The sequence below is a fragment of the Lutjanus erythropterus genome, chromosome 9 (genome assembly GCF_056507025.1).
Source record: "Lutjanus erythropterus isolate fLutEry1 chromosome 9, fLutEry1.hap2, whole genome shotgun sequence".
NCBI classification, from domain to species: domain Eukaryota; kingdom Metazoa; phylum Chordata; class Actinopteri; order Lutjaniformes; family Lutjanidae; genus Lutjanus; species Lutjanus erythropterus.
The window spans coordinates 24,296,745-24,418,640 of NC_139325.1; the positions used below are offsets into that span (position 1 = coordinate 24,296,745).

The window sequence follows — 121,896 nt, forward strand, 5'->3', positions numbered from 1 at the left end:
CTTAAACAGTGATATTGGTCTTCATTTTCACTCTTGACAAGAGAGAGAGTAAATTTAGTTCACAAAATCTCCAACTGCTCCTTTGGCTTCTATCATATTAAGGGATATCTAAAAGCTACAACATGCCATGATATATTTAGACAACAGTACATTTCCAACATTGTGGCAAGATTTTGGGGGAGGCCCTCAATATGAAAATGCCTCTGTGCAAATAGCAAAGGCCATATGGCTAATAGTGTGAATCAGTGTGTAATGAATTGACTGGGCTGCACAGAGTCCTGACCTCAACCTCATCTTCAACTCCTCTAGGATGAACTGGAACGCCAGCTGTGACCCAAACATCGGTGTTAATGTTTGTGTGGCTGAATGGAAGAAAATCTCTGCCTCCAGGTTCTAAAATAAACTTTGAAGTTTCAAAAAGTCCACATATATTTAAATTTATCTTAAGGTGAAATGTTACAGTTACACATATCAATATGTCAGTGATAAGTATTATTTTTTTATGGTGACCCTTAAACTCATGACATGCATGCTATGCTGAATATGTCTATGGATAGACCCAAAGGATCAACAAGTTAAGAGAAGGCAAGAAGTTAAAACCCTGCTGCTAACCAAGTTTAGGCCCTGTGGTGCACACTCTCACACACACATAAACACACACCGTCTGCTAAGGTTACAATGTTACAGGTGCAAGGGCAAAGTGCATGTATGCGTGTCATGGATACGTTAGCATTCCCTAAATGCATACACACATTGCTTGACCCCCTCCAAATATAGTGTACTACATGCCCACTTGTAGCATAAATCCACACACACCATAAAACCAAGTTTCCATCCAGACAAAATACCAAACAACTGAACTTTATCTTTAAATCCTTCTCTGCAGCGTATCTTTTTCTCTCAGTGGTGGTTCTTTTGTTTTCTCAGTAATTCATCCAACTCTGCCACACTGTTCTCTCTGCCTCCTGTTCTGTCTTTCTGTTCTTTCTTTGTCTATCACTGGCATGGTCACGCTCATTGCATAACTGCACAGTCGCTTAATTATCAAGAACGCTCAGTCTAGCACTTGCCATGTCAGGGGGGCCGTTCCTGTTCCCTCCGCATAAACACGCTCGACCCAGGAGCTCACGCACACACACATGCACACAAAATCAATAACAGTCTGCATCTAAACCATCATCCCTGCATCTATTGTTTGCTCCTGGTGAGTAGGAGTGTGGCGTAAAGCTAATGTGCCACTAGAAAAGCACCTGTAGATGCAATTACAGAAAGCAACTTCCAATATAACACCGCCAGAACCACCCACACTCAGCCACTCAGACACACACCTAGAGTTATTATGCTCTTCTATGTGCTAGATTTTATCTGCAGTCTTTTGTTGCAGGTTTCTCTTGTTTCAGATCCCCAAGATTGCATTGTGCAAACACTGATGATGATAAGAGCACAAAGCGGAGTCACTCAGAGTGGGAGCAAAGATGTGATCCTTCAAGAGACTGTCTAAAGAGAGACTGGAAATGAATTTAGTGACCACAGTCCATTAATAATTGATGTAACCTCTAGTCAAACAGTCGACGTGTATTTGTTTGCGTCTTTGTGTGTGTACCTCTTGGCAGAGAGTGGTCACCATGGTGATCCCCTCAATCAGGGTCTCCTGAATGACAGAAGTGGGTGGCAGCAATGTCTAGTCCAACTATTGTGCTACCACACACAAGCGAATACACACCTTCACACATATCAGGTTTTCTATAGTAGTGAGAGACGTCTATCAACATGTTATAGCAACATTCAGGCAATTCCTGCCCTGAGTTCTGTTGCTAAAGATATTATACTCAACCAAAACATACATACTTTTATTTTTGCTCCCTTTTTTCATAGGTTTAAGTAAAAAGTCGTTTTCTATGCACACAAAAATTTACTCCTCTCAAATTTCATTTACAAATTTGTTAAAATCCTTTGCCAAGGTAATCCAACCGCCTGGCAGGTGTGGCATACAGAGATGCTGATTAAACAGCATGATTATTGCACAGGTGTGCCTTGGACCGGTCACTCTAAAATTAAAAAAAAAAAGATAAATCTATTAGGCACTGAACTGTGGCTATTCCATATAAGACTACAGATACCAGATTTCTTTCACAGGAGGGCAAAGTCATGACCTGCCCTACTCTGCCTCAGATTGGTTACCCTGATATTCTTACTCTAACCAACGACTTCTCATACTTAAATCTAACCAACCCAGCCAAGGAAGGGAACAAGTACTACCCAATGAGAGGATGGGTAGGATGACTGTGTCCTCCTGGGAAAGAAAACTTAGTATCTGTAGCCCTATGTGAAATAGCCATAGTTAAGTGACTAATAAACACAGATATGGACAAATCTGCGAGCAAAATTTGAGAGAAATGAACTTTTTACATGCACAGAAGAAATCTGATATCTTTTTCTTCAGCACATGAAAAATGGGAGCAGAAACAAGAATGTTTTTTTTAACATTAATACAGACTATCATCTCAAGTTACAAATATGTACGAAAAGATAAAGGGTACTGAAAAGTAGCAAGAAAAAAAAACATCCATAACAGACAGATCACACACACACACACACACACACACACACAAAATAAATAAAAAGCAGACACACACACAAAAAAACATCATAGTCATCGTGCATTCAAGCATAGATAGGACAGACTGCCTGTAGAAGTATGAGTTCATAGTTCCAAGCCAGGTAAACTAGTCACATAGTTTATTAATGGGTCCCAGATTTTGTAAAATCTCTTAATGTAGCTGCTGAGGGTGAATCTGATTTTTTTCCAGCTTGATGTTTTGCACCATATCCATGGTTTTGATTCCACATTTTAACCACAAGGTAGGGGGATGAAATTCAATCAAATGAATAAATACAATGTACTTCTGTATGCTTTTTTTAAAAAAAAAAAATTTTCGTTGGTAGCTGGTCAAAAATTTCTTAAGTGGGTGTAGTTCTGCTGGGAAAAATGTGGACTCAAGACCTCAGTATTTCTAAAATCCTGGCTGCGGCCGTGGGACAGATGGTCAAGTTTAGCCATGTTATTTAAACCACATATTTTTGAGGTGAAAGGTAACACACTCAGAATCCTAGTTACAATCCTTAAATGCACAAAACAATCTAAGTGCACAACTTGAAAAGAAGGTTGAACTTAATACAGGAGATCAGCAAAATCTGTTTCAATTTTTTGAATTTGAGGTTTCATTTATAACTTGATCCTCCTATTCCTGGTTAGACTCTTCAAGCAATATTGCGGATCAGACCTCAGAAATTAATATGGTAAGTCAAGGGTGGATTTTTCATTTCCCTGTTGGAGGGCACAATAAACATCTCCCGGCTTGAGTTACAACCAGTGGGCTGAGTTGGCTCACAGTGGCAGGTGAACGAAATGAACTGTATCACCAGGTTACTTTAAAGAGACAGTCTTCTCATCACATCTAAGTTTTCTACCACCCTGCCTTGTTCTCTGTCCTGTTCTCACTGTGTTGTCACAGAGCTTCAGAGCGACAGAGACACAGAGTAAGACACAGAGGAGACAGAGAGACACTGTGCTACTGCCAGTGCTGACTGAGATTACAACATGCATGAAAATAAATTACAACATAATAGATATGTGTATATTTCTCACTTTCCCCCTGATAGCCTGAATAACTCACTAGATTTGCCACACGTTGCTCAATTCATATATCAAATATTTTAAGTAAAATACAAAACAAAACAAAAAAAGACGTGGCTATAGGTACGCAGTGGAGGTATATAGGTGCCATTGTGAGGTATGTAAAGGTGGGGACACAATCTTTCAAAACTTTTAAAACACATTGCCTTGCATTCTTTATTTGGCACAGACAACAGTGGTTATATTTTCATTCATTTTTTAATCAAATTCATTTTTAGGGGCAATTCAGTCATGGCTGGATATTAGTAAATGTTAGCATAAAACAAAGGAATGTGCCTTTAACCATTGAGGCTACTTACTAACTATCTGATACTGGCCACAACCACGATACATGTCTAATCCCCTACCTCAGATACTAACCTCAAACATCAGTACTCGCCAAAATATCCCTAGGAACTAAACTAAACTAAAATGTTCTCATTAGATCAGTGAGCTGTCAAGTCGGTTATCACAAGTGTACACGAGCTAAGCCAGACCACACACAAACAAACACACACACACATGCTAGGAGGTTTGGATGGTTTATCCTTGGAACGTGTTTACATGCACGGCATCTTTCACAGCGCTGCCAAACATGATCAGCCGAGGGTCATCCACACACACAGATAGACATGCTTCACTTGAGTGATTTATGGAGTTGCAGGGACTGAAATTATCCAAGTTAAGTGTGAACAGGTTGTGCGTTCATTTTTCTGATGGCAGCAGGTGATAGGTTCAGGGAAGGTCGGGTCATATTTTGGAGGTTATTGGGAGAGTTAAAACAGGCAGTGAGCGACAGTTCAGTTGGGGCTGTGGTCTCCTCCCAAGCTCTTAACAACTAACAGATGGTGCCCTCTCGCTAGCAGAATGGACTAATGGAATAAAATACCCTGATTCAGTTAGACACACGCACAAACACACATTGATCCTGCAAGGGAAGAGGCTCAGAGGGATCTGACGGATGCTTTTGAGATCATTCAGTTGCAAGTTAAGGGAGGTTCTGTTGGAGGAGACTTTTCATCAGGGACTCTTAGTCACTGTGGCATGATGCACAATCAGTGCAGCCTCAAAAATTAATGTGATGCATTGTAATAAATTTTGCAGAATACATGTCCCTTGATCACACTTGATTTTGACAAAGACAGTAGGACTGGAAGTGAACTCCAAACAAATCAAAACTTGACGGGTGCGTGCAGGCAAAATGAAGTCTTTGTGATCGTATTTGGCTTTGATCACTACCATCTGCAATAGGCTTGCTGGCCAAACCTGTCGAAACTTTTGCATAGTTTTCACACACAGAATCGCAGAATCTAACAGGTCCCAGATTTGGGTGTAACACTGACCTAATGCTGGACTCACACGACAGAAGTTTTAAAATCCATCATAATGATTATGAAATCTGGTTGCATCACACACGTAAGGAGAAACTTCACAGATGTTCTCCTCTCTTACATTATTGATATTATCAAGATTATTGTGTCAGAGGGAGCGCAATGTTAGGGGGAGGTAGAAGTAAACAAAGCGGACACATGGTACAACAATGCTGGAGTAACATTTTGCAGATAGAAAAAACAAAAGCAGATGGATAAAAGAATCTGGATGATAAAATATCGGGGAGACATGGCCAACACAGCTTGTCTATTCTTCAGCGGGAACTGATGGTTCTATTTCCTGTCAAGTCTTCAGTTGTCTTATCCGATGAAGGCAGAGATATTCCAAAAATACTGGATCACACAACAGTTGCATGATAGCTAATGTTAGCTTCAAGGGCTAGAGTTGACGGTGTCTTTGCAACACTGTCAACTGCTCAGCTGCTTCTGTCTCATTGGCTATTGTGATGGTGCTTGTAATGTAGTGATGTAACCATTTTCATTTATAAACAACAAATATGTTTGAAAATTATCATGGTGGCCCTGATGAGTCTGAAATGAGTTCGGGAGGTTTAAAATTTGGATCTGTAAATCCCTCACATTGCCAGATAATCTGGGCCGAACATTGAAGGATACAGGTCTGATTTCTCAGCCCCGTTTTAATCCCAGAGCGGAGTGGAGCGGTGAGAATTTATGCCCCTCACTCACGGAGCTGTTTGATCCGCTCCACGCTCAAATCGCTCACTCTAAAAAAGAAAAATCTGCATTGTAATTCAGCTTTAGTTCAAACTGTAGCCTGTAGGCTAAAATGCATTGAAAGCTTCAATATATGTGCGTCAGTTGAAGCTTGTATGGCGCACTGCAGGCTTCAGATTTAAAATTTCAACACCATAGAACCAATTTAGGTAAAGGTCGCTATATGTATATGGTATCTATTATTTCTTCACTATTATTATTGTAATACTATTTATTTCTTCAATAAAATATTGGGAAAAATCCTCACCTTTTTTCAGCTCAGTCTATATGATGACTAAATGGTGCGTGGTGTTCACATTTTTGTATGGCAGCAGGATCATTTACATCAGTTTACGTCAGTAAGGATGTTTTAGACTATAGCAGACAGCAAACTGAACACCAATACACCAAGTAGATGAAGAGGGAGAATCAGCGTCTGGACAGTTAATCGACAGTTCAAAATAATGTGGGCACCTGGGCATGCATCAGAGCAGTAGTGTGAATGCTACCTGAGTGAAACTGGAGCGGGACAAAGGGCAATGCTCCATCCAATCCTCCCCAACTCACACTCCCTGCTCGCCCCCGCTCCGCTCACATGCTGTGTTCACTCCCAACTTGTCAGATACTGACGAATTCACACTGCCCCTCGGCGACTCATACGGAAATAGACAATACCTGATGCATAATTGAAACTGACTAACCAGGCTTTTTAAGTGAGTTCAACGCAAATCGTTATGTCTGTATAAGATGCCCAGCACTGTTGGTATAGTATAAAGAGGAGAATGTCCACACATGGAGGAGGTAAGGTGGGTGGATGGCTCAAACAAGCACAGGAGCTTCAACCAGGACACCTAAACCTAACCTTACTCAAGGAGTTTTAGTGCCTAAACCTAACCAGCCTGCAAACCTTTCACAGTGTTAATCACGTGATAAATGGATCTGATTCTCAGGAGTGGTAAATCTGATATAAATTGGTCTGAAATTCCTGTAGTCTGCTACTGATAGAATTCATATATTTTGTAGTATTTTACTGTAACATTAGCGCACACTACCTATATTTAGAGTTATTTTAAAGGGATACAAAACTCTTTGCGAAACCTCCACTTGAAGCCTGTCTACTTCTCGTCCCTCCGGTCAACAACGTCTGTACAGTGTAAGCATGTAATCTAATACAGCCCTCCAGCCAGAGGTCAGGTTAGCTGAGGGCAGGTCAGAAGGTTATACAAAGAACAGTCAAAGAACAGTACCGGACAGGATTACTTAGCTCCTCAAAGTCTCTATTGTTACTCTTATACGATTAAAACCAATCCCATTACTGTGTCCACGTCTATGAGGGGGGATAAGGTATGAAGCCAAGGCGTAGTGAGTCTGGTTATAACAGGCTTACGGTTAAAGGCTGCGAGCTTCCAAACACAATGCATCATGTCTCTGAACTCTTGATATTTGTCATCTAGTCTGTACAGCACCTCACTTGTAAAGTCTCACATCTGTTATTGGTTTAACTGCAACTGTAGAGGAAGAAACTGAGTATTCGAGTGCTGTAGCTTTCGCTGAAGACCGATTTTATGGTCGTCTCAGTTCATGTGGGACCCCTCCTCTCCTTACCCTCCTCTGCGTCAATGGAATAAAGGATCTAATCCCATTATTGGATATTATACTTAAGTGGGTTAACGTCAGCGGCTATGCCTATCATAGGGATTTATGTGTGTGTTTGTGAATTTGTGTGTACATTCGGCTGACTCTACAATGTGTCAGGGTATGAAAACATGTCAGTTTAGTGGCCTAAATCAGTCAAAGGTAGATGTCAGATTTGAAAATGATTCCTGCAAACAGAAAAAAACTGACTTATCAACAACGTCTAGGAAGACAGATTGTCTTGAGGCTTGTGTGTTCCGATGTGTACAAGTATGGTTGCATTGCATCTTGTGTATTTGCATTTCATGAACACACTTTAAGTTTCCATGAAGTCAAAAACTATGTTTAAGTGTTTTTATCACAGATCTTGTGCTATACATCACCTATAGCCATGATGGCCAACAAAAACAATGACAAAAAAGTTGCGTGTAGGTATTCTATTCTATTCTGTTGTAGGTATTTTAAATGGTATTTCAGAGTTTGTATTTAGCTGGAAAATGATTAAAAACTGAATGTGAGGCATACACTAAATTTGCTTCAAATGAAAAGTTTTCTCACTCATGATGCTGCTGGAGTATGGGAGAAGAATACATCTGTTCACTGGGGCAGACTGCAGTGTTTCTGGGGGGCTACCTCACAGCACAAAAGCACAACTTTAAATCATACATTCATATTTTATGCAGGAAAAATATTTTCTGCCATTAGAGGGAAACAGAACCAGGCTCAGCAACCTCCCAGTGAACACGGCTGGTCATCGGGACAAACACAGTCTCCAAGACTGACAATGATTAGAGTTTATGGAGATCCCTGATGGACAGATTTAGCTTAACTTATTGCTAAGGTAAAGGTTAAGTGGTAACTGCTAACTACCATTAGCCTGGTTAGCTGTGACTCATGGTATATTCCATTTGAACTGTAAAAGCTGGAGTTTCTAAGCTCCCAGTCCGACATTTCAATAAGTATCCCACCTGAAGTTGGATTTTCCACTCAGTAAATCAGAGGAACCTCACCAACCCCATCCTCCAAATCCAAGATGGCTGCTTGTGTAGCCTATATGTTGTTACACTATTTGTATGCAAAAATACTGCAGGGCGTGTTATTATTAAGCTAAGAAATGTTTTTCTCTGTCTTGTTGTACTGGAATGCAGGTTTGACGTCATTCCCAGCTCTGACTTTCCACCGTCATTCCTATGGTGACAGGAGCCAAACTTGGCTAGAAATTCACCAACGTACTGTAGCCTATTTCCTATTGTCAAACTGGCCTCTGCTGTTGTCGGAGGCTGTTTTGGTCTTGGTCTGGTTGTGTTCAATGGGAGCTCTCAGTCTGTGAGGAGTCAGCTAGTAGGACCTCTCTCCTTCCTACATCCATGGACCACTTTAGCTGCATGGCAGGAAGACATGACATGCAGCACTATTGGCTACTGTACATGCCAATCAATGTCTGCCATAAATCCTCCTCCCTAGCTGTCTGCAGGAAACATATAAGCAATATATTTTTAGATATTGAGGTCTTTTAGGTTTTGTTCACAGTGCAATGCAGTGTATGTCAAATGCATGTTTTGCTTATTGGAGGGTCTGTGGTTGTGGGAAACTGTCTCCTTACTATTTTACCTTTGCACTATGCTGTTCTGCTTCTCTTTGTATAGAAGAAAATGATCATTCATCTCTGCAAAATATTAATGTTTAATGTTTGCCTGCTCTACATAAGAAGATTTTTCGAAACCATTTGGAGCCACAGGTGTATTAAGCATTCATGTGATCCACCGGGGAACAGTGATATGGATTTCAATAAAATGTCAACTCCTGAAATTGATTTGTCCTGCTAGCGTCCACTCTGCACTGTGTATTTTGGGAGCGGAAAAATCAGTAGAATAAAATGTAGCAAACTTGAAATTTCATTAAAGTAAGCTTGGTGGATGATACGAATGCCAAATTAATCAGTGAACCCTGACAGCTCAGAAAAGCTCTCAAGCCAAGCTCTCTCAAGGTTGTCACATTCTGCGAGGTGTGTGTTTGCTGATAAGCAAGTCAACAGTAAACTGCCTTTGCAATTGCACATTTTTGCAGAAGCATTTGAAGTAGTATTTTTTATATTTAAACAGAGAGAAAGAGCGTGCATCTCCAACGCTGTGATGTCTGTTTGTATAAGCTGTATGGTCAGTATAAAAGTTGACTGTTTTCTCTGCTTGTTTTCTCACTATTCTCAGAAAAATCTTAATTGCAGTCCTTCACTGTGGTTAGCTCACTGTGGTTCAGGGCTGTACTCTCTCTTTCTGTTACACTCACACACACACACATATACACACTCGGACACACACATGGTCATGGGACCAATCCCTGTAGTTTTTCATCACCTCTTTGCTGGCCTCCACTCCATCATGACCGCACTGGAGATTATTCCCTGACTACAAATAGCTGCCAACAGGGTTGCCGGTTCAATTCCCTCTCCAGCTGTTTGTGTTGTATGTCTCTGTTGAAGCAGGGCAGAGAAATGTCCAAAGATACCCTTTAGGTCAGCTCTGACATTTCTAATTAAAGAATAGGACGTAGCAGAAAGAGGCCTGTTAATGCACTGTGGTCTGTTCAGTCTGACTGCCATAATTACAATCAGGCTGGCATAGCTGCAGGCCCCGTCTACAGGGCCGAGGTGTTAAACCACCCGTGGCTCTCATTAGAGGACACGGGCTAATGAGTCCATTCCACACACATACACTGAGAACGCACAAAAACACACACACACATCGTGTACAGAGTTCACTGTGCTTTTACTGCATTCTGGCGGGCTTAATTTCACACTTTTGCCTCCAGTGACACAAGGAGACGCACCTACCCTGAGAGGGGTGTAATTTTAAATAGAGTTGTTATGAATGGAGCTGGGAAAGAGCCAATTAAGAGTGTGTGATTCTAATTATGCCATTCATTTTACTGCGCACCAGTCCACAAGGGAACCAGAGAGTGCAGGAAATGAGCATGATGGGGAGTTTTAAGGAAAAAAATAAAATGGTAAAAAGAGAAGAAATGTTTCCAAAGATACAAGGAAATTTGGAGATTTGAAAAAGAGAGGGCACAGACATAGAAAGAAAGAGGGAGGAGAAAAGCAGGAGGAGGGAAGAGGGATAGGGTGAGAGTGAAGGGGGGTAACCCGATCTCTGTCCTGATAAAGCTGAATTTATTTTGGAGGGTTACAGAAACAGCTCCGTGTCACTACGCAGATCTACAGCACTGGAGAGAAGAGAAATGACCAAGTCTGATACTGTCTGAGAGAGTAAATGAGGCAGAAATATGTAAATTGGGTTCAGCAGATACACTTGGCAAGAAAATGTTACATTAGAAATGGGAAATAAGTTACAAGAATTTACACTAGTACTGAAAAGTAGAAAGATGAAATTAAGCCTTGAAAGAGGAGAGGGAACATAAGGAATGAGCGACTAAGATAGCCTGCTAGGTCGTCTTGAGGAGGTTAGATTAATGCAAATACAGCATCAATTATTGCACTTCCACATGAACTGCTTGACTGACAGCAAGACAACAGAAGATCAGTGTTGTATACAGTATGAGCACCATTTATTTGTTTGTTTTTTCAAATTACTTCATTTATGATAAATTATGTAATTTGCTTCAGTAATGCTGATTGTAATTATCTATGGAACTCTCCTCACTGCCCAGTGGGCAACTTAATGATGTGAGGAAGGTAGCTGCTAGGTGCTCGTATGAGGTTTTTCCATTGACACTTTTGACTGTGTCAAATCAAATCAGCCACCAATGATAGTTCAGAGGTAACGTGCAATCATGTTCATCACTGAATCGGGATTCATGGGTACAGTAACAAACTTGTTGCCCAGCAACAATGACAACCACATATCCTATGTAGGTGGATGATTGATCACAGACACCGAAACTCTCCCCTGCGCCTACGGGATAGATAACTGTCCAAAAGAACACAAACTCAGGTAGAGCATGCAGTTTCCTCACCACATGACATCATCTAACATTACGTAGGCCTAGATTTTTTTGCCCCCCCAGAGCCCTACATGGGCAGCTGTTGTTAGAAAAGCTCAAGTTAACATAAAATAACATGGTAGATTCTCAGCAATCCTGTTTATGTGGAAAAATGGGTGAAAATTCAAAATGTCAAGTTAATGGAATCACAGATATACACCCAGTGCACACACAGTTCTGTAAGTTCTGGTCTCTGGTCTAAGTGTTTGGGTGGGGCGCCTGTGCTTCAGGGTTTAGTCATGAGTTGTTTGACTCTTGTTGATTTACATCTGTATGCTTCTTGGAACTGTTCATGTTTTATTAGGATTGGTGTTGACTTTTCTGCAGACAGTGACTTAATGTGTGAACATACAGCCGTCTAAACGTGCATCACTTAGATTGTCTGTCTGACCCAATAAAGAAAACACTGGATGGAAAAAAGAACATAGGCGTACAATATGTCCAACTTGGCAGTGTCCACCCAAAGGGACTGTCCTGACCTACATCTTACTGTCCATAGTTTCAGACAGCTAACAGTAGGCTAAACCCTACTTATGCACAACATTACAGACACCTACTACAGCTTAAAGGATACTGGTCTGCTGCCATTAGTACAGTGTTAATACAGCTGTCGGAGGAGAAAATGAAGGCTGCGCATTTGCTTGTGTGAATTAAGCAGAAAGATGGTCTGGGGACAAACTGTATTTAGGGCAGTTTTTGCAGACATCCAGCCCTGATTCCTGTGTCCTTAATGCACAATTCAGTCCACTAGAGTCTCCGCAAATTAAGGACTGGTTATTACAGTGAACCCTGGATCGGACTGCTTGGTCTCTGTGGGTCAGAAGGATCAGACGGATTCAGACAGACTGAATTTAATTGACAGATGCCTGAGAGACAGAAAGAGCAGACAGTAAGCAGCACTCTGTCATATATCTATTGAAAAGACACATTTTCTTGTTTCTGTCAAGCCTGAGATGTGTAGAGATGAAAGGACAGGAGAGGTTTATACAGAGACAGAAGGATGGATGTAGGGATAGAATAAGAGGAGATGGTGAAGGGTGGTGGATTGTAATTAGGTTCTCCTTCAGACTGGCCAATGAGTCTGGGTTACCTTGACAACAACAGACACAGCTGGGTGGATTATGGGAAGTATGAGATGCAGAACTGGTGGGTCCAGGCATCCAATGCACACATCTCAAACAAACACTTGCAAGGACAAAGATTCAAGGGCCTAGTGAATATGAAAAAGGACTGATTGATTTAGAAGGGAGTACGTACGTGCATCGCTCCATGCTCTCATTCACATGATGTATGAACTATTGCTGTGCTGAGTCACATGTGCCAGTGTACGTGCATTAGATCATGGTGAGCTCTGCAATTGTGAGAGTTATTACCCAGGTGTGTGTGCACCTTGTTCCAGAGCAGATAAGAAACTCGTAGAGAAAGAGATATAAAACAAGAGAGGGCCAGCCTATATGGTTGTTCTCGTTATCATAACTCAATAAAACTTTTATCTTACAAGTGTACGGGCAAAGTTCACCTCTGTTTCTCAAGAACGGACTTTGTAAGCTGGGTTGTTTTGCCCCGAACAGACGATGTAAACTCTCGTCTAAAACCTTTCTTTCTGTGCGTCTGGCTGAAGTGGAATCCATTAAACTCCCACAGAGACAGGCACAGCAAAGCTCACAAGGCTTACACAGGCACTATTGTCCCTTCAAAAGACCACCATTGTCTCTGTGTGCATGCATGTGCATAGTTATTGCCTTGTGCAGCAGAGTATGGAATCTGTTAGTGTATATAAGCATGTGAGTTTATGTATGCATGCATGTAATGCATGTAAGTCTTAGGAGAGGGAGATCATGGACACAAAAGAAACACATGCATTGATGTGAAAATGTGAGACAGACAGAGGCGGCAAAGTACACACTTCTTTTACTTAAATAGAAGTAAAGATATTTATGTAAATAAGACTGGTAAAAATAGAAGTATTGATTCAACTTTTTACTCAAGTAAAAGCAGTAAAGTACAGGGCCTGTAATCTACCCAAAAGTACAAAAGTAAAACATATCCCTCTGAAAGACAAATCTATTGGTTGTTTACATGCAAAGCTAACCTAAATTCTGTAAGCAGTCTACCTCTCTTGTCTGTTTTGTCTTGATACATCTTTAAGAAATTGTCTTTTCTATGTGTTATAGTCCCATCCATTTAGGTTGAAATCAGCCTTGATGTTGGTAAAGTGGTACACACAATAAAAATTATTATTAATTCCCTAAAATGCATAAAAATTTAAGTAACAAGCCTGTTTTGAAATGTTAGGAGTAGAAAGTAAAAAGGTGAAAACAGAAGCAAAAAAGCAGCCATTTTCAAAGTGAATAGATGTGAAATGACTTGCAAAAAATGTTAAAAATCCATGTAAAAACAGTGCAGTAGGGATTTAATCAGTACAGTCTGTGTAAATATTTTCCCATAATACCAAAGAAAAAAAGAAAGAACAAACTCTAGCTAAGTATCCCTGAGGCCTTTTGTCTTATCACTCATTAAATAAGGTGACATCATGCCTGCTGGTAAGGCGGTTCACTGATACTATACTATTTACATCATCCAGAAACACTACTCCTGTTTACCTCACCACCTGCTCTGTGTTCCTTCACATGAGTCAACCCTCAGCGTACAGGACTGTCCACTCCTCCAGTGTGATGCCACGGTGCGGTCAGCGTCATTCCAGGCACTGAAACTCGAAACCTTCTCCTTAGCCCTGCAGCCTCTGATACCTGTTTAGTATTACTGCTCCAGTATACCTGCAAATTGTGGCTTGTCTGTTCTTGTTGGTTTAGACTTTGTTATTGGACGTTTGATTTGGTTTCAGGAGCCAAGCAGACTGAGCTGAGTAAACAGAGAAATGCTGTAAATCTGTGAAGCAGTAGTTAGTTAGATGAGAGGATTGATACAGCTCTCATGTCTGTATGCTAAATATGAAACTACTGCCAGCAGCCATTGTTTAGCTTAGCATACAGACTAAAAACAAGAGGAAACAGCAAGTCTGACTTTGTCTTAAAGGAACAAAATCTTACTACAACAATCTGTAAAGTTTACTTATTAACAGCCAGACTATTTCCTCCTGTTTGCAGTCTTCAGGTAAGCTAGCCAGCAGCTTCATGTTTAGCCTAGACATGACAGTGGTATCAACAGTGGTGGACTGTAACTAAGTAGATTTACTCGAGTACTATACTTAACAAGAAAAGGTACTTGTACTTTACATTTACATTTTATGCAATTTTATACTTATACTCCACTACATATCAGAGGTAAATATTGCACTTTTTACTCCACTACATTTGTTTGACAGCTTTAGTTACTGGTTACGTTTCAGATTACATATTTTTATACTCTTCCTGTCCAGTGAAAACAATGTATATCCAAATTTGCTGAATTTGAATTTGATTAAGTCTGATTAATCAGGGTTGCATTTCCCATTTAAGATGTACCTTAGCACTCTATGAAGGTTTCTAAGGTATACCTTAGCAAAGGAACTTCTTTTTCTACAAGTGTGTTACTTAAGGAAGAGCTGCTAAGGTACATCATGAGCTGTAAACTGTCTTTCGCCACAGTGCATGCATTGACTGATTGCTTGCAAAGGCTCATAAATTATGTTTTAACATAACAAGTGTTGCCATTATCATTTGACCTCACTCACAGCAAAGGAAGCTATGACTACTAAAGATCATCTGCTTAATCTATTTAAGAGTCCAGATGAGACCTTGAGATAGTTCCAATAAATACGTAACCCACAGTCTACAAAATATAACAGAGTATGAATCAGGACATATGACTCAATCTGAGACCTCTTAAAAGTCCAGGATAAATGATATAACTAAATGGGTGAATTATTTTGTTCTCATACAAACAAAAGGTTCAGTACAAATTTGTTGTTGTCACACAATAGGCACGGAAAGGTGGTTCAAATCCTCCTTCTAAAGGTAAGGAGACTCTGGGAAACAGGCTGTAAGCTTAAGGGAGACCTTGAGGTACAACTCATGATGCACGTAATGCTAAGGAGGCTCTGGGAAATGGGGCCCAGATCAGTCTCAGCCTGTACATGTTGATGATGAATTCTCTATGCACACCAAAGTTAGTCACAGTTCCACAAGGGTCTGTGATTCTACCCATACCTATTTATTCCTCTTTTAGGCTATATTATTAGGAGAGATTCAATGAACTGTCATTGTCATGTAGATGATACCCAAATATATGAGGCCAGACAAAACCAATCAGTTAGCCAAACTGGCCCAAAACATCTTATAAAACTCACTATCTAAAGATGTGGTTGCTTCAGAATGCACTGACCTGGCCTCCAGTTATCATTTCTCAGCTATGTCCTTTAACCCCCACAGAAAACAAACTTAAAGGACTGCCTTTTTTCACCTACGCATCATTGCTAAAATCAGGCACATCCTGTCTCAAACAGATGCAGAAAATCTAGGTCATGATGTGCTGATTTTAGAGGCCGCTGTGGACAAAAGTTGTAGTGTTTCCAATGTCATAACCTTAAAATATAACATAAAAACTAAAATTATCCAAAGAAAAAACTCCTGTTTCTTTTTAACTAACGTAAATTTGCCTGAAATGCATGCTGTAAAATGTTTTGGATTTCAAGCAAAATACAGACAGCGTTTTTCCAAATTTTTTCCATTAAATATAGGATAAATAAGGGAGGAAAACAGAGATCAAATTAAACAAGTTATTTCAGATCTATGTACTGTAAGCCTGACACTACAGGAACCAGTGTGGCCCAGCTCTTGATTCTAGGTCAGAGGAGATCAAAGGCTCTACTCGTCTCTCCCCATCATTTCACGCTTCCATCAATCACCCAATCTCTGTTTGGCGTCGCTGCCGTTTCCTCGTACCACAGTGCTCTCTGTGTCTGTCAAAACTCTGTTTGTTTCTGCTCTGTGATGGATCTGAACAGAATTCTGTTTGTGTCCAAAGGGAAACAATTAGTTCAGTGTGTGTGTGTGTGTGTGTGTGTGTGTGTGTCTGTGTGTGTGTGTGTGTGTGTGTGTGTACCAGTGTGAGAAGAGCAGGCGTTCAAGGCCATCGCTGAACAAACTCATTAACCGACCATTTGTCAGAGGCCAGACAGGACCAAACAAGATATAAAGAAAAAAAGGGAGAATAGGGAGATTTGAGATTAATGTGGCAGAAAGAAAAACAAGTGAAGAATTCAAAACAGAAAGAGAGAGAAAGTTTATTTGGGCTTAATGATTACAGAGACTTTGCTTCACTTTGGTCAGTTTGAAAATCCTCATCTCTTGTGTCAGCAGTCACAGTGGATGCAGACACACACACACACACTTGAAGACACATGACAGACTATCTCCCGTTATTACAAATGATATGCATATGATGTTACACAACATGGAAATGATTGCACTAATCAGTTCCTCAGATCCTTTCACACCATGTTATTGTCAAATGAACTGTGACAACTGACTGCCATCAGTGCCTCATGATGTTCACCATGTCAGCTGCTTTGAAGTGCAATTTAACTTCACTTTCAGTGATCATTGATGGTAAAACAAGATCAGCAGAAGAAATCTCAATAAATATTTAAGGTCCCAGCAAGTTGGGGGTATATATATTTTTCATATCCATTTCCCAATAGATCATTTAAAAACTGCTGTCCTGTAGCATCGGCATAGACTTAAAATAAAACTAATAAAACTAATAAAACTTTCCTTGAGGCAAGCGATTTAAAAATCTGTAATGTCATCACAATGTAAAGTCTATGGGACGAGCAGGAACTCGGGGGCAAGGGGAGACAACACTACAGTGCATGTTCAGTGGGCTGTATAAACAGGAAGTAGAAAACCTTTTTGGCTTATGAGCCAGATGAGCAATTCTTATTGCACTGAATAGGCGCCATCTTTGCAGTCACTATCTAGTGACTGCAAAGATGGTGCTCATGAAAAATGATAATGATAAGTGCTAAAGAGGCAATTCATTCATCCATTTCTAACTCCATGACTCGTAATTTTCAAGTAAAACATGGTTAAATGATGGCGACTGGTCAAGCAAAAAAAATAACCTGTTGTCATTAAGTTAATATCTGATTCAACATTCTTCTAAATGAATTGGAAAATTGCAACTTTAAAAGCACAGAAAAAGAAAAGAACTATAAAAACAGGCAAATAAAATATCTTCACCTTTTGACTGCACTCATATAAATAACTCTGCTCTTTATAGGCAGACAGTGTTTTATTTATTCAAGTGGTGATGGTCTTTTCTACAGCAGACATTTGGTGTGACTAATAACAATACTGATGGCCTTGTTCTATTCAAATGTATTATACTGTATGTGGAAGACAGCGGGAAAAGCACAAGCACAAATTATAAAATTGAATAAAAGATGGTTAAAATTCATTGAGCTGCTTCAGGTTCCTGGTATTGTGCATCACTATCACACTGTAAGGACTCACTGCAGTGATTCCCAAACTTTTTCTGGCAAATTTTTTTCCCTTCAGAAACCAATCATTAACAATAACTGGGGAAGAATAATAAACATGTTGTGAAATAAAGGTTACCGCGATAGCATCAGGAATCTCTTGTTTGTTTATTTTCCTATATAAATTCTGTTCACTTAACTTTGTTTCACTCTATATTTCTGCCCTGGTCATCTTGTGTTACAGCCACACACAGACCTACACACTATGGACATTTATGCACATAATGTGGAACTAAAGTTCACAAGTGTAGGCAAACTTTTAGCCATATGCCATGAGCAACAGGCTCCTAACTGCTTAGGTTAGTTACTAACCTAAGCAGTTAGGAGCCTGTTGCAATTGCATACACCAATCAGTTTGTCGTACTAACTGTTAGTACGACAAACTGATTGGTGTATGAGTCAATCACACAATGGCAAATGCAAATGAAACAGCAGAGCTGGAAGTCCTGCAACCATCCTTTAAATCACCTGGGAGTGTGAGAGAGTAGAAGAGTGGGAACAAATTTTGTTCCACCACCAATGGAGTGAGAGGACGGCATGTATTTCTACACTGTGGAACTGAATGTTTACTAAAGTAAAAGATCTGACTATGTCTCCCACCACTGAAAAACCCTCTCAGAACTAAAGATCAAGGCCACTTACCACTTTACATGGGCTTCAATGCTGACAAACAGGAAAAAATCCTGTGTGGAGAAGCAAAAATATAGCCTCCAAAGACCATGATGCAGTACAACCGAAACATATGTTGTGTTGTGAATAGTGGGCACAACAACACTTAGTTTTTCCCACCAGGGACCTCTTGATGTAACTATCATTATCACCTCTGCTATCACTACTGTGGTTTGCACCTACATATAGACAATGGCTGGATGAGTCCAGGCATGTTTGGTCACGGGAGGAGAAAGTGGTTCTGGGAAATGCAGGAAATCACTTACTGAGGTTGAACTAGACAAAAAAAGTGAAGACTATCCAGTAGAGTACTGTGAGGATGAAAAGCTGACTAAAGCCAGATATATTTTATTCTCTGTTGAAAGACAGAAAAACAGACAGTGTTTTGATTTGTGTTTACTGTATAAATACCTTTGTCAGTGTAAGACACCACCTCTGTGCTGGCATGTCCAGATGTTCGCAGATTATTACTTTTTTCTCTCTATCCCTTCATTTCTCTATCATCCATCATCCTTCGCCCTTCTGTCCTGCTCCACTGACTTACTGCTGTTGGTACGTGTAATCCCCACCTTTCTCTGTCCCTCGGTCATGTCTTCATTATGTATTTGTCTGTCCATCACGCTCATCATTTAATCTTTTCTGCGAAACAAGTGGTATTTTTGGACTTGTTATGTATAACTCTTCTGTGGAGGACGAGAGTGTATTTATAGCCTGTAAACTAGAATGGTATAACCCCCCCGGTAGACATGTGTGTTAATATGCTGTTGGTGCCAAAATGAATCAAGGACAGCCTGCAGGATGTGTGTTAATGAGGTGTTTGGATTGATTCTAATGTACTGTACTGTGTGTGCCAGTGTGTGTGTGTGTGTGTGTGTTGGCTCTGTGTTGATTTATCTGGGTCTGTCTATGGGAGCATGTTATACACAAACCGAAATGTTCGTCCTCAGTGAAGACTTGAGGGAGAACATGGGAACAAATCTCCCCGAGAGCACGAAATCACATGAGAAGTTCTGTATAATTAACCTGTTCTTTATCCACAACCCAGAATAGATGTTTTCAAATGATTATCATGTGTGCCAGATAAAACGAAGAAGTTTAGGGACCTAATTTCATGAACCAATGGCACGCAACGCAAGAGGAAGACACAATGTCCCTGAGTGAATTTACTTTTTTTTTTTTTTGTAATTTAAAAACCAAATTTGCAGCTCTGGTTTACTTGTAAAATGGGTTGATGGGGAGGAAATCATTATCGATATAAGCATTGGGAGCCCGCATCAATCATGGCAAATCAAATGAGCTCCTTTTAAAAGCAGCACATTCTCTGTCATGAGGGACCAGATGAGAGTTACTCAGTTAGCAGTTTATTAGGTACATGTCTGAGCTCTAAAGCAATCCAGTACAACAGCCCAACAATAAATTCTACATTTGAGTAGCTCATAAAGTTTATGTTTACACCGTCAGAGAGGTGTTGATTCAACTCTGGTAGATTCTGTGATGGAGCTTTGTAGCAGTGTTACAATGGGTTGCATTATACTGCAGCCTTTTCCCATTCAAATAAACAAGGGCCTGGATACGAAAAATAACACAATTTAGAATAATGCAGTCCAATATGACAACACAAATCTCTACATGATGTCACCAGCCACAGTAGTGGCTCTGTGAGGTACTGGCAGGCACAGGGGTGGTTTGAGGTAAAAGTTAACCTAAACATGCTAACATGTTCACCAGTGACATTGTTAACATGCTGATGTTTAATCGTCTTAGTTTAGCTTGTTAGCATGCTCATGTTTGATAATTAGCACTAACACAAAGTACAGCTGAGGCTGACAGGAATGTCTTTAGTTTTTCAGGTATTTATTCAGAAACTAAAGTTTTGGACAAATTAATATGTTGCCATTGTGTTAATAAATCTGTTAGTATTTGTTTTTGTGAAGATGGAAGTTTCTATAATTTAAACAAGACCTCTGTGTTGAAATGCAGTAATATAACAATGTCTTCTTGCTGGTTGTTCCAACACATTAATAATGATTACTGCATTTACCGCTAGCAGGTGGCTCACTTCATGCACCCAAAATAAATATTTAAATAATTCAATTTAGATCATAAACATGCAATGACTAGTTGACTAATGGCTTGAACTGACGACTGCTAGTCAGTAAGGAAAACCTTTGGGGCACCCTGGAGACAAGTGACCAAATCTGAAGAAACACACCACAAAAAAGTTATTGGCTCTCAAAAAACAAACAAACAAACAAACAAACAAACAAACAAACAAAAAAAGATGTGTGAGAAAGAGGCCTCTTGATCAATTTATACAAGTATGAATTTATTTTGTTTGAATTTTCTTTTATTTTTCATAAGAAATCAATAAGTTTTGATTTTTTCTTTGTAACTTTAAGGAAGTTGAACAGCGTAAACTGGCCAACAAAATATTAAGACTAAAAAAAGGAACAAATAAAAATGAAAGTAAAGAAGTTGCATTTAGGGAACTGGTTGAATAATTCTATCAGTGAAGGTTAAACAAACATATCTTGTTGGCCATAAGCCTTATTGACGAGAACATCAATGTGTTTCTTTTATGTTTATCAGTGCTGGCATGTTAAAGAAGATCTGCATGATATGCATATATGTCACACTTAGAGAATCTACACACTGCCTTTGAATTAAGATGGAATGAGAGTCTTTTAATCCACTCCACGTCTTTCTAAAACCCTTTGTTGTATTTTTTGTCCATATTTCGCAGACTTAGTCCCTGGTACTGGTAGGGAAATGGCTAAAGAAACTCTCAACAGTTGCGCAATTTTGATTTGAAACGTCTCATTCACTGACTGTCAGCAGGATTGGGGACGGATCCTGTAACAGGGCAAACTATCATATGTTGAACTTATTAGACAGGTATAGAGGAAAGAGACAGGAGGGGAGTAAGCCCAAATAAGAAACTAACTTCAGAAACAAGCCCCCCCAGAAACACATAACCAGTGACTACTAATATTTGTAAATTACACAACAGAAAAACAAGCCCAAGGTCGGTTATAATAAGCAGACTCTGCAACTGTGGTTAGAATATCATCATGAGGCAGAAATCATGTTTATGCACGAGGTAAGCTTTATTCATGTTATACTTACCTTGCACTCACAGTAACCTGCACTTGCTTACTTCAGAACTCAGTAACTTAAGTTATAGAAACTAGCAGCTAGCTAAAAACGACTGTCAGAAAATGCACCATTATCTTGAACATGTTAGGGATCTCCCTGCATTCAGAAACATGTGGGTTAATAAGTGTGCAAATGATTGAAATGATGAAGTCGTACAGTTGTAGAGACCCTTCACTAAAATCCAAAGATCTCAACCTCACTGTGGCAGAAATCAGTCAAAGGTCATTATGATTTATACTCTGGGAACCATGACTGTCTGTTCTAAATTTCATGGAACCCATCTCATGGTTGTTTCAGTATGGACCAAAGTGGTGCATATTAAACAAGAGCCCAACAACTCCATCCCCAGAGCCACACAGCTTAAGTGTCTAAAAATAATGATAGAGTAAATCAATGCCACTGACACAGCATCAACGAAACTGCTGTATGCCTCACAAACATGTGAGCTATTGCCTGGCTGTTATACTGGGTTGTATTTGACTATGTTTTTGTACTTAATACATTTTTCAGCTCAAATGCGCAGCACTCTAATTTAAAACTGTGAATAAACAGTACAGAATCCCAAACATAAATATACATCCTCTCAGATACATCCCTGAGGGCAGATCATATCCCTCTGTATGCTGTAATCACATTTCTGGAAACACTGAAATATTTATCACTATGTTTTCTGAGTGTAATGATGCACATCATCAGGCTTTTAGTCAAAGATGATGACTGACACAGTAACCAGATGTGGCAGCACCATGAAATGAGATTCCATTATTTTTGCACGCTGTCTGTAATTTATGTAACAGGCCTGATTAAAAAGGCTGCATTTGGTTAATGGCTTTGTTTACATTAATGTGCACAATAATATGACTACTGACAAAACAGAGGTAATAAGCTGATTAAACACTTTAAATGATTGCATAAACTGACAGTTCAACATAATAAATCCTGTTTGCATAACTGACATAGGCCTACTTTTTTATTTTCTTGAGAGACCAGAGGATATTCTGGACACCTTCTTCTTTATATGCAGGTGTTTTAGAGTAGCTGTTTACCGGAGGAGCTGGTTTTCTGAACCACAGTACGTCAAATATCTGAGCTCTTTTCACCTGAAACCTCCTTGGAAAACTGAAGCTTTGTAGAGAAGCTTGGTATCTAGAAGAAAAGATATTTTATGTGTTAGTACGTACCTTTATGTACGCCAAATGCTGCTTTTACAAGACTAACACTTGGCAAGGCAAACATCGTAACTGTGTTATACAAATCAGAGGCTGCAGATAAAAAGTGAATAACTGTCCTTCACCTGCTGTCTTTTGAATGGCTATGAAAGGATGTGTCTTTGCATAAGAAATGTAAGAATCACTTCGTATTCAGCATAGCACCACTAGCTGCTGATGGAAGTATTTCTGTGGAGCTGTGTTTATGTAATTTTGAAGGGTCAGTATCTGTCATGATGTAAAGGTCTAGTCTGTAAGAGTTATAGGGATTTATGGAATATAATGTTCATAAGTATGTTTTCATTAGTGTATAATCTCCTGAAAATTAGAACAGTTGTATTTTGATTACCTCAGAATGAGACATTTATATCTACAGAGGGCACTCGTCCTCTTCCACAGGGTCTGACATGTTGCACAACCATGTTTCTACAGTAGCCCAGAACAGACAAACCAAACACTGGCTCCAGAGAGGCCCTTCTGGGTTCTGTGCAGGTTTCACAGGCACTGTGCATGGTGTTTGCAATCTGTAGGTTGCCCGCTAGATGCCAATAAATGCTACACACTGGTCCTTTAAATATACAATCTGTAAATTCAGCTGCAGAGGTCTCTCTCACATTAAACAATCTTAAAACAATAACAAAAGATGCAGTCTGATGATGTCGTGAAGTTCTGTGGGATTATCGGAGTTGTTGTCTCCACTTTTTAACAAATACCATAGCTAATCTGTCTGACGTGACTCAAGCAGAAAAGATCATGGATGAGATAATGTTTAAAAGTTTTATTCACGTTACTTCCCTCCTCACCCTGACGTATCCAATATATCCTGTGTTTTCCCAGAAGTCATAGAGACTAGCTAGCAATGGTTAGCAGAAAAATGCACTGTTGCCTTGAATAACATAAGCCTAGCATTTTCAGACATTTAAATGCGGAAATGTTACCTATTAAAGATTTGAAAAGGAGACACGAGCGATATCTATGACATCTGTGAGATTGCAGTGGTTGTATAACTATAACAACCCTTATAACATGGCATTTGTGCAGGCGGAAAAATGCTTCTGCCTCACACAGTTGAAACTTCACTTGTGTATAAAGACTGTTGTATAATTTGTGACGGCATGAAAAAAGCACCCCAAAGCCCAGAACAGAAACAAAGCATCAGCAGAAGTGCATCTTTTGATCCAAAGCAAATGACACAATAGTAGAGAAAATATGACAATCACAATTACACACAGACAATTGATGGGGTGATTTAATGAGTGGTGTGAGCTTCTTTTAGAAAGCAGCTTGTTGGGAAACCAAAAACCAAGCAGTTTGCTTGGAAAAAAGAGAATTTCATCTGATGTCGCTGTCAAAACTCACATTTACAGTGATGAATCTGGAACATTTCACTTCAATTTAATGAACAGGAACCATCAGGCTGGCATGTACAGCAGGTTAAGCAGTGACGGACCTGAGGTCTTGACCGGAAACAAAAGATCAAAACCGAGGTTACATTTGACAGATTGTGGAGTGGAAGAACATTAGGTAACACATCCCTACATTAGATAATGAGTACAAGTATGATATGCAGTTCATTACTAACGCATTTTTGCAGAAAATAATGTCTCTAATACATTTGACCTCTGGGTTAGTGGCACTATATTGCAGTTACTTGTTTTAATGAGACAGTACTGACAAACTAGGGGTTGGCTTGGTCTATATTATGAAATGCTGTGACCTGAAAGCATACTGTGGCTATAGAGGTTACTGACAGAGATTTATCATGATAATAACTGTAAATTTGTTATACAATGGTCGTAATACTCAACCTCTCATTGTCATCATCAAATAGTTGGTGTATTTCTGGCATCTGGTGTATATGAAGGTCAGAGGTTGGGTCAGATCAGGGTAAAATCAGGGCAGATCAGGGCAGAGCGCTGAGTTATGAAACCACTGGAATATAATGAGACATAAGCTTCAATGAAATCCCATTATGAAGGAGCAACTTGCATAAACATGTCAGCAGATTTATGCAGATCATTAAAGAAAATGTATTCAAATGAAGAAATAACACAATCCTCGAAAATCATTAAATCTCCATTTTGTAAATTTTGGGTTTCTAACATCTGGCATTTATCCTCACATGCCAAAATCTTGACCCTGATAACACAACTTTATCTCAGATTGTACAAGGACAACAGATTATGTGTGATACAGCTCAAGATAAAGCCCAAACGCTTAAGAGATTTTAAATTTAAAACTTGGGGGTTGATTTGAGGTAACATACCCCCATAGAATGAAAGGGCGGTCTGGGACACAAGAAGAACAGCTTTGAGAAACTCAGCATGAAGCTCCTGCAACATTAAGCCAATGTTGATTTGTAATTACATGAGATAAGAAGATGAGTGGAGGTTTAGTGCATGTCTTGTCTAAATGAGAGAGGTTATTTGTGTTCCAGGGGGCACGGGATGATACACTCATTTTACAAGCTTAGACCACTGCGCTGTCTGTTCAGTGTATCAGGGCCAAGGGAGGATGTTTCCCTCTGTCGCTCTGTGCCTCCATGTGCTAACAAATACACGTGTAATTAAGCACACAAACACACGCGCACATGTACACGTGTAATGACACGTTGACAGTATGCTATTTTTGCTCACAAATTCCTGCTTGTTACTGAAAATGCACAATAACCTACATTGTCATGATGCAGGTTGCACGAAATGTTTAGTAATCAGTGTCTGAGTGTGTGTTAGCATGTGAAAACACAGAGAGGCACTGGCAGTTGAGGCTTATATTGAGTCAACCAGAAGCCGTCATTTTCCAATATTACTGCAGCTGAGACATTATAACAAGACAGGGCACAGTCAAATATAGATTTCAAGTGACACTAAGTGACAAATGAAGACTAGAAGACAGACAAAGAGGAGAGCCGCATGAGCAGAAAATGACAAATGATTGGCAAAACAACAGTGAAGTCTGAACTGACAAACAACCTCTTCCATGAATTTTAAACTGCCTGGATTGAATTAAGAGTGAATGGAAGAGTGTGATGGAAAGAAACAGAGCTTGTGCACTGAAATCACTCCTTGCTGCAGAAACTGATAAGGTTTTTTAATTAACTCCTAAGACCTGGGGTTCATTTAAAATCATATTACAATGGCAATTTGACAGCATGCAATTATCTCAGGGAAAACATGAATGTTAAATGATTGATTTTCAATTCAGACTCATATTGAGCATGCGTTTAAGACATGTAAGTCCAATTAGATTTACAGTATGAAGTCACTCCTGGTGAGATAAGCATGATTCCAACCAGACTATCAATTCAAAGGTCAAACTTCCATGAGACTTCATCACGTAAGGATAAGGCTAATGTAAGACACGAGAGCAGAAGCATGGAGTTGCTGCACGTTGAAAACAATATTTAACAGTAATTAACCAACATCGGACTAAGGTTCCGTAACACTTGATTTGATGGGGTGTGCATAAGACTGTCATTAAACTGTCATAGTCATGTCATGACACCTGTGATGAACATGAGGGCTTCTTTATGCATGTTTGAATGACTGCTGTCATTAAGTGTCATTCGCCAGTAATGTTATTTCAGCTAATTAGGCAGCTAGTCCATGGCTAACAGAGCTAACTAGCTAACAGCAGCTACAGATAGACAGCGGTTAGCCTGATTTAGCAACAAGTAAACTGTGAGCTAAATCATCTTTAAACTGTACTCTGTTGTCACACTGGCCTTACAACATTTAATCTTTATGACAAGTCCAAATACTGACAACATTATGAAAGTATTTCACAGTGTAATAAAACTTAATGGCATCATATGACATGTTCAAAATGTACCACTTGAGATCAAGGAAAATATTCATGACTCACATCTCATGACGGCCAGCGTCGGTTCAACGTCATGTTAAAACACAAAGCTAAACAGTTTCTTTAAGTTTGATAATGTCAAGTTGTCATAATGAAAACATTTTCATCTCGATTAATGTCAAGTTGTCATAACAAACACATCTCAAACAGTGTTAAGTTTGCATTCATGACATATGTCATGGCATCATTTTGACTGTGTAATGACAGTCTTATGCACACCCCTTTTAATAAAGTATTACCAAAAGTTCAATGCAGTATAAATGACGAGATATATTATTTTATAATGTCTGACATACAGCAGTTTAAGATCCGATCTGTAACACACTAGAACAGCCTGTTATTTTTTTCCTCATTAATTCCTCTATTTGGCCAAAGCAGTACTCAGCAAGTTGCAACGTGCTCACAGCTTCAGTTGTGCTCATCAGCTCATGTGTGTGTGTGTGTGTGTGTGGGTGTGGATGTGTGGGCTCAGCTGCTTGTTTCAAAGTCGTTGGGCATTTGAGGGACTTGTGTGGGTAAAAGTGGAAATGGGACTCTTTGAGTAAAAAACGGATGGCTGCTTTTTACGCATCCAGGACAGAAAAGTAGACAGAGTCAAAATGAGACACATGAGAGATTAAGAGGAAATCTAGGGACAAAACAGCAGCTAGACGATACACCATATGCCCCATGGCCCATTATCCACTACTTCACTCTGTCTTGCACTCATGTGGACCCCGTGGATTTTCAAGGCTCAACTTAGCAAAACAACAAGTAAAGTAGAGCATTAAGCCTTTTATTCTGGTCCTCATTTCAGATAAATTAATGTGACATGAACAATTTAATTCTGTCAGAAGTACACGTCCACCCAAAATGTGACTTTTAGTATTAAACAGTGACCTCAATGCTTGAAAGGTGGATGTTTTAAAGGAGTAGTTTAACATTTTGGGAAATTCACCAAAGCTGGAAGTGGATTAGCTTAGTTTAGCAAAAAATAGTGGAAACAGGGGCAAATAGCTAGCCTGGCTCTTTCCAAAGTTAAGAGAAAATATGCCTAGCAACAGCACTGACAGAAATAAAGATGGACGCTGCAGCTCCACTTCCTCGCTGCACGAAAATGGAGCCAAAATATCATGGATAAGAGCCCTACAGTCTTGTGCTGCTGACGTCATTTCAAGTTCCAGCCCGTACAGGCGGCTGACTCAGTCACGAGCAGAGCTCAGCTGTCACTTATGACGTGAAAACCTGTTTTCATATCATCAAATAAGTAATTACACAATTTGATTAATTTAAAGCCATTTTAATTAAAACATGGTGATTAAAACTTAGCCATGGTTCATAATTTTCCCTGTCTTACATTCATTATTCACAACACAAAATTGCCATTTATCATTTAGTAACAAAATCTAATTGAAAAAAATGGAAGTGGTATAAAGGCTTATCAATTAATAATGGAAGCAATTAAGTTCATATGAATTAAAAAATAGTGATAAATTGTCAATTGATTTGATAAATTGGATAGACATTTCATTTGAAACATAATCAGCTGAGCTGTGTTACTGTCTTCTGTTTACCTTTCATCATTCACACTGATCAACTGACATTTATCGTTTAGAAGCAAGCACTTTGTGCCACTTTGTGCCAAAATGTCAACAAAAAGCCACACCCACTGACTCATCTGACAGGGAAAGTGATGAAACATGACTGAATTCATCACATCACAGCCGTTTTAATCAAACTGTCTTTAAAGCAATTAAATCTCTTGATAATTTATCACGCCTTTTTTCAGTTCCCATCCATTTTTACCCCTCTATTTTTTCTTTTTTTATTAATCAGTGTTTTTTCATCTATCTATTGGCAGGAACATATGTAAACACATTTCCCAAAATGTCCAACTACATCCTTTATGTTTGTAGTTTCCTCACTGGGGGTGAAGAGCGGCTGCACTCAGCTTGGATTCCAATGGTGACATGTTTTCATGGTGGTATAAAAGGATCAAAGAAGATCAAACTTCTCAAATCCTTTTTCTGGTTAAATAAACAGCAGTGCCCCGGCGATGGTGGAATTTCTATAGAGGCAACTAGTAAATTATGCTGTATGAATGGTTAAAGTAGTTTCTATGAATAATTTGGATACTTTTTGTTCACCATGATTCACTTCTCACATTGGAACACAGATACTCTCTGCAAATATGGAAATTAAAAACTTATTAAAGCCACTTTTCAAGTCTACAGGAGTGGAGTATTTGACACTTAAAAGATGATTTTGGGTTTAGAATCACTGTAACCATTCATCTGTGACACTGCAGCTAAATCTGAGCAACATTTTAATTTAATACTCTAAAAAATTCTGCATGGAAATTACCACATTTAGCCAAACAAGCACAGATTTGTGTTCATTCCCATGCCGATGAACATCTGCACCTGGTTATGTATCAGAGAATCATTTCTGTCATCCTGACCTGACCTTTAAGTTGTGAAGTAAACATATTTTTTTCCCCACGTGTGGCATGAATAAATGAATATATGCATGAATTATGGAACAGCGGTCACACTGGGTGCTGCAGGTGTTGTACTGTATGCGTGCACGTTACACTTCACATGAAAACAAATAACACAATATGTCCAACCTGATGGCAGCCCAGCCTCATGCGTGTGTGTGTTCATGACTGGATCACTGTTGTGTGTGTGCGTAAGTGAACTGTAGATGAACACGCAAGTGTGTCACGTTTTTGATGACAGAGGTGAGTCAGACAAGCTCGTCACATATGTCTCATTCACCACACATGTCAGTTAACGCTGCCAGTGTCATGTATGGGTTTTTAGTGTGTTTTTTGTGTCTTACTGAAATCAGAAGAACGTTGAAAAGTTCACCCCAGGAATTCAGAGATTTTGGTATTTACTTTGATGGCGGCATATTTCGTCTATTTTTGTTAATTAGAGCTCTAATTTTTAGCTGTTTATTTATTTCACTTAATTTTGAATAACTGAAGAGCAAGAGATGTAAGAAAACCTTTAAAGGACCAGTGTGAAGGATTTAGTGGCATCTAGTAGTGAGCTCGCAGATTGCAAACACTTCATCTCATATTCTTCTTCCAAGCATATAGGAGAACCTGAAACTCACACAAAATGCAAAAGGCCATATCTGGAGCCAGGGTTTGGTATATTTGTTCTGGGCCACTATAGAAGCATGGCGGTGCAGTATGGCATACTCCATGGAAGAGGACCCACACCCTCAGCAGATATAAAAGGCTCAGTCTAAGGTAAAAAACAAAACAAAAAACAACCCACAACAATTCTTATTTTCATGTGATTATCTGCTTTGTTTTAATCAAAATAATATGGTCATCAATTGCGATGGAGAGAGATGGAGTTTACTTGGTTGTCATGGAGATGTATCTGTCAACATGCAAATCTAGTAGCTTTGCTTTAACTTCATTCATAAAACTTGTTGTAAAGCTGAGCCTGAACTCAATCCATTGATACTGGGTAGTGTGGTTGAAAGCTATAGAAAAACACAGTGAGTTTGGAATTTTTAAAAAATTCGCTATTTTTGCTCCTATTTTGTATGGTATTGTATTTTGTGAAGCACCTTAATGTCCTAAAAGATATTTGGTCTTTTGTTTTCACATTTGGATCACAGACGATAGCGATATGGTGCTTTCTATTGTAACAGTGTCATCAGTTTCATGAAAAACATACAGTAAAGTATATAGTAAAGATACAGATGTCATATGTCACAGACAAGACTATATTCTGAGGACTGCAGTGCACATGTCACAACAGGCATAACAAGTTGTTGTTGTTGTTGTTGTTGTCGTCATAAATATAAAAAACTCCTAGGGGCCGTCACTCCGGAAATCCGGCAGTTAATCTGGTGATTAGAGGATAAGAAAAGAGGACATGGCTGGTTAGAGGTACAGTTAAACCCCACAGCTCCATGGCCCTGATTAATCAATTAGATCTAAATCCATTAAATCAATCCCATACCTTATCTGAACTCAAGACTATAGTTCCAAGATGTGATCTACACACAAATGAATGCATGCGTTTAAACAAAAACACAAAATATGCATAGTCACACAACACACGCATCTCTAATCATGGTGTAAAGATTAAAGTACCCCCAGGCCAACACACACTTCAATTATACATGAGAATAGGTAAACACTGTTACGTGTGTGTGATGGTGCATCATATGTTAACTGCATGTTTGTCTAATTCTTGACCTGACAAACCACACAGGGATGAGTTGAAGCATCAATTATGCTTTCAATTTGTAAATATTTACTCTGTAGTCTCAAGAGCTTTATGAATGAGTGTTGCTTGTCAATTGTGTATTTAAATATTTGTGCAGTGCTAAAGTACATGTGTATTATATGGATGTATGTGTGAGACAGAGCCACAGAGTAAATATAACCCTCCCATCTGTCAGGGCTGTACAGATGCTGTCTCAGAAATAGAGGATTAGTGCTAAACTTAGAGAGGAGGGGGACATGTGATGACAGGACAAGGGAGGGGAAAGCCAGGCAATGACTAACACCAAAAGCATAAATCTGGGGGCGAATGACAGCGTCAGAGCAGCCGTTCGGAGGGAGGATGAGAAAATGGAGAGACGGTGAAGCAGGCAGTGCAAAGCTGTGATGGGGCCATGCAACGTGCATGGCCCCATCACAACCAGGGTGGTGAGAAACCGGGGAATTGTACAAATACTGAAGGCGGGACAAGAAATGCAGAAGATGTAAAGAGAGAAATTTGTAACGTTCAGCACCGTCATAAGAGCTCATCAAAACTTCAGATATGGTCGGTATGAGTATATGCAAATACAATTACCTTTACCATATGTCTGTCAGTTTTCCTCTCCAGACACATGATCACTTTTCACAACAAATCTGCTGGGTTTTGAAGAGAGTGAAAATAGTCTCATGAGAAAATAACAGAAACATTTTTCTCACAGTCTCTGTTTAAAACTTATATGAGACTTCCTCCATTCATAATTTATAAAAAAAAAAAAATTTCTTTTTTGTATGATATCTTGTGTTATTTTGTGTTTAATTTGTTGTTATCTAAGTCATGTGATTACCTCCCATTGATTGTTGCTACCATACAGGTGTGGTTACACCCAGAAATATATAATACATAGATGCAGCATGACTGCTGTCAATGTCGCCATCATTTTGGTCCGATCAAGACTGGGCTGTAAACACATGGTCGCATAGGAGCTGCTGTTTTTCTGGATAAAAAGAACTGTAACATTGCTAAACCAAGATTTTTTAAATTATTTACTCCACATAGATGGTGATTCATTAACAGGACTGGCTGTTACAATCCCTGAAGATTCAGCACTACACTTACCTGAGTGGGGTTGTTCTTGGAGGTGACCACTATATGAAGCCACAAGTGCAACAGATCAGTTGTACTTTGATGTCACAGGGTGTTTCAGCCTTTTATCACAAGACAGCCTCAGTCGAGGCAGGCTCACCGCAAGGCCCTGAGTGCTGTCGGATCCCTCTCTTGCTCCTCTCCCACATCACGTCTCTCCTCAACCTGCCATATCTTCATCGTCTGAAGAGTCAGCGCCACTGTAAATCACCTCAGTTCTGTCTTCCCTGTCCTCAAACTGGTCTCTGTTGGTCTCGAAGGCTGTGTCCAGGCTTGGTCTGACTGTGTTGTTCCCCCCTGCCTCGGGTCTGAAAACCTCCTCCTCTCAGTGGTCCAAAGCTCCTACGTTCGTGGTGTGATCAGTCACACTTCCCTGGTGCTCCAAGTTCCCAGTCCAGTCAGAGTCAGTAAGCAATAGGACCACTAGCTGCACAGCTAACTGTGCTAACTTTCTAACAGCAGCTACACTTAGCATCAGTTAGCATTAACTCTGGTGATTTATGATAATGTCTGGAGTGTGACTTTGGCAGGTGGCCAGCTCTTACATATTGCACTTTTAAGCACTGCTGAATTTCCTTGGTCTTTCAAATAAAAGATGTACAGAACTCTCGTCTGTTTTGTGCTTGTCAGGTGAAAACACAACATTGCATTTGTAGGGATGAAAGGAGGTACAAAAGTCTGATTGCCTTTTCATGGCTGATTGCCAATTGCCAAGTTCCTTACTGTTGTGCTGCTCACAGTATAAATTTGAAAAAGTGAAGCTGTCTGCAAATTAAAATACTTTTAAAGTATGTAAAGCATATTTTGTAAAATCAAGTAAAACACCAAAAAGACAAGTAGTGTTTGCAGTAAGGTAAACAAAACATTTTATGCAGAACACATAAATCTGCATCTCTTTTCCTTTGGATTGTACAAACAGGTTGTGAGTTTTAATATGGAATAGAAAAGCAGAAATGTTTTATATGAAAATGACACTTCAACCTTAAGGCTTCTACCATGAGGTTTGAGAAATGGAATGATCAGCATCAGTGATCAGTGATGAAATTGCATCGCTGAAACCCGGTGGGATCCCTCCGTGAGAGGTGTTTTGGCGTCGACCAGACAGGGCTGTAACCAGAGTTATGGGCCCTGTGTACAAATGAGGATTCTTCTAAGACCTTAAACATGTGTGAGGTTTTTGCAGAGAGAAGAAAGAACAAGTTTTACATCTTTGCTTTTGATTTGAATCCAAAGAAAAACATGGACAAGCTCCAAACTTTTCTTTAGAAGACTCTTACAGCTGCTGGATGGGGGAAGGTTTACCTCCATCAGAAGCTTGATTAACCACACCTGAGTTTAATCACGACACAGACTGAACAATTAAGCAGGTGGGTTCTGAATTTGGCCCTAGGTGCCACACTGTGACATCAGTGACTCAGCAACCTCTGTAGCTCTGGACACGCACACGCCATTACACACAGGTCACAATAACATACATGAAAGCCAAACATGTGCACACATGCTGACGCAGTCACCCCTTATGTTCAGAGCAATGCCTTCGACAGAATATTATTCAAAGCTTATTGACAGAATGAACATGCAGACAGACAGGAGGAGTCACGAGGTGAGGAGCGTGTTTGGTAAGCAGGAGCCATAAGGCAGAGTAGGAGGGCTTCCCTTGCTCCACCATGGTGTCAGTCACAGGGCTCATCACCACACAGACGTGACTCAGGGAGCATGGGGAGCAGGGTGTGTGTCAACACACAGGGGGATCATCTGTTTCATGTGTTGTGCTCTTTCTGCTTACGTGTCTTTGGGTGTTGCAGATCGATGGGTGTGGGATGGTTTTCTAAAATATCTAGACCATATGTTAATGGAAAATTACAGTTTATATGATTTTATACATAATTCTTGTTTTGTTTTGTTTGCTCAGGCCATTGATTCAAATGGTTCTGAGAATAACTCACCAACGTAATTGTTGAGATGTCAGAATGTGGCGACCCATTAAGATATGTCCAAGGAACTACAGGCATGAGTGGTCAGATGCTTAGGTTGTAAACAAAGTGCAAATGCAGGTGGGACAGTTGCACTGGGGCCTGTGAGTTTTACATTTGATATGTATGCCCTCAAAATGGTAACCCTATCTCCTTCATAGTGTTTATTTAAAAAAAGGTGAACAGAGTAAGATTACAGCCTGGACTGTTTCAATCATCTGCTGCAACTTTCAGCCCAACTACCTGGTCCAACTTTCACCTAACATACTCAGTATGCATACTTACATTTTTTGTATGCATTGAGATATTAGCATCAGTATGGGTTGGCTTGCTTTAGTTCTAAATATTTAGTATGTAGTAGTATGTTCATAAACTGTCAAAACAGTAAATATTTTGCAAAGTACTTGCAAAGTATTACTTAGCAAATAGTTTGGTGGGTCTAATGTGTTATCAGAACCAAAAGGACAGGTGGCCTGAGCTTCAAAAATAAAGCCCAATTGTAATAAATTATAGTTTTCCTTTAATTCCTAAAGTTTGGGGACATTTGAGGGGCCCATAACAGCTTCATGCATACACTTGGCTCTGCAGCTACATCATAAGCCTTTACAGGGCAGCTTTGAAAGAAGCTCAAACTGTTCCTCACTCTTTTGAGGGGACAGTTTTTGTGCTTATGTTTTAGATTAGAATAAGGAGATTTTTGGGAAGACATTAAAGGTAAAGGTAATCTGGGGTAAGAGTTTGACGTTTGTGTTAAATTCACATTACTTTTCATTCAAGACAGGACCAGAGCTTAGCTGTGCAGTGGAGACGGTTAATTGTAATGTCAGACGTTCTCACAAAAGAGTAAAAAATTGCTCGATATTGAAGAAGCCTATTGTAAGCTGCTTTATATTTACGAGCCTGCCCATGCATAACATTGGTTTCTCAGTAAAACAAACACAATCAGAGGAGGCAGAATTCGTTTCTCTTCAGCCTGACTCATTGTGATAAATGAATGCAGGCAGAAAAGCTACCTTGAAGCTTGTGACTGGAAGACCCTGAATGTGAGCAGTCATTTGCTGGAGACTTGGATGCATACTTATTGCATAATTTGTCAATGGTTGGTATGTGAGGGTGCACGTCCTTGGCCTCCACAGCACATTCCCACCTTTGGAGAGCCACAGCAAAGCTCTCTGAACTCACCTGCTTCGACATGCTGCAAATAAACGGTTATATCATAACCCAGTAAAATAAATCTGCATGTTTAATCCCAATGACTCCAGTTATACAATGCCATTGTGGCTTTAATGGATTTGTGTATTCAGATAAAGGATTACAAGGCAGGGGCATTAGAGAGCAGCACCTCTTTTCAACAAAGCTGTGACTGAACAGCGGCACCAAGTGGTCAGATTTGGCTACTGCAGCGTGGACATGCAAAAAGATTGTGACTTCACTTTTAAGCTGAAAACTTTGGCCATTTTACCCCGTTTGTTTGTCAAATCTGGCTCATTCGCCTTTTTGTGTTAAATTGTATTGTAGCTGCCTGAGGTTCAAGATGAGGACACATGCACAGAAAGGCTTTTACCTGAGCTAAATTAAGCAATATCAATTATTCAGACTTAATAATCTTCTTAATGTGTTAGTTCCTGATAGGTTGGATTCTAACCCAATTACAGTAGCAAGCTTAGTGAAGAATAATAGCCTGCAGATTAATAAGGGAAAGGGTGTTTTGACTATTTTAAAAATTGAGCAAAAATATGTGGAAACTTGTCAGCTTGAAGTGAATCACTGATTCTCAGAAAAGCTGACTTAATGTTGCCAGAATATGGTTTGTTAAGTAGTGCCAGTCATAGCATTTATCCCCCAAGTTCACTTTTCAAATGCTGTAATGTCTGATTCATTGCCTGGATCCTCTTTCTCTAGGATGATGATGTGTCTGTTTCCAAATGGAAACGATGATGCTGTATTTTAAACATTATACAGCTGGATCAGTAACCATATCAGCAGGATGATAAGGACATTTATTGTATATTAATTCATTACAGTGTTAATAAAAGCAAACAAATTGACACAAAACTGTGTGCCTGATGATGAGCCAGTGGGGGTTCAAAATGGTGCATTTTTTTCTAAAAAGCAAAAACTGTTTCAGAGAGATTATTTTACACTGTAGTGAGGCTTTGGGAAACTGAAAATCCAGTTTTGGCACATGGACAAGAAAGGTGTGTATGTGTTTTGGACATTGATAGAGTGTCAATGAATCAAATAACTGGACCAGGTCTTTCAATAGTTGGAGCCAAAACTAAAACTTTATGATTGTATATCATTAAATGTCAAGATAAGTGGCAAAATCTCTTAGTTGAGTATCAAACACTCCCTATAGACTTTGTATTTCTATTCTTTACAAAGTCTACAAAACTAGGACAGGGCTGCAAGTAATGATTATTATAATTATTGATTGATCTATTATCCATCTTCAATTTTTCTATCTGTTGGACTATTTAATTAATATATTGAATAATCATCTGTTTTTATGTTTGTTAAATATGTTGGCTAAATATGCTAAATATGTTTGTGATGCACATGTGGTAAAGAATAATAAAAGAACAATCATCTGGTTTCTAAAATGTAAGAAAATCATGGAAAATCCAGTTTTTTTGCAGTCTCAATTTGGCGACATCTGTGGAAGAGGACGCCTCACCCTGTGTAGAAATGAAGGGCCCATTCCAGGTGACTATACACTAATGAGAACTATATACTTATGAATGTTATGTTCCATTTTGGTCCTATTCCGTCAACAAATTTTACACACCGGACCTTAAACTTCAGCTTGTTTTGGTCGACCCACAGGCCAAAGAAAAAAGATATTTAGGTCACTATCACATAAGATAAAGAAAAGCAACAGATGCTTAAAAACCTGAAACAATTCATAGATTGACAAGATAGTTACTGTTTAATGTTCTGTTGATCAACGGACTGATTTAGATCTAGACTGAGACTTAATAACCACACAGATGGTCAACAGACAAGTGGATTAAGCTGCAGGGCTGGTTTGACAAGTTTCTTTGGATACTTTGATCATTTTGTAAAAGCTGAGTGCTACTGGAGTCTGTTGAAACTGGTATGGTCTATGAAGAGGGGTAAACTTTTTATAGCTCCTAATCTACAGGGATTGACTTAAATAGCAAAAACATGGATGTCGTATCACTTGGTTTCACATTAGGTTTTAGTTAAATGCTTTCCTTCCAAAACTCAAACCTCAGCTTGCATGCAGACTCCGCTGCCAAAACTTATCTTTCATCAAACAATCTATACATCTTCTTGCTACAGTACCTACCCGGGTGCTGACCTCTCTATCTGTCCATCTTCTTCCTCGTGCTGTCCTGTCAGTCAGTCGAGAACACCTCCTGTATGACAAAGACCTGTTGCATAAGATCACAGACAAGTGAGCCTGGCTGCATTCAGCAGCAGCAGCAGCAGCAGCAGCTGGGCTTTATCCCTCCATCAGCCAGTCCAGACATACAGGTACACACTGCTGGCCTGTCCCATTGTCATTCAAATGTTGGGCTGGTGATTGAAGCGCTTATCTCTCCTAATCGGAGCGTGGAAAGGTATTACTGCTGGGGGAGAGCGTCGCCACACCAACTTTGATATGGAAAATCACATCTGTGAGCTCCCAAACAACATTATCTACAGAGAACTGAATATACCAGGTAAAACCTTTCCTGCAACCCCTCCATCTGTTGTCTTGGATTAGCTCCACGCATGTTCCCTTTTTTCAGATCCTCAAAGACACAGAGAGCGGGGAGGGGGTGGGGGGATTAGAAAAGGAAGGCAAATAAAGAGCCGAACACACATCTTGTTAAAAGTAAGATTTGTAAGCTTATTATTTTGTTATCATGATCATTGTTATAACCTCTGTTATGGTTTGTTCAGTTTACAGTTTATTTTCAAGTTCATTTAAATTCATTCCAGTCGAAGGTAAACATGATTGTAATTGTTGTTTCCAACACTATTAAATGCTTTTTTTGTTTTGCCAGACAACAATCAGTCGCACACTCACTCATACGCACATGGAAAGAGAAGACACAAAGAGACTGTTGCTCACTCACACACCCATCCATTCACTCACTCAGACACACACACACAGACACCAGTACACACACAAACACAGACAGCATCTCATGCTAAAGCTCCTGCACGCACACACGAAGTGATGAACAGAAATGAGCTTTGATTCTTACTCTCCCTGAAACACACACACACACATACACACTCTCTCTTGCGCTCGTGTCTAAGTTCTTAAGTGCAACTTCTTGAAGAGTGATTTACCCTCTCGCACAGCTCTTCAACCCTCCCACTCCACACCAGGACCCAGAACCTGTCCTACCTCACCCTCCCACCAAGAGCCACACATACACCTGGGCTGCTTGACACACTGAGCACTCGATGATGCTCCAAAACTGCATGATAACTTGTTTCCATAGATATAATCTCTTGTCTGGGTGATAACTGACACACACCTGAAAAAAGTCACATTACCTCCAAACTACAAGCACACAATGATGTAAAAATAAGTTCTTTAGAATAAAAATCCTATATATATGTCAGTGGTTCCCAACCTGGTGGACTGGACCCGTCCAGGGTTTCGACTCAAATCTGACAGGTCATGAGATGGTTAAACATCTGCTTTAATATTTCATACCATCTTCTAACCTCAGAATTGCTTTTTGCAGATGATGTGCCTCTGTTGGCTTCATCAGACCATGACCTTCAGCACACACCGGAGCAGTTTGTAGCTGAGTGTGAAGCAGCTGGGATGAGGGTCAACACCTCCAAGTCTGAGGCCGTGCTTCTCTGACAGGTAAAGGTGGATTGCTCCCTCTGGGCAGGGACTAAGCGGCTGGCGAAGGAGTTCAAGAATCTCAGGGTCTTGCTCATGAGTAATGCGGGTGCTGCACCGGGCCGCTGTGGTGAAGAGAGAGCTCAAACTTTCAAGTTACCAGCTGATCTATGTTCCAGCCCTCGCCTATGGTCATGAGCTTTGGCAGGCTGACCAAAAGAATGAAGTTAAAGATACATCGGCCAAAATGAGCTTCCACCGAACTCCCTGGAGGGATTAAATATCTCATCTGGTCTGAGAACACCTCAGGTCTTCGATATTGAAGAATTAATGGATAATTTTACCTGATCAGATCAGATCAAACTTTCAGTGCTTAGCTCCAAAAAACACTGAAGCCAACACACCCACAATCCGACTTGGGAACATCCCTGTGAGCTAATGTGTGCCGACTATGCTTTCGACTGATCAAAAATGTGAAACAACATTTTTTGCTGACATGACATACGAAAGCCAAAGACTATATTGTATTAAGCTGCTGTGACCACTAACGTCATCCCGGAGCCTGACAGGGTGGAGCATCTCCTCTTCCAGGCAGCTCCTCCGTTAAAGAAGCAAACATCCCTAAATGCCCAAGTTTTTCATACTTTATAGCCCTCGTTCTTAACGCAGTTTTCTGTTAAAGATTTCACGGCCAATCCAAATTGACCCTAGTGACATCATGGTTATTTTCTCAGATTTTTAAAAAGCTCCCTCCAGAGACACAGAACATGTTTTACAACTTTTTTCTGCAGCTGAATAACACTCCTCGCGGTGATCCTAATCCAAATGTGTGTAATTGTCGGGGTGTCCCTTAAAGGGGTCGCAAATCAAAAAGGTTGAGAACCACATGATACATGATTTGTCAGTATTGGTCTTTCTAGAAATCATACTTTACAAGATAACTTGGCCTTAAAGTTGACTCACAGAGTGCAGCCCAAGTTTACATGTGGCTCATCCCACCCAGTTTTCCAACTTTTAAGTCCCCATCTTCCCCCTCAAGAAAACCAAAAATACACCACAGCAAACTCAACAAAATAATAATAAAAACATAAAAAAAGAACAACCACAAGGAAACTGAGCTTCAAGTTTGTAAAACTGCTTACATCACATTCCACCTTGGCAAATTTCAAGACATTGTGAATTCCATTCATTGTCCGTTTTGACATTAACACGAGTACTTGAACGTCTCACATGCCGGTGGGTGAGCCGCTGCGTGGCTAGCGGTCAGCTCGCAGTCCATCATCGTCATCTTCATTATTATCATTATAATCATCGTCACCTTCATCATTGTTATCAGCTACTATGGTAAGCCATGCCCTACGAGAGTCCATCGTTGGCAGGGTGGGGTAACCATGGTGAATAAGGTGCTAGTTGCTATGGAAACGCTATTCTGCAGCAACCGACTGGTACAGTAGTTGTCTGAGTTTTGAATTGCCGTACCTCCCCACCAAAGCACTTGGTTTGTATGTATTACTTGTTGCTTTAGTTGTGTTTTGATTTTTTTTTTTTTTGTTTATTTTGCATTTTCAGACTTATAAGATGTACAGTATGTGGATGTATTTTCAGGCTGTTAGTACCATTTAAAACTCTCTCACTCTCACACACACACACGCACACACACTTGTGGCACACTCGGACATATGTTTTGTCACTCAAACACACGCAGAAACACTCATAAAGTAACAGAAAACTGTTTACATGTGGCATCTGACAAATGGGTTTACAGAGATGATATTGGTAGAGCAGGCTGCTACACCAACACTGATCAGTGGAGAGCTTCTTATTGTTGATCTGTTCACGGATGCTTGTGTGAGTGACCGTCCTTCCTCCTTCGTCCCTCCTCTTGCTCTCCTCCAAACAGTCGGTTGAGAGGAGGGCAGTATTGCTGAGTGTATCCATGGCTGCTCCGTAGCCATCGTGTGCTTCGTTAACCTCAGAGATGACAGAGGACTAACTGAGTACTTCAAAGACAGGACAGAAAAATAACACAGCAACTTATAACATCGACTTGCGGTTTCTTTGTAAATGGCACATCTACAGTAAATTCCTCCCACTTCTTTTTTCCCCCCAATTAACGTTTAAGAAGTGAATGATTCATCATTTAAATGCTCTGTATTTCCCCTCCTGACCCCGTCCTGTCCTGTCGGCTTCATTCGAGACGTGATGGTGAACACAGGATGACACAGCAGAGTGGAGATGACAACTAAAAACACTGGCGTCTGGAGTCCCAGGGTGTGTTTATGAACTATCAGCTACTTTGACTAGTCTCCTACACAGGACCTGCGAAGTTTGTTTGTCAGCTGGTTCCTTTTTTTTTTCCTCCTCCTCCTCCTCCGTGGACTGGGACAAGTTCCCAGCATCATCAAAGATCAACAACAACAACAAAAAAAAAGGCAATTTCAGTTCAGTTTTGCTGAAATCTATTTGATTCAGTTCATTTGAGTTCAGTTTTTAAGTCTTGTTGCAAGAAACTATGGCAACTAGCCCTAAGGAAGTGTTTCAGCCAATCAGATCCAGGGGAAAGTCCTCAAAGGATTTTCAATTGGTTGGGTGGATTTGAAGCTTTTTCTTCTTTTTATTAGGATTTCAGCCCCGCCTGTCCTCTCCTCTTGTATAAATGCTTTGTGTGGTGTGCATGATTCAACAAGCTCAACCTGTGGCCTGTTCAGACACACACACACACACACACACACACACACACACACAGTCTAACACACCTGCATCTGTATGCACAGGCTGACTTTAATGCAATATACGGTTCAGTCTGTGTCACCGAGTGCCTGAAGGTCTTTCAACTCCGCCAAAACCACACACACACACAGCTGTACAAATACACACACACACACACTGTGATGCTTGAAAACTCTCATTTCTTGCTCCTCTTGCCTTTTGCTCTATTTGTGGTATCTTAACTCCTCTCTCCTCTCCTCCTGACTCCCCTCCCTGACCCCCACCCTCCCCTCCCGTGCCCACTCTGCCACCCGCTGATACTGTACACCCTCCCAAGGCTAGTTGGCATGGTGACGCTAATGGGATGGCCGTTGCTAGGAGATGAAAAGAGCGGCCAGAAGGAGCATCGTCACGGTGAGGAGAAGACGATCCCTGGACGGGCTGCTTCCGCTGACGCTCTTCTCCAGCTTGGGAACAAATGGGTTAAATTCATCTGAAAAAAAAACCAGAACAGAAACAGAGAGAAAGAAAAGGGGAAGAATGAGAGATGTCTTTATATCAGTTTATTACAGTGATAGCAGTTTTCTTTTTCTACGGTTCAAAAACTTGAAAGGAAAAAACATACATTAATCTGTGCTTCTAATTATGCAATAATCTGCTCACACAGCACACACACAGCTTTTACTAAAACATGACCGAGTTTTTTAATGAGACAGACTGAGTGAGAGACGGGCAGATTAGAGCACAGAGTCACATTCCCTCTTTAACAGTGGTTCTTGACTTGGGAGTTGAGACCCAGAATCCTGCAGGGGTCCAGTTTTGCAAACCCGCACCTGCCTGCACCCAGAAATCTGACCACCAAAAGTGACCCATTACCCGCAGTTATCTCCACATCAAATCCGCACCTCTCCAGCACCGTTAAAATAAGTCCCGTGACCTGACCCATGATTGAACACACATACATGACTTCTGAACACACGTGTATTCTAAAGTGGTGCACCACCTGTGCTCCAGGCTAATCAGCTAATAGCTAATACTTTTTAGCACTTTTTACAAGCAGAAGATCTACTAAAAATGTTATTCTCACAGTGTCTAATCACACTAAATTTCTCCCCAACATCCAATTTGGTTTTCAACATACTTCGTTTCAATGTACTGTACACAATTTGGTATTCTCTACTAGCTATTTTTACCTTTATGTCATCCATTTCAGCTCTCAGATAGGCTGCTTCACTGTCAGATCAGATAGTGACATTCCAGTGTTTGGCAGATCACAGTAAGATCTTGGCAGCTCAGTAGCCTTGATATTGTTGTATTAGCAGATTTAAATGTCAAATATTCTGCACAATCATTTTAATTTCTGATTTATTCAGTGGGAAAAATAACATATTACTGTATCATACATATCGTTTATTGTTCTCACCTGCTGCCTGCCTGCAATTTGTCAATTTTTACCTACCCTCACAATCATCAACCGTGATTATTCTGGGGGGGCTTTCACTTTGAAAAGAGTGAGAACCTCTGCATTAAACACGACAGCAGAGCCATGGCTGACTGCTGCAGCTGTTATCAGAGAGCTCTTATTGTTCTAATAAAGTGACACACTCCCAGTCAGACACTTGCATACTTTTACACACAGACACATTGTACTGTATATACTGTAACAACCCCCAATTCCCCTGCACGTACACCTGGCCATGTCCTAAAAATAGTTTGTGGTCTTTTGTTGTGGGCTACACACCAAACGCCGATGTCTAGTCCATGTACAAAAACACAAGCCACCAGACAGTTCGCTGCATGCCTACACTCATGAGACACACGTGCGGCCAGACACACCCTCTGTAGTCACTTGATTAATGAGACTGGAGGCCAGACAGGAGCACAATTTTCTGTCTATACACAGGACGGCTGATGCTTATTAGGAACTATTGTCTTCACGGACCAATGGCATCCAAGTGAAGTGCAGATATTCTCAGTTTTTCCACTCGGCACCGTATCTAGCCCCAGAATATTTCCAGCTGCTCCTGTGGGTCAGACAGCAGAGTAATGACTGGCTGACACCTGGTTTTAGAGATGGCCTCCTCTGGTATGCTCTGCTGGCCAATCTAATGAGGTCTATGCAGCAGCGCCGCTCAGGTTAAATGCTTTGACCGCTCTGTAACCGAGCATGCAGCTGAGGGGGTCAGGACACTGTTACTGTGGCGCTGACTGACAGAGGAATGCCGTTTTTAAGACACAAACAGCAGACTGCGGAAAATTTCGCAAAACTGGTTCTGAAGTGTGGCTGTGCTAATCGCCTCATTACACTCACACACACACAAGCACACACTGTCTCTCACTGACTGTCACAAACACATAATTATTGGCGCGCATCTTTGGCGCGATGTTTGTGCATGGGGCCATGTGACGTACATCATGACCTTCTGACATGTTCCCGAGCCAAACATCAGCTCGCACGAGGAAGCTGTGTGTATTGCTGTGTGTGTGTGTGTGTATGTGTGTGTGCCACATATTGGAACAGGAAAGCAGGCAGCATCCGCCTGATAATTAGGGAGCTCAGACACCTCGAGGCGTCTCTGAAATTGAATGTCATGTTGACAAGAACAAGGAGATATCTTAGGCGCTGATTGTGTTTAGAGTATCTGTCTGTGTGTGAGGTGTGTGTGTGGTTGGGAGAACATGTGTGTGCTTATCCATCAACTGTAATGGTTTCTATCTGACCTATAATACAAGAATATATATGGTGTATAATGTATATGTCATTCTTTTCAAATGTTTAATTTTCATTTGGTGTACTTTTACACAACATTACATTGAATATGGCAATTTAATACCCAGGAAACTGTATTTTACATTATAATAATAAGTGACCTTGTACACTGTTAGGCAATTCAAGAGGCCTGTAACAAATACTTAAAGAAAACAATTATTTTTAATTACTGTTGCAAGAGAGGTGTTAAATCAACTGTGTAGAAATCTGTTTAGGAGTTATAATTTGTGGTGTTCCCAGGTCAGAACGTCCTCATTAAAGGGTCATTCAAGTGATTTTGTATTGCGCCTCCATGGGGAATTTTTGAGGTTTAGTGTAGGATAAAATAAGAAAGGAAACTGATATGATAGCATTTTTCATTAGACTCTCTCTGACTGATTAATTACCATGTCTTTCAACTCAAGACCTAATAACACTCCCACAGAGCCACGGAAGACAATACATGACTGTTTTTAGGTGTAGACATGTAAAATTAGGTCAGTAGGGTGCCAGTGTATCTGCACAAACAACTAAGTGTGCATGATATGAATTTTTACAGTCCATATGATAACCAATAATCACCTGGTTCTAATGGACCAATAACAGATAATTAATGAGATAAATAGTAAGATGGTAAGATAGTAACATCATATTTTAAAAAGGAGTTTAAGTAACATGCAGCTTGTGCACACTCAAGGGTAACAAGGGCTCAGCTGTAGAGAGCAAAGATTTATGATTTAATATTCCACAACTCTGACTGAACCAAATCTGACATCACTACTATAACAAAAACAAAGAACAGTTCTGACTCTTAAAATTATTGTTTGTTTTTTCTAGTACAGGACATCAAAATATACTTTAGTTTTTAAAAGCATTTTGCCAAAAAAAATCCTGTTTTCATAATCTGCCAAATCAAATATTTTTGGATCTGATATTTATCAGCTATAATTTCATTACTGGAAAAATAAATCACAAGATAAAGTTTCCATTATTGGCAGATTATTTGTCTTTCCCGATATTTAGCGTGCATCCTCTACAAACATAATCTACATCTACATAATACAGTCCATTTTTAACCTCATGATGTATATTGTAACATTTCTGTGTCGTGAAATATTATTTTTATATCTCTAATTAGCATCAGTGAGACAGCTTGAAAGAAGTGGGACCATTTGCCACTAGCAGGTTTCAAAGCTTCCCAGGAACTGAAGTTGATTACATGTTGAAGAAGCAGTTTTTTTTTTCATCACCAGCTGAACTGATGCACCTGAGAAATCAGCTGGCACATCTGGTATTAAGTAGCTGTTTCGTGGTAGCACTTCCTGACGAAACTGCAACAGTTTTGTAGTAACTACTTATATGTTTTAAAGCTGCATTCAAGGTATTTCAGAACTTGAATTTCTTCTGCTTCCAACAAGAAAAAAATACAATGGAACTCAAAGCTGGAGTTCCTACCTCTGGACTCGGGGGAAAGTCCAGACTTCATTAAGAAACAGCTGTCAGACGTCACAACGTGCAGCACAGATGGAAGCACACGTTGTGAGTGTTAACAATCAATGAAAAGGCAAAGTATATGTAAAGTATATTTGCCTGAATTCAATTAAAATAGTACACACTATCATGTAGTAAAACACCTTCTGCATGTAGACTGATGTCTAAATATGTTGACAAAAATGTAAAAAATAAAAGAAGTTAGTTTTACGCATAATGATTACCTCGTGTCATTTTCCCACCTGTGTTTTGTGTGTATATGTGAGGAGGCTGCACTGATGAGAGTTTTATTGTGCGGACACTTACCAAAGAAACATCAGTTTGTCACGGTCAGTGTTTACGTTGTGCAACTTTGACTGAAATGCAGCTTTACTTAAATAGGAAGATTGAATCTGCAACAATGTCCTGTCCTTAATTAACTCTTGCATGTTTTAAACACCGGTGGATCACCTGTTATCTTAATGAGCATGTGGTATTAGCAGGTGTAAAGTGTGTATTTATATGATGTATAAAACCCAATATATTAAGTTACTGTTTTTTCATTTCCTTAAGGTGAACCTTACTTGAGACGTGTTGTTGTTGTCTTTGTTTGCCTCTCTTTATGTTGGGACTGCTGGGAATGAAACCCTTAACAAAAAGCCAACAGCTGATAATGTGAGAGCTGTATTGTACTGCCTCTGGTGACCTGTCTGTTAAGTTCTTTTGCACTTTTGTGTTCCACTAAAACAAAATTACAAAAATAAAATATTAAAAAAATCATATAACACAACGGTTTCTGTAAGTGTTATAAATACAGAAATGGCATTCAGTTTGTGTTGTGTTTTGCCCACTGAGACTCATCCTGGTGCCGCTGGCAGAGTAACCCTAACACACTGTCGCTTAAAGGAGTGGTAATTGCTACAATAAACCCCATTAAAGAAAGAGCTTCTGATGTTCCCCACTAATGGCCGGACCTGATCGTCAGATGCAGTAACCTGAGCCAACAGGGTGGGTAAATGAGTATCCTCCCACTGAAAGCCGTCAGTAATCACATGGCTGCATGGGGAGCTGCTAGCACCGTTCCATCTGTGTTGTAAATGAGATCTAAATGAAATCTAATACTAGAGGTCGTATTCAGGAGGGAACCACTGTTGAGCTGCAGACACTGATTGAAAGGGGCAGCGCCCAGGAAATAAACTGTGAGCAGTGAAGGGGAGAGACACGTACGGCCGGTTTACGATATGAGCCTGCAACATTCAGCTTAGTTAAACATTTTCAGACACGGTAATCAGGCAGATTTGAACTGAGCAGTTTGTGTGTCGCCTCGCGTTTGTGCAAAAGTGCTGATGTCAACTTTGAATAACGGTAATTAAAACTATGATGTGATGAGTCTAATCGGCAGTCAGGGGGAGTGAGAACGAGGGAGGGGAATAGGAAACTCTACGGCTTCTTTGTTTTCAGTTTCTTTTCACGGCTCCCCGCTGATTTCCTCACTTCCTCTCGCACCACTTGGGTTATCCTATTAATTTAATTGGCAACACAGCACTACAGGTGAAAATGACCCATAGGAGCTGGACTAATTTGTGCTGTGCTATTGTGTCAGCCGTTTGCTAAATATTAAAAGTATTTTCATGCAGTCACAACTCCTTATCTGTTCGAGTACATCCAATGAAGCTATTCTTCTATGGAAGTAACTGCTGCTTTTCTGTATATATTTGTGCGTAACCTGCAATTATGTGCGTACCGTGTGGTTTTGAATAAAAGTGTACATTTTCTGTAATTGGAATGAGCATCTTTTGTGTTTACTATGTGTTTACAAGTATTTGAAAGAAAGCAAGGAAGGTGCACAAGTGGTGAGGATGTGATGAGAATATAAGAGCTCAGTGAAGTAGTGGCAAACAGTCACACTTCATTTTACAGTACACTAAAAATAAGTAACAACCCAAAGCTACAAATCACATGTTTTTTTTTTTTATTAGACCCTTTATTAAACCCTTATTAAACTTAAATAGAGGGTATTTAGGGACACATTACAATAGAGCTGCACTGTAAACTAAAGTATAGCATTTCCCATTGTTAGATCCTTATTAGACTTTATTAGAGGGTAATTAACGGTCTAACATTTGGAAATACTAAATTTTAGTTTACACTGCAGTTCTGTTATAATGTGTCCCTAATTACCTGCTCTAATAAGGGTCTATCTGCACTTTATTAAGCCCTTATTAGACATTGAGGGTAATTAGCAACACACTTCAATAGAACTAAACTCTCAAGTAAAATTTTAGTGTACCACTAAGTGTATGGTGTCTAATTAGGGTACAACTACTGTCTAATACAGAAGTTTTTGTCCAATGTGATACAAAATATAACTTGTTATATCTTATTAGTGTACTATAAAGCACAGCCTGGCTGACAAAAGTATGGGTGAACTAACTCCAACTCAATGTGTGCTTACCGTAAGGTATAAAGAACATATAGAAAGGAATTAAGCCTGTTTTTCCATTTTAATATGGCTTACATCACTGTGATGGCATTAATGCGTACCATAACCTCAAGATTAATATCGCTTTTTGGGGAAAAAATGTTAAAAGAGGGAAAAACTCAATTTCACACATCAAAAGGTGAATAAACTGGGTTTTGGCGACTTTCCCCTCCACTGCATTCCTACTTGTGCTCTGGGAGGAAAAATGGAGGATGGGAATTAAAGGGCGGGAGGATGAGGAGGGCATGGAGAAAGGAGATGGAGTGAGAGAGAAATGAGATGAAAGAATGATGGAGGGAGGAAAAAGAAGTGAGGGAGAGGTATCTCAACAAACTCAAATGACCTGCAGCCATTCGCCGCAGCCAGTGATGAGTTTTCTTATGACAGTTACGAGAACAGACTGATTTATTAGGCAAGCACACACATGCGAGCGCGCGCGCACACACACTGATTAACAACAACATGACACCATATTTTACAGGCTACCTTGGAGAACGGCGTGAACGTTAGACAGTTCGATGATTGATTCCCACAGGTCTGGTTGTGTAATGGAGGCAGCTAGGTAGGACGAGCTAGCTGTACATGTTGTTGTTGTGCTGCTGCACTGTTGTTGCCATAACATGGAGAGGAACCACATGATCATCTCAGAGATTATCCTTAAGTCTGCCACTTATTGATTTACCGCTCAGCTTCTCCCTAAAATTGCTCCAGTTCCAGCGCTAACAAATTTAGCATGACTCACGTGATTCACATGACTTCACCAGTTGTGTAATGTTGACGAGACGAGAACAACATAAGGGCAAACATTTGCCAACATGTAGCAGTTAACTACAGGGAATCTGAGCAAGCGTTTCCTTTTCTGAATGAGTATTTTTTGGTAACTAACCATGAAACTCTGTGTTCTTTGCTTATCGGGGTGAAAACAGCAAGTGTGAAATGAATATGCATGTAGTTGTTTAGCAGGATCAGCAGCTTGCCAGGCCAGCTGGTGCTGAAAAGTTACAGTGCTGAAGGTTTCTGTTGCAAAAATGCCACATTTCACTTTAGCTGGCCGGTTCTGATGCTACAGGGCCAATTAACTGATCACACTACTATCAAATATCAATGATCAATCTGCTGTCAGTATCTGAATCATAAGGCTAATGATATTCTATTTTATTTTTTGCTATTGTCAACAAATCCCATGAAAAGACAAGTGTAATTTCCACTGTTGATGTGGGGACATGACCATCTACCTTTTCCATTTTTCTTTTTTGTCAACCCTCTTTTTAAAACTTCACAGTAAGAGAGACTCACTGCAGTCTCTCCAGTCTTTGTCCTCTTATTGTCCCACTGTCATGATCCAAACAAGAGAAGCTTTGATTCAATAAAAATGCTGATTTGTTTATTTAGTTCACCATATCAATATGTGCTCACAGAGCAGCACAAACTGGTTTGAAAACTTCTGGCTATCCTCAATTCCACCTGTCAGGCTTGGTACAGTTTATCCAAACTATCTGATTGGTTGAGACACTTGGGGTTAAATGCAGCCTGACGAGAGGCATTTGGAGAAAAAACATATTAAGTTCTTATTTATAGGCGACAATGTGAAAACACAAAATTCATCTAAAAGTTGCTTTAATGAATCATTAATCAACTAGAAGGGCACTTGGAGAGCAAAGACCTGCTAAGACCAAGTGCATAACATTTTGAATTCATTTATTAAACTACTGTTACTGAAAAACAACACCTAAAAAGTTGTTTAAGTAGCTTGCTAAGTTGATAGAAATGCCTGTAAAGCAAGAGGATATCAGGCATAGTATTCGTTTTCTTCTCTTTTTTCAACCATGAATCTGTTTCACTATATCTGTATCACTGACTATTACAACTGTTAAAAAACACAAATGTACCACATGTACACACACACAAAACCTTCATTACAATAAACTGTAACTGCTCACTAGAGCACCAATTGTGTGTTAATCCACCACTGAAAATAATCCACCACAAATGCACTATTTGCTCCTGTTTGAGTAACGTTTGTCAGGAACTATGGTGCCCAACTGTTTGAGGAAATTAGTGAGCTTTTTAAAAATAAAGCATATATATTATACATTTGTGACATATTTTTTAAAGATTTGCATCTTCAGCAAAATCAAATGAGTTTGTGGCTGAGTGTCTCAGAAAATCAATGGAAATCAGAAAGTATTGAGAGATGGACTAAAATCTTGTTGGTTTTAGTCAGTTAATGGATTTGTTGGAAAAAAAAAAAACAGAATAATTATCCTTTGACTTCAACAGGGCAGCTTGAAAAGTGTGAATAATATGATTTTAATGATTTGACACAGATGTGATCTGAACGTCAAACATGAGTCATCGTCTGTTGTTATGAATCCAGGCGAGTCGGACAGATGTGTTATCATACTTACTCACCGTCATGTGTGTATAAGTTAAAGTGAGGTGTGTATGCGTGTGTGACTCACCAATATCGTCAAGTTTTAGGCCTGGTCTAAGCGTGTAGTCTGGTTCTGTAGGCTCTGGCTCATCATCCACGTCAGAGGCTGAAACAGAGAAGAATAAATTGAGTGGGACAGGAAATGAGTGAGGGTGGAGAGGGTTAAACCATCGCTAACGCTGAGGATTTTAATTACATCCAACCTGACACCCGGAGAGAAACGTGAGCGACAGCAGCAAAGCAAGGGTGCACACTCTTACAAATAAAGGTGCCATCTAAAACCATAACGGGTTCTTCTGCTAGTCCCCATAGGAGAACCCTTTTTGGTTCTTGGTAGAACTTTTCATAAAGCTTGAAACTCTTAGTAACTAGAACCCAACATGGGATATATCTAGAGCCATCTGAATAAAGGAGAACGCTTTTTATGATTTCTATGGCTTTCTATGCTTTTTATATTCCAAGGGATTTATCAGTGGGTTCTACAGAGATTTTCTATTATGATACAAAGAAACCTTGACTAAAGAGTTCTTCAAGGATTTCAACAATCCTCGAAAAACTCTTTCTTGAAAAAGGAGGTTTTTGGATAAAACAGATTCCCTCAGTCTTACAATGAAAGCTTGATGAACCCTCTCCTCCAAAGCAAATAGTTCTTGGCAGATCCTCAGGCCTTCAGGAAGAACCCTTTTGGAACACTTATTTCTAAGGGTGCAGGGGTTAAAAAAATTCCCCGGAGCGGGCAGACTGACAAGCCAAAACATCACCAGCAGCACTGAGAGAAAGAAGGAGGCTAAGAGAGAAGGAGGGGGGAGAGAAAAAGCAGGAGGGTGAGAAGAGGGGAGGTGAAGGGAGGCAGATCAAACTGAAGAGAGGCAGTGTGTGAAAAGAGAAGGAGAGCGATGGAGTCGAGAGGGGGGTGAAAAGAGAGGAGGAGAGGTTAATACTACAGGGCGGTGGAAGTTAAAAGGACCGGACAGGCCAGGGATCAAAGTCTGTGTGTATATGTGTGAGTGTGAGCGGGTGTGTGTGTGAGTTTGTGCGTATGTGTGTGTGTGTGTGAGTTTGTGCGTATGTGTGTGTGTGTGTGTGTGTGTGAGCGAAAAGAGGGTCGAGAGATTGAAGGAAGGAGAGCCAGTGAGAGAGGTTAACACTACATATACATAGCCACCCACTGACCGCACACAGCAATAAATGGATTCTGACAGGGAGCGAAGGAGGAGGGGTGAAAGAGGAGGAGAGAAAGGAGAGATGAGGAGAGGAAAGGAAGGAGGGAGGGAGGTGGAGGTGAGGAGGGCCTTCAAAGCTGGAGCTGCTCCTTTCTGCTGCCGTGGAGGAAGGGAAAGAAGAGAGAGACAGAAGAAGAGAGAAGGAGAGAAAAAGAGGAGCAAGGGGAGTTCTGTGCTGTGAGTGAAAATGCTGCAGGGGAAACTCAGCAGGAGTATTAATAGCTCTGCCTGTTTCAGACTGTATTTAGATTGTGTATGCATCTGTATGCAGCCAGTGTGTGTGTGTGTATGTGTGTGTGTGGGCGGGTTTGTGGGTTTGCGGGGAGCCCGGCGCCTGCCAGATGGGTAGAGTGGCCAGATGGGTGCAGGTACAGTCTGCAAACAGGTCCAAGCATTGCATTACAGGTCACAAACCACACACACACACACACAAAGTGGTAGACTCACCCGTGGAGCAGCAGACATACACTCGTAGTCTCAGACAGCTGCGGCCGTGATGATGGGTGGGTGTGGCTGTAAAAACATAAAATGCACAGTAGATGAACATGGTGCTATTATGTGTTCACATGTGTTTATTGCTTTCAATGATGTGGTCTTCCTGAAATAAAAACCTGACCAACGTTGGATTTTGCTGTTTCAAACGTGATAAAAGTTTTAGAGGCTTGCAAAGTTTTCATGACTGAGTGCCAACTTAAGAAGCCAGCATACGAGGGCTATGAGGGCACTGAGGGCTTTGTAGGAAAAACCCTAGGATTTGTGGATTTGAGGATTGTCTCATAATGATAGTCAACATTAAATTCCTTGAGGATCAAATTCACCTGTTTGCAGATAAGGCAGATCACTTTATCTGTCCCACAAGATCCAACAAAGTAAGTTGATCCATTTTCCTGAAACCTCCTTTTCTCCCCAGCCATACGTCGTTTAATCCGTAGCGACTTTCCCATCTCTCTTCCACATTTAACTGCCGAGTTGTCCACCGAAACACAGCACTAGCACTGATGACAAAACATAACTGCTGAAACACTCATTAGGTGCCACTAGTTGCCATGCGACCAGTAGGTTTCTACAACTTATTTCTAACCTGGCACACCCTTGTTAGGGGGCTGCAGTTTAGGGGTCGGTATCTCTTGGCACCAAACAATTCCATTCGATTCTGAATCAGAGTGCGCTTCGATTCAATTATAAAATTTGAAATTATATCCATCTATCTATCCGTCATTTTTTTTCGGTGTGAGTAGTAGAGTATCAGCTGTAGAGAAGTCTGCCTTCTCATCTGAAAAATTAGTTAGTGTCTCTTTCTAGAAATCATGACCCAGATGCTTAAAATAATCCACATATGTCGTGAGCAGTTTCATGTAGGAACAATTTACTTTCTGCAGTAGAATCTACCAGAATTACTTTAGAATCTGTTGGATTTCTACGGGCGATGTCTCCAAAACTCTGCAACTTACACCACAAATATGTAGATGGATAAACAGCACCATAGGCAGGGGGAAAATGTGTATTTTTGATTTTGGGGTGAACTGTCCCTTTAAGCCAGGGGGCACTGGTTGGATTTTATCTATCTGCAGTTGCTCACATTCAGCCATCCTTAACACCACTACATGTCATTATCCACTTGGTTTAGCTGTAAAGAACATACAGCCCACATTTACAAAATTGTTACAGGTGATTATAAGGTAGAGGATTGGATTTTACACAAATTTTCGATTACTGACTTTTCTGCATCGATTCATATTCTTAAAGAGACAGTTGCGATGCATTTGAGAATATATGTTTTACCCCACCCCACCTCAGTTTAGTAGTGTTGTAGAGTGTGTGTACAGTAGTGTATTATATTAAATGTAGGTTATCTAAAGTGACAGTATTTAAGGAATGAGTAAAATATAATGAATATATTTCATGTCACTTTTGGCGGCCTCACAAAATGTTTCTGTGCCTGGTTCATGTGCTGTTAAGATGGTATTTTTATAGTACTAATAATGCAGTATTGTATAGCACTAATAATGCAGAGAAACATATCAGAAGTAATGTACCAAACCAAACAACAAGATCAGTATCAGCGCTGATAATGACCTTGTTAAACAGATGGGATATCAGCCAGATGTGACCGTTCCACGTTAAACATGGTTGATATACAATTTTAAACATAACAAACAATTTTTAAACCTTCTACAAAAACATCTGCACAAATCTGCACAATAAGCGATACAGACAACTTAGTAGTAAAGCTGAAAAATAAATCAAAGTATGATTGAAGTCATAATATGGCAATATCCAAATTTTTGTTAAAGGTAAAATGTTTAACAACAACATTAAAATGAAACATTATGGGACTATAAAGATGTCCAAGCCTACAAATCATATTCTCCAGCAAAAACACGTCATCAGTGAAAACAAAATACAAATATGATCATTTCCACTAAATTGCAATTGCAATATCTGTCAAAATAATTGCAATAATTTATTATTTTGGCACATCGATCAGCCCTACTTAGTAGTAAGTGTTTTATTTCCAGTTACCAGATGTGCCGGATGGTTAAAAGCACAGAATTTGGGCCGTAAGAGTGTGAAAGTAAATTCTCAAGTTGTGACTTCCTGAAAGTTTCAGGTAAGGACCTCTGATTCAGAGTGCTTCTGACACTCTTGTTTATAACCAAACTGTGGCTACATTTCATGTTTAGCACTCACATAACAAAGACGCACACATTTAATTGACTGTACGGTAGGGCTGCCCCCTAATATGTGACTGAACCGCTGCCAAGTTTTCACTTACATGTTAGTTGCAGATGAAAAACAAAAACAAACGAACTTCAAACTCCATTTGCAGTCTCTGAGAACAACGGGGACCAGTTTAACAACAGGGAATACAGTATCAAGGTGATTTACTTCGGCTGCGACCCAGACTCTGATTCCAGCACAGACACGGCAGATTCCAGCGGTGACAGGAGGCGAGCGAGTTTGTAGTTCATTTCCAACTATGCATAATCCATCGTGTTGAGTTCACTGTTTACGTAATGTTGGAAGTTATTTATTTCTTTGTTTTGAACAAAATGACTTCCGTGAGGTTATACTGTGTTGAAATAAATTAACAAAATGTTTGGTCTTCTTGCTGCTTGTTCACACACATTCAAAATGATCATTTTTGCTGTATATAACAGGTGGCTCGTTTTTTTTCCCTCTGTATAATTTATATTTTAAAAAGCTCCTTACTCAAGCCATTTTTTTGATGGCCTAAAAATATATGTGTAAATAATTAAATTAAATTAAAATCATAATATACTGACTCAAACTAATGACTGCTTGTGGACTGGAAAAATCTTCAGCCCTACTGTGTGAACAAAACTACAAACCACTCAGTGATGATCTAAATCATGTGTTGGGACTCTCGAATTCACCTGACCTGTATGTGTTTGGACTGTGGGAGAAAAAAACAGACCACCAAGGAGGACTACAGGATGGACATTAAAAAACCTGAACATTTGGTCTCACATGTGAAAATATGTCATCCTCATCCTCTACTAATGTTATTAGTAACACCTGTGCTTTTCCTGCTGTGACAAGTCAAGTGTCTGCTGTTAAAAAGGCCTGCTGAACCTGAAAGATTTAGAAAAAAGCATACATTCAGTTTGTCAAAGTTAAAATATATTTCATTTAAATAATATTATTAACCAAATTTATACATATCACAATATTATGTTTTAAATATATTATTATAATTTTTGGAGGTTTTCCCACATAAAAAAATAAGAAACGAGGAGCCGCCTCTTTGTAGTGATGCACAGACTAAGGTGAAGCGCTTTCTGATTTTCTGATTTTGGTGTTGCAGAACCAAACAACTTTCTAGAGACATCTCCCATCATGTAATGCATCTTAAATGAGCACTGCACTCATTATATAGCCATTAAACGCATGAGACATTTATCATTGGGCTGAGATATTTGTTTTTAAATGGTTTTATGACAAGCTAAAAGTTCATTATTTATTCAGTGGCATATTGGTGCAAGGTGTACCGAGTTAATTTGATTAACTATCAACAAAATGGATGAGCCTGCTTGACTGCAGGGTGATATGATTAGATGTGAAACAGCAATTTGTTATCCTGAAATTACCTGAGGACGGACTTTGGCTAATCTGAGCAGAGTAATCATCAAATCCATTTAATGATAAAAGAATAACATGTTTAATCTTACAAGGGGTGTTTGTCACATGACTCTAATCTCATCGGCCTCCTGCAAGAGCAGCAATTTAATACAATTTATAGTCTTGCTTTTATTTCTATTTTGAGGACATGCACAAATAATAGTGATATTTATTGACATGATATTGATTATTGATTTGATTCCACTCACAGATGTAGTAGTACTCCTGTCCAACGTGGAACTCGTAGCCTAGTGAGAAGGCGCTGTAGCGCTGGAACTTCTCCGAAAACTTGATGGGTGCATGGGGGGCGTGGGGCCGGTTGCACTCCCACCTCTTGAAGCCCAGCTGGGGGTCACAGTTCCTGTAACCTCGGTAACTGACCATGTAGAGGACGTACTGCTCGCCGGTGCCGACCATGCGCTGGCTGTCGTTGTAATGGGGGCAGTAGATGTCCAGGTAGTCGTTGACGTTCACCTGCATCGTGTAGCCCTCCCTACGCAGACTGGACACAGAGAGAGACAGCAGATACAGGATGAGTATAATCAAAAAGATGCAGAATACACATATATCAAGTGTCGTATTGTTCAAACTTCCTCTGTGACACTAATCAAAGGTGTTTCATTTACATAATTTAAACTAATTGCATTTTTATGAATCTGTCATGTTTTATAGGCAATTTCAAACAGTTTTTTTTCCTGCCAGTCAGATTTTAATATTGTGTCTAAACTGCTCATGGAAACAAATGAAACTTAATTAACCTCCGGCTTCGTAAATAAAATAAATGTTATTTATATAGAGCAATTCATGCATTGAATACAGTCTACAGTTCTTGCACACACACCAACTAAATAAAAATATACAACACACAGGATAAAATACGTCACTTCTATGTTTGTTTCACATTCAGCATGAATGCTGTCAACTGGCTCTAATTTCCAACTACGCGTGTACATTTTTAGATACACACATTTTTTGAGGCCTTTACACCACACTTGTCTAGAGCTGCAATGCAATTAGTCGACTGGAAGAAAATTAATTGTTACTGCTACTATTTTTGATAATCAATTTATCATTTTAGTAATTTTTTAAAGCAAAAATGTCTTCTGCTTTATTTGTCATTTATGAGTGTTTGGGTTTTAGACTGCTGGTTGGACAAAAGAAGCAATCTGAAGACACCACTTTCTTTTTTAACATTTTATAGACTAAACGATTCATTGTGAAAAGAATCGGCAGATCAATCGATAATGAAAATGATCACTAGTTACAGTCCTAGACATGCCACATTCATCACTGCACATCTCACATCAATGTGCGTGATGCTGTGTTTCAGATGCACGCTTTTCAGCTTGAATGTTCACCCAGGGTCAAACAAATCTTTGTTTGAGACTTATTGAGTTATTAATAACACAAAGCAGGTGTGTTAGTGTGAGTGTGTGTGTGTGTATTAGCGTATGTGTATTTGTGGCTGCAAGGCTGCTGCATGCAGAGAATGCGGAGCTGGCTCTTCAGTATGGACTGAAGGCCCCAGGGCCACAGCTCCTTCTCCTGGTGTCAGCGCAGCGTTGTCCCCTAACCCCAGTGCTCGTACATCAACCTGAGCGCAACGTTGCGCTCACGTCAGCCGTCAACGTCCCGGCCACATTTCTCCCCCCCCAAAGCTCATATATCAGCGTCAAGCCTAAAAAAGACTCGGCTTGACAGGAAGATAAGGTCTGATTCTGTGTCTGGGAGTGTGTGTGTGTGTGTGTGTGTGTGTGTGTGTGTGTGTGTGTGTGTGTGTGTGTGTGTGTGTGTGTGTGTGTGTGCATGTGTAGTTTGTGTGACAAAGTGAAATAGATTCTTTCCTGACATCCAAAAGCCCTCTTTTTCTCCCCATCACAGACGCGAGCCCATATCTGTGTGACAGAGACAGGTTGCAGTTGTAAATCATACACACGCCGATGAACATGGGCGCACACACACACACACACACAGACACAGACACACACTCAGTCAGATGTTATAGTGGTGACATCATAAAATCACAAGGGGGCAGCAGTGTGTCATCCTCAGCCTGACGCTGCTGCCTTTCTCCCTCTTTGCCAGTTCTAGGTCATGTCTCCAGGGAGATTATTATTCAATTATTAAATGAAGATCGAAACACTGTTCCCAATGTCTCCCTCTCTCCATCACTCCTCACTGCTCTCCTCAAACCCTTCCTGAATTTGTCTTTCTCCCCGTGCTCTCCATCCTTCTCATCCCTTTCTTCTTTCAGAGCAACATGAACGGAAGATTAATTGTTCAACATTCATCCTTTGCTCTCCTTCTCCTCCTCCTCTCCTCTCCTCACTTTCTCTCATTACATCATTTACTAGCCTGCAGAAGAGATTTACTTCTTGTGGTATTAGTGACAGAAAAAAAGCGGAAAATGCTTCAAGGGAACTATATTTATAGTGAATGCAAAAAAGAGAGAAAGAACACGAGTGAGGGATGAGTTTGGTTCCACCAGGGAGGCGTGAATGCAAATTGAGTAAAAAGAGCAGAGAGAGCCAGAATGAAGCAGACAGAAAAAAACCAAACAAACAAAAAAAAAACAGGCGGTTGGAGAGTTTTACATTACCAAAGAAAAGCAAGTTCTCCAAGATGAAGGGATAATGGCAGAAAAGAGAGGGAGAAAAATGAGGGGGAGGGCAACTTGGAGCATCTTGAGTAATCTGAAAGTAAATCACTTCTCCAGGATAAAAGCTGGCTTTAGGATTCCCACTGTGGATGTGTGTGTGTGTGTGTGTGTGTGTGTGTGTGTGTGTGTGTTTTGAGCTTGTTTCTGTGTGTACATTTGCTTGCTTCGGTTTGCATGTGTGAACAAGTCTTTCTGTGCGCAACATCAAAGCATCTCACCTTAATCTGCCAAACTTTTAGATCTGATGGAGTGACATCTTTGGAGGGGGCGGGGCATGTCGGACACACGGATGTAAACAAAACGTATGTTTTACCGAAAGCAAAAAGTACATACATCCAAACATAATAAATATTAAGCGGTAAGATGTGTCTCTGTTTGCTTCCTGTCTGAAGAAGGGCCCAAAACATCACACGGTGGTAGGACTATATTAATAAATGTTCATGAGAGCATTAGCTCGTATGCAGACTCTGTTTCTCCATAAGTGTGAATAAAAGCAAATCCAACAGCAGTGTGGCGTCAGAATCCTTGAATGTTGCAATAATCTGACACAGTTTAGTTTCAGTCCACGGAAAATCAGAAAATAGACGTGGCCAATTGAAGAGGTTTTTGGGGGGTAGGAGTGAAGATTACATGTATTAAAAACCATGATTTTTAATTATAGCTCTGCTGTCTCATTTGTATACAGTGCATGCACAGATTACATTACATGACCACTGAGTGATCAGAGAAGTACAGCACCTTTTAACAGTACCAGCCAGCTGTGACTGGTGGTGTCACGACACTGGAATTTATAACTTTGATAGAATACCCTGAAAAATACCAATATTCTTTACAATTTTTGATACTATGGGAAAAACTGCCACAGCACTGAGGGCAAAAAAAATATTTTTATTAAAAGATAAAAAATAACAAGGGTATAACATGACAGCGCATATATGATAAAACGTATAGTTCAGGCATTTTACCCAAAAGTAGATTTAGACGTCATACAAACTGCCACATTAACAAACTCAATGAGTTCTTGTCCTGTACTGAATGTGTTCTGAATGAGAGATGAAAAAAGTCTTAAGGAATCGTATGAGGGGGAAAGTTTTGAAAATCGCTTAAATATGATCTGGCCAATGTACCACTTTTTTGCTTCCTAAAATAATAATTTAAATCAACATCAACTCATTAGTATACTTGTATACGAGACAACATAAATTGGCTTTAATCCATATTACTGTTGGCATTAATTAGCATAAATTTAAAACTAAATTATTTACATAACTTAAAATAGCACTTTTATATTACTTTCTAAATATTCTTGGCTGCCAAATTGGCACTAATCAACATAAATGTTGGCAATGATGTACATAAATGAGTAAAACTTGTTTTCTTTTCAAAAATATTGCAAGAAAACACACCCACTGGGTCATTTTGACTGACTTATGCATCTAAGGGTTAAAAACTTCCTTTTGTTCATCCGACTCCACGTCTGACTGATTGTGTACAGCACTGAATCCTTTGTGTGGACTTCAGACGAGAAGACATGCATGAATCAGTTTTGTAATAAATGACATATTTAGACTGGAACAGTTGAAAGAGTTTCTGTTGCAGTTTGTGAGGATCATGTTGTATAATGCTTGTACTATTAGCAAATGAGACGAGTGACGAGAAGCAGACAGCGCTGTGAGTACGAGAGGGGAGGTGGGGTTATGTGGGCTCTGCAGCGGTGTGTGTGTCAACTCGCTGTCAGAAAGAAGAGAGAGCAAGAGAGTTCATCTGGTAAAAATACTGAGAAAAATGAGTATTGAAAGCATTTCAAATATTCAAAATTGATATGTATTGAAATTTTCAACAACACTAGTTATGACCAAACCACATTAAAAACTGTTGTCACAAAACTGTACAAAAACAATCCTTCAATCCTTTGAGAACAATATAGTTAAGATGACAAATTTATGTGAAGGAGAGTTGAGAGTTGAATATTAAAATTCAAATAGTATTAAAAAAATAATACCCACTCGTTTAATACCAGGGCAAAAGGGAAAAAGAAAGACCTTGGCACACACAAAAAAATATTTTTCATTTTTTAAGAGAACACCACACAAACAGCGCTGGTACAGAAAAGTCACTGAACACTGTCTGTTTTTTTAGCCAACAAGCAAACAGGACAATAAATACTGAACTGAACTGAGATCTTGAATCAGCACTGATTGTATTGTTTTGTATTGTATTGATTGTTTTGTTATGGCAAAAAAAAAAAAAAGGATTTATAGTTTGATACTTTTGACAACCATAATGTGTAGTTAAACTTTCTTGTTTGACAGACAAAAGAAATGATCCCAATCAGTTCCTCAAGGTGAGATACAGAACTTAAACTGAAAAAAAGAGCTCTGGTGTTGGATTGGTACTTGGTGTTGGCCTGCACCCAGAATCCAGCTGTCTGAATCAGTGGCACCTACAAGAAACGGAAGTAGTTGTTGTTTGTAGTCTTGTTTTGTTAGACTGTTTGGTAAGGCATATGGTGAGGTGAATATGCTCCTGCATAAGTAATTACCTTTTAAAAAAATATTGGAAAAAAATATAATCCAATTCAACAACACCACAAAGTATATTCACACAATGTACCAGACAATGCAGTCAGCAAACAAACAACCAAAGTACTAGTCTCAACAAAAACAATGTAATATTTATTGCACAAGCATTGCATTGCCTTGCATTGTAGAAGTGTGCACACACAGTGTACAGGCAGTTGTTAACGTGATTTTACTCCCTAATGTTTTTAGAGAATTAAAGAGCATTAAAGAGAATTAAACAGATCTACTCTATTAATAAAGTGGACTCATTGTCAAGGATAAAAAGAGCATTTCTGAATGTTTTTAGACAACAGAATCAAAGCTTCATGCACTGATCGTACTGTGACTTAAGTTTCATGTTCGTAATTTAAGTGAAGCAGTTGGCTATAAACTGTCTGTTGGGGGTGCGCAAAGTTGATGTGACAGCCTCATACCAGTCACCATCATATTCTTCTTTTGGTCTGCTTCAAAGACAAAAGAGAATGCAATAAATATTTTAATTTTAAAAATCTAGTTTCCCTAAGAATCATGAGCGAAAAATCCACTCTGACTGAAAGAATCTGGATTCTCATTTTCTGCGTGCAGCCCCGTTTTGTAATCTTTTTTTTTATTTTTTATTCCACTTTATGATATTGGAGTTTATTGGATGGTAATGCTCCCTGAAATTTCCAAATAAAGAGAGATGGAGAGATATAGAGATACAGAAACTAAGAGGTGGAGTAGCTTATGAAATGTCATGATGTGTTGCCTTCCTCCGCTCTCTCCTGACGCCTGCCTTTCCTTTTGTGTTGGATCACCGCTAATTTCCTCTCTCAGAAGTGATACCTGGCAGGACAAGCCGAGAGACGAGGAGCGGGACGTTTCATCAGCACAACACAACTCCGAGGAGCAGAGCAGAGGCTTCCAGAGGGATGGAGTGATGGAACGATGGAGAGAGAGAGATGGGAGGATTTATAGGATGAGACGAGGGGGTAGTCGGGGTTAAAAGCTGCAGAGTATGGCCACCAGGGAGCGGAGGGTGATAGCGGGAGGGAGCAAGAAGGAGCAACAGCTAAGAGCAAGATCAAAGTGGGCCTGGATCAATGTCACTACTGTAAAATCACATCAGAGAGTGTGAGAGAGAGGCAGAGTGTGTGTTGCCTATATAAATCAGTCATAGGCAACATAATGCCACAGAGTTACCCCCTGCCTGCCTATTATCTGCCTGGCCTGTTGGAGCACTGTACATCAATAAAACACTTTGACAGTAAGAGCAATCATTCCTTTTTGTAACAAGAGCTTGGAGGACCAGCTTACGCTGCTGTTCTCTGTTGGTAAGATGGTAGACTTTGTATAGAAAGGGAGGGGGGACTGACTGAGGCAGACTGTAAGCTCAAAAGATTTAAGCCAGCGAGTTTTCCCCTTCAGATAAGGCAAAGTCATAGCATGGTATAACACTGAATACATACCATGTTTTTTGCAACAACAGAACTTTAGTCAGTATATAAGCAATGAGGACACTAAAATCATCCATGAATGCGCCTCAGACTATTCACTATTATTTACATGGTGGGCGCAATTTGTGACTCAAACTCAAGGTGACCCAGCGCCTCATTTCATGTGGCTCACGAGAGCTTTCAAAGATGATAACTTGTACAAGACAATTCAAAGCTGCGTTACAGAAGCACAGTGTCCATAAACTGCACGTCCCAGAATTCATCCCAATAAGTTATCTGTGCACTAAAGGCGTCAAGCTGTTGTCGGTATACGCTAGATGGCATCTCAATATCAATCTATCATCTAAGCAAGTTTACACTTTGGATTTGAAACCTTGCTGGTAGGCTACATTACTGAAACAACCCCAATTGTTGTTTTGACTTTATTACTTAAACTACGATGTATATTTAATTTTTGAAATTGTATAACAGTTGTACACTTGAATATCTGATTGCCCTTATTTTCCTACACTAGACTTTCAGAGACAGTTATTAATTTTTAAGTTATTTCTACAACCAATACACAAATGCAGAGGCAATTATGTAATACAATAACAAGTAGATACATTTATACCTTCCTTTTACAACCAGCCCTTTAAAGGCAACTATAATGCTGATGCCGATGTGATTGAGTTTATCACCCCTGTCCTAGACTATTCAGAAAAAGGATGGGTGTGAACGTTAACTAGAAAATATTCTCAGGTGCAAAATGTTACTTATTATTATTATTTGTATGGATTCTTTGGACAAGGATATTTGCAATATAGATATATAAAGTCTGCCATGATAAGATCTTCGCTTTGATTCTATCAGGGGCTTGTGATCGATATGAGATTATATCATATTCCCTTTTAACACAATCAGTTAAATAGGAGCTGCCTAGACGATAGACTTTTAAGCCTGCATGCATGTTTTTTCAGCCTAACAGTGATGAAATAGACCAACTAATATTACTGTGGCCAGACCAACAAGTCAGCAGACTGCAGAGTGAGATGATGAGATGACGGCATTGTAAGCAAGTGGCATATGCTTTGTTTGCTGACCCGTTTTTTCTCTGAAATCCCAAATATTTCCACACTGCTGATTTATTCCTGAGAGTGGAGTAAATAGCCTCATCGTCTCAGCTGCTTGCCATTATCTGCCTGGCGCTCGCACTGTTTGAACGTTTAGGAAGGAGTTGCGCTTGGACAGAAACGGTGACACAGATGTGCCATGAATTTCACCATAAAGGCGTATCTTAGCAATGATAAGATGGATCAGTGTTTACACTTTGAATCACTGATATTGGATCGTTGATCACTCAATCAATCCAGGTCATTACACTTTTTATTTATTGAGGCAAATTTTGCACACAGCCTACTAACCCTCTTGTGACGACCGGTCCACAAATGTAGAAGAATGTTCCTTATAGCAAATTTATAGCAAAATAATCTCATCAGTGGCCTTGTGAAGTGCCATGGAAACCAGAGGGAAAGATGTAAGGAAGTACAATGCAACGAGCTACATTAGTCTAAATATGAGGTTTTTAGCAATACATAGCTAGAAATGGTTTTATCACATAATCTGTGGAAGCACGGGCATAAACAATAAACTTAGTAGTGGCTGAATTCCATTTAGCTGCTCCAGTTTCAGGATCCTGGTATTGTTCATGCTGGTTCATTCACTGTCACAGTGTCATGGCATACTGGGACACAGAAATAGAAACGAGCCAGTGTCAATGTTAATGGCGCCTGTGCTTTCACTACTTTGATAAGTCAAAAGTCTGCTGTGAAAAACACCTGTTTGATTCGTTCATTTTAGTAAAACTTAAGTTTATTTGAGAGCAATTCCAGATGAGAAACTGTGAGTTCATCACATATGCAGCAATTTTTAGTAACTCCTGTCAAAGCTGGTTTTTAATTAAAATTGTGTCAATTAAAAAAACACACACACCTGTGACGGGTGCATCAGGGAGCAGCAAAAGAGAAACTTCCGCACATTGTTACACTTAGCGATGTTTTATGTCTTTAATTTGACATTTGAGTCCAATCAAACTTCATTTTGTCACCAATACACACCACACCACAACAGTTCTGTGTGGGTGATGTGTTCATGTGTCTATTTTATTGTAGGAATCCAAGTCATGATGAATACAGGCGATTTTCTGCTTATTTTTATTTATTTATCTTTTGTGTACTATCTTGTTACATATTGTACATTAAAAATGTGTTCTTTATCTAGTTATCTGAATGAAAATGTGTGTTTTGTCAAGGCGTTTCATTCACCAAAGTGAGACAGTGAATGGAGGTTTTTGAAGGACAGGTAAATATTTTTTTTAAAATGCAAAAACAAATTTTCTTCAGAGATGCTTCAGCTTCTCAGTTACTTTGTCACAGGATAACACTAGCTGCCAACAGTCACTTAGAACAGAGAATGCTAAGATGTTAACATGGAACATTTGAGGTAATCTGTGTGTTTTGAGATTTTTTTATTCTTTCTGACTTCTATATACTCAATGATCAAAAGAAGAAAACAACAGGTGGCTGATTGGATTACAAGGGTGTGAATGTGTGTCTAAGTGTCTGAGCATCAGTGAGCTGCCAAGCAAAAAAAAATTAAAAAAAATACTATGCATGTCCAGATAAATCAAGGTTAAAGAAATCAAAGGAGACAGTGCTGATGGACACGAGGTTGGGCTGGATTAAAACTTGTCCAGCAGTGTTACAAATGATTGCCAATCAAGACTTAAAAAGCCACTCTGCCTCCCGAGGCCAGAATTCTTAATCCCATCTCAGTTCTGTACGGAGATGCTAACATTGTTGCAGGAGGACTCCAATCAGCCAGCGGAGCGGTAGGTATAATTGAATGGCTCCCCCGCTGAATGGAGACTCCCAGAGATCTGTAGCATCAATGAGGCCCTCATCAAACACAGACAGGAGTCCTTCTTACTGTATCCCTCCTCCCTCCACTCCCTCTGCTCTGCTTTTCTATCACCTTTGTCTCCTTACCTCCATTTGTTCTCTTTTTCTCTGTTTCTACATTTGGCTGTTGCCTGAGAGAAACCATGCAGACAAGAGTGTTAAAAAACAGGCTTGTGTGTATACATGCCCCTTAGTGATGCCATCTAATTCAATACTGGCTGACATTGAAGATATTGACATGTGTGGCCACTGGTGAATAAGAATGCCATCTTTCTCTTTCATCTTGTCTCTTTTCATTATTTTCCTCTACATCCCTCTATTTTTCCTGAACCACTGGAGGAACACGCACGCACTCCTACAAATAAGGATTCCAAAAGGGTTCCTCCTGAAGGACTGAGGTTCTATTCTTTCTGAAGAACCTTTTTTGAAGAAAGCGTTCATCAAGGATTGTTGAAATCCTTGAGGAACTCTTTCATCGAGGGTTCTTCGGAGGTGGAAATGTTCCAGATAGAACCCTCCACCAGCATGGAACAGGCCCTGTTCTGAACCCTAAAAGATGGTTCCCAGCTGGAACCAAAGAAGGTGTGTTATATTCTACAAGTCGCTGTGCATTCTGCAATGCCCTCTGTTGATAACATGTCTGATTACAATGCTTCCTTTCAAAACTGATGGAAACACAGGTTGGTTCACTAGGTAGAACCAAGGATCTTAAATGGACCAGGTTCAAGAACCAGAGCATATTTAGTGGAAAAGGACCGAGATAGGTCTTCTCCACCAGCATGGCCTGTTCCAGTTTACGCACATTTTGAACTGTTCAGAGCATTTCCACCAAAAATACAAAAATATTTTTTAAAAAGCTAGATTTTCCTGTAGGCACTAAATGAAACATTTCTCATAGGCCTCTTCCACCAACCTAGAACCATTTTGAAGCATTTCCACCAAACCTGAAAAGTTGGCTCCCAGCTAGGACTGAAATATAGCAGGTTTTCCTTGGGAACCAAAGTGGGCATGTCATATTTTACATGGCTCTTTTCCATCAAATAATCTCTGGTTCTTGAACCAGTTCTGTTCAAGATCATTGATGCTATCTAGTGAACCAGTTTGAGTGGAACCATTATAATCAAAGATTTCATCAACAGAGGACACTGGAGAATGCACAATTTTGGTTCTATATACAGTTCTTTTTGTCAGGATCTAGGTAGAACTCTCTGAGAAGGTTCCAAGTGGAGCCTTTAAAAAATGTTCCACCAAGACCCAAAGAGGGTTGTCCTGAGGGGACAAGCCAAAGAATCCTTTATGGTTCTAGTTGGTACCTTTATTTCTAAGGGTCTATGTTATATATGTGTCTATGCCTGCAGGTGTGTGTGTGTGTGTGTGTGTGTGTGTGTGTGTGTGTGTGTGTGTGTGTGTGTGTGTGTGTGTCTTATAGGGTGTAGTGGTTGAGCAGGTTCTAAATTCTCCCCGTTGAAATCAATACCTGTCTAGAGTGTGTCCAACAGACTGGAATATGCTGCCTTCTCTCAAGGCCGCTACACACACACTCACACACACGCTCACACACACACACACACACACACACACACACACACACACACACACACACACACACACACACACACACAGTCCTGCCCTGCAGAGCGATGGTTCATCATTGGTAATTGATCAAAGTATTACAGCTAACAGGGTTTCTTGCCAAGCGGCCTCACACGCAGCACTGACATGATCCCATAACACGAGCAGCATTCTCCAAATCTTTCTCCATTTCCACCCCCTTTCTCACATCTTCTCCCTCGTTTGCTCCATTTTTCTGCTCTTGTCTCACTTCTCTCGAGCTCTTAAGCACTCTTTCTCTTTCCTCTCCTTCCTCCATCCTTCATCCATCATACCCTCTCTTCCTCTCTGTGCCTGTGGATATCGACTATGTGGTGTGAGAGAGTGTTCCAGCCGCACGAAACCTAATGGCAGGCATTATTAGCCCTTTGAACTGAGCTGTCTCGCTTTCACACAGAGCCGCATTCGACAAACACTCTCCTAACCCATTATGTACATGTTCTCCTGCACATGCATGTGCTCTTAGAAATAAGGGTTCCAAAAGAGCTCCCCCAGAAGGGCTCAGGTTCTACCTGAAACCATTTGCTTATGAAGAACCCTTTTTGGAAGAAAAGTTTGTCAAGGGTTCCTTGTTAGACTAAGCGTTCCATTAATAACCCTTTTCATCATTAGAAGAAAGAGTACTTTCATCAAGAGTTCATCAGGGGTTTTTTGTACCATAATATAAAAAGGTGGGTTCTAGATTAAACTCTTGGAATATAAAAAAGGTTACCTGTAGAACCCTGTCAGTGTGTTCTAAATAGGGAGGGGTCCAGATAAAACCCTTTGAGTACAAAAAGGTTCTCAGTAGAACTCCTGGGTGTGTTCTTGATAAAAACCCATGGAATATAAAAAGGGTTTCTTGTTGACACGCTTAGAAGATGGAAGACCTGGACAGAACCTCCAGAGAGACTTCTGAGTGGAACCATTACACAATAGAGGGGTTTTCTTTAGAACCACTCATCAGGGGTTATGAGTGGAACTTTTAACAGATGGTTCTAAGTACAAACATTTATGTTGGGTTCTAGGACCCTCTGAAATTATGAAAAAAGGTTGTATAAAGCAGAATCTTTATAAAAAAGGTCCTAACAAGAACCAGAAAAGGTTCTGTCTGTATGGAGACAAGCCAAAGAACCCTGTATGGTTCTAGTTCGCACCTTTATTTCTAAGCATGTGGGTTTTTTGCAATCAATCACACGTGCTTTATTTTGTGGGCTTTTGTCCGAACAAGCGTGACACAGATGGATGCATGTGAGGAAATTAAAATGAACAACTGCATGAAACAACAGATGGCAACAGGAGCCGAGGCTGAAACACACGCAGAATGAGAAGACAAAGAAAAAAGCGTGAGGAGACGAGATCAGAGATGTGGGCAGATGAAAGACAAGAACGGGAAGGAGGAAAGACAGAACACTTCGATTAAGAAAAATGTTGTTTAACCCGTGAATAAGACCCGGACTTGTGGTCTTTACCTTAATTTGCGTGTTTATTGATTTTGTTTTCAACTTTAATTTATCGTCAGTTTCACAATCATCCGCACCCAGCCTATTTTACGCTCCGCAGGGTTTCTCCACTTCAAGGTGTCTTCTATCTCTCAAACTCCCAAGTGTCATTCACAGAGGATCTGCCAACACCAGCCAATATCTCCCCCTTATTCTATCACTTTGCTCCCATCAATCCTTCCTGGGCCGCTCTATCCTTCTGTTTCCCTACATCTCCCGCTGTCTCTGTTCCCAAAGCCCTTACATGAGCAATAGTGATCCCATCAGACACTGGGCCAGCAGAGGCAAAGAGACACACATAGAGGAGAAAGAGAGTGTATGTTCCCTAAGCTCTCCCATGATTGATAGTGATCCTGTCTGATGGCTGTGTATAGACTCAGCACTCAGTGAGACATTACCCTCTGACCCAGCTATTGATTCTTGCATTCGCCGCCCCAAACACACAACACTGAGTCCTGACCCTGCCCGTGCAAAAACCACACAAAAACACACACATACACACACACTGGCCTGTGTGTACAGTCCTACAGATTGATAGTTTGGCGGTGTCCTGTGAAACCTGATCAATCTGCTGCATAACAATCATTCTCCCTGCCTGCCTCAGCCCACTTCCTGGCCGAGTCACATGTCCCGCTGACTGATGTGTTTGGGTCAGGGTCTGGAGGCTTGAATATCAGGGCTGCGGGGAAAAAGAGCTCCAGCGCTGGGATAAGTCGTTCCATACAACAACAACAACATTACTCAGATCCCTCTCCTGAGCCAAATTTAATAAGGGGATCCAGGGCAAGAAACAGTGCTTGCCAGGCAGAAGGACAATGTGGAATGAGAAGTAGTGCCATTCATCAAGACGACTTAGGTCAGATAGCATTTGCAAATATTTCTTTATCTGCTTGCACTTGTTTTAACCTACATGAACTGCAAGGTGGGTGGGGTCTACCATATAAAAGATATCAGCTACTGAACGAATACGGTTATTCAGGGTAATGGCGAGCTGGCAGTCGCAAGTTTAGCTACACTTAAAAAAAAAAAAAATCAACACAGACAACACAATGTTTGTAAAATGAGAAGCTGGCCATATAACCTGAAGAAACAACTGGTCAAACACAAAACATACCTACACGCAGCAGCTGCAGATGAAAAGATGGCTGCTGTTAGCTCAGTTAGCCATGCAGCTATCAGCCCTAGGGTGCCAGGAGCCAAAACTGGCAAAAAAACAAACAAACAAACAAAAAACACTTTTACACTGTATTCCCTGTCATCAAACTCCTGTACGCTCCCAGTCCAGGAAAAGTCCGCCATGTTAACGAATGCTGTCTGTAACTGCATAGCTTGGGTGGGGTGTTGCGTTAATTCTCATTCAGCGCTAATGACAACTGCGACAAGTCCCTCCCTAGCTGCCTGTTTCTACAGAAAGCATGTAATTATGCAGAAACAAATTGCACTCTCATTTCCATTTGATGTGGACTTCTTCAGGTATTTAATTATCTCACTGGATAAGTTGTTAACTGTTTTTTTTTTTTTTTTTTTTTTTTTTTTACTGTCTTGGTTGATGCTGGGTTGGCATTTTTTACTAGCGCTGGCCAACACTCATCCACCAACTGTGTCTGACATTTCTTGTAACATGCTATTTAGCATGTTTGAACAGAATGTGAGATTTATGAAACCAATAGTATGTGAATTACATACTATTTACAGGGAAATATTACCGAGTGTAAACACACAACAATAACAACAATAGGAAAGATATCACATATGATTATGCTTCCTCTGAGACCACGCTATGCCCTGGTGACAGACTGACAGGGTTGTTGGGACTCGTTATGGAGGGGAGAGGGATTTTATTTTGTGTAATGTTAGTGTGTAAAATGTTCGAAATAAACAAAACACTGTAAATAAATAACAATGCTGAAATTGAGAAGTTTGGACTTTGCGTCTTGTCTGTGCTGTGGCCAACTGTGTCTCTGTGTGTGGGTGTGTGCGGCCAACTTGGCTAATGTGAGGAAAAAAAATCCCCTATCAAGCACTTCAAACAGGGTAAAACAAAGGCTCAGAATGATTTGCAACCGTTATTTGACCCATGTCCGATATCGCAGACAAGTTAAACACGGAGAGGATATTTTTGCCATTGTAAGTCCAAGGAGGCGAAGCCAGAAAGAAAAGCGAGACAGAGAGGAGTGCCAACTGAGCTCCAGCCTAATGGGCTTCCAAGACAAAACCACAGCTGGCTTTCAACATTAGTCTCCATGACGACAGAAGAAGCCCTAGCTATGGTGCTATTGTAGCAAAAAAAAGGGGGCTACAGGGGTTCATTGCTTTGTGCAAAAACCCATCTATCCCCTCTTTATCCACCATCTCTCCTCCGTCTCTCTAATGGCTAATTAAGTACCACTTATTACTATTCCACATTATCACAAATCATCAGCTATTACCGTGGCAAATTCAGCTTTGCACCGTTTTCAGGAGACGTTTTTTGTTACATGTCAGTTTGGCTGCAAAATGAACAAAGAATTAAGGCTAAAAGCAGACGGGGGGGAGCAGGGGTGTGTTACTAAGGGATACAGGGAAAATTTGGATTGGTGTTGTACTGTATGAACAGCTAGATGTCCAGGGCTGCTTGACTCGTTGTGTATCCTAGAGGGGACAACCAAAGGTGAAAAACGGACTGAAGATTAAACTCTCTTATATCACTTGCTAAAACAAAAGCACCACTGTAAAATTTTACAACCAAATGCCAAGTTGTAACTACCTAACCTTCATCTCCTAAACCTTTTAATTTGCCCAGAAAGAGACGAAACACAATGCAATAAGGCCAGAAGCAGAACATGCACAAGGGTATGGGGAGCAAACAGAAGCTCTGTTACTCTCAGTGTACGACAGATGGATTAACACACACACAAACGTACACACACTCGCATGCACACAAGGGTGGTGAGATGAAAAAGTAGACTAGGCAAACAAACACCAGCATGAAGACTGTAAGTGTTTAAATGCATTGGGGTTTTCTTGTCAGACAGAAGATGACACTGAGCTATAACATCTCAAGCATTATGGATGTTCTATTAATGCTCTGTGACATGAAGAATTAATTTAACATATTCAAATATACCCGGTTACAAAGGCCTGAAATTAAAGCATGCACATTGAGATGCAATGCTAATCTAAGTGATAAGTACTGAATTACCCATTTAGGAAATATTTTTGCTTCGTAGAATCAATGGAGTAAAACAACAAAAGGAGGGGAAAAATCATGCACTCCAAAAAGAAAAAAACTAACAAAAAACACAGTGCTCAGGCTCACTTCATCTCGAGAGTTTTCTATTTTTATTCTTTATCAAAGCGGAACATAAAAGACAAGCACACAGCACAGATGTTTCAGTGCTAAGACCTTCCACAGTGTGCAGGCCAAAGTGATAACAGAAACAAAAAGATTTTTTTGCGTGATGAATGAGCCAAAAATCTATCAATGCCACGTTTTAACTCTGCACACAATAGGCTTACAAGTGACTAGTGGTGATACACTCAGAAACAGGAAACAAGAACTTTGAGTTTGTGCAGTTTACTACTCAAAAGCAGTGTGTGTGGGTGGGATGCTTTTACAATAGCGCTGCAACTAATGATTGCTTTCATTATCAATTAATCTGCAGATTATTTTCATGATTCAAGTCTGTGTAAAAGGAAAAAGAGAGTATTTCTTGTAAAACACCTCATACATGTTGGAAAATCATGGCTGAAAACATGTGAAAAGACTGAGAACTATGTAGTACTGAACAGTGAAGTTACACCGATGGACTGTTAATGATTTCTATCTCTGTCCTCGTCCTCCCTAACAGACAGTTATGAACATACCTCTGAGACTCTCAGTACAAATCATCCCAGCAGTTCACTTCAGCTCATTTCACTTCTAGCAGCCCGAGACAGAAGAAAAAAAACAACAAAAATATGAAAAATGCTCTTCATTTAAAGAAAAGCGACAAATCCTTACATTTAAAGGGATTCGAGGGAGGGTTCACTGCTTTACTTTGCCATCAGACAGACTTTTCTGACAGGAAACTGCTATCATATAAGCCAAATATTGTTCTCTCTGAAGCCACCAAGACAAAGAAATTTTACCTGGCATCTACTGCTGCCTCAATCAAGTTTCTGTTACTGCATAATCTGTAACCTTTTCAAGCACCAAAGTCACAAAATAACAAACAAACTAATCTATCGAGGCAGCAATCGTCCAGCAACTCTATTGTTCTGCGAGGTAAAATTACTGTTTTTCCTTAAGGAGTCTGGTGAATCTGGAGAGAGTGATATGTGGCTTACACAAAGGCAGTTTCCTGTCAAAAAGGCTGTCTGCTGGCAAGGTAAAGCAGTGAAAATAATCTAATATAGCATAAACTTAAACTGATATTGATTTTTTTGGGTGTACCTTAACTATGACTATCGACTATAAGGACCTCGTACAACCCGACTTAAAATAATCCCAAGTATCCCTATAAGAAGCTGGAACCAGCAAGTGTTTGAACTTTATGCTTGAAAAATGACTGAAACAATAAATTAATCATCAAAATAGTTTGCAACTAATTCTTTCAACTAACTGTCACAGCTCTATTTTATGAAATGCAGCTGTGTGAAGCTTTGCTCTGCTCCAATTATACCTCCTAACCAGGCCTGAGACATGTTACCAGAGACTGAGTCTGGCCTGCTGTATTATATCTACCTCACACTCCAGTAAATTACCTGTCAGAAACCTACAACTCTGCAAAGCCTGTGCAAGTCGACGTAAACAATAAAGGAACATGAAAATGGAGCGGGATAATGATGAAAATGAAATCATTTTGCAAAGAAACATGTAACTCGGGGACAGGTGACAACAGAACACATGCAGGTTGCACACATGGCAATTCAAATGAGAGTAAACAGGGGTGAAGTTTAATAAAAGCTGTTATTATACGAATACGCACATTAAGCTTTAAATCCTGTTGATTTTAGCAGTTTGTGTATCTGTGTGTATGTCTGTGTGTGTGTTTGGGGGTGTCAGTATTTCATGATGTGTCTGACTCTCTCCACTGAACATGAGCAGACTCTGTCAGACTCGACAGTCTATCAGTGGAACATCCCTCTCCCGTTTCCCTCCCCTCCTGTCTTTCTCACTCTCTTTCGCCCCCCCACTATCGCTCGCTCTGCCCTACTCTCCTCCTCTGTCTCTCCATCCTTATCAGTGTCCTTCCATCCGTCTCTCGTTCAATTTTTCATTTCAGGTTCAATCTTTTTGACGTCCTCTCACTCCTCCTCCGACGACACCTCTCCCTCCTTTCCTGTCTTCCTCTGCTGGCCTGTCAATCTGTCGTCCCCGCCCTCTCTCTGTCTCTCTCTCGTGAAATCAATATGCCTCTCCATGTGGTGGCGACCTGTCAATCATCGTATGACAGCCAGCAACACGTGCATTCATGTGGACTTTACTTTTATGTGTGCTTGTGTAGGGGATTTTCCAAGTGCATCTGAAAACATGAGTACCAAACCAAATAAGGCAGCCTTAACAGTCAGCTCGGCGAGAACAGTCTCAGTCGACCAAGTTTTCTTTAGTCTGTTAGTAACAGAAAAAAAAAACATCTCAAACACCATTTGGGAGCTATGCTTTGCAATCAGCCTTTTTTGTCCTGCGTCACACAGAGTGTGTGCCTCATTTACACAGTTTTGAAATACATTACGACTACTACATACAATTACGTCTCCCTACTGATTGATCAGACACATGACTTTACCACTTGCGCCCCAAAATATTATGTTTAAATAATTAAATTAATATCATGCATATGCAATGACTAGTAAACTAATGGCTTGAACTAATGACTTCAAGTCAAATTTGTAGTCAGGGCTGGCACTAAAACAAAATATCACATTGTGCCCCCCAGTGTATTAAAAAGCCAGTGGCCCACTGGGTCTAAGTTGACCCCTGCCGTGCCTAAGCGTTGGGGGATTTAATTTTCTTGGGATGTATTTCTAAGATGCTTTTTAAACTACAGTAACAGTGGGGTGGCTCAGTTGGAAACAGATATAATAGTTGGATATCCTCAAATTGCAACTTTATTTCTTTTGCTGCATTCCAAGACTGCATGTTGTCAGATTATTTGTAAAACTCTACAATAGTTGCTGTTTTTTTAAATGTGTTTTGAACAAATGAATTATGTATAACAACACAATATGTGATATTTTCAGCTTTTAGCACTGACTTAATGTAGGGCCAAACAAAATCTGTGTTATGGCTTTTTAAAATTAAGTTTTTCCACGATTGCGGTTGTGATTATGTTATCACAGAAACTACAGGACCCTACCTTAATGCTGCCATCATTCTGTCACTGGCCCACGCTGGGCCGCCGTCAAAAGACACTTGCCACCAGGCCTAACAACTGCTGGGGAAAACCTTGTATCAGAAACTAGAGTTTGTGCATCCGATTGCTATTCAAAGGGAAAGGAAACATTAATGCCTTTCAAGATGCTAAGAAAGCAGAAAAAAATGCATCTCTCATTTTAATTTCCTTTCAACGTGTTGACATGTTGCACACAAGCCACTCCCAAATACATGAACTTGATGTCCTCATCCTGAGCAGCTTTGTGAAATTAGTAAGTGGAAGGTGTATAACCACTTTGAACAAAGCATATCATGGACTCGACAAAACAATTCTACACCATGCCAAAAAAGAAAAATTTTCTCTTTGTGTTTGTGTGTGGGTGTACAGCATGTGTCTGTGCTAAAACTGTAGCTTCACTGTGACTTACTACTTTAATTTAAGTGGTAATCCACATAGGCCTTTATTTTTTTTAGCATTTTTTTGGGGGGTAACATCTTCCACACTAACTGATCATTACTACTGTAGGTGCTTTCACCCTGCACACCTCCTCCCCCACAAAAAAAATAAAATTCATAAATCCCTTCACTGAAATATTGCAGCGAAATATGAAACACCATGATGCCTTTTTCATTGCACTTTCTTTTGATGAGGTTTGACTTCCTGTAGGTTTCTCTCTTTTCTTTCATTCTAACTATTGAGCTCTTCATCTGTTTATTCCAAAACAAACTGCTGCTGCGGCTGCTGCCAGAAGCATAAAAGACATCACTTTCTGTGTGCCTTAGGGGTATTTCTCAAGAAAGAACAGGAAATGAAAAAGGTATCGGCTGAATCACTATTGTGTTTCATAAATGGGAATGGAAAGTAGCGAAGTTAGCGTTTATTCATATAAAGAAACTGCGGGTTATTACTTTAACTCATCTACTGTCCTGGGTGACACGCAAACATGCACCAGTGACTCATACAACAGGTGGCCACATGGGTCCATTTAAGATCTGATATTCCATGTGCCACATTAAGGTTTATGGATATGTAGGTGTCTTTGTGGAGGGTTATGAAATGGGTTGTATTTATTCATACTTGGGCATTTATTCAAAGGGGACAAAGCAGTGGGATGTGTATATGAGCTCTCATAAAGTCAGCCCACGTCCCAGTGCAACATCCTGGCCATATAAGCAATGCCTGCTCTGCTCTGCTTTGCTGCTGGAATATGAAATATGCATGGACCATAAAGAGCATATGGACCATCTATCTCAATATCCGCTACACCAGACCATCAAAAAAGATCATTAAACCTAACACACACAAGCCGGCTCGCACGAACACCAACACACAAAATGGCACATAAACATGCACTCCCACGTTGTGCATAATGGTTTATCAGTTTCAGTGCCAACTTTCTGCTGACAGTGCACATGCAATAACAGGCAAAGGCATGCGCGCACTCAAAACAGACACAAATATACATTTAGGAAAGGAAAGAGGTTTAACATTTGTGTACATTTGCTCACCTCAAATCTCTAGTCTTAATCTAAATACATTGCAAACAGCTGTCATAAAATAACAGTGGAAAACAGTGTACACATAGAAAAAACTGAACATATGTCCTTGTTCCTCTCTGTTCCACACACACACACACACACACTTACAAACAAACACACACACGTGGCAGCCCTCTAAGCTGTCACTCTGTCTATATTTTCTTTACCACGCCTCTGTCAGGCTCTGTCACTATCAGGCTCTCTGGCTCTCCACTGCAGGGAATTAAAATTTAATATGAGACTCACAGGGAGACAGAGAGAAAGAGCGAGAGACAGACAGATAGAAAGATAGAGAGGGAGAGAGAGAGAGAGAGACAAAGTCACAGTGACAGTAAATCAGAAAAAGCCTAACTCATGGCCAGTTGGTTTTGCAGAGGCCGACAGCAAACACACAGATAAAAAGCAAAGTCAAGGAAACTGTTAACAGAGCGGCGGAAAACAAAGGAGGAAGAGATGAAAGGATGAACAAAAAGTGAAGGTAAGAGATGAGAAAGACCAGGATGGAGATGAGATAGAATAACTCAGAAAGAGAGCAAATTCTCATGCACTTACAGAAATGACAACTTAAAACTGAAGATGGGACCAGTCCAATCCAATATCAGGATCAGGGCCTGAAATTGCTGTAAGTCATTCATCGGGCATCGTACTTGCATCACTGATCCGTGTTACGATCTAAGTTCCACAACATGTTATCATCTGCAATTTAATTACTGTAATAAATCATAAAATAAGCATGATATGTCATCACATATTAAGGAAACATGCTAACATGCTCAGTTGAAATATTCCCAACTCTGACAACAACATAACAGCCACAGTGTCCTCCTTTGAAAATTCCATTCTGGACTGGAATGACTATTTTTGTAAGCCTGTTTCACGTTAATTAGAGTTCAAGAGAATCCTTAGTAATCTTTTAGAAGGAGTAGATGTTTATAACAGTTAAATTAAGCAAATTGTTAATGGAGTCTGGCAGGCAGTAAGAGAGGCGGCTACTGAACTCCAGAGTGTGTATTTTCAGAGCAGTGGGCTTTTACTTTCAGGATAACAGGCTTAGATTTACACTGACAGACAACTGACAGTGATAAACAGCTGATCAACTTACAGTGGGTAGGGAGTCAACCTATTTAATACACAATCTATGGCTCCAACATGTTATTTAGATTGCAGTACTCATTTCTGGATACACAATTGCTACATATTGCTCCTTTAAACTCTCAGCAAAGCCAGAATCCTACAGTGTCCCACAATGTTTGAAGGACACCATTACACAAGTTACAATACACAAACTAAATAACCTTTCCACATCAAGAGACAAAGAAATTTTCACCACGAAACTGAAGTTCAGTTTCAGCCTCATGTAATCCTACCAATAATAATTATAAGGCTAATAAAAAAAAAAAAAAAAGTATTGGTACAGTGTCGGAATCAGCAAATACCCAAATTCAGACATCAGAATCAGGAAAAGAGTAGATGGGTGCATCTCTATTTAAAACATGGACTACCACTGTGTCTTCACCATTGTATCTAAATCTATCTATCTGTCTTCCTTTATCTCTTACTCTCCTTCCCTCACCCTCTCTCTCTTTTCCTTCCCCACCCCTCGTTTCTCTCACATCTCTCTAATCTCTTTCCAACTACAGTATGTGTCAGCAAGGAGTCTGACACTAAGTCAGCGTCATATTTTATCATCCATGCAGACAGAGACAGGAGCACACGCAAACAGGACAGCTACAAGACGGGCTTCATCTTTATCTAATCTCTTTACTCCTTCAGCCCTTTCCTTCCTCATCCCTCCATCCCACTTCCACTAAAAACTCGTCAGCACAGGTGAAGCCAACATCAATCCGCTAACGGGCACTGCTCTCTTGTTAGTTCACACTGTGGCCTAAAAAGCCCACTTCGGTTCAGTTGGTGAAAAGCGACCGGAACGGGGTGAGACTAAGAGTTGGACAAAATGTATGTGTGTATTTAACAGGATTTTCCCACATCCACCTTGTTTTCACCTTCACTGTAGAGGGCAAAAGTTTGGGAAACTCAATCTTTGTTGCCAAGCTCTACCTGCAGGTGTAATAATTCACTTGTTTATGTATAGAGGTGCCAAGTTGGAGGTTGTGGAAGTATTTTTCACTTTCTGGATAATTCAACAACAGCATAGGTCAATGTTATCATTGCCAACAGTTTCACATATTTCAAGTTCATTTCTAAGAAACCAAGTTTTCGCTCCATCAATTTGGTGTGGGAAATAGGACTAACTACGGTAAGCATGACCCTCAACTGCTGTTGCCATGCGGAAGAAGTCAGCTGAAGGAATGTGGTCAGAATGCTTCGCCACTGCAGCAAAATCCACCCACCACCCAAAACTGACCAAAAATCTAAAAGTTAATTGCTGAATGTACGAGTAAAGGTGTGTTTAGACAGAAAGAGAGGCATATTCTTTACCTTTTGGGTCATGGGATGAAAAAGTTTGCTTGTCTTTCTCCTTTCTCCCCCTTGTGTCTGTATGTTTATAAAGAGGTTTTGACGTCCTGGCATACATGGGAATTTTTCACAAAGGTTGAGATATTTTTGCAGATGCATTTTCATAACTGGGCAAGTTAGTGTCAAACTGCATCTTCACACTGACTTTGTATATAATTCTTCTGCTCAAAGTTGTAGCGCTATTAATTAACTGAGAACACCTATGATGTGCTTAAATTGTGTCTTGTTTCAGGTCATTTAACTACTGTTCCTGTGGTGGCAAGTTTACATACATTAGTCAACTATAACTGAGCACATAATCAAATGTTAGACTGACTTATCAATAGTTTCATCACATATTAAAATATCACCTGGCAGTCAGTCCTCACTTTTCACATCAAAACAACCTCTCATGGCAAAAACCATGCTCTGTCTGATTAAGGCAATACACTAGTAATGACTGAATCTTCAAGTGCTTTTAAATAGATGGATTATGTGAATTGAAAATATTTTATTTCCTCACTTGTTGGAGTGTGGTTCTGGTGTGCTCCAGCAGCACTAAAATTATGTCTGAACACACAATAATCATTAGCTCTCCCTGCATGCAGCTAAAGTTTTAGCTTGAGGACTAGATATTTGGTCGTAATCGAATTTCTCTCCTGCAATTTTAACGTACCTGGTTATTTGACTTTTTATAAAAGAAACAGATATTTTCTGACTTAGTTGCTCATCTTTTGTACTGATGATTCAGTAAGACTTTCAAGCCCACTCGAGCAATATATTCCAACTTCTAGGCTTTTACTTTTACTTCCGGAAACCTGGACGCCGAGAATACAGCCTCCCACTACACAGCTCTATTTCTCTGAGTTTACCACCCTTCTCCTCCTCAGGGATACAATACACCTCCAGTTTGCTCCAATATACCTCCAGTGGACTGAATACTGCCAAACTGTGAATGCAGTAATACTCTGGGGCTGTCACTGGTATATTGCTGCCTTCTGGTTTGAGATTTAAAAATATCTCTTTTGAAACCAGATGTGCCACCTGCTCACCTCAGCTGCTGCGGAGCTCTTTTGACAGACCGACTCCCTGCCTTGTTAACAGCACTTTGATTCAGCCAATTTCTGGAATATGAAAAGATGCTGTTATGTCTTGGGAGGCCGTTGTTGTGCCTTTATGAATGGCGGCGTGTACGTGTGCAGCTGGCTAAGGTATTGATGCTGTATGAGTTGTGTAGGCGCGTGCGTGTTCGCCTTCACAGATGTGTGCGCGAGTGTGTAGAGAACACAAACGGGCACAGCTGACATTACCAAAAAAAAAAAAAAAAAAAAACACAAGAGAAATGAATCAACTGTGTTTGCTTTCTGACGTTTTCGTCCCCTCTGGCAAGGACTTTCTCACTCGCTCGCTGTCCTTACTCCCCTTCAAACACACTTTCTTTTTCAGTCTTTTCTGTCTCTCTTTGACATCACCTGTTCCTCTCGTCTTCTGCACCCCTTTGTCCCCCCTCGCTCTCTGTCTGCCACTGCCAATCTATTCACCGTGGTGTAAAGTTGTAATCCCTTTCCCTCTTTCTCTCCTGTCGTTTAACTTCCCTCTCTATCTTGGTAATTATCTCTCCGCCCTGTCCCCTCATCGCACCCCCTGTCATCCATCTATCTGCCTCTATGTAAAATATCTCCATCTGCTTTCACTTTCATACTCCATTTCTCATTCCCTGCCCTCCCTTATCTCACTGGGCTGACCCCTTCATCTCTCCCCTCCTTCCCTCCATCCTTCTATCTCTCCTCCTCTCATCAGCGCGCTCCTTCTGCCTGCCTGCCTCCATCTTTCCATCCCTCCTCCCGGTCATGGGCTGATTGAAATTCAAACCTGAGCTTTATTGTCAGCCCATGTGGCCGGTGATTTGCTTAGCACACATTCCTGGCCGAGGCTGTGGAGGTTGTGAGCACTCTGGTGTTGGGTGTTCAGAGAGGAGATAAAGCAACATCAGAGGCCGCGGCCGGCGACTCGTCCATCCATTAGCTTGCTGTAATGTTTATCATTACCACTGAGCTAAAGCAGCGGCAGCCAGCCAGCACACGCTTGTCTGCCTGAACTCTGAACTTAGTTTGTCTCTCTGAGGCAGAGTTAACTCACTTTAAATGCTCCTGCACACCAGTATTTAGCTTCCCTCATGGCGGTCACTGTCTCTCTCCCTCTGCCAGCTCCATCTATTCTCCTCCATTTCTTCCTGTCAGGCTGTCTTTCTCACCTTTTCTGCGGCAACATGCTCATCCTGTCATCTTTCTCTTTCTTTTTCCTAGTCAGAGTGAATCAGGCGCAGTGACAACAGGAGAGGAAATGATCAAAGTCAACATTCAGGCAGATAGGTGTGGGTGGGTGTACAACTGGAACTGGGTAACAAATCAATGTAATATCAATCTTGTGATATCAGATTCATTAAACTTTCCCTGATGTTTGAGCCTACATTAGATTTTAAAGGACCAGTGTATAGGATTTAGTTGCATCTGGCAGTGAACTTGCAGACTGAAAATACCTTATGTCTTATCATAATGTGAATTATTATGAATTTATAATAATTTATAGCATATTGAAATCTTATTTTGGTATGCCTGTCTTTCTAATTGCCTGCCGGTCAAAACATCATTCATCATGTTATAAGCTGTCAGCGTTCACCAGGACTGCCGCTTGCTCTGCTCCTGAAATTTAGTGCTAAAAATGGACACATTTTAAAAAGGAAAAGACCTGACGAATAGACCGACAGCCCAGCTGACAAAAGCTCAGCTACAAAAATCCCAAGGCCAAGTAAAACTGCCATACTGTTTATGATGCTGTGTACATAAAGTATGGACTTACTGCTACACAAAAGAATAGCTCTAAGTGCCCCGACTACGTTCTCTGCATCGAGACCCTCTCAAATGAGTGTTTAAAAATGTCTAAACTTCAGTGTCACTCTACAAAAGACAAAAAAAAGTTGTCTTTGGGTTTGTGAAGACATCTTGCATTCGGAGGGACCTGGCATGGAGAAGTTTGGGAACCACTGGTATAGGAGAACGTATGGTGGCTGTGAAAATTAAGATTAACACAAATGTCTTTGTTTGGTTTGTGCGTTCTGTACTACTGTAGAAACATGGCGGTGCAACATAGCTGTCTCTGCTGAAGAGGACCCATGCCTTTATCACACACACATTACCACATCACAGCCTTATGTATTTTAAAATATGGCAATATTTGAGTTACCACTGCAGCCTATTCCCATCCCTCTTCCCAAACTATATACATATTCTTAATTCAATTTCCAGAAAATGTAATTAGAAAGCAAATATAATAAAAACAAATAAATTAGATTATGTATTGCTACTGATATCAAATTACACATGGCAACATTTCATCGAGTGCACTGAATAGCTGAGAAAATTAATCAGACGCAGTGATAATCATTTAATCACATTCAGATGGTGTGATACTTTTCATGTAAGTGAGTGCACAAGGTTCCACTAGGGTCCATGTGAAGTAAATTTTGTCATGAGAGGGAGTACATGTGGACTCTGTGCGGACATCCATGTATCTTGCTGTGACCCTGCGGACCTTCCCACACGGCCAGAACGGATGCTGATCTACTGCGCATTAGTGGAACACATCCTCAAAGTAGACTCCAGAGACTAGTACAAACAAAACTAACCTAACCATGGCATTTACAACTGCCTATGTACATGTCCGCTCAGGTCTGTTACAGAACCCTCTAAAGTCATTTTCCAAGTGTTTTTTTAAGCTCTCATATGTAAGCAAATACAGTTTTTCTTGGTCCTACATTCCTGTAAATTTGATATTTTGGTATTTGGACTGTTGGTTAGACAACACAAGACATTAGATTACCATAGGCTCATGGATATTGTGAAGCTTTAATTTTCTCTATATCACCCACTCTTGTATACAGTCGTTGCTAAATCAGGCAGATTGGAAGCAAAAGCTATTGTAAAGCTTTAGTGACGACAACATTAACAGAGAGATGATAAGCAGATGGTGTGTGTGTGTGTGTGTGTGTGTGTGTGTGTGTGTGTGTGTGTGTGTGAATCCATGTATGAGTATGTGTGTGTTGGGTAGGTGAGAGAAAGGGACGTTTGCTAATATGTGTGAGCTGCAGACAGGTTACACATACACACACTTTGCAGGTGTCACAGCTGCTGCTACGGGCTGACTTGTCTTCATATGTGTATGCCTGCGAGTGTGTGTTTGTGTGTCAGTTAGTGTATCCACGTCTGGCATGTGCGTGTGTGTTATCTGTGCGAGTGTGTGTGCGAGACTGTCATGTGCAGGACAGCTGCTTCAAAGATGGCAGTGTGAGCTTTTGTTCTGTCTCTTCAATCAAAGTGCTTCCCCACAGCTCGGCCTGCCAGACAAAACCAAAGTCAGCCAACAGCGGGCTCTGAGCTCGGCTCCGTCGGACTGAGAGACAAACACAGAGAGAGAGAGACCTGGGTGAGAGGCCACGAGGTCTGCTTCTGTCTCTGGTGCAATGTGATGAAACCGGCAGGCAGCCAATCAGACATGACGATGAGCCAACCGGGGAATAACCTGCGGGTCAGCTAACACACACACACACACACACAATCATCCATGTGCATGTGCATGTTGGAATGGCAGCATTGTTCAGTGAGGTTTAAGCAGACCTTTTCTTGATATCAAGTGTTGCATGTAGAAGGTAATTGGATTGGTTGTAATTGGTTGTGGTCGGCTGGTTTGAATAGCAAATGCTGGCTTTGCATAAACACACAAATTAAAATCCTTGTTTATGTTTGTGTGTGTCTCTGTGTGCACATGCCACTGCGTCGCTGTTGTTATATCTGTTTGTGTGCTGATTGCAAAAACAGACCCCAAGCTAGAAATTCGGTTTGTTGCAGGGAGAAAAACAACGCTAGCGGTGAAATTTGCAGGAAAAAAGGAGAAAGGGTGAGTGACGTGTGAAACAAAGCAGCGAGAGATGGATGGAGGAAGTGAGGGTGGTCAGGGAGGAAGAAAGAGACAGAGTGGGAGGCCAGAGAGGTCAGGAGGAAAGAGAAGGGGAGGGTGAGGCTGACTGTACTGGTGTCTCCACAGCAGAAACCTTCAAGCTTGTCTAATGCTCTGTTTGTGTGTGTATGCATGAGTCATGCTAGCTGAAACAAGGAGCAGACTGCTGTTCATTTACATGTAGCAAGCATGTGAGTGTCTACGTGGTATATAACCCTGGTGACTCTAAAGCCCCTTTTACACTGGACAAAAAAACCTACTAACACCAACTAACTTCTGGCTTTTGTCTTCATTGAGAAAGGGTACAATCGCCAGTGAAGGCTTGTCACCTCTGTCTGTAACTTCTGCACCTCCTTTACTATTTTTTGAAACATGTTTCCAGCACACATCAGAAAAAAACTCCTAGCCTGTAGCAACGCTTGTTATTGTTATTGTAATGGTATGACATCATTCTGTCAACAATGTAATATTGCCATTATCACCATACAAATTATCTCTTATCAGGAAAAAGATTATGACCACATATTATATTAGCTATATAATATGGTACAACCCTATAACCATGTTTAAAAAAAAACGCATATACATGCTAATTCTGGTGTAAAAACAGTATAAAGGTCATCTACATGCCAGCGAATACAGCAGCAGACAGTCCAGACACACGTTTCATGCACAGACACCCATCAGCGTTCTGTTATGAAAGACTAAATGAGACAAAGAAACTTCAGAGGTGTAAGAAACACAAACACTTTGGACCTCCCACTGAGTACGAATGTGCAGTGTCAGCCTTCATGCCGCTGCCTTCCCTTTATTACCCCCTTGTTTCTCGCCCCTCTCTTTCTCAACTTGTTTACTTTCCTCTCCACTACCTCACTCCCTCCTCCCTTTCTCCCCCACTCGTTCATGGCTCCCTCTCAGTGCGGTCGTTATGGAAGAGAGGGAGCAGCGATGTCACGTCATCATGTCTTCCCTAGCGCAACTGTGCCTATATGATGTCGTTTATACATCTCGCTGCTTCCCTCACAGAGGCCTGAATGCACCGTTAAACAATGACGTGACAGTGTTACTGTATGTATGGTATTTTGCATGTATGTGCATCAATACTGGCAGTGAGAACACACCAGTCCTGTCTTTACATAACCACTGTGCAAAGAGCAAAGTGGGGCAGCGAGAGAGACAGCAACACATTAGAGTGTGTGTGTTTTGACTTTTGAATACCCTGTTTCTGTGTGCAAGTGTGTGTGTGTCAAGGGTCAGATCGACGGGGAGATGTTTCAGGGAGAGAAACGCTGAAGAAATGGAGAGAGACAGGCAGGCGAGAGCAGATAGAGGAAAGAGAGATTTGGTGTTTTATCACCACCACACTCTAACATCCAGCTTGTGTGCTCAAAATCGATCAAGACCCTCCACTTTTCAAGGACATTTCAAACTGGATCTCAGAAGGTGAAGCCTGATGAGAGGTTTCACAACATCCTATAAAGAAATCCTATGCGGAAGTCATTAATTGGGATGTGTGTCGTACACAATGTCGCTTGGCTGAGCAAAGGCATCCCACTTAACAAATACATGTTGCACTGACTCATCTGACCTTGATTTGTAGCTTTTTATGTCTCCCTGGCCTTGTACGTGCGAGGAACTAAGGAGAAAGAAAAGGATGCAAGTGAAGAACATAAGGAGACATAAACTGGGAATAAGAAAGAGAAGCAGCAGGGTTCGGGTGATGATGGGAAGGTCGATAAACTGAGGGAAGACAGGGAATGAGTGCGTACAGTGTAATTGGTTACTGTTTATTACCATCGTCCCTCTCACTGATTATGAAGTCATTTTTCCACATGCAATTTCATATTTTGCAATCAAAATTTCTGTACACTGGTGTTCAGAATGAAAATATCAATTTGTTGTACTGGTTAATCTACTGTGGAGAATTTAATTAAGTTTTTTATTTTTTGAGTCTTAAACTTTCCATTGAGAGTTACTAGTTTTGAAAATAAAGAAAAACACAGCTCTACTGTCTGAACTGTCCAGCCACGGTCTACTGTTGGCAACCAAGCAGCTCTATGGGATTAGCAGGTTTAAAGGAAACTTCCAACTTGTTTGCAAATTTCTGCACACTTCCTGCAGTCTTTTACTATTGTGCAATACTTTTACTTTCTTTCCAGTCCTTATGTAATAGATGACTGTAGCTCAGGTAATACTGACAGTTGATCTCCTGTCCACATGTTTTTGTGCAGCACGATGAGCCCCAGAAGTGTTGAGGAAGCGACTTTAAAACTGTAGTTTACCAAACTATTAGCTACTTCAAAATGAAGGTAGTTGAACTATATCAAAATAACTAAAACTACATCATGGGAAATTATCATGAGTCTGAGTCTGTAATCTCATATTGTTACAGGAAGGTACAACTGAACTGACACTGAGTAAAGTGTAGATGTGTTTTGTTTAGGGACAGGGGCAGGCCAGTACTCACTAAAGCAGCACAAGGATGTGTTTTATGCAGAAGACAGGGAGCAATTCTTGAGGTGAAATCATAGTATTCGACTTCTGTGTGCCTGAGCTCAACTGAGATGGACTGACTAGAAGTGCTATGGACTCCACATTTCAAATTGTTTTTGGAAATCATGGATGTTGCATCCTCTGGGCTAAAAGGAAGACAAGGACCGTCCAGATTGTTTCCAGCGCAAAAATCTGTGATAGTACAGGGGTGTGTTAGTGCCTGTGGCATGAGTAACTAGCACATCTGTGAAGGCCTCATTAATGCTGAAAGGTAAAAATGTAGGTTTTGGAGCAACATATTCTGCCATCCAGCTGATGTCTTATTCAGGGACGCTCCTGCTTTTTTTCAGCAAAACATTCTGTACATGATACAAGATTATGAAACACAAAATGAGGTCATATATCAGGCAAGAATGGAAAAGAATTTCACTTTCAGAACTTCAACAATTAGTGTCCTCAGATGCTAAGGTGATGCAACACAGTGGTAAACATGCCCCTGTTCCAACGTTTTTGGAATGAGGTGGAGAAATCAAATTTCAGAATGAGTGTATATTTAGAAAAAAAAAGTTTGAACATTAAATATCTTGAATTTGTACTGTATTCAGATGAATACAGTTTGAAAAGTCTTAAAAGACTTATTTGACATTGGGGTTTTGTATAATTAACTACCTAAATTACATGGCAAAAGTATTAAACTAGTGAAAAGCTACTGAGTTTTGAATGTAGTTAAACTATCACCCAACTACTGAAAATTGCTGTTAAATTAGTCAGTGAATTACATACAGTAGTTATACACCCCAACACTGAACCCCAGGTTCCCTCCCCTTGTGTGTGAATTAGGATGTCTGCCAAGTACATGCAAACATATTCTCTCTTTCCTACAATGGACTTTCTTTAATATTCTGAAACAAACAGTGTATAAATATTACAGGACAGAGAGGCCTGCTGTAAGCTGCAAAATCTAGATTTAATGAACCGCCGGAAGCGCTTTGGTTTGTCAATAGATTTCAGCTGTCTGTCCATTGGGGTGGAGGTTTTCCAGACAGCACACTCTTACACGTCTATAAAGACAAAGAAGAGATTGTTTTTTCTTAATTCACAATTTATGCACTCTTGCCTTCTTTGTTTTCTTTACTCCAGCCTGTGACCCAGAAATCAATTGAGGTCCACAGTCTTTAAGAGAGGAGAGAGTGGAAATAAGACAAATAATGTTCCACCAAGTTTAGGTCTAGTTCTCAGTATTTTTGTTGTGTTGTGTTTCACTCTTCTCTAAAATGTGTAAGTTTTTACAAGCAGGGCAACCTGAACTTGTTGTTTGCAGGGCCGTGTATCCTGATGCCAGTGTGCTGATGCAACACTTTAAAAAACAATTATTGGCTTCTCATTCACACTGACTGATTACCTTCACTGACTGAATTAGATGTCTCTGGGGTTTTCTGTGCTGTTTGTAATTGAATGGGAATTAATGAGCCTGAGAGTTAAGGCAAGAAGTACTTAAAAATGTCTTTAACCATGCGTATTAAAATAGAATTAAAAGTGAAGGGATGAAAAATGTAAAATATGAGTAAACACTGTAGTCACAGGGCATAAAAACAGCGTCTGCTAAGTGAGAGAAGAGCATTCAGCTGTGTTTAGACCAGCATTAACAGTCTGTGAAAAAAATCAAACCTCCACATTCATTTTACAATAGAGGAGTACAAATGCAGAAGGCTCTGATGAAATAACAAAAAGAGTTGAAGCAAGCCCTACTTTTACATCAATGATATACAGTGGCATCTGGAAACAGATGTGTTGGCCAATCAAATATCTGTAGGCTCAAATTATTGGTGAAGTACTTCATGAGATGAGTAAACAATTCTGTGTTTATATGGCGATCATTGAGAAGAAAGATAAAATGATCATCTTGATGACTTTCCAGAGTTGTGCAATTCTTCCTCATAAGTGCTTTTTATACTGGACCAAAAAAAACAAAAAAACACCAACACCCACCAACATCTGGCTTTTGTATTCAATAAGAAAGGTAAACATGTTTTAGTCCACTGTTTACTTGCGCACTTGGAATATGAGGAAGATGGCGACAAGGCTGCTGCCATTGTATGTCCGGTTTCCAAGGGAGCCTCCTGAAACTCAGCTCAAACTGTTGATCGAGAATGGATCAGTATTTGGTTATGTCTAAAATGTTTTCATAAACCTATTTCAGTGAACAGTTTAGTTGTAATACAATAAACTTTGTGACCAGGCAGGCCACAATTATTTCCCTCTGAATGGACAAACCAAAACCAAGCACCGCCCAGGTCGCAGTGCTTCACCCACCACCTTATCGGTACTGCACATGCTCTGGTTTCAAAATAACCCTGATGGCTACCCCCACGATGCCAAGGCTTCAAAATAGTAGTCCACAAACCAACTGACATCACAGCTGGTTCACACTTGCCGTTAGTTTGAAAGAGAGGCTGAAAAAAAAAGTAAACAATGTAATATTGTCACTGGCCTCCATGCAGCAAGACTGTAAACAGAGGATACAAGTTTGGCTCCATCCTCTTTCCAGTCTTTCTGTTAAGCTAAACTAACCATCTGCTGGTTGTAGCTTCATATTCAGCAGCCAGATAGAAGAGTGGTAAGAGTCATCTAACTGCTGGCAAGAAAATCCTAAAATGTCAAACTATTCCTTTTAGTCTGAGGGTCTAAGGGAGCATTTGGTGAAAATGCCAGACATCTCATTCACTTTGAATGGGTGTAGTCCAGTAACACTACGGCGGTGGGAGCCGCACAGGATATCGAAAAAATACTGTGGCCTGCAGCAGAGAAGTTTAAACAGAACGAACTTTTGGAGAAATACAGCTTGATGTCATGACCAATCATCAGCCAAAGATCAGACTGCTTCACAGATTTCACTAAAAACAGGTTATATTCAGACAGAGTTCATGGACAAAATGATGATACTCCTCCAGTTGTGTCCTCTCTTGGTTTATTTTGTGTACCTAGCTTCTACATCTGGGTCTGACTTGCAGTTTATGCTACAAAATAGCGACATCAAGAAGCTTGCTTTGGTTTGTGTCCATTTGAGAGTAAGAGTGATCATGCAGCAGTGCTCATGCAAGGTAGAGACTGAATGAGTAGAGGATGCTGTGTTAGCGGGAAAGCTGGTGAATTAGAAAAATAAAATGTTAGCTTCTGATTGTTTCACAGCAGTTATAAGCACAAACAAACGCACCCCCCACACCGCTATACAATTCTGTGGCTAATTGCTGCAGTGCCCGATTGTGTCTGAATATATCCTAACACACTCGTTACTTCATCACTAACCCCTCCTACATGTTTTCTGCCAGTCTAGGGACTCAAACCAGCAACCTTTCTGGCCTTAAACCCAGCCTCCTCTCTGGGCCCCTGCTGCTGCAGCTCGTATGTCATTTTAAAATGATTATCACACAGCAGGTCGCTCTGTTCTCCTCCATATTTTAAGACTTTATTAGGATCATTATTCAGGAAGTAAAAGTTAAAAACTGATGAATAAGGATTACGCTCTCTGCCATTCTGTGACAGGGAGTGGCAGTCATTAGCAGGAGATATTAATAGACAGGCTATTAGCTTAGGTCGGAGCTTTGTGTCAGACTCTGTTACAGTTGCACTGACTTTCTGTCTCCCTCCTCTTGTGCCTCCCTCTCCAACACCATCTCTTTCGTCCTCCTTCTCTAAAGCTTATCCACTCTGATTCCCTACCTTGACTCATTTATGCCTGCTCTCTCTCCCCTCTCCCTGTCTTTCTTACAGTGGCCCTCTCTGTCACTTTTCCCACTCGCACGGTTCCTCTCGCTACAGGTCCAAACCACTTCCCTGCGGCGTTGTCGATCTAATCCTGTTTTCCATCATTCTGCGCTCTCCTCTCTTTTCTCACACTCACATCCTGCTATTTCTCACCATAAATCCTCAGACCCCCCCCCCCACCATCCCACCCTTTGGTCGCCACGCATCATTTAATAACACACTCTCACCCACTCCAACCCATCTTTTCCTATCTCTCCCTCTCTCATTCACTTCAGCTATGACCACACTAATGCAGATATATTTGAAAGCACAGTTTTTGTGTCAAACAGGCCTCTATGCACACTTTGCCATCTGAGTTGAAACTATTTTTTTTAAAGCAAAATCTCTCCTTCATCCTTCTCTTTCAGTTGACAATCACAAAATTGTTGCCTCTCCTTCATCTAGTGACCATTTTAACAAACATGGCTTCATACTCCACATAATTTTCACGCTGACATTAAGCAGTGATTTGTTTGGGAGTCATAAATGCTTCCTGTTACACAAGGTATGGGCCTGGGTTCGTCCTGTGTATTGCGACTAAGGATGTCATGAGAACAGATTTCCAGAACCAAGTCGCTGCCAAAATTATGAAAATTTGACAGTACTCATTTAACTACAGTATCACAGGTACCAGGGATGCAATTCTTCCAGGCCTGACAGGGACGGCATATAAGCCTACAAGTATTCTAGTCCGCTATAAAATGCAAAAAAAAAAAAAAAAGAAGAAGAACATCGATCAGCACAGACAAACAACAATGTGTTGAAGATAGCAACAAGTGCAGCTGCTGCGACAGCTCCGCCTCAACTAGCCAAAAATAAAAGAGTAAGAGACTTTGAAAGAACTTTGCATTCAAGACACATGATCAGGGATTAACAATCAAAATCCAGAGTGCAGGCAGTGCCATCCAACTTTTCAGACGAAAGGAGCAAACACTTCCAACTTTGTGAGGATAGAGTGAGTTTCAGTTCACATTCATGTTACATTAACAGCGAATCCAAAGCGTTACCCTTATACTGAAATACACCTTCTACAACATCTGCAATGGGTAAACGCTAAAGGCTACCATGATTAGACTAATGTATGTTACCATGGTTCGTAGTTGTAGGCAGCTGTTCTGACTCCCTACCATTCAGTCTGTGTCATCTGTCAACAAAATACAACGTTAGCATTTAAAACACATATTTCTAGCCTAATAGTTGACCACCATGTCAGCAAATTTAAATCTGAGTTCAACTTATGTTAAAAGTTCAGCAGCAGAAATCACTTTTGCACTTTCCAGACATGGGCAATATGCCCCCCTGATGGTGATTAGCATCACGCTTATTAAATATCCCCCTTGTTTGCTCTATAGTAGGTGCTGAAAAGCATTTTTGGGGCTTTGAAGTTTCAGTAAGAATTACCCTACAATATTTGAAGTTTCATGAGGGGGCAACACAAACCATCACACTTTCCTCAAACTTGCAGTATTTAATTATATACTTTGCTATTATTGTAATTATGAGTCTAATGAGATACAAGGACAAACATACTTGCAAGAAACGCTCCCTCGCGCAGATGTTCTGTGTACTTGTTACAAGCGCACAAAACAGGGTTTTGTTTTGTGCAGATTTTAAGACTAATTTAATACCAGAGCTCAATTTCTCACTCTTCATCAGTCTTGTGCCTCTTTTTCAGTGCAGCTGAGACATCATCTCCTTCCTCTCCTCAAAGAGAAAAACAAAAAATGCAGTATCCCAATTTTGTATGTCCGTTACCACGGCAACGGTCGAAGCTTTGTCAACGCTACAGAGTCTTTTACTGCGCCTGTGACAGGTGGCACTTGAGACCAAATGTATTGCTTTTAAATGCATCCAATTTGAGAGCATTTTCAAAAGACGCTTTGTTTTTAAGGTGGAAATCATCAACAATAACGGCAAAAAGGTAAACCTGCACCTTTATGTGGCCTCCCTCTTCATCCTTCATCAAATGTGGCTTCACCTCAACACTCTGTCGCCTCTTTATTCCTCACTAATGACCTCTCTGTCCATCCCTCTATCTTTAACAAATTCCCTCATTTCTTCCCAATCATCTTATCTCTCCTCTTATCGCTCCTCCATTGTGGAGTTGTGACCCCCCGAGAGGGAGAGGTTGAGGGAGAGACAGTTTGAGAGAGGGGGAACAGAGAGGGAGCGGCAGAGGGTAAGGTTTCGATTTCACAGCAGACAAATAGGCTGACTTTACGTAGGTAACCTCTGTAAATGGGTTTTCGATCTCTAATTCTCAACAGATCCCTACAAATGATTACATAAAAACACACGTGTGAGACAGAGAGAGGACAAAGAGCGAGAAAGACAGCGAAGAAGAAGAAGACGAGAGAGAGAGAGACGGAGACTCTGAGAACACCTACGTAAAAATTGACAAATCACCTCAGAATCTCCTGGTGGTTTCTCCGTCTGCTTGGTGAGTCAGAGACTTTACAGTCACACTGACTCCCACACTAACCAACACATAAACAAATCAACATTTAAACACAGATATACACATATGGCTGTCGCCCACACTGAATATGTTTGGAGGTCTGACCTTAAATGGTCCCCTTCTGTTTGTTAGTTTGCCCGACGCTAACCAGATTTTAACAACGCTTTGGAAAAAGACCTAAATGCTCATTTGTGGGTTATTTTTCACATGAACTACGAGCACCACTGATGTGATTTAGATTAACCTTGGAAATGATGCCTCTCATTAGTGTGTTAGAGCATTTACGCAGACATATAAAGGGAACCGTTTGTTAGCGACTGGCTCTGTGAGAGAGCTGTACTGCTAACTGCTGTGGCCTTGTTGGTAAGTGCCTCACCTTACAAAGTCTCAGTGCTCTGTAAGATACTTTACTCGCCCAAATTATCAACTAGTTATATTATTAAGTCAGAGTACAGTATGCATGCATTTGATTGGTTCAACATCTCTAAGCCTCCTATGCATGAACTGTGATAACATTCTCTAAATGCTTCTTGGATGTCATGGTCAGAAAAACGGGAGAAAAGACAGCCAATTCTCATTCTAGTTCATTTCACGTGGCAAAACGTACTTATACTAACCCCAAACATGGCCTTGATCTACCCATGTTCTACACAAAATGTGCCCACTTCACAACGTTAACCCCATGTTGAAAAAGGCTTTCTGGCAGCTTCTCTTTCAGATGCTAGAGGCATGCTATCTTGTGAGCCTGTATGAGACGCTGAAGGGCGGTGACAAAAAAATCGGTATGCTTCAAGTTGGGATCTAACAGTAACAACAGTGGCTGTTTCCTCAGTGAATGCAATGCAAGCAAGCATCAGTGACACAATCGACTTGATTACATTGTTTTCTATTGGAATGTCCTAATTGGCTGTGAGTTGTGCAGTGTAGCACAGCATGGTGCCGTTTTGAGCTGAATTTTACTGGATACCCCGCTTCTAAAGTGCTGCAAGAATGATGGATATTTAATTAGTTCAGTGTGGAGGAAGTTTCAGATTTTTTGATTTCACTGGTCGATGGCAAAATGAAAAACTCTGTGCAGACTCCTGATCATAAAAACTGACAAAAAATTACTATTTACCTATATAGCTTACACACTCATAGTAAAAGCACACAAATCAAGGAAAAATGACAAAATCAACAACAACCTGGGCAGGTAAACTAATCAGGCGGCCAAACGCTCTGCTTCTTCCACATTCACAGGTATAGTAACAACTATGAGTTCCCAGTTCACTCAGCACCACTGATATTGGACTGCTGGAGGACAACAGAGCACCAAAAGGGAAAAAAACACACATTTGTAAATAAGAAATGAGTTGCTAAGTGGCTTTATTTTTGAAAAGACTTAAGTATCTAATATAACAATGCAAAAAACAATTTTTTACCACAAAACAGTAATTTATCATAACAATTTAGACATAAATTCATCATTAAAGTAATTCATTAAGTAAAAATGTGACACAATTGCAGCTTCCACCTTCTTAAATATGAAAATTTTCTGTTTCCTATTTCATATTACTGTAATTTGAGTATTTTTGGACTTCTCATTAAAAAAAAAACAATTTGAAAATATCACCTTGGGCTCTGAGAAATTGTGTCAGCCATTTTTCACAATTTTCCTGACACTTAATAGACTAAACAATTAATCTAAAAAATAATCGCCAGGCTAATCGATAATGGAAATAGCCCTGAATCTGAAAACTGTTATGTGTTCTTCTAGAGCAACACATTACCCCTATTACAACACGCTCACGGTAACATGCACATAATCAGTGAGAAATCACCTCTCTCTAATTTCAAGGAGAATTTCTCTTGGGTTGGTGAGTGTATGAATCAGCAGATATACAGACACACTGATGAGACATAGAGAGGTAGAGCTCCCCCTCTTCTCCTAATAAGCCTGATCTGTACTTTCTGTTTATTCCGTCTCAGTCCAAATTGCTTCTAGGTGCAGCTTGTTCGAAAAGTAATTCTCCCCCACCATATTTAATTGTTTTATTGTGTCATTACTTCATGTTGCTGGAGCATTAACGCGCCGTGCATTCCACTATGCCTATTAAACTGTAATGGCTCTACAAAGCAATATACGTCGTAATCAGACGCACACATGCACGCACGCAAACACTATCAAACATACACACACTATTAAGCGCCAATGGTGCCAGAGAGTGATATGAGGCAATATTGCGGGCGAGCAATCTGATGAAGTGTGCAGAAAGAGTCATTAAGCCGAGTCCTCGTCCCTGTTCAGTTTACCACACACTTAAGATCTTAACGAAGGAGCCGCATTGCTTTCACACTATAATCACTTGCAGAAACACTATCAGAATTACGACGTGCGCACATGCTTGCTTTGTCACTCATTTATACACCGTGAAACGCAAACGCACAGACGGTTTTGCTCGTTCCTCTCGGCTTATGAGACAAACTGTGGAGAGAGCGTCTGAGAATATGTGCATACATTACGGCGAGTGCAAGCTGAAAGTCTTAAATGTTTCTGAGAGTGTGAGAGGAAGTAATAAGATGAGTGGAGTGCGTTTGTCTGCTGAGAGAGGGATGATGGATTGTTGAGGAGAGGCAGGTGAAGCTGAATATCTCCCTACAGCGCCGGTCATAAAGCAAGAGAGCAGGCTCCTCTCCAACAACACAATGAGATCAAATAACCTCCAGTGCCTCTAAGCGCACGCACACACACACACACACACACACACACACACACACACACACACACACACACACACACACACACACACTGAGAGGTGAGAGCAACATCAGTGGCTGGCACTGATATTCTGGCTTCGCTCTGTTTTAAAACATCCATCATATTCTTGAGCAGAAAGCAGGCAATGAAAGTGTAAAGGCGAGCACTCTTTGACACACTCCCCACCCCCCTCCCTATCTCCATCTCTCACAAAAACACATATATACGCTGCGCACACAGACAAACACACAAAGAGGAGGTGAAGTAAGATGAACAAGCAGGAGAAGAGGTAGAAGTAGAGGAACAAATCCCAGCAGGGAGGGGAGGGAGGGAAACAAACCAAAGTGCTCGAGTAAAAGGAGGGTCACTGATGGGAGAGACTCTCCAGGACTCAGAGGTGGATTAGGACACAGGGTGTGTGTGTGTGGGGGGGGGATATCTATCTATCAGGGTTCCCACTCTTTTCTAGAGATCATTTTCCAGGACATTTTCAGTGATGATCTGACTTCTAACTGTGACAGACAGGGATCGTGCCACGGCCTCCACTAATACGTTCCTCTCTGTGGAAATCAGCAGTTTTTAACCGAGTGTGAATCATTTATTAATTTTTTACTGATGCCTCTATATGACTTACGTAAGCAAACAAGACCATCAGCAAGAGGACTAGCTGTTTCTGTATAGTTGTTCTTAATGCCTGCCACCAGGCCGGATTCTCTGTGAAATCAGATAAAACAAGCCCATGTTTACATTTTTCCAGGCAAAGTTACAGTAAGTAGTACATTAGCCATCTAAAAAGAAGCAGCGGGAGACTTTTATCTAGATAATTTTATTTTTGGTTCTCATTTCTCTCAGCACACATTTAAAACCACAGCTCCTAGCCAGAGTTAAATCAGAAACTTTAAACCTTTGCAGGCAAAACAATCTAGCAAGCAAGCCAAGCTTCAGTATAGCAGGGAATTAAGAAATCCAAACTGTATGATATCATCAAAGTATTTTTCTTTTAAACTGATTCAGGGATGCTGCATGAAGGTTATGTATTGTAGAGCGCACTATGCACCACATGAAGTCATCTGGTGGACACGGCAGCCTTGAGAGATAAAGTTACAGGACTAACTAGTAAAAAAGAAAAATGCCACTGCCCCTGTTTGGGAGAATTTTATATGAATCCAGATGATAAAGGTAAAATGTCAAACATTGCAGACTACCAATTGTTCAGCGCAGTGTAGTGAGTGTGTAAGTTTAGTTGAGTGAGCATGAGAGAGCAAACTAAGGTAGAAGAAAAGGAAAAGGTGAGCGGTGAAGTTTTCAGTCTGGCAGTAACTGTACAGTTTAAGTTTGAGTTTATCAGTTAAAAAAAAAAAAAAAAAGCTGCAGTTTCTCAAGATCAGGTCAGAGCTCCTGTGTCTGTTATTTCCCCTCCTGCAGGAATAGAGTCACTATGACAATCAGCTCCGCCTATGTTGAAGGAGTACTAATCTGAAGTGGAGGAGTGTCAGTTTACACAAATTTTACACAAACACGTTCACTTGCCCTTGACATCTGACCTACCAAAGTCAATTTTTACAATTTTTAATCTACTGCTGCACTTAACAATTATTTTCATTTTTCATTAATCTGCTGATTAGTTTCTAGATAAATCGATTAATCATTTGGTCAATAAAAAGATGGAAAAAAAAGTGAAAAATGTCCATCCAGAGTAATGTCTTTAAAGGTCTGGTTTTGTTAATCCAAAACCAAAAGATATTTTTTTGTCAACTTTTTTTTTTTAAATTGATTAATCGAGTAATCCTTGCAGCTCCAGTTTAATAATTAATAAATTGGAACAACGACACAGTGATGTGTGACAAAAACAATATGTTTAATTGTTTTTTTTACCACTTGCCTGATCGGGCAAGTGTCTTGTTAGATTTACTAGCCCGACGCAGTATTTTACTTGCTGCAAGCGGGCAGTCCTTATTGTTGAGCCCTGGTATGTGTGTGTGAAAAAAAGAGAAAGAAAGAAGGAATGACATCAATCTTGCTGAATCTGATCGTTACTTTTTTTTCATAACAATAAACCTGTGAGCAAGGCATTTTACAACCAGCATCTGTCACAAAGCCTTGACACCACCACAGTTCTGCTCCCTTTCTGTCCCCGACAGTCATTAACAGGCCTCTCTGACTCTTCGCTTTGGTGTGTTATTGTGTGTGTGCCCTTGTTTGTGTGTGTCTGTCCACATGTGAGACTCCCCATTGCTATACAATGTGTGCAGAATTTCATGCTATAATCGGTTGGGGACCGGAACACACGGCAAACAAAGCGATCGGCACAACAACGCAACTGCACACATAGCTCACAGGGCACACATGCATCATGCTGCACACACATTCACACACTCATACACACACCTCCTGAGTGGGCTGGTGAGATGTAGCCCCCTTTGAGACTGCGCACTTTGCCCTCTTTCTGCATATGGCCAATTACATGATCAGATGTGGTCCGTTACACTACGGCCACACACGAAATGCTGCATATTCAAACACTCCCTGCATGAAAAATTCACACACACACACACACACGTCCAGAATCATACGATGGCAGATCATAAAAACATCCAGCAGCATGGTCCTGGGGGGGGGTTTAGGATTAGGTTCTGCGATGCTAAAAACAGCCTAAAACATGCTCACATTGATATGCAAATGAGACCAATCTACCAGTGGTGCAAATGGCTAAAAAACAGTTACTTAAATGGCAAAAAAAGTGTGTACATGCGCACACACATACACACACACGCACAGTGAGAGATATGCATATGAATGGTATGCGAGGGATCTGTCCCAGAGCTTGGTTGTGCCTATCAAAGGCTCGTCTCTCCCAGAGACCAGTCGAGGCCCAGCCTTTACACACTTAGCATTAGAATACATCAATAGCACAGGAATGGAGGCACGCAGGCTTTCATACTCCGAAAAACCCACCTTCAGCCTCTATCTTCCCCTTTTCACTCCCTCTTTGGTCCATCCCAGCCCTCCACCCCCACTGTTAGCCCTCTCCTATTATCTCCTGCTCTTCTTATTCCCCCCCTCCTCGCCATCGCCATCTCCTTCTTCGTCTTAAGACTCCGCTCCCCCCTCCTCTCCAGAAGGAAGCCTTTTTAACCGTGACAAGAACTCAGAGCTGCATGGACCGTGACCACATAGCCATACAACACCAGATAGGGTGTGTGTGTGTATGTGACTGACATACAATAATCATAGTTAGGCCTGCCACTGCTCAGTCACCCTCAGTGTTTGAACAGGCTGCTTCAGATCCTGTTTAGCTCTGTGGGACTCGCTGTCTGGCCAATCAGCATTCACCCCAACACTTCACCGACTAACTGACAAACTCCACTTAATGGAATCAAACTTGGCCCATCAAACGTGTGTCAGTGCATGTATTTGTGTGTGTGTGTGTGTGTGTGTGCTGTCACTTGTCTGTCGATACCCAGAGACAGCCTTCAGCCAGAGAATAGGAGAGGGGAGGTGAGAAAAAACAAGCCAGCTCTCCGTTACTCTCTAATTACAAATGACAAACCTGCTACCAAGAGTCGGTCTGGCACCTGACGACGCATGATAACCTCTCAGCTCTCTGCCGATACTCAGTGACAGACTGGAGGGTATCTGTGAGTGTGTGTGTGTGTGTGTCTGACTTACAGATTAAAACAGGAACAACAAAATCAAACAGTGTCCTGCCCCGCGGCTCTGATTTCCAATGACAAAGCAAGAAGTCTATGGCCAATACCTCACCTGTCTTCCTCATCTTCCTCTCTTCATTGCCCTTTTAGTTTGCCATCCTTTACTTTTAGCCATCGATTTTCTCCTTCCTTTCCTTCCTTCTTCCTCCCTTCCCTTCCCTTCCTCTCGCTCTATCTCGTTCTCCGTCCCTTCTGCATCATTTAAAAAGCAGCCGTTCTTCTCCAGATCATCCATTTCCTCCCCACTGTGTAATAATGAGGTTAACACTGCATTGTGGCTTGTACTCTTACTGGCTGATATCTCTGATTGCATTGTAATGATATCAAGGCCATCTACTGCGAGTGTCATGTGATATATTATCTTCACAACACAGTGAGGTGGGAACCTATTCTCACACCATACTCTCCTCTCTCTCATACACTTTTAAAACTGGGTTTGGCAGCATATTTTTGGGATGATTGAGCAAGAGTTCAATAACAACCTTTCCTTAACTTCTCCTCTTCCTCTTGGCTCAGTTTTCAGGCTTTAGAGAGACTTTGGCCAAACACAGGTCGGTCAGATTGTCGACTGCTGAGTCTCATTCCTAGCTCATGACGTTTTGGTAATGAGACTCAAGAATCAACCATCTTCAAACAACCAATCCAAGCGTCAGTAAACTGACAACTTGTGACTGAGACTCAACAATCAGCTGCCTTCCACAATCGGTAACTGCACCTTTAACTGCCGTTTTAGTGCTTTTCTATTTAAGAGAAACTGTACAAGGTTGTGGAGGTCAAATTCTCGAGGAGGTATGATGCCTGAGAATTGATACCAAAACAATGCTTTTGAGAAAAAAACATATCAGCACAAGGTTCATTTAGTAGCATAGTAGAAGCAGCTAGTTTTCCTGTTCCTAGTTACCCTGACCAGCTGAAGCTCAAACTTTATGCATCACCAAAATCAAAATGTACCACGCAAACTAGGTCTTACGTAAAAGATTAGTTGTTACTAAAATGTACATATTCCACCTGCCAGGTGTGTAGCTGTTACATAACTAACCAAACTGACAGCTTGCCAACAGTATAAACTAGAGACGTCACAATAGCAGAATTTTAAACTACTAGTATAAAAAAAGCAATAGTTGATACCTCTTCGATGACATGGCAAAAAGAAAAAAAACTAGCACACAAAGTTGAATAATTTTTTTCTTTTATATTTTTAAATTAACAGCCTGCACACAGTGCTGGTACAGAAAAGGTCACTGAACACTGTCTGGTTTTGTTGCAAGCCAAATTTCAGGCAGGACAATAAAGACTGAACTGCACTGAGGTCTTGAATGAGCACTTTTTTTTTATTGCTGTGATACTTTCAATACTATAATTGATGGATAGTGTATTGTTTTAAACACATGATATCAAAAAAGTTTCAATACTTTTGACCAACGAAGTGTAAACCATTTACTAGATTGAAAACAACACACTAATATGCTGTCTAATATTAATATTATTTTTTTGTGTAACTTTTGTTATTGCTCATGATACTACTGTGACTTCTTGTGACTACTTTCAAGCAACCTAAAAGTGAAGCCAAAACATCTTGAAACACTCGTATCCAGGATATTTTGGAAGTGGAGATGAGTCAACCATCTTTATACAGTCAGTGATCTTTTACTAATGCAATCCACTGTGGTAAATAACTATTTTCAAACTAGCTAGCAGTTGTTAGAAAATTATACCAAAAAATTAATAAACACACTTAATAATGGATTCACAAAGAGTTGGTCTTCATGTTAGATCTTCCATTTTTCTGAGCACTTTGAGGATTTACTGTCCACATTGAGTTTTAAAGTTTTCTCTTTAATTCCGAAAACAGCAGCTAAGAAAATATTCTTACCACAAGGTCAATTCAAAAAGAACTACATCACATGATTTTAACCAGTAAATTTTTGTCCAGTTGTCATGAAATTGTTCAAATTTCCATTTTCCCTTTCTTACTAATGTATTTTAAGAATTATTGTTTTTCTATTTAAAAATAAAACTTGTTTCATCTAATAACAGAAGCCAAATGTCTCAAACAAATGGAAAAGTTAAATGTTGTCAAGCAGCAGTACAAGAACTTGGCATAAATAAATTTGGCAAAATTGTGATTTGAAACAGAAACTGTGATCAAAGAATATGTGAAGCACAAGCAATCAAAGCCAGCTTTTGGTGTTTGAACATTATCAATACTCTACGCTTTTGATTGGCACAAAAACGGACTGAAGTTTCAGTATCTAGCCCAATGGACACATGAAAACAACTTAAAAATGTGAAAAATAAAGCAAAGCAGGGAGATAAAGCAACAAGGGCAGAGACACAGAGAGACTCAAATATACACACACACACACACCAGCCTGAATGCACCGCCAGACATGGGTTCACGCTACAGGAGTGAGCTTACACTTCTTCCCATTCACACTTAGCATTGAGTTAGCATTGACTCCCCACTGAATAGCCTTGTGAAGGCGCAGGGCGATGCTAACCGGGAGGCACTATCGCTAGCCGTCCTGCTCCTTGGCGGAATAGCCGGGGCGGCATTGATATGGTAATGTCAGGGACGTTTCAGGGCCAAAGCTTGGGACCGTGGGCGCGCTGTGATCCTCCAAGCCCAAAAAGGACAGATCTCCAGGGCATTGTGATTTCCCCAGTCAAGGCCCTGAGTGATCAGGATAAGCCCGTCCATGCCGCTTTAGTGCTGTCACTCAGCCGCTATTGTGGTCATGTGAACGGCCATTTTCATCACAATTGACCTCGGTTTTGGCAGTACTGTTCTGCAGGGCCCTCCTTTCTCTATTCTTCGGTGCCCTCCCCTCCTTCCCCTTCGCCCTCCATCAATGAATTTTTTTCTTCTTTCTCTGTCTGGTCTTTCTTGTTGTGTTCTCTTTTCTCTCTCCAGCAATGACAGATATGGCTGATGCGGACTTAAACCGGTCTCTCTGCCTATCCACTCCCATCTCTTGCAGCCCCATATGCTCTAAGAGGACAGTGTCATGGGAGCCTTTGATTATCTGGACTGATACTGTAGAAAATTGCAATGCGTGATGCAATACATATGCTGGGATTTAGTGTTCACCTCAAGGGGGAAAAAAGTGAGCGTGTGTGGTGCAAGTAACAATTTACAACACACACAGGGAGTGGGCGGATGGGTGTCATCATTCCGTTTTATTCAATCACGGTTTAGCAAACATACAAGTGTATGGTGTGTGTGTTTTCCTACATGTTTGCGTGTGGAGGAGTGTGTGTGTTCACTCTTTGCTACACTTTATTTGATCAGGGCTGCAAGAAAATAACAATGTACTCCCTTGAGGAAACTGTGGGAGGTAATGACAGAGATTGTCCCTGTGAAACGAGTTTTCCCTGCACGTGTGTGTGAAAGATTGTGTGTGTGTGCGTATATGTAAGTGGGAAAACAGAGGGGAAAATGGAAAGAGAGGTAGAGGAGGTGGAGAATGAAGAGTATGCATATGTATGGGTCTAATACATGTGGGTAATGTGTGTGGGTGGTATGCTTGTAGGCTGTGGGGCATTCACATGCCGTCTTTCTCACTTTCTTTCACACACACACACACACACACACTCATACACACACATAAATGCACATACTCGGATGGGAGGAGAGTTTTCCTGGCTGCAAAGAACTCTGCTCCATCAACACAACACATCCTATTTCGCAACATCTCCTCCCACATCTCCCTCTCCCTCTCCCCCTCCACCACCTTTATTTCTCCCTCTCCCGGGAAGTGACACAGAATTCTTTTTAACTGCAGTACATTCATTACAACAACCCTGCAACCCCCACATCCTCCATACACTCCCCCTCCACCCCCCTCTATCCTCTCTACGCTCTTTCTCCCTCCCTATAATACAAGTGAAATAAAGACAGTGTACGTATCCACCTCCAGCAGCCGCCCTGCATGGACTTTACACTTTCATTAAAAAACATGATAGTCGGGCAGGAGAAGGAGAAGTTGGCCGAGAGAGATAGTAAACACTCATTCATATGCGGACTTACTACAGCGGTGCTAGCACATTCCTGTGCCTCAAAGCGTAGGAACGGAGAGCAGAGCCTACAGACAGCGTGGGTGTTAGCACTGAGGCCAGCCAGCATCGCTAGCTCTCAGCCATCCTCACTCTATCTCCCTCCATTGACAACCATTGACTCTGCTCAGAGAACGCACACACAGATACAAAGACACAGCTGTCCCTCGTGTGAATGCATAAAAAAATAGAAGCAAACTGCAGATCAAAGGTCAAAAACATGGAGGTGTATATGAAATCATGCACACAGATAGAGGAGCTCACACACACCTCACAGATACTGCTGGATGAGTAGGGAACATAATGTTTACTGCAAGTCAATAGAAATTTGTCAATTGCCATTGCAGGCAATGTTGCAAATCAATGACTAGGACTGCTTTATGGAAGTATTGGATTTTTTTTTGCATAGCTGTTATAAAGTATCTGGATTTGTCAGGTATTTAATCAGCAGATAAGGCAAAACAGAATTTCTCATTAAGTTATTTAATCTATAAATGATTTCTCAATAGAATTTTCTGCAAGTGTAATTATTACAAAGTTCTTGTACACTGGAAAATTCTATCGACAAATGCTCACTGTTGATCTCTTGTACTGACTTTATGAACAATGTTCACACTGAGGGTCTGAAGACTGAAACGTCTTTAATAAAGTGAGCAAAAGTGATGGACCACGTGCATTGTTTTTGGCTCTTTCAACAGAAATTGAGTAAAAAAAAAGTACCATTATGATATCTATATCTATATTACAATTTTAAATGACATTTTAGGTCTTTCTGTTTTTGTTCTTTTTTTGGAACTTTTCAAAAAAAAAAAAAGTCTTTCAATAATGCATGCGAGTCCATCAGTTTCCCAGAGCCCAGGGTGACACCTTCAAATATTTTGTACAGCTGTCAAGCCAAGAGCTGAAACCAAAAGGTATTCCCTTTTGAATGTCATAAAAAAAAGTGATTTTTGCAAATTCTTACATTTAAGAAGCCTCTGTTTGGCATTTTAGGTTGATAAATCTCAAACAGTATATCCCTTTATCACACTAGTTGAAGACTTTTTTTTTTGGTGACTTACTAATCGATAAATCAGCTCATTGTTTCAACCTGCCACATACAGTTAAGGGTGTAACGATTCTCAAAATCCACATTTCGGTTCATACCTTAGTTTTTTCCTTGGGGTTGAATTAAAAACAACAGGAACAATTATATATACATATATATGTATATATATATATATATATATTAAGTCAGTCTGGAATATCAAGAACATAAACAAATATTATACAGGCAGATTAGCTTTATAAATTAACATAAATTACCAAAGTAAAACAAAAACAACAAAAAACATTTTGCTGCATTTTCAGTTTTGGTTTGAGAATCGTAACACTCATACTTACAATATACCATGATAAAAGATTTTATTGATATCACCCACTTCTATTACCAGTTGATGGCAACTAATGAATATCTTTATTATATATTTTTTATTTTTTAATTCATGGGTTAAATGACAAAGCCGACCCCAATTTCCTACAGCCCAAGATGACATCTTAAAATAGCATGTTTTCTCCAAAATCCAAACATATTCAACATAAAATATCACGAAACCGAGAGAAGCAGCAAGTCCTCACACTAGAGACACTTTAACCAAAGAACATTTGGCATTTTGCTCAAAATGATAAATTGATTATTATCATTGTCAATTAATTCTCTGTATTGACATATACATTCGTTGCCTGATAGTTTCAGACCTCACTCAAACACACAGACATACAAATGCCTTAAAAGCATTGAAGAGCTGCAGCATCGTATTGGCATTCAGCACATCACACAAAGTGGTCAAGATGTGAAGCCAGGAGCAGGAATCCCTCGTACAGAGGGATACACACACACCTACACACACTGAGAGCTCATTGTCTGATCTGAAGAGAGACTTGAGAGTAGTACGCTGATGCAGAGGAGGACAATGAAGGGGAGAAGAAGAAGAAGTGATGCCAAGGAGCCGAGCCAACAGGAGAGACTTAGAGGCAGAGGGAGGAAGGGGAGGGCAGAGTGGCAGATACACGGCGAGATGTGAGAGAGAGAGGAGGAACAGGCTGAAACATCCAGGAGAAGAGTGCAGTGTCTGTAGGACGCCATCGATCCGACGCTGACAGAAATAGACAGCCAGACCAGAACCAACAGAGGCGCTCGGAGACACACTGACACACAGCAGTGCTGCTGACCGTTCACACGTCTGAGCAGCAAGAGCCATTCATGCATGGACAAGCAAAACACACTCTTCATCCACACATAAGCAGTCATGTGGACACACACACAAACACATCAGCATTAAAGGCGGAAAAGTGCTATAACAAAAGTAAAATTAGCAGGTTTTCACAGCAACATGGAGAGTTTTTGAGTCGCACTGGCATCAACCAGAACAGCATGCACACGCTGGTCTAAGCTCTGAATTTTCACATTTTTGTTCGTTGCACAGCTTTCTTCTGTGTAACACCGACATCATGTAAGTTGCATTCCTCATGTGCACTGGGCTGCTTTATTTTCCTTTTTATCTTTGTTTGCACCTCATTCCATTAATGCTCCTCTTTTCTTTAGAATTCCTTCACACAGGAAAATTGTATCAAGCACAGTTTACAGTTCTTTTCAGTTCAGCTGGAATTTGAGAAACACTTTGTGCACTTATATTACCATTAATGTAAATATGTGCACTTAAATGAACACACAAACATAAAAGACCCAGCAGGGACTATAAAGACAAACTTCTCCAATCTTTTACCTGAGCTAATGCGAGCCCTCTTCCTATCAGGCATGAAACGTCCCGCAGCAAACAAAATTTATGTGAATAAACATGCAGCATTTCACATAATTTATATTTTATCTTGTTTAAATTGGTAGTTGCATTTGAGGAACAAGACAAAATCTGAGCACAACTGTCAGCAGATTCAGACACACTAAATAACTCATAAAGTCATAAATACATTGTACTACATATAATTGGATATGTGACAATAAAGTTGACCTAACTCATGTACACACATATAACACAGTGATATAGCTCAAATCAAAATCATGGCATTTAAACAAATATTTTTCTGATCTGATCTACTGTATATCACACTGTGAAAAATAATTGACAACTAAGTAGGACTGCAACTAATGATTAGTTTCATTATCGATTAATCTGCTAACTTTTTTCACACAAAAAAGTCAAAAATCGTGAAAAATGCTCATCACAATTTCCAACAGCCCAAAGAGTCGTCTTCATATTATTTCTTTTGTCCACCCAACAGTTCAAATTCCAAAGACTCTTCATTTACTGCAACAAATGGCGAAGAAAAACAGCAAATGTTTATATTTAAGAACCAGTGAATGTTTGACAGTTTTTGCTGGAAAAATGACTGAAATGATTAAATGATCGACAAAATTGTCGGCAACTAATATTCTTTCAAAATAACACATTTTAGAATATTGAATATTTTTGTAAAATCATAACACAATATGATCTCCAGTAAAATTATCTGGTTCTAGACACTCAAATACAAAAATTGCTGCATTTTACATATTTGTAAACTGAATATTTTTGAGCTGTTGCTTTGACAAAACAAGCAATTTCACCTTGGACTCTATGTAGCTGTGATGGACAATTTCTACTATTTTCTAAAATTTTACAGACCAAACTATGGATCAGTAAATTGATAATGTAGAGCATTACTAGTTGCAGCCACTTAAATTAAGAAAAAATGATCAAATATACATAAAATTCTGTCTACAAAATAAACAAAAATTATATTTTCATATCAGTGCACATCAGACAACATATACAGTCAGCTGGTCTAAAATATTAGCCGATACGTCTTACTCTAACAGCCTTGACCTACATGCACGATCCTAAAACCTACATGAAACAGAATACACAAAGGGAGACCAAAACAATCACAATCGAATATAACTCCAAAACTATTTCAGCCTCATGATCATACCACGACCTCTCTGCCAGTGGTTTTTGAATATGCCTGGTACTGACTGACTGGTTTCCACTAACACATCACACTGGTTGAAGGTGACAGTCAGTTATACTGACTGGTTGCTGTCGCCATCAGGAGCAGAGTGCTTGTGTAGCGAACATTTCTGCCTCTCTCTCTGGCCTGGCTGGGACTGATTAAAGCCTTCTGCTGAAACAAGGTCATAATTCACTTAGCCATTTCCCAATTTCCGCATAATTACCCTCCTGCTTCACTAACACTAACACACGCGAACACACACACGTTCGCACCGGCGCTCTGACACAAACACATTTCCTCTCTGATTTGTGTCATTACTGAGAGGAGAGTGGTTAAAAGGTTTCAGAGTTGGCCTCTTAGTGACAGCTTAAATGGATAAAACCTCAATTAAAGACTCTCTCCCTCTCCGCCGCGCTCTCGCTGTGGATGGAATAAGCATAATTCTGTATCCTCTGCAGTTTGGTGAAGTAAGGACCCTGCCTTGCCTGCTTTTTTTTCGTCTCTGCCTGCTAAATCAAACCTTCATAATCAAGACTTTCTCACATCTCCCTATAATTGTTTCTTATGAAAACCTGTTTCAGTGAAGGTACATTCAGAATATAACTGAATAAAACCTTCCTGCATACACGCTCACAATTCTGATCTGAAGTTGTTTACGTCTCGATGAAGCGATAACAATATTCATAATCAAAGCTTCAACAATAAGCATCATTTCTGCCCAGCGAGCAGTGACAATAGACACTTTTCTTGTCAAAGCAGTGGCTCTCCTCCCAGCTGCTCACGGCTGGCGACAGTTGATTCCTGGTGTGTGCGCGTGAGTGTTTTTGATAAAAACAGCCACATTTTCACGTGTGACTGTATTGTCTTTAGGTGGAGGATTCCTAATTGTCATGTCGGTAGAGTTTATTAACGCTAGAGCACTTTGCTCTGTTGTGATCAGGCTCAGCATATGGCCTCAGACTGCCACTACGCTGCTACCATTAGCCACATCACAAACACACCATATGAGCAGCTGGTGTGTGTGCGCGATTGTGTGTGTGCAAGAGCTGACAGTCTACATTATTAGTACCCCCCCAAAGCCCCAAGAGCGCTGGCGAGGAGTAGAGTAGACATCACATAGAGAATACTCACACACACACACACACAGATACATAAAGCGCTTTGAAACAGCTTGTAAACATCACAGCCTTGTTATTAGCACCTGATTACACTGCTGGAGCTTAGGCACCGGCTCAGAGAATAATGTTAATATCAACAACAACATCAAGTGTGTGCGTCTCGGTGTGTATATACTGTATGCGAGTGATTCTGTGTGCTGCTTCCGGCCCATCGCTGTGGGATTTGTTCTCTGTGGACAATTTGTTCAAATTTAACACATGGGTGGGAAAGATAAATTCTTGTTTCGCCCCGCGTTTTTGCCTAAAATCTACAGATAACGAGAGAAGACGGTCATTCAATAATTTGGCTGTCAAGAACAAAAGGGATTCATCCGGACTCAGGCGGCACCGTTTTAACTTAAATCAGCACAAACCCCGCGTGAGTCTTCTGACACGGCACCTCTTTTTATTGCGATGTGATTTCTAAGAATTTATTGCTGAGATCCAAACTGTCCTGTAAGAATCTTTTTAGTGTCACTTTACTGTCACTGCTTAATTTTATTTGTGAGCTCTACATTTCCTTTTTATGCCTTTACATTACTCAAACAGACACTGTCCCTGGATTACCTCCAGGTTATGCAGAAGAGTGAACACAGAAACACCAAACAGCTTAAAATCACCAAAGGAGAAGCCAGTATTGATGTGTCTGACTTTGTGAGAACTCCTGTGTGTTTAAGAGCAATCAAAAGTCTCTAAAAGGACCAGTGTACAGGACTAAGTGACATCTAGCAGTGAGCTTACAAATTGCAAACACTTGGCCTCCCCCTCCTTAAGCATGTAGGAGAACCTGCGGTAGCCAGTTGAGCTGAGAAGCTTGGCGTCTGGGAGATAAAGTTACAGGACAAACTAGTAAAAAAAAGAAAAATGCCCCTGCCCCTGTCTGGAAGTATTCTGGATTTGGTCCAGGTGATAAAGGAGAGCCAGCAAACAGACTACTGATTGGTAAGAGTATAGCATATTGTAATGAGTGTGCAACTTTAGTTGAGTTAGGATGTCAGTGAGTGGCAGAGAGCGATGGTGAATGCGCACTGAGCAAAGGAAAAGGTGAGCGGTGAAGTTGTTTGTTAGGCAGTAAATGTACAGTTTAGGTTTGAGTTTGTCAGTGAATAAAGGCTGCAACTCCTCAAGACCAAAGCAAGGCCCCTGAAAGTGTGTTGTTTCCCAAACTGCTGGAACAGCAACGCTACGATAATCAGTTGTGCTTATACTGAGGTAATATCATCTGTAGTGCGCCGTCATAATAGGCTATACCACGGTAAAATGTCAAGAGAGTATGAAGGCATGAAAAAAGTAGATTCTGCCCGTGCCCTCTGTAGACATAAATGGCTCTTTTTAAGAAAACACAAACATGAAAACATATTTATGGATATCCATTTCAGCTATATTTTGCCAATAAATCCCATAAATCTTATACACTGCACCCTGGACTTTAGCCAACAATGATATAATCCAACAAACATATGGGATATGCATCAGTTAGTGCACAGTCATGTTCACAGTCACATTCGTAGCTGCTCATTCATATTCTGAGTGAACTACAGGGAAGAACAGTGGACACGAAGCCTGTTTATCAAACGGCTAAAATGTTCCCTCTCAAAAGAGGTGATGCCTCATAAATCACGTCAAAAAAGTCAAGTTTGACATTTTGAGAGTACAGAGAGGTGGGGGAGACGCTAGACAAGGTAGAGAGTGCGGATAGTAAAGAGGGAGAATACATTAATAGAAAGGCTGCAGAAAATAAAATAATGCATTTATAGATGGCACACAAGTTCCACCTCTTCTGCTTTTTGTTGAGGTGCAGAGCAGAGTCCCTGCGGCTCCAAAACGTGTAGCAACTGCCGCTGCCAACATGGAAGCAACAGGTACATTAAGCACCGACTGTGGACAGTGAAAAGAATCTGCACCGCATTTGGAGCTCACCCCATTTTCACACCTGTGCACACCTGGCCAGAACACAGGTGTGGCTGTCAGCTTGTCGGTTTTGGAAAGTTACAATAATTGGGCGACTTGGGCTCATCTCGGGCCCAGCACCTGAGAGGAGCTTTTAATCATTTTCAGACTGTCCAGACAGCACTTCTGTGAGAGGATACAGTGGCCTTAACACAAAGAACAGGAGGAAGAGCAATCACTCACACTCTCAGTCACACCTTTGGGTAATTTGGGCTGTCCAATCTAACTGATGGTATGTTGTTGTTAGTGGGTGTAAACTGAAGCAATGGGAAATCCAAACCAGGCAACATATTTATCAACACATCACTGATTAGGACGCCGAACTGGCCCTAAAGTCTCAGTCTCGAGATATACTGATACAGAGATATTTAGTCATCCTTTTAGGCATAAAAATAAAACCCACGTTATCAGCTGTCTTAACAGGGAAAAGTCATCCTGTCTGCTCCAGGATTTAGTTGAGCTGCAGATGCTCAAAGCTGTTAGGAGTTCCCAGCAGGTGGCAAATGATATGATAAACATGCATGCACACTTGGGCATATGTGGAAATATTAAATACAGAACATCTGATTTCAAACAACATGTATAAAGACAGTCAAAGATACTGACTGGATTAAACAGTTTACATTTATTGTGACTGATTTTGTCAGGGATCCAAATATGCCATTCATGCTTTAGTGAAAACAAAGAAATACAGCAATGAATGGGACATAGCAACTGTGAATGCACTGTCTGAACCACAGAGCTCCAATACTACACATTTCCCTGACAGTAGACATAATGAAAAAAAATAAACACATCTAACACAATTTTGTGGTTTTCTGGGATTTGTCATTGTCATGAAACACATAAATCACTGGTCCAAGCATTGAAAAGTAAATTTATCAACACATTTCAAAATGTTCGGCATGCAGTATCCTCGCCAAATGGCACACAGACATGCACAGAGCATAAAAACAGCCTGACAGTAGTGACAAAATATCACATAGTAGGGTTGGGCAATATGTGTACTGTATACCATTGAATGTGTCCACAAGGTGAGATTTGGCAATTCCGTTTCCACCATGGGAGCTATGCTTAGAGCGTCTGGTATATATTCTGGGCAGGCTACGTCCCAAATCAGGGCTGGAGTCTCATGTGATCTTGCAAATCCAGCTGCCTCGCAAGGTAACATGATTTGGGCAGCAGAACTGCTTACCACACTCTCAGGTGACAAGAGAGGGACAGTTGTTGGCAGCAGTGCACCTCTAAGCTAGTTTGCCAGCCACTGCAGAAGAAGAGTTTTACTGTGTTGAGTCTTTTGTTTTTAACTTAAATGTTGTTTCATGTGACACTGTTGTTTTTACAATATCAGAATTTTAGACTTCAATACAATACTAATATTTAAAAAAACAATTCTTGGTGCCTCTTTTGATACCACAACAAAGAGGGAAAAAAAAGTCTGAGGCACACAATATAGGATAGTTTTTTCCTTTTTATTAACAACCTGCTCTAACATTGTCTAGTTTTGCTGCGAGCCAGATTTCAGGCAGGACAATTAAGACTGAACTGAAATGAGGTCTTACATGAGCACTTAGATCTTTTCTTTTTTTTTATCCCTTTCCTTTCCACTGCAATCAGATGTTGGTATTATATATTTTTTTAAACATGCAGCGTGTTAAACAGAGGCAGTGTTAAATTGAGTAATTTCTATATCATGTTTATCCAGGAAAAGCATGTTTTAGCCTTTACTTGTGAATGCAGGTTGTCATACACATCAACACTTCTTAAAATAAATTAGATTTGAGTGACCCATCTAAATATACTTCCGCCCAATCAAACATATCGTTTTGTATTTATGTATTTACTATTTGAGTTTGCGTGAAAATGCATCCGAGATTGAGCATTGACTGAAAAGTCTTCTAGCACACAGCATTCATGTGCAGCTCTTGGCTTGTGAATTCACTGCAGCCCACCACACACCTCCACCTCCCATGAGGTTGACTACCAAAAATACATTCTCAGCTTGTGGGAAACACCAGCAGTGATGCTATTTTCTGTATTTTATTTTATTTTTCCCACTTCGACTTACTGTACAGTACGTCGTCTGGACATTGTTGTGAATGCGAGTCCACATTGAAACTCTGATGATTAACTTAAAAAGTGGATGTTGTCTCATTGCCAGAATGCCTCAATCGTGCTCTGAGGTAAGCGTGTTTTTAGTTCAGGACAACCATTCAGAGTGATTTCTCGCGATTACTTTGAAAGGATTGATAAATACAGCCTGCAAAGCATCTGTGCAATCCACTGAGAACGCAGCATGCAATAAGCAGTCACGTAAATCAATACTAATCCTGACCAGGCATTTATACCTAAAGACCTTTACTTTGTGGCAGACTTGATCAGAATTGCTCAACTAAGCCTGACTCTCATGTAAGCTTGGTCTTAGCAGAACTGCATCTCTAAAATCCTGAAGAACCGGCTTCCTATGACTCCAAACCATTAGAGTGTCCAGTTAGCGTTTGATTCAAGACTGAGCAAGCACGAACGCTGAACATCAATACTCCATTTTCACAGCAATGCTTCCGATTAGTCGATCATGTAAGCGAGACAACGTTTGAGGAAATGAAAGAGCCAATCAAGAGACGTAGAAAAAACGGGGTGGGCTCAATATTTCAGGCTTGTCTTTCTCTCAAGATCAATGTGTGGGTGTGTGTGTGTGTACATTTATCTGCAGGGTGTGTGTTTGAGGTGGCTTTGGTCAAAATCTCAAATGCGTGTGAGAGGAGGGAGAAGCTGCGAGAAGGAAAGAGAAGAAAAAGTGTGGGCGAGGTGAGCTGAGGTGAGGTGAAGGAAAACCAGAACTCAAAGAAAAACATATTTCGTAGTTAGCTCTGCACTCTCAGAAATAATGATGCTGACTAGAAAAAAAAACTATAAAGGGTTCTTTAGTTTGTTCCCACAGGAGAACCCTTTTTTGTTCCTGGTAGAAACTTTTATAAAAGGTTCCACTCGGAACCCTTTAAGAGTGTTCTACCTAAACCCAACATCAAGGGTTATACCTAGAACGATCTGTGAAAGGTTTCACCCAGAACCCCTTATAAGAGTTCTTTGTTATATTCCAAGGATTTTATCTAGAATACACACAGGGGTTCTACAGAGAACCCTCTTATAATTCGAGGGGTATCGAGAGCCCATGAAGAAGGTTCTACCTATAACCCAACATAAAGGTTTCACCCCATGAGAGGTTCTACAGAGAACCCTTCTACAGTAAAATTCACCCAAAACCATCTCAGAACCATTCTACCTTTAAGGGTGCTATCAAGAAGATGCAGAGGATGCTCTACAGAGAACCTTTTTATATTCTTAGGCTTTTATCTAGAACACAATCAAGGGGTTCTACAGAGACCCTTGCTATATACCAAGGTTTCTATCTAGAACAACCTTAAGGGGTTTTACAGAGAACTTTTTTATATTCCAAGGGTTTCATCCAGAATCCACTTAGGGGGTTCTACAGAGAACCCTTTTATGATAAGGTACAAAGAACATTTGATGAAAAACTTCTTCGAGGATCCTTGACAATCCTCGACAACCCTTCCAAAAAGATAGCTTGTGAGTCTAAGAGCTCCATTAAGAACGCTTTTCATCAAAAGAACCCTTTTCTTCAAGAATGCGTTCTTCAGAAGCAAATGGTTCTGGCTAGAACCTCAGCCCTTCAGGGAAAACCCTTCTGGGACCCTTATTTCTAAGAGCGTAGGGAGATTTAGTCCAAGTTAATTTGACAGAGTCTCACAACAGTCACATTAAACCACACAGCTCCCAAAATACCTCCACCCCAAGAGTGCTTTCCCATCAGGCGATCGGAGGATGAGGGAAGAAGAACAGAGAGGTAGGAGCACTCCTGAAATCTAGCTCATCCCCAAAGAGATAAAAAAGATAAAGGACGAGAAAATACTTCATTTCTTATCCTTTCTTGTACATGTCCCTTATTACTTGGCTCACCTAGCAGACAATACCTGTCCAATCAGAAAAATTTATTTACTCCTCCTACACACGCACGTACAGAGAGAGACGGAGAAGACCACTGGATCTTATTATGCAAACAGTAGTCATCCATCACACAGGTGTTCCCTATTGCTTTTAATTAATGACGTCTCTGTGCGAGCGTCTGCACACCACACACACACTCTCACAACCACACAGAATCCATTCACCTGTACACTATGTGGCCTTATTATTTGTTACTAATGAACAGTCTGATCACTGTGTCTATATAACTGTTATGATGATCACTGAGCCTGTGTGTGCTTCTTTTTCTCTGTGTGTGCACGTGCATGTGCGCAAATACACATCACAGTGGTGGCTGACATACGTAGCGGTAGCGCAATCGTCTATGATGGATGGATTGTACACACATACGCACATGCATACACACGCGCAGGCGGGCCATGCACCCTGTGATAGTGAGTGAGTAATACTCTCCTTTGTGCACATATTCATAAATGTAAATGTTGTTGTCCTAAGTGGGGCTGGGAGACAGATAGGTTTGTGTTGCTGTCAAGGGGATGGTTGATTGGCCTGCTTAATCCTCTCGTCTGTGTCTGCGTTTCCCTCTCTCGTGCACACGCGCACACACACACACAAACCGGGTCTCCGTCTTAGTGTCTACACTGTTAGAAATAAAGGCGCTAACTAGAACTATAAAGGGTTCTTCAGCTTGTCCAAATAAAGAACGCTTCTACAGAGAGAAGGGAGTTCTACAGAGAATCGTTTTATATTGCAGTGGTTTTATCTAGAACCCACCTGGGGTTTCTAATGAAAACCATTTTATATTCCAAGGGTTTTATCTACAATGCAAACAGGGAGTTCTACCGCGAACCCTTTTATAGTCCAAGGGTTTTATCTAAAACTGATCTGGGCGTTCTTCTCGGAACACCTTTTACAGTATGGTACAAAGAACTATTTTAAAAAAGAGTTCTTTCAATAATTCTCAAGAACTCTTTCTTCCAAAAAGTGTTCTTTGGATAGAAAGGTTTCTTAACGGAACCCTTAGTCTTATAAAGAATGCCATGAGGAACCCTCACTTCAGAAAATGGTAGTTCGGAAGCCAGGGCTTCTGGGTAGAACCTCAGCACTTCAGGAAGAACCCTTTCAAAACCCTTGTTTCTAGGAGGGTACTGTGATAACTAAGCATGTGTGTATCAGGGCAATGGCCAAGCGTTATTATCATTATTATGATGACCCTCTTCCCTGCGCTCTATTATAATTCAACACAAAATCCATCTGTATTCCTCCTGACATGCTCTCTCCTCTAACCAGTCCCATAGTATTTCTCCCTCTCACTGTCTCTCTCTTCTCATATTCTTGCATTATTTCTCTCCCGCCCTCCGTGACGTGTCTCTGCACACTCTGACGAGCTGGATGAATATAAAACAAGTTCCACCTCGGCATCGATTACCACACGTACGCATGTGCATTTATATGAGAGGCAAATTCTGCTTGCGATAGCTGGCTTCATTCCAGTGGCATGCGTTGAGAGGTGACAGTGTCATTGATACACACACACATGCAAACACACACACATACGCAAGCTGCTGTCTAGAAATGTGTTTGTTTATGCGAAACCTAATCGCTTTCGAAATATACAACTGATAAATTAAGAGATATCACCAGATATCTATTATGCAAACCAGTTAACTGCTGTGTTATTAGATTACACACATACACATGTATATGCACGCACACACACTCACACTCACAGCGGTGGTTAATTGCCAGGTGGTGGAAGATAATGTGTGATTTAACGGACTGATGGATTTGTTTTTGTTTCGGTCACCCATCAATGAACAGAGACATCTGTAACAGGGCAAATACACACACATACACTAGTTTTCACACACACACACAAGCGCACACCATTATACACACACACTCATGCCCAGGGATATCAGTGACAAGTGACTGATAGGCAGTGGCAACAGCCTTTGTGCAAGACGCACACGCAGGAAATGATCCATCTTCTCGAAGTTAAAAAAAAGTATACAGCAGGGACGTGTGAGTGTGTTTGTGTAGATATATGCACATGTACAGTTACAAGCATGCATGTGTGCGTGTGTGCATGCGTGTGTGTGAAGGAATTAATCCTTGGTAACGGTTTCAGCCTGTCTTTTGTGGTTGATGAGTGGCTTGGGGGTCAGGAGCTGGTTGAGAAACTGCAGGGTCCTGAGGCTTTACAATGTGTTTACCACTCAAACTGACAGCTATACTACAGCTTATTATTGGCCTTCTAAACCTCCACACTGCACTGTGAGTTAGAGAAACTCCAGAGAGGCCGATTGCCAACGGCTAAAGGCACGCCAGCCAACCCTACAAATGCTGAATGTTGTGGTGTTTGAGTGTAGAGATTAAAATAAATGCAGGAAATGGGATCTGTGCCGTTGGAAAATGGCTCAGAAGCGTATGACAGGGTAGATTAGACAGGTTATCCTGCAGTGTATCTGCCTTTTGTGTGCCGCTGTCCGTGGCCCCTTTGTCTCCTAATTCAATAACTAGGCTGAATTGAAAAAGTTATCCCCACTCACTGCTCACACATTGTCATTGTGCATGTGTGAACTGGGAAAGAGAGAAGGAGGGAGAGATGGGAAGATCAGGGATGAGGCAGGTCCACTGAGATGCACTGTTCTTTAATTAACCACAGTCTTTTATAAAAGACACACACACACTAAGGCTCACACACTGCAGGGGCTAAGAATATTCTGCCGCTGGGATGGAAACCGTATTGGCAGTGAACGTGTGCAGAGGAAGGAGAGACTGCGGGGCTCTGCAGCACTCAGGTCCTGGACAGTCAGGTTAAAGGTTAGGCTGCTCCAGACTGCTTCAGTCCTCCCACTGCTTTGTCTGAAAAATCAGCTACACCTTTTTGTTTAGTTAACGGCAAACAGTCTGAATATACGGCAAAAAGCGGCTGACGGATCGCTTAATTAAGTATACATTTTACCAAGGTTAAAACTGCTCATGTTACCTCGAGCTGATTGCACCAAGAGGTCCAGGGTTCACTTCTTCTCCTTCCCTGTATGCCTTCAAGCGCTTTTTCCACATTTTTATCTAAATCAACTTCTGTCTCTGATATGAAAACCGAAGGTGGAATTTCATTAGCATTTATTATCAAATTATTACAGAGCAAAAAAAGTATATAAGTTGAAAATGAGCACCGTCCATACTGAGAGTTGCAGAAAAATATCAGGGAACGAAATATTAGTTTCTGTAAAAAACAAAAAAGCGCGGCAACAATTTTCTCACATAGAGGAAAACTAATATTGTTTACAGTATTGCACCACAACCAATGACCTTATGTTTTCCACTCCTATTACTTTATGCAGTACTTCATGTATGGTAATTCTGTTGTGAGGCATAAATTCACTTGCCCCTCATAGTTTTATTCTACACTGTAAACTAAAATCATTGGCCTAGAGTTACTGTTGGCGGACAGAATCATTGCAAAAACAACAGTGTATTTTCTGAGTTTTCATATTGTTTACGTCTTTAATAAGCGCGGTTGTAAAATGTGAGTCGCCGTGTGTCTGAGTGCTTGTCTTAGGAGCCCAGTAAATTTTGCTGGAGAGGTAAATACCACAAACTGAGATGTTTGGAGAGCTGAAATACAGCTTAGACATAGACAGGATTCACTGCAAGATGGAGAGCGAAAAGGAAGGTGTGTGTTAAAATGTGACATGCGCTATCGTGCACCTCTGAGACCTAAAATTTAGGTTGATTGGTGCATAAATTTGAGACGACACTGAGAAAATCTAAATACATTAGATCACATAACGTTGCATATTGCTCACAATGCCAATATTTAATGTCAAATTTTGCATTCATTTGGAAATTTGCGACATTTTATATGCATATTCTGGGCAGCTGAGAAAGCGCGTGTGAATTTAACTAATGAATCGTGGACATAAAGATTAGGACATGTTGAGACACAGCTAGCACAACCTATACTTACTAGATTTTACTGTGAATTGCAGGAAGAGAGATCAGCCTACAGTGTGTTGCTGCTGCAGACTGACGCTACATTCTTTAAGGATCCAGCAGCAGCAGCAGCAGAGCCATGGACTCACAAGGACAGTATCAAAAAGGAAGCTTTTCAAAAAAAGAGAAGGGGAAAAAAGAAGCTTTTTCACTTGAATCAAGATAGGGGCGAGGAGTGAGGGATTAGGAGGATAACAAAAAGGCCAACGGACTGAGTGTAAACAAGAAAGGGGGTTAGAGAGGGATAGAAGGAGAGAGCAAGTTGGAGAGGGAGCGAGAAGGAGGAGAGATTGAATAGTGACACTGCTCCAACACAATGGGGTCAGGATGAAGAAGTGCTCCTAATTGAACCAGATAGAGGAGAAGACAGAGAAGAGGAGAGCCACATGACGGAGGAAAGGAAGGCGAGAGAATCACATGTGATTCTCTCCTTCCTTTTCTTTCTACTCCATCATCCACCATGCATGGCTGAAGGTGGAGGACAGGGGACAGAAAAAGGATGGAGGTAACTGAATGAATAATAAAATGCACAGACTGTCGATGGACTGAAAAACATAGGACGGCATTTAACGATTATTTTCATTACTGATTAATCTATAGATTATTTCGTTTGCTGTTTGGTCCATAAAAGTGTTGCTCATTGTTTTCCAAATATCTAGTTTTGTCCACAACCCAAAGATATTCAGTTTCCTGTCACAAAGAACTAAAGAAATGAGACAATATTCATATTTGAGAGACTGAAATCTGAGAATTTAGACATTTTTTGTTTAAAAAAAAGCACACACAAAATGATGAATGCATTATCAAAATAGTTGGCAATAAACTTAATTTTTCATTGCAGCTCTAGAGGAACAGAAACTAGATATGTCTGACTGATTGTGGAGATAAAGGTGTTGAAAAGATTACTTGAAGCCACCTTGACTGCACAGTAGGGGTCTGACAGAGCAGTGTGAGCCTCAAAAATAGCTTTACCATACTGGGAGGAACATGAGAGGCCTGTTTAAACATTTTTTTTGTGTGTGGATCTAAATCATTTCCTCCTCTTAAAACATAAGGGAATGTGGCTGCTATTGTCCTGATAAAGACACAATCAAGCAAAGCTGAAAGCAGAAATAAACCACTGAAGAATTCAAAGTGTGATGGTGTGAAGCTGACAGCCCAGGGAGTGCAAATCAGGACATTTTCCTTCCCTTTTCCCAGGTGCAGGATAGAGAGATCAAAAGAAATGGCACACACACACACACACACACACTTACACACACTGATTAACATGAGCAGTACTGGGGGGTCTTACTGTATGTTGGAGCTGTTCCAGTACACAGAATGCCTGTTGGCTGACACCTGGAGCAGGTCCGCCCAGGTGAGACTCGTTAGCACCCAGAGAGACAGCGCTACCAGAGCCATGCTCCCGGCTCCTCTCTCGGCCTCCGTCCCTCCTTTCGGTCTCTCCGTCCGGCGGCGGCGGCGGCCACTCTCTCGGTCCCTTCACCCCACCTTCACCAAACAACGCGACTCAAACATCCCAGCAAATGCCTAACAGACGGGGGAAGAGGGGGAAACAAAAGCTTCATGCATGCATACAAAACGGTGCAAAGACTTTAAAGAGCTGCTCTGGTTAATAACTGTTATAAAAGTCTATTGTGGTGAACCCCACTCCTTCCCTCCCTCCCCCAACAAATCCTTCAAATGAGGGGGGTTTTGTGGAAGTCCTTAAGAGCGGGGTCCTCTCTTTTCTTCTCACCGGGAACTGCTGCTTCTGAGCCCGTCGGAGGAGTGTGGGAGGCCGGTATCGGGTCCAAGCGGGAGGTCGGTCTTCCTCCGGGCATGAAACGCTCCTGGGAAAGAGTTGTGCGGCGTGAAAAAGGCTTAAAGAAGGAAAATTAAGGGTGCAAAAAATAATATCAAGCAAGTCCTCTTCTTTCTTTTTTTTTAACTGTTGGTCTTATCTGCGTTGCAACTGCAGTTTCTTTTTTCCTTCCAAGGCTCCAAAAAAAAAAAAGATGCAGAGAAAGCTTTCTGTCGCCGGGGCTGCTGATGCTCTGTACCCGCTGCAAACAATTCAACCAGCCAGTTTCATTAGGTCTTCAAGACTCTATCCGACAACCATCGTTTACGGTGAGCAACCTGCCCACCCGTCTCTCTCTCCTCCTCTCTCTTTCTCTCCTCCTTCTCCTCTCTTCTGTTTGGTAGGCAGCGCTCGTTCACTTTCTAACTCCACCCCCCTGCGAGCGACAAAAGCGCATTCCTCCTCCTTCAATCCTGTGGCCGAGTCACATCAGGCATCACCGCTGCGACTGCGACTTCAAGTTTTTCCTGTCAACTGTTCGACCTCCACCGCCGGTGTAAAAGTAGAAAGCTCTGAATCCCCCCCCCCCCCTCTCTCTCTGCCAGATATACGTCTGCAGCCACCATCTGCAGTCTATTTTTCAAACCCCCCACACTCCTCCCCAGCCACACGCACACACACTTTCTCTCTCTCTCACACACACACACTTTTGCATTTTTATTACAAAGACTAAAATACACCCATAGACTCACGCACACACACACATCCCGCTGGCTTGGGTCCCCAGACGCTGTAAATCAGTCTAATACAACACTATTATCATGCACAATCCTCTTATAGCTGCTGCAGTACATTAACACGCAGGCTCGGTCTCTCACGTAATCTCCATCCACCATAAAGAAAATATACTTCATGTTACATTATAGTTGGACGTGTTCGCAGTAGTGATTCCACTTTAAAGGGACAGTTCAACCCCTAAGTCAAAAATACATATTTTTCCTCTCAGTGCTATTTATCCATCTGGACTGTTTTGGTGTGAGTTGCCAAGGTTTGGGGATATCAGCCGTAGAGATGTCTGCCGTGTCTCAAATATAATGGAACTAGATGGCACTCAGCTTTGCGGTGCTCAAAGTGACAAAAAATACTTTTGTCACAGGAAAGATTTGGAAAATAGGTGCAAACATACTGGATGAAAACTGATGAAAATGCGGTGGGCGTCGAAACGTTCGTCATTCAGTAAAACTTTGTCGCCTTAGTCTGTTGTGCACCAGTATGTTTGGACCTATTTTTCAAATCTTTCCTGTGACAAGAACGTCCTGCCCTCAAGAGCACCAGACAGGCCTGCAGTTTCTTGTGAGTCGATTGAAGCACATTTAAATTCATCTGAACAAAAAAATATGTTTAAAAAACTCAACAAAAATGTCCAAATCCTTCTCATCCCAGCTCATTGACTACCAGCTACTTTGTCACACCCTGTGGCATCTCATGCTGGTACACAACGTACCCTTTAGCAGCTGTATGAGATGCTGCCAGAAAGCCTTTTTAACACGCGGTTAACATTGT

General features: G+C 40.6%; 1 protein-coding gene across 1 annotated transcript; it reads right to left on the reverse strand.

The window, feature by feature from the left end:
- Window positions 1–39,749: 39,749 nt before the first annotated feature.
- On the reverse strand, window positions 39,750–120,784 carry efna3b (ephrin-A3b). The gene is made up of 6 exons (XM_084726782.1): window positions 120,289–120,784; window positions 119,842–120,080; window positions 56,362–56,654; window positions 52,457–52,522; window positions 50,815–50,892; window positions 39,750–42,144 (listed from the first exon to the last, which is right to left on the reverse strand). The coding sequence occupies exons 2-6, from the start codon at window positions 119,949–119,951 to the stop codon at window positions 42,026–42,028; spliced, it is 666 nt and encodes a 221-aa protein (XP_084582908.1). The 5' UTR covers window positions 119,952–120,080; window positions 120,289–120,784; the 3' UTR covers window positions 39,750–42,025.
- Window positions 120,785–121,896: the final 1,112 nt, after the last annotated feature.

Coding starts and splice junctions, on each gene's coding strand:
- efna3b (XM_084726782.1), bottom strand. CDS start 119,951: ATGGCTCTGGTAGCGCTGTCTCTCTGGGTGCTAACGAGTCTCACCTGG. Junction 56,655..119,841: donor TGGAACAGCTCCAACATACA/GTAAGACCCCCC, acceptor CTCTGTGTCCAG/TCTGCGTAGGGAGGGCTACA. Junction 50,893..52,456: donor GTATGTCTGCTGCTCCACGG/GTGAGTCTACCA, acceptor TCTCTGTTTCAG/CCTCTGACGTGGATGATGAG.